The following is a 144,179-nucleotide window of genomic DNA, read 5'->3' on the forward strand; positions in this document are numbered from 1 at the left end:
TGCGCTACGAGGTTTATAAATTTTTCAACACTTCAGTCCTCCCGCCGCCACCACCGCCTCCGTGCCCTCCGCCTTTAGCGCCGCCGCTGCCATGAGAAACTATACCGGTAACCTAATTTAGATGGTTGGTCATGATGAGCAATATAGTGGTTTCTGAAGGATTTCATTGATATTTGGCTAACTACAAGCATAATGAGTTAGATTGGTTTTTGTAGGGATTTCATAAATTTGGCGAATTAACTTAGATTTTTTGTCCAAATTGCAGAAGGCCAAAACGTCGGATAACTCTGGGCGTAGTAGCCGGTACAGTTAGCAAATTTTCGGTCGTCGCATGAGGTACTCTGTGGCATTAGTTATTGTTGAAGGGTATCATATACTCTCTGGTTCTTACAAGCCATTGATTTATTAGCGCCCATATGCGGGGATGTCAATGAACTAAATAAAATGTGTGGCCTATTCTCACATTTTTCGGACTCTGTGCAAGTAATAACAGAACAATAGAGCACCTGTCCTTCCTTCTGAGCTTCAACTAGTGCTTCTGAATATCTCAATTAGGAAGCATATTTGCACAAACTCAAAAATTAATACAACTATTTCAGTATTGTCATTTGAGCTTAAAAATGAGAATCTTGATTACATAATCTGTCTAGGGTAGGGACTTATGAGCCACGACATTAAATAACTGTGTGACATAAACCATTTATTCATCCAAGAGTTGGTCATGTTGTAATTTTTATTATTTTTTTCCCTGGTCGAAATGAATTAGTTGAGAGTCACTTGTGTGGGACTTTTAGATTTTCCTCTTCTTAAGGATCAATGGTAAATGATTTAGGAAAGTCAACAACCTTGCAATGAAAAGACGTCTAGAATCTAGATATGCAGAGACTTGTGCTACCAGCATCCGGCCCCGTTACCAGTCACTGAAATTAACCGATCTCCCTACCATAGTAAATGATTTTCGTTTCGTTTGCGCCAAACTCCAGTAAATATTACCAGACTGAAATATATATTCACATGGAAGTAGATTTTTTTTATTTCTTTTTATGTTTTTCAATTTGGTGAAACAATGTTTTTGAATTAAATAATAAATAACATAATGTGTTTTTAACATATATATAACAGCAACTTACAAAATCTAAAAAATTCATACCTTAAATTTATGATTTCTAAAACTCTAACAAATTCAATTGAAAAATATACCCAAAGCCTGTACGGCATACTCTTTTGCGTTTGAAGTTCTTAGCTGGTGATCTGGTCAGGTTAAAGGATTTTTGCTTAGAGCTTACTTTTTCGTTGTCATTTTCTTTTTTTTAATGGAATGAGAATAAAATAATATTCATGATAAGGTAATAAGTGAATCATGAGTGTTGCTTAAAATTAGCCCTTAATATATAAATAGGCCTTTTTAGAATGAGAATAAAATAATATTTGATGATAAAACAGTAAGCTAATCATGAATGGTGTTTAGAATGAGCTCTTAACATATATACAGGCCTTGTTTTTTTTTTGAGTTTAAAGTCAGATTTTTTTGAATAGAAATTCGAAATCAATCTTGTGGGCACTAAGGAACCAATCTTTATAATGAATGCAATTAATAAATTAAGACTTTTTAATACATTTAGAAAAATCAAATATACATTATCTTTTACTTTTTTATTATAAATTAGTTTTTTATTTCATTGAAATTGTAATTTTTTTATGGTTAATATTATATCATGAATTTTAATATTTTATAAATTAGATTTTTCTTAATTGAAATTGTATTTTTTTTGGTATTTTATAGTTTATAGTCTTTTTAAACATTTAATTATAAAATACTTTTTTGTTATTGAATTTTATTTTTTAATTATAAAATAATTTTTGTTGTTGAATTTTAGTTTTTAATTAAAAAAAATTAACATCTTTAAAAACCTTTATTAATGATGGATTATATAAATTTAATAGAAACAAATAAAAAACACAGTGAAAATACCTTTTTAAATCACACGTACAAATATTGAAATGGTACCATGTAGGCTACTCTTATAATAAACCATTTATACATGTATAAGACCTAGGCTCAAGTTAACCCACGGTGTAAGTAACTCCGACATTTTCGTAACATTTATACATGTATAAGACCTAGGCTCAAGTTAACCCACGGTGTAAGTAACTCCGACATTTTCGTAACATTGATACAAGTCTTGCGCCATCGCCGTCAATAGCGACGGCGATTCGGAAAAATTGCATCAATAGCAGCGGCCATGCGGAAAATTTGCAGATTGCAAGGACTGGCAACAAATAATTGGCCAGCCCATTGGCGGTAAAAGCCTGCCGTATAATTCTAGTATTATATAACTGGTTTGTCAAAATCCAACAAGGATATAGACTGTCATATAATTCTAATATTATATAACTGGTTTGTCAAAATCCTTTATATAACTGTTTTGTCAACATCCAACAAGGATATAGACGGACTCTATCATTAAAGGTTTGGCAGGCCAATTATTTTCAGCCACTAAAAATAAAGAGGACGACGAGCAGTGCGGTGCAGGAGTCAATCCCCAGTAAGGGATAAGTTTATGATAGGATAAACAACTCGATCCTTATCCCTGTGCATTTGACTGTTAATTTAGATATCATTTTTTGGGATTCAACTGCGTTAAGTAAGTCATTCAAACATATGACCATTTCCATGAGAGGTAGTCGTCACTGACTAATTTCTCATGATTTTTGAATAGTTCACTTAGCACTCATTGCATCGGGTGATGCTCACAGGGGTGAAGAAGTGGGATTGAAACTAGTGAAATGTGGAGAACGAATCACATAGCATCAATCATCACTTCCGGGGCTTGCACCCGGTAACCAGGACTTCCCAGGGGGTCACCCATCCCAGAACTCCTCTGGCTCAAGCGCGCTTAACTGTGGAGTTTTTCCCCACAATCAAGCCCACTTAGCTTGCTACCCCATTTGCAAAACCTTAGCAAGTATTGTGCCTCATGAACCATTCAAGTAGAGATCCCTTGACTCTTTTTGAATTTAAGTATGGGGGATTTACGCAGTGCATTATATTAGATATCATTTTTTGGGATTCAACTGCGTTAAGTAAGTCATTCAAACTTATGACCATTTCCATGAGAGGTAGTCGTAACTGACTAATTTCTCATGATTTTTGAATAGTTCACTTAGCACTCATTGCATCGGGTGATGCTCACAGGGGTGAAGAAGTGGGATTGAAACTAGTGAAATGTGGAGAACGAATCACATAGCATCAATCATCACTTCCGGGGCTTGCACCCGGTAACCAGGACTTCCCAGGTGGTCACCCATCCCAAAACTCCTTTGGCTCAAGCGCGCTTAACTGTGGAGTTTTTCCCACAATCAAGCCCACTTAGCTTGACTGTTAATGTTCTCCGCAAGTTTTATTTGATTGTTACTGTTCTCTCGGCAAATTTTATTTACTCTGTTATCGAGTCATAAATGTGAGGTAATATAAATAATGTATTTATTTCAATTTAACAGTTAACATATACTACCAACATATTTATGTCTCGATAATATAATAAATAAAGCTTGCCCATATTTTCGCTTTCCTATAAATTAGTGTCGTTCCATTAAACACCAAACACAACTACATCATATAAACTAGAGCATTCGAACTAGAACATAGACCAAGAAGAAAAACACGTGCAACTTACGCAAACAGACGATATGTATTCGAAATTTAGGTCTGATACATACAGCAGCCCCTCAGGGCTTGACGGCCTCTCGGCCTAATTTCACATTAGATTGGCCGCGTGCACAAACATACTTTTGGGCAATTTAAAACAAAAGAAACAAACGCTAACAACACACGAGGCGTCCTTAGAAACATAAAAACCCAGAAAATATTGTCCTTCTAACGGTTTTCACTATGTTTTTTTCCAGAAGTATTTGGAATCAATTTTTGATGGATTGAGGGTTGATGTTTTTACACTAATTTTTATTGAGTGTGAATATTATTAATTTTTAAATAATTTTTTTTATAATATTATGGGCTAATATCATGACTTATCATATTACATATTTAAAAACCATAATTTATTTAAAATTCTAAAATATTTATAAATATATATATTTTTTTAATTTAATTTGATAACATTTTTAAAAATTAAAATTTAATACTTAATCATGGATATTCACTTCCATTTTACAGTAAATACTATTAACTTGTAAATAAGTTTTGTTACAGTATCATGTACCAATACTATCACTTATCAATACCACTTAGTGAAAACCATAACTCATTTCAAAATATAGATATTTTATTGTATAACAATTTTTAAATTTAATCTAAAACAAAAAGCAAAGAGGAGATATTGTAGTGGTGTGAATGTCTGTACACATTTACATGAGGGCTTAGTAAAAAAAATAATAAAATGTTAAAGTAATTACTTGGCACTCTCCAGCCCAAGATGTAGTGATGTTGTAATGTCTTGTAAACATTTTAGCTCAACCAAATTAAAATTAGAATAAAATAAAAAATTATATATTGATAATTATGAATAAAACATTTTGACTTAGTCAAATTACATAAAACTATTATATATATATATATAGTCTAAATTCATTCATTATATATATATATATATATATATATATATAGTCTATATCCATTTTAAGTCCGAATCTTTTAAAGTGGGAGATATCAAATCTTTTGAGATACAAATCTTTTTTAAAGCTAAAAAAATTTGGTCCCTATAAAAACTTTATAGATCTAAAATTAAAATAAATCTAAACTAAAAAAAACATTTAAAAGAAATAATTCCTAAATTTCATAAATTTATTAAAATAATAATAAAGAAAAAAATAACAAATTAACCATTCTCAAATAAATTACAAATTAAAACAACTTATTACATAAAATTATAAATTATAAATTTAAAAAAATTAGTTTGTATTTTATATATATATATATAATTAAATTTTTAGAAATAAAATATTTGCAAACATTTTTTTTAACTCAATATGGTTTTAAATAAAATAGTATTCATTTTGGGCCATTTGCTATTAGTTTGGAAAATGATTAGTATTATGTCTCTTCATTCAAATAATGGAATATGTTTAATTTTATTATTATATTAAAAATCATAAAATAAAATTAGGCTTTTTAAAGATTTAGTAGATTTTATAGTTTACCTTGGCTTATTACTTTTCAACTACTAAGTTAACACTAATTACATTATAATTTAAATGATATACATGTTAAATAAATTTATATAATTAATAATATGACAAGATTTTTTTAATATAATTAATAACAATATTAAGTAAACCATACGTGTTTATAAAATTTATGTCATAGAATTTGCAATTCTATCTTCACACATTTATGATTTTGGAAAAATATTTAAATATAAAATGTAAGTGATAAAAAAAATTAAGAAAATAGTTAATACAAAAATTTGTAATGAATTTGTACCTTTACCATAATCATAAACTTCATAGCGTACATTCTTAGAAAAGAAAAATAAAGCAATATTTTTACACTACTACAAATTGCAATAAAAACATGTGCAATTATTTTAATGTAATATCCCTAACCTAATAAGTCGGTGTAAAAGTAATTTTAAAGTAATTTTAAATTACGAATCAGTTATAAAAACTAATTATTGATATTCCTGAAATCAAGAAAAAAAACGTAAGAAATTAATTCATGAAGCCAATTAATTGAGTTAACTGTGTGGGAGATAAACTTCCACTGAAATTGCCTTTAGGTTCGGAAAGGGTACAGATGCTTGTTCCTATGTTATGAAAGGGGACAACATTCCTTTTTTGCGGGTAGTGGTGACAGTGCTTCATCTGAAACCGATCATTTGAAAGAAAAGGGATGCATGCAGCAGTGGGCAGGGGTTGGTAGGTTCATCATTTTTTGCATGTCTTGGGGCTGGGGCTCTATGAGGGTATTCGGGGCTCGGGGGTGGATACCAGGGATGTCAAGATTTATTCTTGTCTCTGTCACAGCTCTTCACTTCCTTTTAATTCTTGGTTTACCTGATGGAGTTACCATGAATTCGCTCATCCACTGGCACGCTACTATAGTGGTCAAGTTAGAGAGTACCTTCTAGGGAAATATCATTGGCATTTAGTTTTCTGCCGCACAACCTAAAGTGTAAAGGGCGGTGGGCGATAAATTCTGGCGAGGGTTCTCATAGCCGGGTGGAAGCCTTTCTGTGAAGAGGTCAGGTTAAGGCTGCCATCGCCACAACTCTTGTGTGCTCCATATTTACTGTGACTTCTCGCAAGATGTATTCTATAGAAATTCATCTCACGTAGATCATCTTTTGATGCTTCACGCTCAATTTCTTACTGGAATGTTTGGAACACATGATTTGGATTTCTTTGGTCAACTAAAGAGATAAGTATATGTTTTTTTTCTCATAGAAATAGAAGTAAATATTGCATTCTTGGCATATTAAAGAAATACAAGTATTGCATTCTTGGAAAAGAGAAGGCATATTAAAGAAATAGAAGTAAATATTGCATCTTTGGAAAAGAAAATGCATATTAAAGAAATAGAAGTAAATATTGCATTCTTGGAAAAGAGAATGCATATTAAAGAAACAGAAGTAAATATTGCATATTTGGAAAAGAGAATGCATATTAAAGAGATAGAAGTTAATATTGCATTATGGAAAGAAATAATGCATATAAAAGAAATAGAAGTTAAGTTGGATTTTATTGGAAAGGGATATATGCTTTATTGCATTGGGATAATAGTTAATTTAGAAGTTTCTTGTGGAAGATTAATGCATTGAATGCATGATAGAAATTGCGATATGATGTGCTTCTTGTCACATCGATAATCATTTTAACGTTCTTGAAGAAAAAAGTATGTTTTATATACACAAATATAGTGTGTTTTTAGAAAAAGAGAGCATTCTTCATGCACGGAAATAATAAATTTATAAGAGACTTTTTGAAAAACAAAGATAGAGATTCTTTCCTTAAAAGACACACATGAATAGTGTTCATGCAAGAGCAAGAATCCATACTTGTTTCATGAAAAGACTATGTGCATTGAAGTAAAAATAATTGTATTAGGAAAGAACACATGTTGCATGCTCATAAGGGTAGCTATTGTGATTTTGGAAATATGATTTTGTGTGTACATAGAGAAAGTGGTCATGTTAACTTTCTTGAAAAATATAATCTCTTGAAAGATTGTCTTGCTAGATGAGTTGTGTTGACTTCTTGATTTTGATGCATAAAGGGTAAGTTAACCTTGTTTTTGTATCTTGATTTTTATGCATATAGATGGATGTCTTTAGTAGTTTCTCAAAAGGGAAGCTTGAGACGCCTTCATATAGGAAGATAGAAAAATGAGGTTATAATAACTTCCTTTAAGAAAGAGGTATGTGGTTTGTTGTATGAAATGATGGTAGTATTCTAGTGAAGGGAATATGTGTTTCCTACATTAAATAAGGGCTAATATGATAAGCAATGGTATGAGCAAGGAATAGTCATTGTGATATGGAGTTATGTTCTTTGCTTCTTAGAGAGACTATGTTGAGTTCTCGAAAAATAACTATGTGAAAAGAACATGTGTGCTTAAGCATGGAAATCATAGTTTATTACATGTATGAAGATATAACAAATCTGTTATACATGTTAGTAGAACTAATGAGTTAGAACTCCCAAAGGGAATTATGCATTAGTGTAAATAAGCATTGTGGAGGTCAAACAATATTTACTTGGGTGTATGTACTAGTTAAATAGTATGTCATGCTTGCTCATGCATATGAGTAGATGTTAAAAGATATCTTTGAGCGGTTGATTATTGATTGATTAAAATGGTATCTAATCTTGTTGCCAAAGCTGCTTGATGATAACATTGATAGGAAGCAATGGCGGTTGGAGCCAAAGAAAAGTAATGTTTAATGTTGTTGCAAGAAGAGGATTAACGGTCCATGCAGATGAGTACAAGTTGTGGGATCGTACATTGCTAGAACAATCATGCAACAAGGAATGTTGCATGTGGCGGTATGTAAGTAAAAAATTACATGGAAACTGTATTAGCTTTCAGCTAGTTATGTGTCAACTCAATGATAATTCATTGTAATAATTTTATAACAACGCTTAAGGGATGGAATCCCTTATAAGCCATTGAGTGAGGGGTGAAATCCCTCACGATCATTTAATAAAAAGCTTAAACGTTTGCTAGTTTTCACCCTACGGGGTTTCCAGGGTATATTGGTGTTCAATGGTGTGATTGCCTTTTGTGTCAATTAGATGATGTTGAATCCTTGATGATGATGTTTCTTTATTTGATGTGATAATCATAATGTCCTAGTATGTGATTATTTAATATGGTTAAGGAAAAACCATGAAATGGATGTAAGGATTCATGAGACAGTTTATGTTATTACACTACCACAGTGGTGGTTAATGGTTATACAACTTATTGTCTTATATTGCCATTTACTTGATGTACTAATGAACATTATATCTAATGGTTAATGAGGAATTGTGGAGTTGTGTATTTGATAATTACTTGTGGGTAATTTGTATAAAAAAATCTAACTCCTTGCTTTTACATGCGAGGTTACCGGGGTATGTGACAAGTAGTATTAGAGCTAAAGGTTGCAACACTAGTGCCTTTTGGAATTGGTAAGCGGAAAGGAAATTGAGGTACGCCGTCAATGGGCATTAACTCATGTATGAGTTTAACCATTCACATATTGATTTACGTAGTACACTACTTTTGGCATGATAAGTGTGGTTTGTGTTTAAACTGCTTTGAGTAGTAAGTAATAAAGTTGATGCATAACTATGTTCATGACATGGATTCCTGATGAGGATAAAAGACAATAAAACTTTTGTCACACTTATGAACAATATTGAACACTCATTGAGGAAAGTGACAATCAACTACCAAATTTTGATTTGCACATATGGAAATAACAATAATGCATTTATTGAACAAGATTGAAATTACAATGAACGAAACTTAATGAGCCAATGCATGAATATAAATTATGGGGAATATCCTTGAATAGGATGACAAATTGTTCTAACATGACATTAGAAGAACCCCTTTAGATATTGAAAATATGCAATGAGTCAAGTAACGAGACTTGATTGTCATAACTAATTTTGATTAAGTTTTGCCATGGTTCCATTAAGATGATTGGTAGTTGTGATTGGTTAGTGTTGTGTGACTAACTAATAGTACTTATGTGCGTTAATTGAATTTGATTTAAGCTTACCACAATTTGCAAAGAAGTGATTGTGGTAGGTACTTCATGTATTGGTCTGTTGATGGCAATACATTGAGGGAAATTGGAAATGTTTAGAGTGTTAGCTTAACTATTGTTGACATCTATACAGTAATGAATATTGCATATACTTTTATGCATGATAGTATTGTGCCGCAAACTAAAAAGATTTGGGAAGTGAATACTTGTTAAATGACGCATATGTATAATTAACGATTGCTGATGGGATTAAGTAGTGGTAGCTTAATAGCAACAAGAAAACTCGTCACGTAAAATGCTGCAATGACAATTGCAATCATAAATGAGAAAGAATAATGTTATATGATATGCATGATTGTATTATTTGGAAATCAGAATGCATACAATATGTATGTTAGTCATGATTCCTATCAATTTGGATGTTGTGAACCCATGTTGAGCGTTAAGTGTAGATGCATGGTATGCATGCATGTTTGTTTGTTAATGATAATGATTATATGGTTCACTATGTCAATTATTTTGGGAAAGAGTGATAAAAGAGAAATTTTAACATGCCAGACAGTTGCAGATAGACGTGAAAGGCTTGAACGCCTTGGGTTGATGGCAGTTACCTACTCGGAGTGGTTGATGGTACTTGTCTGCTCGAATTGTGAAAGGTTAGAATGCCTTGGGTTGATGGCAGTTACTTGCTCGGAGGGGTTGATGGTACTTGTCTGCCCGGATTTGGGTTGATGGCAGTTACCTGCCCGGAGGGGTTGATGGTACTTCTCTGCCCGGATTTCCTCTCCCTGGAATTCTTGAGCTGGTTGGCCAGTGGAATTCCATGCTACACCTGGTAAGGTCTTTATCAAAGAAACTATCTCGATGTGAAAATGACTCGATCTCGTTGTGGAAACTAGTTCCTATGGGTTGGGAATTCTTTAGCCTATTGTGGTTCTCATAGCTAAACAAATTAATTAATCAGCTATATGTTATGTTAAAAATGAATTTCATATATAGATATGTAAAAATGTCATGCACATTTAACAGGAAATGAGCTTAGTGCTCAATAAGGATTTATTGTTATTGTATTATTAACCTTGTGAATGTCTTAGTAAGGGCTAAGGAAATTTTCACTTGATGCAGTGATTGACTGTTTGATGATTAGAGAGCCAGGTGCTCTTTTGGTACTTTTAGAAGTACTCTGTGGATGTATTTAGTGAGATTTAATTCAGTGTGCATGTGGAGCAGTGATGAGCTCTTTAATGTACCTGTAAAAGTAATGTGATTTAAAATCATCTAACATTGCACAATTGATTGATAGTTAAAAGTATTTCATTTGACTCAGAATATTATGACTAATGCGATTAAATTTGTTTGTCAAACATTACAGGATTACTTACCATGGAGGGTTGATGGGTTGTCCAACCACTATTAAAATACTTACGTGAAAATTCTCATGATTCTCAAGAGTATATGGTAAGTAATGGTAAGTTGATATAGAGTTTGGTTTTTGAATTTGAATAAGGGCCAAGTGGTGGCAATTAGAACTTGCATATTTTTGCAGTTAAGAATTCTTATGGATATCAATTTTTCTTATATTATAGCATTATTATCTTGTTTGTTGTCATTTCTTGGAATGAAATCTTTGATTTTAAAGAAGAAGGATCACATTTTGTGTGGCTTAGATGGTTATACCATGAGTACAATCTAAAGTTCTAATGAGAGATGAACACTGAGGATGGTGTTCTTGTTAAGGGGGGGAGTATGTAATATCCCTATCATAATAAGTCGGTGTAAAAGTAATTTTAAATTATGAATCAGTTATAAAAACTAATTCTTGATATTCCTGAAATCAAGAAAAGAAACGCAAGCAATTAATTCATGAAGCCAATTAATTGAGTTAATGGTGTGGGAGATAAACTTCCACCGAAATTGCCTTTCGGTTCGGAAAGGGTACAGATGCTTGTTTCCTATGTTATGAAAGGGGACAACATTCCTTTTTTGCGGGTAATGGTGACAGTGCTTCATCTGAAACCGATCCTTTGAAAGAAAAGGGATGCATGCAGCGGTTGGCAGGGGTTGGCAGGTTCATCATTTTTTGCACGTCTTGGGGCTAGGGCTCTATGAGGGTATTCGGGGGTGGATACCAGGCATGTCGAGATTTATTGTTGTCTCTGTCACAGCTCTTCACTTCCTTTTAATTCTTGGTTTACCTGATGGAGTTACCATGAATTCGCCCATCCACTGGCATGCTATTATAGTGGTCAAGTTAGAGAGTACCTTCTAGGGAAATATCATTGGCATTTAGTTTTCTGCCGCACAACCTGAAGTGTAAAGGGTAGTGGGCGATAAATTATGGCGAGGGTTCTCATAGCCGGGTGGAAGCCTTTCCGCGAAGAGGTCAGGTTAAGGCTGCCATCACCGTAGCTCTTGTGCGCTCCATATTTACTGTGACTTCTGGCAAGACGTATTCTATAAAAATCCCTCTCACGTAGATCATCTTTTGATGCTTCACGCTCAATTTCCTCCTGGAATGTTTGGAACGCATGATTTGGATTTCTCTGGTCAACTAAAGAGATAAGTATATGTTATTTTTCTCATAGAAATAGAAGTAAATATTGCATTCTTGGCATATTAAAGAAATACAAGTAAATATTGCATTCTTGGAAAAGAGAATGCATATTAAAGAAATAGAAGTAAATATTGCATCTTTGGAAAAGAGAATGCATATTAAAGAAATAGAAGTAAATATTGCATTCTTGGAAAAGAGAATGCATATTAAAGAAATAGAAGTAAATATTGCATCTTTGGAAAAGAGAATGCATATTAAAGAAATAGAAGTTAATATTGCATTTATAGAAAGAAAGAATGCATATAAAAGAAATAGAGGTTAAGTTGGATTTTATTGGAAAGGGATATATGCTTTGTTGCATTGGGATACTAGTTAATTTAGAAGTTTCTTGTGGAAAATTTATGCATTGCATGCATGATAGAAATTGCGATATGATGTGCTTCTTGGCACATCGATAATCATTCTAACCTTCTTGAAGAAAAATGTATGTTTTATATACACAAATATAGTGTCTTTTTAGAAAAAGAGAGCATTCTTCATGCACGGAAATAATAACTTTATAAGAGACTTTTTGAAAAACAAAGATATAGATTCTTTCCTTAAAAGACACACATGAATAGTGTTCATGCAGAAGCAAGAATCCATACTTGTTTCATGAGAAGACTATGTGCATTGAAGTAAAACTAATTGTATTAGGAAAGAACACATGTTGCATGCTCATAAGGGTAGCTATTGTGATTTTGGAAATATGAGTTTGTGTGTACATAGAGAAAGTGGTCATGTTAACTTTATTGAAAAATATAATCTCTTGAAAGATTGTCTTGCTAGATGAGTTATGTTGACTTCTTGATTTTGATGCATAAAGGGTAAATTAACCTTGTTTTTGTATCTTGATTTTTATGCATATAGATGGATATCTTTAATAGTTTCTCGAAAGGGAAGCTTGAGACTCCTTCATATAGGAAGATAGAGAAATGAGGTTATAATAACTTCCTTTAAGAAAGAGGTATGTGGTTTGTTGTATGAAATGATGGTAGTATTCTAGTGAAGGGAATATGTGTTGCCTACATTAAAGAAGGGCTAATATGATAAGCAATGGCATTTGCAAGGAGTAGTCATTGTGATATGGAGTTATGTTCTTTGTTTGTTAGAGAGACTATGTTGAGTTCTCGAAAAATAACTATGTGAAAAGAACATGTGTGCTTAAGCATGGAAATAACAATTTATTGCATGTATGAAGATATAACGAATCTGTTATACATGTTAGTAGAACTAATGAGTTAGAACTCCCAAAGGGAATTATGCATTATTGTAAACAAGCATTGTAGAGGTCAAACAATATTTACTTGGGTGTATGTACTAGTTAAATAGTATGTCATGCTTGCTCATGCATATGAGTAGATGTTAAAAGATCTCTTTTAGAGGTTGATTATTGATTGATTAAAATGGTATCTAATCTTCTTTCCGAAGCTGCTTGATGATAACATTGACAGGAAGCAATGGCGGTTGGAGCCAACGAAAAGTGATGTTTAATGTTGTGGTAGGAAGAGGATTAACAGTCCATGTAGATGAGTACAAGCTGTGGGATCGTACATTGATAGAATAATCATGCACAAGGAATGTTGCATGTGGCGGTATGTAAGTGAAAGATTACATGGAAACTGTATTAGCTTTCAGCTAGTTATGTGTCAACTTAATGATAATTCATTGTAATAATTTTATAACAATGGTTAAGGGATGGAATCCCTTATAAGCCATTGAGTGAGGGGTGAAATCCCTCACGAGCGTTTAATAACAAGATTAAACGTTTGTTGGTTTTCACCCTATGGGGTTTCTAGGATATATTGGTGTTCAATGTTGTGATTGCCTTTTGTGTCAATTGGATGATGTTGAATCCTTGATGATGATGTTTCTTTATTTAATGTGATAATCATAATGTCCTAGTACGTGATTATTTAATATGGTTAAGGAAAAACCATGAATTGGATGCAAGGATTCATGAGACAGTTTATGTTATTACACTACCACAGTGGTGGTTAATGGTTATGCAACTTACTGTCTTATATTGAAATTTACTTGATGTGTTAATGAACATTATATCTAATGGTTAATGAGGAATTGTGGAGTTGTGTATTTGATAATTACTTGTGGGTAATTTGTATAAAAAATTCTAACTACCTGCTTTTACATGCAAGGTTACCGGGGTATGTGACATTTACAATATGTTGAAGGAAGGGCGTATGCTCTTATCAGCAATGACATAGCTCTCTACAATCTTCACATAAAAAGCAGGCATGAAACATAGGTTCAAATTATTGATGAAAGTTATATATGTGCATGTTTTAGAGTCTTTATAAGGTGTGCATGTTTTAGAATCTCTATAAGCAATTATGGTAATAGAAGTATTATAATTATTCTTTGTAGATTTTAGGTTTTCTCATAAAACTAATGTTAGTATTTGTTGTTCATTATTTTCATAATAGTATATATTAATAAATTATTTATTTTCTTTCCAAATTAAATTATATGTTTTTGATATATTATATAGTAATTAAAAAAAAAAAAAATTAGTACCATCTTAACAAAAAAAAGTTAGACAGATTATATCACATCACATTCTATATTAAAAAAATAAATAAAAATCAATTTACAAATCCACTCCTGAAATGTCTTTACAAATCTAGTTAAACTATGACTATTTGTTTTAAACAAAATCTAGTTCAAAATGATAATGCTTCCTATGAAGTTCATCTCGCTGTAACTATGACTGAAGCTCCAAAAAGTCAAATTTTATTTGAGCATTTTGTAAACATGTTCAAATGTCGAAGAGAGTGTCCTTGCCGATTTGGACCGTTTCATGAACAATAGATGGTATTAGATTGTTCAGTAACTCTAATACATTATAAATGCTAGCCATTTTATAATAAATCAAAATCAGAAAATTAAGAGTGTCAGGTAACCCCCGAAAATGCACCCGTTTACAATTCAACTTCAAATAGAAAGGATTATTGCAAATTATTCATATTCTTGATACTATTGCAAATAAAAGTGGCCAAAGAAAACTTAAGTCATGTAAGAATAATCAACATAGTACAAATCGAGTCTGATGTTACATACAATGAAACTTGTAACCTATTTTCTTTTAATATCAGTTCCAACCAATGTACCTATCATGGAAATATGTTGGTGAAAAAGAAGTGTCGCTACCAAATACACAATTAATATTGTCAATTATCACCATATCAGTCGTATCAATTTGTGATAGTTGTGAACCTCACTATTATTTTTACTCTTCAGTTTGCATTAATGTAAACATAGGTACAACCACCAATGGAGACACACCAACAATGTTATTGGCACAATTGTTAGAATATGATTAAAAGAAAACCAGAGATCATGGAATATGTTATCACTTAGAACTATAGTTCATGTATGTAATGTTGTCCATAAGTTTCATATAAAGGTTTTCAGTTTTGTGAATAGGTTTATAGGTGTATGTCAATTTGAAATTTGAATTTCAAAAGGTATTGATGTGAGTTCGTGTAAGGAAAAAATCGTTAGATACCCTCCATCATTGTTAGTTAAAGCATGTCATGTCATTAGTACTTTGCGCAGTTTCGCAGCGCATGTTTGATTGGTCAATTTAGCTGCGAAATGATGTTTTCGTTTTTTCGCAGCATTCTGTTTGTCAGCCATTTAGTAGCGCATCTTGTTAAGTTTGAACTGTCCGCGCTACGAAATCGGGGTTTCAGGGTTTTTGTAGCGCTCTTCCTTTGAATGTCAAATCCGAGAGAGGTGAGTCATAGGTCCGTTCATGTTTGTCAGTTCACGTCCTCTCCAGGTCATGATAAACCATCATTCCGTCATAAGGTCCAGAGTCATGCATTTGAGTGTCAGCTTAAGGGATTTTACAAGGGATGGTTATATCATAATGGGTTTTTCATAATGTGTAAACATGTTTGTTGTATGAGAAGCCCAAGTTCTTATTTAAAGAGATCATTGCAAGCGAGCCTGCACTCCAAAGTCGAGTTTGTTTTCGCGCTACAGCTACCATTAGTTCCCTGTGTGAAAATATTCAAAGCAAGATGGAAAAGAGGGAACATCGATCCGGTAAGTGTGTGAGGACAGAGTCGGAGGGGTTAGATGTTACTCTCAGGGATGAAGGTGTAGCAAGAGCCTTTCGAAATGCTGGTTGCTGGAGGTTTTGTGAAAAATTGAAGGGAGGACATGCAGAGGTAACGAAGGCTTTCGCATTGAATTTTACTGGACTGAATTCAAAGGTGTCAATGTTAGAGTTTCCTGTGTCTCCTGAAGTTATTTCCACTATCACTGAAATTCCGAGGGGTGGTCAAGAATGGTTCAAAAACTTCAAGTTCGACATGAGTCCCTGTAAAGAGTTTTTGAAGGAACCTTATGTAAATGAGGACCTCACCAAAGCGGTGCCATGGAGTTATATAAAGGAACATTATGCTATGCTCCTCACATGCATCTAGAAATACCTGACATGCGAGGGTAGGTACAATAAAGTTTACTCCTACCACTTCAAACTTTTGTTACATTTCACAGGTAAGGTTTCAATAGACATACCTTTATATTTGTTCAGAAGCATTAGCAAAATGTGTGATAAAATCCAGTTAAAGAAAGATGGTTGTGAAACATCCCTGTTTCATCATGGTTTAGTAAAGTTGCTGGTGTTGGATAGTTTACAAAAGATTGGCAGAGATTGGGATTCATTTGTGTTTATGGCCGGCTTCCCAAGCAAAACAGGCCTCACTCCATTGCCTATGAGGGAAAGGGAAGAAAGGAGTGAAGAACCCACTTTGGCTGAACTCAGAAGAGAAGTGACAGACCAAAAGAAGCCTAAAACCAAGTCAAGGAAATTAGAGAAGTCTGTGGTAGCTAAAGAGACACCTAAATCATCAGCGAAGAAAACTCCTAAGCCATCATCTAAGGAGACATCTAAAGTATCAGAAAAGGAAACTCCTAAGTCATCATCTAAGGAGACACCTCAGTCATCAAAGCAGAAGATTCAGAAAAAGAAGGATGAAGCTAAATCAAGTGAAGTTGAAAAGATTTCAAGGGTGAAAACCAGAGGTCAACTAAACAAGGAGAAAGGTAAGTCAATTTCTGTGGAAGAAAGCCCTATTTCAAAATGCAATTTAAATGACTTACTTGAAGCCATTGAACTAGAGCAAGATCAGCCAATACAGATTGAACCAATAGAATTTGAGCAAGATCACCCGGTGCAGCCAATGCATATTGACCTCACTCAGTCTTCACCCGAAAGTTCCAAAAAATCAAGGGCTTCTAAAAGGTTTAAATTTGAAGAGCCTAGTAAAGAATATGCTTTTAAGCCACGTAGACCAGTCACAAGAAGGCAAATCAAAGAAGTGGAGAAAGCGTAGAAAGAGAAGGCACCTTTAGAAGTGCCTAGGACAGAGGTACTTGAGGTTTTGACCAGAACAGTTCAAGCAGCCAAAAGTAAGAACAAGGGTAATAGGGTTATCATCAGTCAAGGTGGAAATGTTATTGCTATTAAGAAACAAGCAGGAACAACAAAAGAAGAAATACCTCAGATTAAAAATGTTTCTAAGGAAAGGGCAGTAAGATATGCAAATTATAAAAAGGCTGTAATGAAAGGCAGAACAAGTTTGATGAGCCAAACTGACTCAGTGTCTGATGCATATGTGTGGACGGTGCCAGCTCTGAAGCAGGCAAAAATCATGAAACAGATGAATACAAGCTTAAGAGCAGAAAACAAGGTTTTAAAGGGAGAAGTTAGCAGTTTGAAGAGGAAGCTAGGCGAACTAGCTAATTAATCCAAGGGGAAATTTGCCTTCCAAGTTTTGGTAAATTTTGGCTGTCATCGTTTTGAAACTTTTTGAAGTTCTTACACCTATGTAAAATAGCTAAAGAAATCACAGAGTTAAGTCATTATTGCTTTAAGGTTCATATGCTTAGTTTTGATTACCTACAGCAGTTTCGTAGCGCGCTACGAAACTGCTGTAGATGACTGTTTATGTGAAAAATTTGATATTGATGCTGAGGTCAGCAAATCTTAAAGGGATGACTCGAGGCTAGCATGGAGATTATATAAAGCCATTCATATGTTTAAAAGGTGACAGGTGTGAGTATTTAAGGAAAAGGTGAAATTTTTGTCTTTTGTTAAAGTCTTCCTAAAATCACTTTATATCCGAATTATTAGGGTTCTGGTAGGGTTACCGAGATTTTGAGTGGTACACCTGTTCAATTTATAAGATGGCCAAATCATAAGGTTTCTTGCATCATGCGTGATTATTAGAGGATTAAATGGCTTGAAGCATAATCTTTTAATGCATGAAGACTAATGGGAGGCAGAGACCGTGAACATAGGGCACAGATTCTTATCAGTTGATGAGTCATCCACATATCAGGCATCCGAAGCTGCTCATTCAGTGAATGTTCTTCCAGCATGGCTTGGCTATTATTGAAGTGATACAGGTGTCAAATTTCAAGAAAGCATCAATGCACACGAGGAGATAGACTTGGAGTTTCAATGGGAATGGAACTCTCTGTTTTCACAGCGCAATACCTTTGTAATTAATTAGTTTGTTTAGATATGGATAAGATAATTAATGATAGGATTTCGAGCTCCCTTCATGCTTGTTGAGGAGTCTCAGGTAGTAGTATTTTGGTTTTCCTATATATAGAAATGACTCTGATGTAAAAAAGGTTGGACATTTTATACAAAAACAGAGTTATTTGGGCCAATGTAAGACTTGTTACAGTAATAGTAAAACAGTGGTGATTTCTTCTCAAGATTCTCAATGGATTATTTTGTTCAAATATGATGGTGGTGTTTTATCTTATATGTTCTTTTACAGCCTTGTTATAGCACAATCACTCAGAATTCATATCTTATGCTCTGACTTCCTGTGTGTTTGGCAAGCTGTGGTTTTTGTAGAGTATGTTTGAACATTTAATGCAAAGAGCCTTGACTTCCATGAAATGACTATGTTTTCGGTTTACTTAGTGTGTGAGACTCCATAGCCCAATGAAGACCAATTTGATATGTATCCAACCAGCTTTTGTTTTCATGAATGAATGAAGAGTTAGCCATCTGTAGTAGTGAAGGATTTTTATCAAGAGTCTGTGAGAGAGCCCTCTCTGACCAAAGAGGCTAATCTTTGGTCTAAAGTCTGGTTGAAAGAGTTACATGAAATCTTGCTTGGTTGCAGCCCTTAGTAGTGATTTTGTGATAACAGAATACATGTGAGAGAGTAAACATTTAACTCGTGTTACCATTTTTACATGCATTCGACATGAAGAAGAAAAGTTTCCGTGAAATGTTCCTCAACAACCTTTTGTTCCCAAATGAATGTGATTTGACTGGTTGATATGTATTTATTTGCTACGAAATAAACATAGATCTATTTTTTGTTCAATACCTGAGATTATGTTATTCCAAAAATCATCCTCTTCTCTCATTGAAAAGCAGCGTACAGACACCAATCACTCGATAACTTATTTGATTCTCCATCACGTAAATGAAAATGAATGAACAAATGATGTAGTTTTCACATCTAGGAACTCAATGCCTCCACATCTACAAGTCTCAATAGTTAAGTTTCCTCGTCAATGACAATCTTTCTTTCTTACACTATCATTGTTTTAAACAAGAATCGTCATGATATTTGATGTCCAAATAGGTGGAGTACAAACTTCTCCATGTAAATGAGAAAACACAATGTGCATGGTTTGATCGCTTTTGCATTCGTAGTAGAGTAGAATCATGAAACGCACAACACAGAGAAAGCACAGAGCTTTTGTTGTAGACTTGTCAAATTGCACCAAAATTTGAATGCCATGTTCTGGAGTCAGGGTGCCACTTGACACAGTTGTTCACTTTGCTATCACAACCAGTTTTCAGTGCTTTTCAGAGAGCATTTACATGAGGATCATGTATTCATAAATTCAAACAACAATTCATTCATAAAATTGCATTTACAATTTTGACGAGGATCCCCGCTTAGAATTTGAATTTGGAGGGCATCACCGCGAAGTCTGAGATATACATCCTTACAAAAATGTATTTAATGAAGAACGACTGTGTACTTATATAGCATATATAACATATAAGCTCTCAAATAGTTATAACAACATCCATCAATTCCAAATTATTTCGAAAATGATAAGCAAGCGCAAAATTTCCTTCTAAAAACGCTCTTAATAAACCTATTCTAGAACTATTAACAAACATATTTTTGTAAATCCAAAATTAGTTACAAAACAAGATTCTTCATTTCTTACTTCGTTTTTACCTGCAAAATTATTCAATCCGAACTTTGCAAACTTTGACCGAAGACATTAACACGGATTGAATTGAAGAGATGAGACATCCAAAGAGCCTTTTAAGGAGGTGATAGAAGATATCAACTCTACACATTCTCTAAGTGTCGACGCAACCTATAACAACTGTTGGAATTCAGAGGCACAACAAATCAATTAAACACAGAATTAACACAGCAGAACAATCAAGCACATAGAAGACAATTTTTAACGTGGTTCACCCAACCAATCTGGGCTATGTCCACCAAACATAGGCATCAGGAATTTATTATCAAATCAGGAGATTACATCATGAAAGCCTCACAAAACTCTCTCACTCTCAGCAAACCATCCGAATGGTTGCCTGTTATATAGCCTAGAGAATCTAACAGCCTCATTAATTCCCTCACATCAAATATAGGAGGCATTAACTCCCTCCCAACAACCTGGAGTTAATCTAGCACCTGAATTCCTATTGTTGTCACCAGCTGAGATTTTTCCTATTTCATCCCAAACAGAAAATATCAACAATCTCCACCTTGACAACAATTCGCCTGATGCCCTGTTATTATTATTTTATCTTTTCTGCAAGCCAAGAGAAGCCAAACACCAGCGTAGCTTCTCCAACAAAACTGGTTTCGTGAACATGTCTGCGCAGTTCTCCTTTGTATGCACCTTTTCAAGAGAAACTCCCTTTTCATTGATAACCTGTCTTACAAAATGATATTTGATTGGAATATGCTTTGATTTTCTATGGTAGGCCGGATTCTTAGCCAAATGTATTGCACTTTTACTGTCACAAAGTAACCTGATGTTTTCCTGTAACCTACCAAACTCACCAAGCAAATCTTTCAACCAAACCGCCTCTTTGAAAGCATGAGAAGCAGCAATGTATTCTGCTTCAGTAGTGGATAAAGAAACAATGTTCTGTAGCTTTGACATCCAGCTTATAGCTCCACCTGCAAGAGTAAAGATGTACCCTGAAGTTGATCTTCTCTTATCCAAATCACCTGCAAAATCGGAATCAACATATCCGCAAACAAATTCACTACTCTTATTGTAAGAAATACAATAACTACTTGTGCCTCTCAAGTATCGAAGCACCCATTTTACTGCTGACCAGTGCTCTTTACCCGGATTTGACATGTACCTGCTGACAACCCCAACTGCATGAGAAATATCTGGTCGCGTACACACCATCGCATACATAAAACATCCTACTACACTGGCATAAGGAATTCGAGACATATAATCCTTTTCTTCATCTGTATTAGGACATAAACTCGAAGAAAGCTTAAAATGGGAAGCTAAAGGGATCGACACAGGCTTCACATTATTCATACCAAACCTCAAAAGTATTTTCTCAACATACTTCTGTTGTGATAGCCACAGCTTACCATTACTCCTGTCTCTGAAAATCTCCATGCCCAAAATCTGTCTTACGGCTCCTGATCTTTCATATCAAACGTCCTTGCCATCTGAGTCTTCAACCTGTTGATTTCTTCAATGCTTTTGCTTGCTAAAAGCATATCATCAACATACAACACTAAGATAATGAACATGCCATTATTTAACTGCTTAAAATAAACACAATGATAATATTCACTTCTTACATATTTCTGACTCAACATGAAAGAATCAAACTTCTTATACCACTGCCGAGGCGACTGCTTCAGGCCATATAATGACTTCTTGAGCCTGCAGACAAATTTCGCATTGCGGTGCTGAACAAACCCTTCCCGTTGTTCCATATATATTTCCTCATCTAAATCACCATGTAGAAATGCAGTCTTAACATCTAACTGCTGCAACTCCAAACCAAACAAAGCCACTAATGCTAACACAATTCTAATTGAAACAATTTTAACCACTGGTGAAAATATCTCATGAAAGTCTATGCCAGCTTCCTGAGAAAACCCTTTTGCAACCAGCCGAGCTTTGTACCTGTCTTCCGTATCATTCACACCCCGTTTCAACTTGAATACCCATTTGCATCCCACAGTTTTCCTGCCTTTGGGAAGTTCAACAAGATCCCACGTACCATTCTTACCTAAGGCCACCATTTCTTCCTTCATGGCTACTTTCCATTTGTCACTATTTGAACCTTCTACAGCTTCGTGATAACACAAAGGTTCATCATCATTAGCGATCAAAGCAGCTGAAGTAACATGATCATCATACCTTCTCGGACGACATTTGATTCTTGTAGATCTCCTTAAGAATGTTTCTGGTGCTTCCACAATTGGTTGTCTATCATCTGTAGAAACTTCTTCATGATCGCCATCTGAGACCTGTTCATGTCCTCCATCTGAACCCTGTTCATAATCTGATTCTGAAACCTGTTCATGACTAGAATCTGAACTATGGTCGTTATGACTATCATTAGAAATGTTGTCAAACTGAATATGCTGGAAATCAGATACATCATCCTGTTTCAATCTTCTATCTACATCTAACTATACAAGAGAGGATTCATTAAACTTTACATCTCCGTTGATGATGATTTTGCGGGTAGTAGGATCCCACAATCTAAATCCCTTTGTTCCATCACCATACCCAACAAAGATATACCTTTTAGACTTTGGATCTAATTTAGTTCGTTGATGTTTAGGCACTAGAGCATATGCATCACAACCAAACACTCTGAGTTTAGAATAGTCACAAGGGTGTCCTGTCCATACCTCTTGGGGAACCTTGCAGCCTATTTCCGTTGATGGAGATCGGTTTATCACATAACAAGTTGTTGCCACTGCTTCCGTCCACAACTCCTTTTGCAACCCAGCGTTACTCAGCATACACCTTGCTCTCTCTAGAAGAGTCTTGTTCATGCGTTCAGCAACTCCATTCTGCTGAGGAGTATAAACCATGGTCTTATGTCTTTCGATCCCTGCATCCTTGCAATAGCTGTCAAACTCCTTGGAGGAAAACTCACCACCATTGTCAGTTCTTAAACATTTTATAGTTCTACCAGTGTTGTTTTCTACCAATGCTCTAAACTGCTTGAAAACTGTAAAAACATCAGACTTCCGTTTCAACATGTAGACCCACACTTTCCGAGAAAAGTCATCAATAAAAGACACAAAATACGACGAGCCACCATACGACGTTGTAGGGGCTAGACCCCAAACATCTGAATGAATATAATCAAGTATCCCTTTACTAGTATGTTTGCCTGTTTTAAACTTTTGTTTACTTTGTTTACCAAACAAACAATGTTTACAGAAATCCAATTTTCCAGATCTTAGATTAGGAAGTAACTTTCGGTAGGCCAAAATTTTCAATCCTCTTTCACTCATATGCCCCAATATTTGATGCCATAAGTGAATGGAACTACTGTCATGTTCAGACACAGACACATGATCTGACCCAGTTCTACCTTCTAACTGAAATAGATTTCCTACTTTCTTAGCCTTCATCACTAGTAAGATACCTTTATAGATTTTCATAACTCCACCTTGAATTACAGTTTTATATCCATTTCAATCAAGTGCTCCTAATGAAATCAATTTTTTTCTTAAATCTGGTACATGCCTCACATCAGTTAATATTTTGGTTGTGCCATCAAACATTTGTAGTTGTATGCTTCCAATCCCAACAATATTACATGTTACATCATTACCCATGTACACAACACCATCATCAATTGATTTATATGTTTTAAACCAATCTTTATGAATACACATGTGGTTAGATGCCCCGGAATCTAACAACCAATGTTGATCATGTTTTGAAATATTAACTGACAATACCTCATCACTCATACCTGAACCTGATACTGAACCTGTATCTGTGGTGTTGGCTTCCTTGTTTTCTGTCGAAGAGCCTTCTTTAGCAGCCTGCTTTCCGCTTCCAGCAATCCTTTTTTAGATGTCCAGCCTTGCCACAATGCCAGCACTTCATCTTTGGCTTCTTTCCTTTGGACTTTGAACGAGAGTCGCTATGCTTTCCCCCGGAGTGTCTCTTTCTTGAGCGACCTCTGGCCATCATTACTTCTGATGTAGAGGTGTCTGCATTCGACCTCTTCCTCGTCTCCTCAGCCAACAAGGCTCCAACAACATCGTCAAACTCAAGGATTTCTGATGTACTAAAGCTTATGGAAGTAACAAAATGATCCTAGGATTCAGGCAAAGAACATAATAGAGTTATTGCCTTATCCTCTGAATCAAATTTCACATCTAGACTGTTTAATTGCACCAACAAGGTATTAAAAACATTCAGGTGATCAGCAATTGAGGTACCTTCTTTCATCCGCAAACTGTAAAGCTGCCGTTTCAAGAGAATCCGATTTGTCAAAGATTTCGTCATATAGAGCTTCTCAAGCTTCGACCACAAGCCTGCGGCGGTTTTCTCTGACACAATGTTGAACAGAACATCGTCCGCCAGACATAACCGAATTGCGCTCAGAGCTCTATCGTCCATCTCATCCCATTCATCCTCTGTCATGGAAGGAGGTCTTTTGTTTTTCCCCAACAGTGCTTTCGCCACACCTTGTTGAACCAGCAGATCGTGCATCTTCACCTTCCAGATCTCAAAATTATTCTTGCCATTAAACTTCTCAATTTCAAAACGGGCACTTTGAGTTTTCGCCATTTGATATCAGCAAAAAACACACAGTAATCTCCAAAACTAACCAGCAATAAAAAACTGCCTATACCTTTCTCCCTTTGCCTTTAAAACAAAAACTGCCCTTTGCACTTATATTAAAAAGAAAAACAATTTTCTGCCATATGCACTTCTCAAAAATAAGTAAGAGACGTTCTTTAAAAAAAAACTGACTTATTTATGTGCCAAAAATTACAATATATAAAGACCACCGCCAAAAACAAAAAAAAAAAATTGTTTTATTAACTTCTGTCTCAAACAAAAAGAAAACTGTTATGAACCTGAACGTCGGCTATAAACCCATGCAGAACCAATTGCACGCACACAGCAGTGATATACACCCACGCAACAGTGAAAAACAAAAAAAACCACGCTGTTCGCCGTTTTGAAAATAATCTATCCATGCTGTGTTTTTTTTTTTCACATATATCCGTGCTGTTGGTATAATATATATTAATGCAGGTTTGCTTAGTTTGCATCCGCACCGTTTGATAACAATTTCACGCCAGTTTCATATTATATATACATGCTGCTATAACATATATATCCAGGCTGTTATCAAAAGTAAATCCATGCAGTTTTTAAATCCATGCACCAAATAAATCCACGCTGTTTCAAATATATACCCCCACTATTTTTGGTTTTCAATACACACTGTTCTCCACCGTTTTCAATACATATACGTATCAACATTTTCAAAAAAACATACCCACGCAATTTTTAAATGGAAATACGCACCGATTTAACTATGAATCAACGCCGTTTTGAATACGCAGATCTCGTCGTTTTGAAATATACGCCCAGCAAAAAACAAATCAATACGTACCAACAGGGTTATAAGAAATCCAGTGCTACCAGTGCTGTTGAAACGCACCAGCACCTCCAGCGCCATTGTGTTCCACCTCCAGCACCACGCTCCCTCAGCGTTCCAGCTCTTCACGCAAAAAAAAAAAAAAAAAAAAAAAATGCCAGCAATCCACTCACGCAGAGAATCCTCCTCTCAGCACCAGCACCTCCAACATGCTCTGATACCAATTGTTGGAATTCAGAGGCACACCAAATCAATTAAACACAGAATTAACACAGCATAACAATCAAGCACATAGAAGACAATTTTTCACATGGTTCACCCAACCAATCTAGGCTACGTTCACCAAACATATGCATCAGGAATATATTATCAAATCAGGAGATTACATTATGAAAGCCTCACAAAACTCTCTCACTCTCAGCAAACCATCCGAATGGTTGCCTGTTATATAGCCTAGAGAATCTAACAGCCTCATTAATTCCCTCACATCAAATATAGGAGGCATTAACTCCCTCCCAACAACCTGGAGTTAATCTAGGACCTGAATTCCTATTGTTGTCACCAGCTGAGATTTTTCCTATTTCATCCCAAACAGAAAATCTCAACAACAACCAAAAGTTGTCACAATAGGTCTTGATTAGAGATGGCAATGACAACTTCTAATTTGCTCAATGTATCTTTAGATTCATCGCTGATGGTGGTGTTCTCTTGTCTGCAGTCTCGATACATGCTCTTTCAAGGAGACAGTAACATCAAAACCATCTCTTTTGATGTCTCTATCTACACGAAGATGCCTGCACAACTTTGAATATCCTTTCAAATATGACTACAAATTCAATAGGGATTTACCAAAATTTCAAGACCAAAATTCTGAGAAAGGAGAAGCACTCGAGAAGGTCACAAAAGTCGTGGCTCAATTTAATCAACAGGGTAGATGAACCTTCATTTTGATACTATTGTTGGCATCACAAATTGGAAAATGAATGCAATTGTATATTAATGATTAATCAAAATGAAGTACATAGTGTTCATATAAATAAAATAGGTAAATTGTTGATTTAGTTTCCTAAGCTTTTTGGACACTAATAACAAATTATCATAACACTCCATAACCCAAATCATAACCAGAGAATTAGATGTCTAACACTTTGTCATGTAGATATGAAACATTTAACTATTAGTTTCTCTAATTTATAATAAATAAATTTATATTAATCTAAGAAAAAATTCAATAAAATGAAATGAAAAAGGACAATGACAAATTCTAAGCTTCTACTATATGATTTTTCACGAGGAAAAAAGAAATATGATATCGAGAACATTTATATTGTCATCAAAAGAAACTTAAGGATATCTATATATGTATAAATAGTAATTGAAATATTGAAAGAATGATTTATTCAAGGTTAAAGATGCTTAATTTTTTTAATGTGTAATTTTTCCTTTGAGTATTTAATTTTATATAATGTTTTTCAGAATATGTATTTATACACATATGTATATATGTATAAATAGTAAGTGAAATATTGAAAGAGTGATTTATTAAAGGTGCTTAAATTTTTTAATGTGTAATTTTTATTATTATTTAATTTTACATAATGTAATAAAAAATTATATAATAAAAATATTGATTGTTCTTGATTTTTAATAAATTAAATTTTAAATTAAAATAAAATAAATTTTATATAATGTATGAAGAAAATTATATATATATATATATATATATAAATATAAATAATAAGTTATAAAGCACTTCAATATGGATGTAATTAGAAATTAAGACAAATTAAGATTCTTGATATATTTTGAGAAATCAAATATACATTATCATGAATTTTAATATTTTATAAATTAGATTTTTCATCATTGAAAATGTAAATTTTTTTATGATTAATATTTTATGATTTATAATGTTTTAGAAATTTAATTATAAAATAATTTTCAATTATTGAATTTTATTTTTTAATTATAATAAAGAAGAAAAATTAAAAATCCTTATTATTGATAGATTATATAAATTTAAAAATTTAACACTAGCTAATAATAATACCTTTTAAATTAGTATTACAACATTGAACAGGAAATATAATTATAATAAAATATTGATAAAGTGTATAGTCTAAAGATATTTTAAATTTATTCAGAAATAATGGAAATTCTCACTAGATTTTCATAAAATCTGATATAAATTTTGGGAAATCTAGATTGAGTTTCAAGGTTGTGGAAGTTTCATGGGTTTTTCATGGCGTTGAGTTTATTTCCATCAGATTGGAATGTTTGAATCTTTTTTTTTGATAGTTGAAATAGATTTTAGTGGAATGTTTGAAACACTTTTTTTTTTATGGTAAAAATAGATTTAGCACCATCAAGAACAAAAAAACACACAAAATATTAAAACCCTACCACTATAATCAAATTTTAAAAAATTCCAACTAGATTTTCAAAAATCAGATCTCAAAATTTCAATTATTTTCCTCTAAACCTCGTTAGAATACTCCTTTAAACCTTGTTAAAATACTCGTTTATAAAGTCTATTCTCAAGTCAATGTCTATGCAAGTCAACCGTCCGGTGGAAGTAACTTCGACTTTTTCTTAACATTGATACGCGTCTTGAGCCGTCAATAGCGACTGCCATGCGGAAAAAAATGCAGAGTGCAATGATTCAAGAAAAAGGGAACGGGCAGGGCAGGACTCAATCCGGGTTGGAGATAAGTCTATGACAGCATAGTGGAGCATGTGCTCTTCCTACTTTCCACAGCAGAGAATATGTCTTGGATTCTCAATCTTTTCTCCTGTGTGGGGACAGTTGTCTACTCTATCATTTTCTTCATGCCCATTTTTCCATGGCGATTTCTATGCGCACTTAGGAAATCCGTATCCACAAGTCATCATGGCTTATCCAGAATCTCTCACAGGCTTACGATGCAATCATTTGACAAAATCTGCAGTGTGTGAATCCAAGTGGTGGTGGTATAAGATAGTTTGATAGGTTTTTCAAGAGTAGAATTTTTATGTAGTTGAAGATCGAAAGGAAAATATATAGTGGGATGTTCTTTTAAAGAAAGGATGGAAAGGCACTAGTTTGTGTTTTCTTTGTGCAAATAATAGTGTACCTATTGATTATTTGTTTATTTTTGTTTTATTTTTTTCTCAAATTGTTTTTTATAATATAGTTTTTACTTTGGACACATATAAAGGTTTTTTTATTGAGAATTTTTTTTTTGGGTAAATCATATTAGGTTTAATATCACGACAATTCGTGAGGATGAATCATACTATTGTGATTCGAAAATCATCAATATGTGATTTATTTTCAAAATCTTCTCAATACTTAATATAGATCACAAAAATTTAAATTCAATAATAAAACTTGACTATAACACTTTTCCAAAACTTTGTAATTCATTCGACGACTATTGCACACAAAATGGTAGTGACATTTTTGGTACGGGCGAAACCTATTAAGACTAAAAAGAAAAGAGTTGAGGATGGTTTGGAGATTAATGATGCTTGGCTGTGGCTATTCTTTGACGCGGTTGGTCAAAGTGGTAGATGTGGAACTGGGACAATTATATATTTATATAATTAGAGAATACTTAATAATTAAATGTAATCTACGCGTGGATAAAGGAACAAACATTAACGCATATCTAATGATAATGTGGATAGTTACCTTATAATTAATATGCGATAGTATTTAAATTTGCAAAACTTTTTCATTTAAAAGTATGTTAATGAAAAGTTCGGACAATTGCAAGAATAATATGATTATTTTTGGATTTCACATATATACAAGAAGAATTATCTCATAAACAAGCTCTAAGCTCTTCTCTTCCATAATGTATTTCACAAAAAAATTTTATTCTTTTAGTTATCTTTCAATCTATTTGAATCTACCATGATTTCAAAAAAAAATACCATTTTTTTATTTTGAAATGTAAATTTCGATAACAACTTTGATGACTGAATAATATATCAATATATACCGCAGTAAAGGGATTATATTTTTTTATTTTCATATGAACTAACAAAAAGTAAGGAGGTTTTTTTGAAGTCTAAAAAAATATTGTTACCCAAATTTCCATTCCTTCCCTCTTAATTAACCGTACAGGCAATTCCTCCCCTCATTAGACGACTCCGACGGAAACTCTATTAGACGACTCCGATGGAAAATAAATGCCGTGACATACGCAAGGCCATCAAAATTCTTACGGCTGACCAGTAAGTTTGTGGTGCTTCTAATTTTCCATTTTCATCGTAAACGACTGGGTCCACAAATCAGCTGCCGTTTTGAAAATGAATCTGAAAGTGAATACTATGACCAGTAAGTTTGTGGTGCTTCTAATTTTCCATTTTCATCGTCAACGACTGGGTCCAGAAATCAGCTGCCGTTTTGAAAATGAATCTGAAAGTGAATACTATAACTTTGTAACGCCACTGGATAATAAGAGCAGCTACACCTATCAGATCAAAACAAAGAAGAGGGCTGTGGAGGTTATTTAGGACACCTGTAATAAATAATTAGTTAAATAATGTAGATGTTAAATAGGGCGTTGCCTATTTGAGCGTCAATTTTGTTTGGAGAGCCAAAAAAAATTAAATTTTTTTTTTTTTTTTAATATCACAATGGAGCTTGAATCATGTTTTTAAGGATGGAAATGGATTAATTTTTTTCTTTTATAACTTAATATTTTCTCTAAACTATATTTTATTATTGTTTGTCTTTATGTATTTATTTATCTTTTTTATTTTTATCAATAATTGACTTTCTATTTTGTAAAATTTTAATTTTTAATATTCATATAAATTTATATTATTCATTTGATTATTTCATACTAATTTATCCTTCCATCTGCAAATTTTTAAAAACTCTCCATCACACCCAAATCATTATTCAACTAAATCTACATGTCCAAGAATCATCTACCATTCAATAATATTAAAAAAAATACAAATCCAAAAATCATCTACCATTATTCAACTAAATCTACATGTCCAAGAATCATCTACCATTCAATAATATTAAAAAAAATACAAATCCAAAAATCATTTACCATTCAATAATATTTGGAAGTCTTTGCAAAGTCCCCGGTTATGACTTCGAAATGAGAATGGTTTAGATTGACGTGATATTTGTGCAATAACGTCTCGAAAGTCTTGAATTATAATGTGACTTCCAAAAGAAAATGCTGAGATTCATATGCTATTTGGTAATAGTCACAACCATGTAACCACGAAAATTAAATTAGGTGAGACTAAAGTGGTTCGCACTTATGACACCATTGAATCCAACTAAATTATATGAGGACGCCAAATCCCTGAAAGTCTGTTCCCAAGTCAAGCAACTTGCGAGGACGTGGTGCTGACTGTCAGCAGAATATGAAACGCTACTCATGCATTATATCTTTCTGGTCCCCGGTTATGACTTCGAAATGAGAATGGTTTACATGGACGTGATATTTGTGCAATAACGTCTCAAATGTATTGAATTATAACGTGACTTCCAAAGGAGAATATTTGCAAGGTTAAAATCTGCTTTTTCTATACACATAAAGACATGTCGGTGGATGGGACTAAGTTGTTATTAGTCTATAGGTTTATTCTACATTTATTATTAGGGGATGTGTACATTTGTAGGTCAAGTTGACACATGTTTTTTTAAAATAAAAATAAATAAATTATGCTCTAAATAGAAAAATAATATTCACTATAATGAAAAAATGAATATGTTGTAAAATAATTAGAAGTACAAAAAAGCTTAAAACTAAAATGTTTAAACCTTATACTTTTCAACAACAGATTTAAATAAAGCTATATGAAAATCTAAGTTAAGATATAACTTCATATATATCTATATACAGAAAATAATTTGTTAAAATAAAATATTTTTAATGTTGTGTATAAAAAAATAATTCAATGTGGGTTATCAATATTATATTTTAATATAAATTAATATTGGCATATACTTAAAAACGTATTAATAAAAAAAAAATCATTTTAATTTGTGCTGTAAGATGTCTCAATATACATGTTATGAAAAATATTTTAATGTTAATATGTATATATTATATATTATTTAAATAAAAATAATTATATATTACTAAAAAATTGTTTTTATGACTAAAAAATTTATTTGATCTGATATATACTCTACTTACAATTTAAAAAATGAAAAATTATACATTCTATTTTGTAATTGAAAAAATTTGATCCTTAAAATACATTAAATAATATATTTTCAATTTATAAGCTTTATTCAAATTTTCTTCCTTAAAAAAGTGCCAAATATAAAACAACGCCCTCCTGGTTTGCCACATGAGAAACGGTAACTGTTAACAAGCCTTTTCCACACCATACCGACGCCAGGTTTCCAGTTCTCTTTATGCATTTTACCACAAAGAGGAATAGAGCCGTTCCGTGATCGAAGTGGAGATTAAAACATTTATACATGTATTAAATATTAAAAAGCCGAAGCATTTAAATTTTAAAGTATTTAATTAAAAATCAAAGCATTTATAAACCACATAATCTAAACATTTATGTTTTTATTTTAAAAAAATCAATACATTTATAAAACACCCAGACATATTCAAGCATTTATCAAATTGAATCAGATTTATGAAACTGTACAAGAAATGCGTTTAGAGTCATTCTTTGATTCAGATAGTGTGTTCTCTCAAGGACAGTTAAGTTGCAATGAAGACTATAACACAGGAATCGTTTTTGTAACTTCGAGTATATTTTAAATATATGTTGGCTTCCACAATAATAGTTGTGGCAAAATACATACAAACAATGCACTGGCCCTGATTTGCGAATGATACGCTTCAAATATTCATGTTCAAGGGGGTGAGCTGATTAGAAAAGGTAATAACTACATTAAACATCTGCCCATTACAATCATTATTACGAACCTTCGTGCTGACTTCGTGCAATGTCAGCATTTAATGTTCCAAATATTGGAGAAATAAGTTGATAGGCAAAGTGAACTTACAAATCAAAACAAATTTTAGTACAAAGGTACTCGATGTAGTTATGCTATGAATATGAATATATAAAAAGATTTCTAATTTAGGTGAATTTGATATATGAATATGAAAACTTGGTTAAGAAGTTAATATCAAATGAAATAAAATGGTTATGCAATGAATTTGAAACTCTAGTAAACTGAAATGCATGTAAATTGAATTATTCACTATTTATTTTCATTTCCACATAAACTGAACTGTTTACCATTCATTTTAACAGGTTATTTGGTTAGAATTAGTAAACTGAAATGCACTTCAATTGAATTATTCACTAGTCATTTTCATTCCCACACAAACCAAACTGTTCACCATTAATTTTAACATGCCATTTGGTTAGAATAATTAAACACCAGATAATAATTTTATAATTTCATTTTTAGCCATTTGTTGTCACTCTCATAGATTGTCTAACTAAGAAAAACATTTGTGGATGTTTTCTAGAAATGGGATATACAAAATCACATGCTTTTCTTTCTCATATTTTGATTCCTCCACAACAACATGAGAACCCTATCTATTTGGTACTATTTCCATCTTTGTAATCAATATTTATCTTCATATATGTTCTTGATGTACACATTGTATATTCTTCATATTAATTTAGATACAACTTTCCAACTATTTTAATTTTAACCTTTACCATTCCTTTCTCTTTTCTTCACAATCTATGGTCATTCAACTCGATTCTCCACAGTTTTCAAAAAAATTGATACCTCTTCACAAGACACTTCCTCCTAGTCATCTACATTTTCATAACCTATCTTATATAATTTTTCTCTTTCACAAACTAATTCCTTCTCTAAACTACATTTTATTTTTTCTTATCTTTGTTTATTTACTTATCTTCTTTCTGTTTATCAATAATTATCTTTCCATTTTGTAAAATTTTAATATTCATATAAATTTTTCCGTTGATTATTCCATATTAATTTATCCTTCCATCTCCAAACTCTTAAAAATTCTCCATCACACCCAAACCATCATTCAACGAAATCTACAAGTCCAAAAGTCATCTACCATTCAATAATATTTGGAAAGATACAAGTCCAGAAGTAATCTACCATTCAATAATATTTGCAAGTCTTTGTTGCACACCCTTTCCGATTTCAAACTCATTCTAAAACTTCTCAACAACTTTCCTAAACACAGTTCTCTGAATATGCTCAATTATTAGCCTAGATGATCCAGATTTAAACAAGAATGCAACAAATTACAGAGATAACCATAAACACAAAGTTGTAGCGGAAATAATACTTCATTTCATTAATATAAAATACTGAAATATGCTTACAAATAGAAATGGAAATACACCAGCTAGGGCGATGGTAGCTTATCTCTGAGAAGAGATGTGGCTGCTACATGCCTCTGAACTAAACTACAATGAGGCTCAAAGGCCTTTTTATTATTGAACAATAAGAGAAAACCCTAAACAACCAAAACCCTAACCTGAGGAGATGTAACACCAAGATTTTATGGGCCCCGTTGGGGTGAGTTGGACAGCCAACTTCCCGAGGTCATGACTTGGTCATGTTATCTCCATTTGATGCGCATGATAGCCCGTTGGAAAGATATCTCTGAGGACTACGACGGAAAAGACGATTTTAAATACAAAATCACTCCCTGTATATTTATAAAAAAACGTCTTTTAGGGCCTCAAAATGGCTCCAGAAGTTTAGGACCCGAAAAACTGCTAAAAATAGTAAATTGTGCTACAACTAAGGAAACTGAAAAATTAAAAGAAGCAATGGTGGAGGTCCAAGTGGAATTTGTGGGTGGCCACCAATATCCACCTGGATCACTAGAATTCTTGAAAAACAACAACCACATGGATTTCATAAATCACCCTTTCCATACACCCCTTAACAAGTATAATAATGTTGTAAATAATATGGACTATGATTGATTAATAATTAAGAAAAACTTGCAAAGAAAAATGTTGTTTTGATGCTATCAATACAGATCTAAAAATATTCAATCAAGAAATGCGCAAGTTATGCACCAACAATGAGGATGTTCTCATCCAAATTTGTTTATAAGAGAGCAGAAGAAATATGTCGATGATGTAATGTTATAGTTGAACTTTCCCTGTTTTCCTAAGCAGAGTAGTGACCTCTTGGTATATCCTCCTGGTATATATAGAGTGTCCTAGTGGTGGTTAGCCAAAGAATATGGATGAAGGGACCATAGGAAATCTTAAAACCTTTATATCATTCATCTCTGCTACCAATGCACCCCAATATCTTCTTGAATACAAATTCCTTTTGCATCTCCATAATGTCGTGAATTTGCATCTAGAATTTTCATATCATCTTACTCACAAAAACACTAAGATGTTTATTTCACCTGTTGCCTTGACTTCTTGAAGCTTCTTAGTCTTAATTGTCAACATTAGTGTTGTAGATGATGGTATTCCTATGGTCTTATGGGCTGCAATGTTCATTTATGATGTTTAGAAGTGTCTTCTTTAACTACCACCAACATGATCCTGAGAAATACATCTTTTACAAAGTTGCTACTACATATTTTGTACCTTACCATTTGTTTTATCATAACTATGAGTACCCCACATTAACTATGAAAGTGTCAGATGAATTTCATTTCTTTCAAAAGTGTGAAAATATAAATGTAGATGTGGGATTATGAATATAAGGGAGAGATAAACATATAAGGTCACACCTTACCACTAAATGCCTAGAAAAAATTACGGGCACAATGAAGATTGGTATGAGTTAACATTAACACCAAGCATAATTACGAAGACCTAATATATCAAGGAACTGAGAGTCAAAACAACTAAAGACAAACTTAGGTGCTTGTATTTAGGTAGAAGCAGAAGAAGGAAAATGACCAAAACATTTTACCCATAGTATGTCTAGATTCTAGAATATTAAACTCGCAACTGAGAATTCCGATTTATTTTGCATATACAAATCTGTTAAAGAAAAATAAGAAGGCTTGAATGGAAATAAACAGCTTGCAGAAATAAAATTATTATATAATAAAATATGTTTGCAACACAAGAAGTTGGACTACTACATTATTTACAAAGAAAAATGATGAATTTTGATTAAAAAATATTAAATAGAGTGACAATAATTTCAAAAAACAACTCCCAAAGAAAACCAATTTCAAAAGTGAAATCAATTTTTTCATTTTCAATGCAATATTTAAAATAAATCAAATAAACTCAAAGTACAGAGAAACAATGTTCCAAACACCGACGTCATTGTGTTACCTTAAAAATTCAAGAATGGAATTAAATAGGATCAAGAGGAAATATAAAATAATACAATCCACCAACAATATTATATCCACCAAAAATATACAATCCACCAACGACTGGTGGCTCTGCAATTTGAACTAGGGTTTGAGTTAGGGTTTGGCCGCTGGTAACCATGGCGGATCGTGGAGGAGGGAGTTCTGCTCCCTCCTACAATCAAATAGCCATGAACAGAAGCAAGGGAACTGGTCTGCATTGCTTCAAGAAACCACCGGAGGTGATAACTGAAGATATTAACACGAGAAATATCAAACCTCACAGACAGAAAGAAAATCATGAGGAAGATTACAGGGTGAAGAGGAAAGAGGGTAGAAATTAGAAAGCTGCACCTATGAGTGTGACAGGGGTCTGTAAACCAAAGTTGACCATTATTCCTTGGGTCATTTTAAGTGACCCAGCGCTACAGGTGCACAAAGAACACATGGCAGAACACACTGTTATATGAAAATTTATGGGGATTTGGCCGACGGAAAAGGCCTTACACGCATGGATAAGGAACCACTGGAAACCAAAGGGGGGAATAAACCTTCACCTTGGATCTAAGGGCTTCTTTACGGTGGTGTTCACAAGCTTAGAAGATGAAGACAGAGTGTTCGAGGGAGGACCCTATTTTTATGTTGCTGTAGGCCTTTACATGTGAACATGGGTGATGAATTTTGTCCTAGAATTATAAATGTTCACTTCAGTACTGGTATGGATAAGACCAAAATAAAATCAATGATGATGGGAAACTGAGGCACAATAGCTTCAAAATCTTAGAAGATGAAGTTGGAAACAACAGAGCAAACCAGGAATCAAAGACTAATACCAATGAGAAGGATAGGGATGCTAGCATGGAGGATATACTAGAGAATAGCCAGCAAAAGGATGATCTACCGAGCATTGTGGAGCTCAGTAGGAACCATGAGATGACCCCAAGTGAGGGGGGAATAGAGGACCATGAACTGCAGGAGATTCTTAAGAGAGAGAACTTAGATCTAGAAATGTTTTTGGAGCAGGGTATTGCCATAGCGGTTGACTCCCTACCAAAGGAGGAGTTTGATAGGGTTCAATAGCTCTTCCTCTGAAGATCCCAATCAAAGGGCTCTGGAGTCAAGAGAAACCATGACATTCAGGAGAATAGAGGGATGAAAACAATGGAGGAAACACCGGGGCACTCTTCCAAGAATCCGGGTAGGAAAATAGGAAGAAAAAGACAAAATGAGCTGCTAACCAAATGTGGTAAACTCATGATTGACTTAGGTAAGATGACAAATCTCACCAGCTACTTTTTTACAAACCTTTCTTAATGAAGCTTACAACCTGGAACATTACGGGCCTAGGAAGTAAAAAGAAACAAAGAAATATTAGCAGTAGAATAAAAGAAGAAAAAGAAAATATGGCTTTTATTTATTAAACTAAGTGTTCAATGGAAAGATCAAAGAAATACATAGCAAATGGTTAAGAAAGTATGAGTATCTAGAGGTCAAGGCAAATAACTCGATAGGAGGGATTCTTATGCTTTGGGATCCCCAGAAACTTGGAATCCTGGATGCGGAAGCGTCCAGGAACTATCTATCACTGGTGATTCAACCTTTGCATGATAGGGGGACTTATATGATTACAAATGTCTATGGTCCTAAAAAACTAGAAGACAAACTCAAGCTTCTCACCTCCCTTGACTAGCTGAGAGAGGGATTTCAACGTGATCAAATCTCTAACAGAGAAAAAAGGTGGCACCAGAACACTAGGCAGAGACTCCATTGCCTTCCAGAACTTCATAAATAAAACGAGAGTAGTGTATGATGAAACAATAAATGGAACTTTCACCCAAAACAATAAGAGAGGAGGGGCTTCTCAAGTTGCCTCTAAACTAGATAGATTCATAATCTCAGAGGACCTCCTTCTCACAGGTTTTGACATGTCATCTCTAATCCTTCCCTTTGGAGGCTCGGACCACTGGCATGTCCAGCTTGAAGCCACTTTTATGGGTACACTGAGGAACAGACCTTTTATGTTTGAAAATGTCTGGGTCTCTCACCCTGACGTCACCAACAATATTGACAAATGGTGGATGGAATATTTGCCCATTCAAGGCACTAAAATGTTCACGCTGCAACAAATACTTAAACACATCAAATCAAGACTCAAATATTGGAATAAAAAAGAGTTTGGTAATATTTTTAAAGCCAAAAGAGAAGTTGAACAAAAGCTCCAGGGGATTAGTCATATCATAACCACAGATGGTTTTACTGAGGAAAGGAAAACTCAAGCTGATTCTCTTTAGAAGGAATGGGAAGATAGGTGCATCCAAGAGCAGATATTCTGCAGGGAGAAATTGAGAGTGTAGTGGAATAGAGAAGGGGAAAGAAACACAAAGTTTTTTCATAAATCAACTTTGGTTCACAGGTCAAATAAAATAATTTCAAAACTCAGAGATTTTCAAGGGAAAGAGCTTGTCTCCCACAAAGAAATGGAATTTTTCCTAGTACAACACTTCCTTAGCATTGCAAAGGAGCCTCTCCTAGACAGGTCATGGTTCATTAACAATTTCACAAAGTACATTCCCAAGCTTGTAACAAGGGAAGACAATCACAATATTAACAGGCCAATGTCTGAAGATGAGGTCAGTGAAGTTATCAATGAGATGCAAAATGGGAAAGGTCCTGGTCCAAATGGATTCAATGTGGACTTCTTCAAAGAATGTTGAAAAAAAGTCAAACAAGACATCCTTGATATAGTGGAAGACTCCAAAGGATCCAGAATAGTTTTGAAGGCTCACAATGCCTCTTTCATAGCTTTGATTCCAAAGAAGGAAAAATCTATGACATTGGACAGATTCAGACCCATAGCTTTATGTAATGTGGTGTACAAGATTATTTCCAAAGTGATCGCTAACAGACTCAAGCCCCTTCTTCCAACTCTTGTCTCAGAGGAGCAAACTGGTTATGTGGAAGGAAGACAGATGCTCAATAACATCATACAAGCTCATGAGGTGGTACACTCTCTTAAGAGAAATAAGCAAGTTGGTATGATCATACAGCTTGACCTGGTGAAAGCTTATGACAAGCTGAGTTGGTCTTATATCAAGTCAGAGCTGAGAGCTTATGGTTTCGAACACAACTAGATTAGATGGGTTATGGCCTTGGTATCCATGGCTAGTTTTTCAATCCTTCTTAATCGCTCACCCTCAAGAACCTTTATGCCTTCTAGGGGTCTCAGATAAGGAGATCCGCTTTCGCCCTTCCTCTTTGTGCTCACGATGGAAGGGCTAGGTAGAGCGATAAAAAGTGCAAGTGATGAAGGAAGAGTCCAGGGACTGAAACTTACCATATATGGAGCTGCTTCAACTCACCAACAATCTGTGGATGATACTATGCTGCAGGACATTCCCATGGTCAAGGAAGCCAAAGCTTTTAAACAAATCTTGAACGACTTTTCTATGGATGTTGGTATAGAGGTAAGCCTTGACAAATCAAAAGTTTTCTTTTTTAACACTGACATTGCTATTCAGAGAAATCTCACCAGAATTCTAGGGTTTCAAAGGGATCAATTACCTTCTAAGTACTTGGAATCCCTCTTATGGACAAACATCTAAGTAGGGGAGTGTGGGAGCCGGTAGTTAACAAACTTCAGGATAGGACCAGGAAATGGACATGTAGATATTTGAATTTGGCAAGGTGCCTTGTGCTTACAAAGGCTGTCCTGAAGGACATACCCATTTTTATGATGTCAGCTCTTCTTGCTCCTATAAGAGTTATGCAACAGACCAGGAACATTCAAAGATATTTTGTTTGGGGCAAAGGGGAAGAGAAAAAGAAATGGGCTTTGGTAGCTTGGGACAAGATCTACAAACCTAAGGCCCATGGTTGTTTGGGGCTTCATGACCCTGAAACCCTCAGCAGAGTTTCGGGTGCAAAACTTTGGTGGAGTGGCTTATGGAATCGGCAACTCCTTGGGCCAAGCATTCGAAACAGAAATATGAAAATAATTGGCAGGAGAGGGATCATATCCAAATGTCTGGGCTTATCAATGGCTCCCACATTTGGAATCTTGCTTGGGAAAACAGAACCATTGTCCAACATCACAGCATCTGGGAGATTCGTGCTGGGAACCTGGTAAGATTTTGGGAGGACAACTGGCAGCAAGAACGAAACTTGTTTAGGGAAGAACTAACCACTCTCAAGAATGAAACTGACAACAAAGGTTTATGCATGGTAAGTGACTTCTGGGATCAGGCAAGGAACAATGGTAAATGGAGAATATGGAAGGATCTGGGCTACAGTGAAGAGAGCCCTTTGAAAGCTCAGGCAGGCTCTCTTGCTTGGGACTTGGAACAGAGGAAGATTTTGGTATCATCCTCGTCTGACCAACTGAGATGGGGAAGAAACACAGAAGGTAACTTTAACCTCAAAGAAGCTAAACGAATAGCCCTAGGGTTTGATTATCAAAACCCTGATAAGGTATGGAAGGACCTTTGGCAACAACAACATTGGATGAAAATAAAGTTGTTTATGTGGTTGGTTCAACAAAAGAAAATTCTAACTTGGGAAAATCTTCTAAAAAGGGGTTTTGTTGGCCCATCCAAATGCCATCTATGTGGTTCACAAGAGGAGATGATGGAACACTTACTCAACCTCTGCCCTTTCACCTCTACCTTGTGGGATTGGGTGGCCTCAATCTTCAAGCAGACTGACAGGGACAGACTTAGTATTACCAACACTTTGAAGAATTGGAGAAAAGACTTCTCAGGAAATGAAATCATCAACAAAGCTTGGACTCTGGTTCCAGGCTTCTTAATCTGGGATGTCTGGAAAGAACGCAATGGTAGGATTTTCAAGAATAAAATTGGCTCAACCCAGAACATTATTGCATACATATTAAGACAACTCAAAGACATTGTTAGAGCCCTTTTAGGAAGACCTCCCGAGGACCCTACTCTGCCCCAAGATGCTCGTATACTGCTACAATTGGGTCTCCATTCCCTACTTCCCTAGAGCATAAACAAGGGTGTGAGCCAAATAAATGTTGGTAAAGACTTCTAGAAACATCCTCCTCATGGTTTCTTGAAATTCAATATAGATGGAGCCTCTAAAGGTAACCCAGGGATGGCTGGTTTTGGAGGGGTCATCAGAGATGAGCAGGGGTGCATTAAGGATATCTTTCACAGTCATTTGGGGACTGCCACTAATAACATGGCAGAGCTCATGGCCTTAGAGCAATGCCTGGAAATACTGATCGAGTCAAATTTACATAATGCCATCATTGAAGCAGACTCTGAATTGATTATTAATGTGGCCAAGAAGATATGTAATGGAAAAGCACCAAGAAAAGTTTCAAAACATTGGCAACTTTTGTAGGTCTTTCAGCACATTCATACCCACCTACAAACCCTGAGAATGGTTAGCTTCGTTCATGTGCAAAGAAAAGCCAATATGCTAGCTGATCGTCTCACGAATGAAGGAGTGTTATGCAAAGAAAGTTACAATAGGTTTCCTTGGGATCCAACACCCTCGGGGAAATTGCTTGAGGATTGTCAAACACGGGTGGCCAAAGACATGGAGAACTTCCAGACTATTAGGAATGAACAAGAATGAAGACCAGTGGAAGCAAGAGTGAGGGGAAGCGAAAGTCTTTCTTAACTGTTGATCCCTCAAAAATGCGTAAAACAAAGCTTTCTATAGGGGAGGGGCACTTGGTAAATAGCAGGCTTCTTAGCAAGTCGCCAACCACTTATCTTGATAGCCTTCGCCATCGAATGGCTATCGGGTGGGAAAGCGATTGAAGGTTAACTATTGAAGCGGACCCGAAGACTTTTAGATCATTGGTTGATAATCTTCATTGGGTCCATAAAGAGGGTAAAGACCATGCAAGTTTCCGACCCGATATCCCGGAGGACCGTCAGATCAACAGGGACCTAATCGTATGGATATCGGGTTCTAAAAGTAATCGAAGGTTAAGTCTCAGACCAGACCCAAACATTTATAAACTAATGGCTCATAATCCTTATCGGGTCTATGAACCGGGTAAAAGGGGCGCATGTTGCCGAGGCGATAGTGTTCGTGACCATCAGATCTTACAGGATTTGGATCGAAGGGACATCAGGTTTCAACATGGGAGGAGGTTAAGTCCAAGAACGGACCCGAAGTTTTATACATTGACAATTTATTTACCCTGTCAGCTCCATAAAGTTGGCAATGGTCGCGCATATCGCTGAAGCGATTTCTTTAACGACCATTGGATCACTGGGGGTCTTATCGAATGGCCATCGGGTTGGATAATGGGCGGAGGTTTATATTTAAGATTAAGGTATAAGGTTTCAGGTTTGTTTCAAGTTGTTTCGGGTTAATCTTCATCGGGTTAGCCCTTGTACTTGTAAAGACATGTAATATATGTAACAGTTCTTGCGGTTAATAAAAGGCTCCACTCTTACTTGACCGAAAAAAAGAGAAGGGATGGTTATTGCCAATAAGTAATGTAATGAAAGTTAAACCACACAAAACATGTTGGAGCATTGGTAATCTTCCGTCGGATCCCACCTTGAATCAAGTCCTTCTTATGGAGGTTATTTAGGCTGAGCATCAATTTTGCTTGGAGAGTCAAAATGTTTCGAATTTTAACTATTTATTTTTCAAAAAATATGACAATGGAGTTTGAATCATGTTTTTAATGATGGAAATGGATTAATTTTTCTCTTTCACAAACTAACCATTTCTTTAAACTACATTTTATTATTGTTTATTTACTTATTTTCTTTGTCTTTATCAATAATTGTCTTTCCATTTTGCAAATTTTGAATATTCATATAAATTTATATTTTGTCTTTAATTATTCCATATTAATTTAAACTTCCATCTTCAAACTCTTAAAAACCCCCCATTACACCTAAACCATCATTCAACAAAATCTACCAATGTAAAAATCATTTACCATTCCATAATATTTGTGAAGATACAAATCCAAAAATCAACGACTTGCAACACACACTTCAACAAAAAAATAGAAAAGTCCCCGGTTATCACATGACTTCGAAATGAGAATGGTTTACATGGACGTGATATTTGTGCATTAACGTCTCAAAAGTCTTGAATTATAACGTGACTTCCAAAAGAGAATATTTGCAAGTCTTTGCAGCAAACCCTTGAACAAAAATTTGCAAAGTCCTCGAGTTATCACATGACTTCGAAATGAGAATGGTTTAGATTGACATGATATTTGTGCAATAACGTCTCAAAAGTCTCCAATTATAATGTGAATTCAAAAGATAATGGTGGGACTAACATCCTCTTTAATGACTATTGCTCTAATTAACAAGGGAGGCTACATGGCAGCTAGTCCCTTCCTTGGGGATTTTGTTAGAAAATTTACAACGCGTCTCAAGTTCATAGTGCATTAACTGTGTCAATGGAGATAACTGGAAATGCCATTGAACTTTTGGGAAGCAGCGAGGCAGCAAGTCCCTGCCTTGAGTCAACCAAACTACACTTCAAGGCAACCAAACTACACTGTAACTCATAAGTAAAGAAATGCTCCAAAACTGCATTTGCACCAGCCAGTTTTGCTGCTTTCAGGCCTTAACAGGTCCACCTAGTAGCACAAAACTCAATGAATTGGCCACTCTAGAAAAATGCTTCATGTCCTTGTTATCTGCCTCCACAGTTGTAGTGACCATGTAGTCACCGTGCAAGTTAAAAGAGCCTACAACTCTAGAACGTATCCTTTGAAAAGCCCTGAAAAGCCCAAAGAACTCTATTCTCTTTGTTTGGCTACACAACTACTTTTACAAACAGATTTTTCTCTTCTAACAACAAAAATGAACACAATTGCCTCAGAACCACACATTTCATCTTACTGAGTTCCACACATTAAGGCATACTCAAAAGTTATGAATACAATATACATTTTGATCTTTGCAGAAGCATTCTTTCCAGCACACAATGACTTCATATACAGGGTGATATTGGAAAATGAAGTAGCAGTATTCCCGAGTAGAAGATGGACACAATAAGATAAATCCAATGTTTATGTTTGAGATGTTTTGTTCAGCATAGGAAGGCACCTTGAAGATTCTGGGAGATATTTCAGATTTGGAAAAGTTCAAATCAGATTTTGAACAGGGTGCAGAATTATACCAGCTTACAGAGGAGCACTTCCATGAGACTTTTGATTTTGGTTTGCTTTTTTTGAATAAAAATCAGAGTCTAAACCAACACATATATTTCAATATGTATGGTGCAAGCTCCACAAACAAATCAATAGTTATGGAGGATTATAATACATGTAGAAAACACAAATATGAGCGTTTTCTTTTATTGGAGCTGTTCTTGTATGATTGGGCAGATTTGAAGTTGAAGAGACATTGTTTTGAGAGAAGAGGATGTTGTTTTCGCATCAGTCCCAGATCAAAAAATGGAAGGCATTTTTTGTTGGTCTATGTAGCCCCTGATTTCACATGTCTAGGTGCAGTTCTTTAGCCAATTTATATGGTATTTGAGTGCTGTTTGAAGAGGTATAACAGCATATGAGGCGCTTTTTGGAAGACCAAGCACAATATCTACACCATAAGGGGTTATCTTGGATAGTTGGGTGGAATGGTTGTTATCTTCCATACCCAGGTTCAAGCCCCTGTAAGTGACAGGTTCAAGCCCCTACAAGTGACAAGTTCAAGCCCCTACAAGTAACATGATGAGCTATAATGCATTGATAATTATTGTTGTAACAGTTAAGTTTTGTGCCTATGAATATTGTTGTATTGGTTTTGATACTTGTGAACAGAAACAGTAGTTCTTGATAACTTATACTTATAATAACTTATACTTATAAGAGACTTTAACTTATACTTATAAGATACTTTATTGCAATCACGGGTTCCTGAAGAAAGAACACACTTGAGCTGTCGAGATTGGGGCTGCTCCGGGATGATCAGCAAAAAACTGTTTGTCTTCTCGTAAATCTGTAGCCATAGAAAATGAATTTTTAGAGAAAAGGGAACAAATTAGAACTCGATTTAAGAAAACAGTAATTCAGAGAAAACCAGGGAACAAATTAGAACTCGATTTAGGAAAACAATCCAACTAAATATAGTTAATTGGGGATGAGCCTATCCCCACCTAATTTTGTCCCCACCAAAATGATAGGCACAGATGGTGCGTAGTGTCTCAATTCTGGAATCCACTGACAGATAAGAAACAAGAACCACAAAGCAAACAGGAAAAAATCTTGAGGATCATTTTCAAAAGTTCAAAAACAGAAACAGTAGTTCTTGATAACTTATACTTATAATAACTTATACCTATAAGAGACTTTATTGCAATCACAGGTTCCTAAAGAAAGAACACACTTGAGCTGTCGAGATTGGGGCTGCTCCGGGATGATCAGCAAAAAACTGTTTGTCTTCTCGTAAACCTGTAGCCATAGAAAATGAATTTTCAGAGAAAACCAAGGAACAAATTAGAACTCAATTTAAGAAAACAGTCGAACTAAAGATAGTTAATTGGGGATGAGCCTATCCCCACCTAATTTTGTCCCCACCAAAATGATAGGCATAGATGGTGTGTAGTGTCTCAATTTTGGAATGCACTGACATATAAGAAACAAAAACCACAAAGCAAACAAGAAAAAATCTTGAGGATCATTTTCAAAAGTTCAAAAAAAATGCAAACCGAAAGCTCCAAATTACTGTCAATTACCTGGTATGATTGTCTCTCGATAAAATGATGAGGTTGAATCAAATCCATAAACAAAATAGTGCTCAAAAATTCAACAGAAATAGAGGGACAACTTATAAACCCATTCCCTGAGTTCAGCCTATCAATGTAATCATCAAATTGATGCCATGTGCATAGATGATGTTCCCCATATTGACCTAAATTAGCAAAACCCATTCGAATATGATATTTTACTCTAGATAAAGACAACAACCAGGACCACACATGGTAACAAGTAAATTAAGCAAGAGTAATTGCAACTTGAAAGTAATCGTTTGCAACTAGAGAATATAGATAATTGTCATAATGAAGTTTTAACAGTTAGCTTCAAGTCTGACGGCAAAGAAAATATTGCGGTATGACCAAACAAATCAGAGCTACAGCAATTGATGAGTGTCGTAAATAGATGATTCAAAAGACCTCAAAAACTGCGCATCAGTAAACTGTCTACTTCCCTGGTGCACCATACCATGTTGATAATGAGAATTACAGGAAGATTAATTGATGATTTAATGGATTATCTTATAAGACATTTTTTAAATCCCGGATATCTTTAGCTAAATTAAATTATATCCTCACTGAATGGCAATTGCAAGATATGTTTTCTTTTTGAATTGCGAACAAAATGTGTGGTGCCAGAAAAAGAAGTTAGTTCAGGAAGTGTTTTTTAAACTTCCACGTTACATCATTACTAGGCAAAAGGTTCTAGATCATTCTGCATCCCTATGAATATTCATAAGTAAAGTGTGTTCTTCAAATAAATCAAGTTTTATCCTTGTTTTCAATAATGTACTATAGGGTTAATTACAAGACAGTAACCGGTAGTAGCCAGAGTGGTCAGCAGCAGCACAAGTAAAGTGTAAACAAAATAGAACTTACAGAGACAAACAATAGTAAAAGAAGCAAAACAGGCAGGGCAGCCTCAACGTATGAACAAACAACAAAAAAATAGACAGAAATTGGGAACTATGCAAAAAAAACTAAACATAAAATCAAGCAATTCAAAATTAAACTAAACAGCCCCCAAAGAGTTATTGCAGAAATAAATGAATGTGAACAAGGTGAAAGCGAACAAATTAAATGTTACCTTCTTTCTCCAGTTAACATGGCTGAAGCAACTTTTCAGCTCAGCAAGTTGCCAAGGCTGTTCAAGTCCTCCAAGTAAAGAGTCTGCAACAAACACATAATATTAAGAACTCAAGCCCATCAATTGCAGCTTCATATAAGCAGTGAAATAAATATCATAGAACTAACAAATATTTCTCTATGAACCCTCTGATATCATATATTGATAAAGACATAACAGATACCAGAACAAAAATAAGTGCAAAAGTGTGCATTCCAACTATTTCAATTGACAACTATTAAGCTGATCTTATAACTGAATCAAATGATCTAATAACATTCAAGAAAGGTCAAAAAAGTATTTAGTCCTCAAACCACTAAACTCTACATCATTAGATTGTATTGTCATTGATAGTATATTTAATGTCACAGTTCAATCATACAAACTAACGATTTGGAATATAATTGTGGCATGGGCTTCAACTGGAGAGCTGGAGATGAACAAAACTAGCAGCATAACAAAGCAACTGAAAGAAAGAGAGAGAGGGAGACAGCTGAGCTCAATCATACACACCTTTAAGTTGGGATATAATTGTGACAAAGGCTTGCAACTGGAGAGCTAGGGATTAACACACTAACAGCGTAACTAAACAATATAGAGAGAGAAATATGCTCAATCATGCATACTTTCAAGTGGAGATGTAATTGCAGCATGGGCTTCAACTAGCAAGAAGCTGGGGATTAACAAAACAAACACAAGAACACGTTTATGAGAAAGTTGCATTTGATCATAGATCCACTTTCAAGTTGGGATATAATTATAGCATGGGTTTCAAATGGAGAGCTAGAGACAACAGAACTGAAAGAGAAAAAATGTGTTCTACCATAGAAACTTTCAAGTGGGGATATCATAGTGGTGCAAGCAAGTGAAGAACTAAGAAGTAGCAAAACTGACAGCAATATAAAACAATTTGAAACATTTGGAAGTTAGGGACCGCGCTCCAGTGCCACAGCACGAGCATACATAGTAATTGAAACACTTTCAAAAAGGTAACGTGGCTATCTAAGCTATGAAAAGGGTTACTGGTTCATATACCCTTGCTTCTCCTGCCTTTTTCTCGAATCAATTAATTAACTACTAAGTCATTCAACCAAATGATGATTATATGCCTGTGATTTCTTGTTTACCTATCCCTTATGGTTTCAGATACAGAAATCAAAACGAAAACTAGGGAACTTGGAGAGAGTTAAAACCATACCTCTTGGCTTGTTTTGGATCAAGAAGTGATAGGTCTTGGAGTTTTTTTTGCTACCATTGCCTTCTTGGAGTAATTGTTTTATTTGTAAAAAATTTTGGGTATCAGGCATAAAAGTGTCCAAATGAGAAATCAGCCCACAACCATGCATCTGGTGGATCAATTGGTCTAGTAGTGAAAAAATAGGCCTGAGAGTCTGGTCTTTGAAGGTATCGTCTTCCCACAGAAAAACAGAGTGTAGTCAAAGATGGGGAAATACAGAAGATGTTCAATATGCCCATCAGCTTCATATTTACAAATCACAAAAGTCCCCAAAGACAGAAGTAATCACCAAAATTCCCAAGGATAAAACTGTCGCTCGAGTAAAGCACCAAAAGCAGTAATCATATATATATTGTCATGGCATATGGATGACCCTAAAGTTACTTGTTGGTATATATATATATAGCTTTTGGAGTATTTGTGGACTTAAACTTGCGTGTGTAGTGGTATAAATTTGGTGAAACAAGGTACAGTCAAAATGTACAATGAAGCAAAAAAAGGCTATACGGTGAGGTTTTTCCACATAAAACTAGCTTCCTTTTTTTATGCCATATAGTTGAAGCTCTGTACATGTAGGTATGGTTCATAGGGACTCAACAATCCAAGTACAGCCAGCTGCCTAAGCAGAGACTGCACAATAAAAAAAATCTGTGGTCTATAGAATTTACCCACCATGTGGACTACCTCCATGTTCATCATTTTCAAGTCCAGAACTAGAGATGCGACTTCCTACAAAACCCTAACCAAAAGGGATGCCAGTGGCCAGGAGTAAAGGAAAATCATTCTCTGCTAGTTATATGCAATGAACAAGTTCAATTTACTCAAAAGGCTTCCCATGGCAAGGATTAGGGATAGCTAATAGGATGAAGGGGGTTTGGTATCCAAGCTTTCTAATAAAGGAATCTGAAATCTATCCCTTAAGACCTAATCCAAAAGAAAAAGCCTTTGATCTCTGAAGTATTACTAAGCAGAGAGCAGTTATTGAGACTTTAGATTGAGCTATAAGCACCACCAACAGTTGACCCACCATTAGTTGTTCCCGAGCCATTATAAGTACCATGGACTGTTTCAAAACTCAAGTTGACCTGGAACCAATTGATTCAGGAGCTTTCCCCTTTGCTTGGTCATTTATCGTGGAAGATAGAAAGTGGATCTGGACTAGATAGGGAGGCCAGGATATATACCCTTTTTTGTGAAGACTGGCGCAAGGAATGGCATTAGCTATGATGGGTGGATTGGAGCATATGGACGAGTAAGCATTGAGATTCGAGTGTTTTGTTACATCAGTAGTTTGCAGCATCGAGATCGAGTGGGATTGAGTGAATATGCCAAATATATAAGAAAATCAAAACAGAAAACGAATTTATTTCATCCCCTGCAGCAACTTTGTCCTCCAAATGATCTTTTTGGCTCTCTTGAGAGCCTTAAGAAAACTTTAGATTTACCTGTTCTAATTCATTTGCATTATCAAAAGTCAGGAATTGTAAGCTCAACAACAGTGCTCTCCGGAGCGTGTTTATAACACATCGTCCCCACACTTCTTAGACACAGCCAAAGCCTCTGCACCGTCTGCTCCCTGATGTTTCTTCTGCCTTTCCTCGCATTGTGCGCAAAGACATAAGATTAGATGAGAAAGGATCAAAAGAAATCCTAGAGACTGGCTTTCCTAGAGAGATAGAGAGGTTGGCCCGTTCAACAGAACTGAGTCACCAGAATACCAAGTTCTTCGGACACGGGATTGTAACTACTGCTGGGTAAGGAATTACTATTAGTAGTTCATAAAGAACTAAGTTTTGATAACTGACCTTCTTTCTCAAGAAAATCGCCCTGGGTCACAAGGCCAAAGCCTCTGCACCATCTCCTCCCTCATCTTTTTTCTGCCTTTCCTCGCATTGCTGCGCAAAGACACAAGATTAGATGACAAAGGATCAAAAGCAATCCTAGAGATTGGCTTTCCTAGAGAGATAGAGAGGCTGGCCCACAGCTGAAATGACACTATCTATTATGCATAACATAGAACCACTGAAATTTATTAATGCAACCCATTTAAGATATATTCCAGTACTGTGTACAACTCAGAAATAATGCCCAACATATATATATTTTCTCTCTAACTTCTGCAATTATAAAATGATAGATTTATAACACAGACAATAGAAATGTAACCGACAACATTTCAAGCTCTGTTCAGAAATGATCAGCTCTTAGTGACAGCCTCTTTGCAATCATACAGTGCAGTCATTTGCATTATCAAAAGTCAAGAATTGCAAGCTCAACATTAGTGCTCTCCGGAGCGTGTTTATAACACATCGTCCCCACACTTCTCAGACACAGCCAAAGCTGTCCCCACACTTCTCAAACACAGCTAAAGCCTCTGCACCGTCTGTTCCCTAATGTTTCTTCTGCCTTTCCTCGCACTGCTGCGCAAAGACATAAGATTAGATGAGAAAGGATCAAAAGCAATCCTAGAGACTGGCTTTGCTAGAGAGATAAAGAGGTTGGCCCGTTCAACAGAACTGAGTCACCAGAATACCAAGTTCTTTGGACACGGGATTGTAACTACTGCTGGGTAAGGAACTGCTATTAGTAGTTCGTAAAGAACTAAGTTTTGATAACTGACCTTCTTTCTCAAGAAAATCGCCCTGGGTCACAATGCCAAAGCCTCTGCACTATCTCCTCCCTCATCTTTCTTCTGCCTTTCCTCGCATTGCTGCGCAAAGACATAAGATTAGATGACAAAGGATCAAAAGCAATCCTAGATGCTTTCCTAGAGAGATAGAGAGGCTTGCCCGCAGCTGAAATGACACTATCTATTATGCATAACATAGAACCACTGAAATTTATTAATGCAGCCCATTTAGGATATATTCGAGTACTGTGTACAACTCAGAAATAATGCCCAACATATATATACATATTTTCTCTCTAACTTCTGCAATTAGAAAATGATAGATTTATAACACAGACAATAGAAATGCAACCTGGAACATTTCAAGCTCTGTTCAGAAATGATCAGCTCTTAGTGACAGCCTCTTTGCAATCATACAGTGCAGAGAAATCATGGGTATTCCTAGAAAATATAAATGCACAACCACATATTATATTAATCCTTTTTCGTGAAAGTAACTAAGTTTTGATAACTGACCTTCCTTCTCAAGAAAATCGCCCTTCAGAAGAAAACTAGACTCTTCCAGACTTGCACTTCTACTTTCTGTTAGATGGTCAAGCACATCCACAAAGGACTCGTCCATGCTCATATTCCTGTTCTTGTCCCCTTAACTGCAATTTTTAAAAAATGCAAGAGCAGGCTATTTGTAAAAGCCTGCAGCAACACAAATAGTGAAGTTATATCTGCAACTTCTAAAAAGCTGGAAGGCTAAAGGAAAAAATTTTAGTTATACAGACTGTTAGATTAGACCTATGAAAACATATGATTAATACCAAAGTGGACATAAATGAACATTGAAACCACATGATTCTCACCTCTGGGTTTTGCCTTAATGTTATGACCTGTTCTTCAGTTTTAGTACAAAATTTTAGTTATAGAGACTGTTAGATTACAGAAATGTTGTTGCAGCCTTTTAGCTTAACTTCTGCTTAGGCCAGAACTCAGCATTTTTTACTTTCCAAACACTTTCCAAAACTCCAATGGGTGATATGTTACCCATCACTGTGACCTCCTTTTTCTCCAGATCTATAGCAAATGTTGTCACACCTGACACAGTTGGACACCAGGATTTGTGTATTCCGTCACAAAAATTGCTTACATATATGATGTTGGGGTATCTATTGATAGATGAACATACAATATTAAGCAAGCAGGCTGAAAAAGTGTCACCTTCCATTTTTGATATGTGTTTACTGACATTTCTGGCACAGCTAGCGCAGTGCAATGAGACTCTCAACACCACCACCTGCACAACACAAAAGAAGATAATATATGCAAAAATCATAAAGAGCATATATACAATGATTGCATACTCTGACTTAACAAAAGTGTGTGTATGATATATTCTATGATTTCACAGAATTGATAAGCAGACCTATGAAAACATATGATTAATACCAAAGTGGACATAAATGAACATTGAAACCACATGATTCTCACCTCTGGGTTTTGCCTTAATGTTATGACCTGTTCTTCAGTTTTAGTGGGTTGGACATTCTTAGCTCTCAGCAGGTCAGAAGTTCGAACCTCTACAACTACACTTGTAGACTGCCCCTGTAGAAGCTGTGTGTGCTCCGAGATCTGAGAGTCTGGTCTTTGAAGGTATCGTCTTCCCACAGAAAAACAGAGTGTAGTCGAAGATGGGGAAATACAAAAGATGTTCAATATGCCCATCAGCTTCATATTTACAAATCACAAAAGTCCCCAGAGACAGATGTAATCACCAAAATTCCCAAGGATAAAACTATCGCTCGAGTAAAGCACCAAAAGCAGTAATCATATATATATTGTCATGGCATATTTAGTTTACCATTCCGCTTGTCGCGAGCCCCATTTTACTTATCGCCATGATCATTAGTTTACCATTCCACTTGTCGTGGGCCCCATTTTACTTGTCGCCATGATCACCATGCACCAGTGCCATATGTGTGACCCACCTGCATGTATGACACGTCTCTTTACGACCTATTATCCTATCCTTCAACGAACCAACCTGATATGTTGTGATAATATTCTCTGTAACCTTTAAAACCCTTTCTCGTTCAATACCCAATCTCATCTGAAGCAAAGCAATGGCCTGGAAGGAACATGTAAAGGCTTATAAAGGTCGTGTCTCCGATTTGCACGTTTGTTGGTACTGCAAAGGGTAATTGCAAATGAAGGTTTCAATTTGGCGTTGCACATCGGACCAGGAAAAATGACGCTATGAGTTTTGTAAGGTTTTTCAAGTGCCAAAATGACCACAATAAGTAGAGGACTAGATGGGGCTTAAAACCATTTATAGCCAGATGAAAGAGCCCAGATAGCAGGAGATCCTCTCAGTTTCACAGTTTTAATTTCCAGTAATAGGGCATTATCCTTGGATTCGTGACCTCGTTTGGAACGACGACGCGATGGCTATAGAGTTCTAACTGGGGGTTTTTCATGAATTCTAGATCACCAGGCTCGATCCACCTCTGGCAGTAAACTTTTTCGAAGAGGTGAGGCTAGCTTCCACTGCCTTGCTTTTGTATCCATAGCTAGTAACCATTCCAGTTTTATCTCACCTTGTTCATTGTAGGTTCATTGTATCTCACCGCAGAAACACAGCCACTGTATCTCATCTTCGAGAGGGTTTCTTTACCACTCCTATTTCTTTACCACTCTTACTGCTGAGCAACGACAGCCCATATCAGAAGCACATCAGCCCATATCAGAAGCACGTCAAAAGCACATAATAAGAATGAAGACGAGGCATATCAGAAGCACATCAACCCATATCAGAAGCACATAATAAGAATGAAGAAGAGGAAAGGGAAGCAGTAAGGACAGCCCATATCAGAAGCACATAATAAGAATGAAGAAGAGGTGACTGTAGTATGCTACAGAAGCCATAAAGGAAGGTAATTATCTTTATCCTTACATTTGAATTCGGTATCCATCGCTGTTGCACAAAAATTCAATATCCATAGCTGTTGCAGCGCTGAATCTTCATCTCGATAAGTATCTGCATTTGGATGTGTTGCTGCTTAAACAAGGTAAACTACTGATTCAACCCAGGCTGCTAGCTTTCGAACGGGTGAGGATGCTCGATCAAGTTTCAGCCAGTTGCCAGATCCAGATGCAGATCGAATTGGACCCGTTCCAGATCCCGTTGGCTCCAGGTTCTATTTCCGACACATCTTCGATTTACTGGTATGAAATTCTGGTGTGAGTGTAGAGATTGAATCTTAAGGATTGATCTATCCCCTGGTCAACCTACTCGAGACTCAGAAGGACAGCTAATCTCGAATCCAGTCGCGGTAGTGAGATTGTGGCCACGCACATCTTCATGCAGGCCTCCTCTCCTCCTGCCATCTCGCCACGCTCATCTTCATGCAATCTTCATGCAAGCCACACAGACCACCTGTCTGTGTAAAATAAGACAATTTTACATCCGAAGCATCAGGCAAGCAATAGGCAAGCATGAACATCCCAAATCTAGAGCATTAAATGCGGAGCATTAATGCTAGCATTAAGCTGATCTATAGCTGATGTACCAATGATAAGAAAAACATAAATATGTATTACCTAAGTTTTTGCCTCCCCGCCTCGGGAAGAGGCCAAATAAGATAGTGAATGATTATGTATCTGAAAACTTTCATTATAATCCACGAATGGATGGTAACAAGCAGCTCACAAACAGCTGAATTAATACTAACATCGTGCGTTTCGATTACTATAGTCCCTGGCCATTGCCAGATGGCAGGGACTAATAATGATGGTCAATGGTCATTTATGTAATTATATTTTATTAGGATTAATAATACTTTTTTTCATTTTGAGTTGAATATATCTTATTTTTATTATATTTAAATATAACATAGATGTATTTAAGAATATTGTGTTTTAATGATTGTGGTCGTTTTTGTTATTATCAATATTTATCTTAATGTAATTATTTTCAATAAATAATATGGTTTGGTTATTGTGTTGAAATGAGAATTTTACAGTGCAATGATATATATTTTTTTGCTCAGTTTAGAATTGTCACACACTCTATAACCAAAAATGAATATGCATGTCTAATTATATGGGGATGTGCAATTTATGTGTATGTTTAATTACATGGATATGCCTCTTTATTTTTCCAGAATTTTAATTTAATTATCAATAATTATTAGATGGATTGTAGGGACTTAACCTCCATAAACTAGAATATTCATTGTAGTAAACAAAATGTGTTTAATTACATGGATATGCTTGTTTATTTTTCCATAATTGTAATTTAATTAGCAATAATTATTAGATGGATTGTAGGGATTTAACCTCTATAAAATAAAATATTCATTGTAGTATACATAAATGAAAAGTTGAGATGTGTCTCCAAAGTGGTTATGTATTTTTTTTTCCTTTTAATTAAATTGATTAATTAAAAATAATTCTCATATGCAAAAGAATCATAGGAAGTGATTTATGGTATTTTGTTTATGTGGTATTGATAAGTACTCATGGTATCGGTTCATGGTATTGTAACAAAGGCTATTTATAGATTAAAGATCTCCATGGTAAAGCGAAGTGTAAGTGTGTGTGTGTGTATATATATATATATATTCTCTCTATAATTAATAATAACAATTATTTATTATAAAGTAGAAATTAGTTAGTTTTAATGGTTTTAGTACTTGGTTTATTATTAATAATATAATAAAGTATAAAATAGATGCGATGAAGTTAATCAATTTCACTCGGACCACTAATAAAATATCACATTTAGACAAATAAAGTAAATAAATAACTTTATATATATATATATTTTTTTAATGAGGAAGATGTATAGTTTTATACCCCTTAAAAATATTTCAATGCAAAACATATATATATTTAACGTTAATGTCAATGCAATATTTGAGTGGTTAAAGAGAAGTAATTGTAAGTAAAACAAAGTCAATTACTTTGTAATAAAAATAAAAATAAATAGATATGTAATTCATTCAATTTTTGATATAAAATTAATATATGACATTTAAAAACTATTATTCATAATAATTCAAAAAAAAATATTCAAATACAAAAATAAGTAATATTGAGGTATACTTAAAAATATATTAATAAGAAAATAAATTAATGTGAAGAAAATCATATAAAATATTTTAATGCCTATTTTAAGGTAAATATTTCAATATCAACCATGTATATATTATATCTGGTGTTAAAAATTGATAAAAATAAATTCTTATGGTTAAAATATTAAGTACTTCTACTATTCTACAATTTGGTTTTTTTTGTATTTTCAAGTTGTTCAATCCATTTATGCATTCAAAAATGCAATAATAACAATGATCAAATGTTTGCAAGTGGAATCATTTTTTCATGTTTTTCACTCAAAAGGGCTTGCATCTCAAGTTATTTGATCCCTCTCAAGCTATCAAGTGGAGAAAGAGATCAAATGTCTAGAAATACTAACATTTTTCAAGTTTTTTACTCAAATAATTTTTGTACAGAGATTTAAGCCAAATAAATCTATAGCAAATTATTTAAAATAATTATCAACTAATTATATCATATCAGCATGATTATCATAAAAAAATATAAAAAGTAAAAGCATTATTCTAATGTATCAACCAATTTAAATTAGTAGTCCTTTAATAGAATTTAAGTTATTAATCTTTAAAAAGTAAAAACATGATTCTAATGTATCAATCAATTTAGGTTATTAGTCCTTATCAAAATAAAATTTAAGTTATTAGTCCTTATCCACTGCAGTAACTTTGAAAAAAATATATATTTTTCTATATTATTTAAAAATAATGATTTTCAAATATTCTATTGGATTATAACATAAGGATCTTACACTAATTTATGGTATATTGGCAATAATTATGATAAGATTCCTAGGTTTTTTACAAACTCAAATATATGAGTGTGTTAGATATATGTTATATTCAACAGAGGTAGTAGCATGTTCCCGAATTTTTTGCATGGCAAGGCATTGTTGGCTTTTGATTGTGACATGGGGTTTAAATTTAACCAGACCTAGTTTCCCATCGAAAAATCATGGATTACTCTGTTGGTTTGAGCGACGGTGAATTCTGTCCATTCTGTTTACAACATCAATGTTTAGGCAGCAACTACCTTGCACAAGGCTTCAACCATTAACAATAACTAGTTGTGGGCCATACATTAACAATTGCATCAAATTTTTGTTGCTCTTCTAGAATTTGAGCCACGGCAAGGCATTATTGGCTTTTGACTGTGACATGGTGTTTAAATTCAACTAGACCAAGTTTCCCATAAAAAAAATCATGGATCACTCTGTTGGTTTCAATGACAGCCCATTCTGTCCATTCTGTTTACAGCATCAATGTTTACCCAGCAACTACCTTGCACAAGGTTTCAACCATTAACAAATAACCAGTTTTGGTCCATACATTAACAATTGCAATAGGTTTTTGTTGACCAAGTTATATGGCTAGTAGATATGGCCTAGATATTTTTTCTATCATAAAGTTAATAATTTTGAAAAAATAAAGAATATCTAAGGTTAAAATCTTCTTTTTTTATATACATAAAGACATAGTGGGTGGGGACTAAGTTGTTATTAAGTCCAGAGGTTTTTTTACATTTATTGTATTATTAGTGGATGTGTAAATTTTAAAATAAAAATAAATAAATTATGTTCTAAATAGAAAAATAATATCCACTATAAGAAAAAAACAAATATGTTTTAAAATAATTAGAAGTACAAAAAAATTGTAAGTAAGATGTTTAAACCTTACAATTTTCAAAAAATATTTCAACAATAGATTTAAATAAGCTATATGAAAATGTAAGTTAAGATATTAACTTCAAATATATCTATATACAAAAAATAATTTGTTAAAATAAAATATTTTTAATGTTGTATATCAAAAAATTTCAATATGGGTTATCAATATTATATTTTAATATAAATTAATATTGGCATATATTTAAAAATGTATTAATAAAAAAAACTCATCTTAATTTGTGCCATAAAATGTTTCAATGTACATGTTATGTAAAATATTTTAATGCCAATTATGTATATAGTATATATCATTTAAACAAAAATAACTATGTATCATGGAAAAAGATATGTTTTTATGCTTAAAAAATTTATTTAATCCTATATATACTCTATATACTATTTAAAAATATGATTTAAAGAATGAAAAATTATATATTGTATTTTTTATTTTATATTTGAAAAAATTTGATACTTAAAATAAATTAAATAATATATTTTTAAAAATATTTCTTCCTTAAAAAAACCCAAAATATAAGACAACGCCCTCCCGGTTTGCCACATCAGAAACGCTACCTGTTAACAAGCCTTTTGCACACCGTACCGAGGCCAGGTTTCCAGTTTTCTTTATGCATTTTACTGGAAAGAGGGATAGAGACATTTGGTGATCGAAGTGGAGATTAAAACATTTATACATGTATTAAATATTAAAAAGCCAAAGCATTCCAATCTTAAAGTATTTAATTAAAAATCAAAGCATTTATAAACCAAATAATCTAAACATTTGTGTATTTATTTAAAAAAAATCAATACATTTATAAAACTTCGAGACATATTCAAGCATTTATCAAATTGAATCACATTTATGAAACTTTGCAAGAAATGCATTTATTAAACTTTGGGTCAGATTTAGAGTCATTCTTTGATTCAGATAATGTGTTCTCTCAAAGAGAGTTAAGTTGCAATGAAAACTATAACACAACAATCGTTGTTGCAACTTCGAATATATTTTAAATATATGGTGGTTGCCACAATAATATTGCTGCAAAATACATACAAACCATGCACTGGCCTTGATTTTGGAATGATACATTTCAAAGATTCATGTGCAATGGGGTGAGTTGATTAGAAAAAGTAATAACTACCTTAAACCTATGCACATTATAATCAAATTTTTAATATTAATAATCTTTTTGTTTTATCATTTAATATCTTGGTTTTATTAATCTCGCGACCTTAAAAACTTTATTTTTTGGGTTTATTATGTTTGGGTTTTTAATATTATCTCGTTGGATTTATTGATTCTTTAGGTATATTGATCCCTTGCATTTATTAATCATTTGTTTTTATAATATTAATGTCTTGGGTTTGTAATATTAATAATCTCTTGGTTTTATAAAACCCCAATATTAAGAGTTAAATATTTATTCAACTATTTATGGCTATTTCAATATCACAATGGATTAATCTAATATAGAAATCAACCATGGTCAACCATGTTTAGTTTAGGGTTTATAATAGTCATTTTAGGGTTTATGAATGTTGGGTTATAATATTAGTCCCTTGGGTTTAATATATTAATCCCTTGGGTTTATTATTCATTTGTGGTTATAATATCAATCCTTTGGGTTTATTATTCCCTTAGGTTTATAATATCAATCATGGTCAACCATGGTTGAGTGTCATATTGTGACAAGGATTTTCTCACCATGAAAATAAATCATGTTTATTTTAGTCTTTGTAATATTTATATTTGGGTTTACGAATGGTGGGTTTACAATATTAGTCCCTTGGGTTTAATATTATTCGCTTGGGTTCATAATCCCTTGGGGTTTTAGTATTAATCCCTTGGGTTTATTATTCATTTGGGTTTATAATGTCAATCCCTTGGATTTATTATTCCCTTAGATTTATAATATCAACCATGGTCAACCATTGTCAATCATAGCCAACCATGCTCAACCATGTTTGAATGTCGCATTGTGACAAGGATTGTCTCACCATCAAAATAAACCATGTTTATTTTAGTGTTTGTAGCATTTATATTTGGGTTTACTAATGTTGGGTTTATAATATTAGTCCCATGGGTTTAACATTATCCCCTTCGGTTCATAATCTCTTTGGGTTTTAGTATTAATCCCTTAGTTTTATTATTCCTTTGGGTTTATAATGTCAAACCCTTTGGTTTAACATTATTCCCTTCGGTTCATAATCTCTTTGGGTTTTAGTATTAATCCCTTAGTTTTATTATTCCTTTGGGTTTATAATGTCAAACCCTTTGGTTTATTATTCCCTTAGGTTTATAATATCAATCATGGTCAACCATTGTCAATCATAGCTAACCATGGTCAACCATGGTTGAATGTCACATTGTGACAAGATTTGTCCCGCCATGAAAATAAATCATGTTTATTTTAGTCTTTATAGTATTTATATTTGGGTTTACGAATGTTGGGGTTATAATATTAGTCCCATGGGTTTAATATTATTCCGTTGGGTTCATAATCCTTCGGGGTTTTAGTATTAATTCCTTGGGTTTATTATTCATTTGTGTTTATAATGCCAATCCCTCGGGTTTATTATTCCCTTAGGTTAATAATATCAATCACGGTCAACCATTGTCAATCATAGCCAACCATGGTCAATCATGGTTGAATGTCACATTGTGACAAGGATTGTCTCACCGTCAAAATAAATCATGTTGATTTTAGTGTTTGTAGTATTTATATTTGGGTTTACCAATGTTGGGTTTATAATATTAATCCTGTGGTTGAATGTCACATTTTGAAAAAGATTGTCTCACCATGAAAATAAACCATGTTTATTTTAGTGTTTGTAATATTTATATTTGGGTTTACCATATTAGTCTCATGTTTGAACGTCCCATTTTCACAAATATTTTCTCACCATGAAAATAAATCATGTTTATTTTGGTCTTTGTAATATTTACATTTGGGTTTACGAACGTTGGGTCTATAATATTAGTCCCTTGGGATTAATATTATTCCTTTGGATTCATAATCCCTCGGGGTTTTAGTATTAATCCGTTGATTTTATTATTCATTTGAGTTTATAATATCAATCCATCTGGTTTATTATTCCCTTAGGTTTATAATATCAATCATGATCAACCATGGTTGAATGTCACATTGTGACAAGGATTGTCTCACCATGAAAATAAATCAAGTTTATTTTTGTCTTTGTAATATTTATATTTGGGGTTTACGAATGTTGGGTTTATAATATTAGTCCCTTTGATTTGTTATTCATTTAGATTTATAATATCAATCCCTTGAGTTTATTATTACCTTAGGTTTATAATACCAATCATGGTCAACCATTGTCAATCATAGCCAACCATGGTTGAATGTCACATTGTGACAAGGATTGTTCACCATGAAAATAAATCATTTTTATTTTAGTCTTTGTAATATTTATATTTGGGTTTACGAATGTTGGGTTTATAATACTAGTACCTTGTGTTTAACATTATTCCCTTGGGTTCATAATCCCTTGGGGATTTAGTATCAATTTAGGTTTATAATATCAATCCCTTGGGTTTATTATTCCCTTAGGTTTATAATATCAATCATGGTCAACATGGTTGAATGTCACATTGTGACAAAGATTGTCTCACCATGAAAATAAATCATGTTTATTTTAGTCTTTGTAATATTTATATTTGGGTTTACTAATGTTGTGTTTATAATATTAGTCCCGTGGTTGAATGTCGCATTTTGAAAAAGATTGTCTCACCATGAAAATAAACCATGTTTATTTTAGTGTTTGCAATATTTATATTTGGGTTTACCATATTAATCCCATGGTTGAATGTTCCATTTTGACAAATATTATCTCACCATGAAAATAAATCATGTTTATTTTGCTCTTTATAATATTTACATTTGGGTTTACGAAAGTTGGGTCTATAATATTAGTCCCTTGGGTTTAATATTATTCCCACACATTCATAGTCCCTTGGGGTTTAGTATTAATCCCTTGGGTGTATTATTCATTTGGGTTTATAATATCAATCCCTTGGGTTTATTATTCCTTTAGGTTTATAATATCAATCATGGTCAATTGTGGCTAAATGTCATATTGCGACAAAGATTTTTTCACCGTGAAAATAAATCATGTTTATTTTAGTTTTTGTAATATTTATATTGGGGTTTACTTATGTTGTGTTTATAATATTAGTTCGGTGGTTGAATATTGCAATTTGACAAAGATTGTCTCACCATAAAAATAAACCATGTTTATTTTAGTGTTTGTAATATTTATATTTGGGTTTACCATATTAGTCCCATGGTTGAATGTCCCATTTTGACAAATATTGTCTCACCATGAAAATAAATCATGTTTATTTTGGTCTTTGTAATATTTACCTTTGGGTTTACGAATGTTTGGTCTATAATATTAGTCCCTTGGGTTTAATATTATTCCCTTGGGTTCGTAATGCAAGGGAATAATTATCTTTCAATTTTGTAAAATTTTAATATTCATATAAATTTATATTTTTTGATTGATTATTCCATATTAATTTATCCTTCCATCTCCAAACTCTTAAAAACTCTCCATCACACCCCAACCATCTTTCAACGAAATGTACAAGTCCAAAAATCATCTACCATTCAATCAATAATATTTTCACCCCAACCATCTTTGAACGAAATGTACAAGTCCAAAAGTCATCTACAATTCAATCAATAATATTTGCAAAGATACAAGTCTGAAAGTAATATACCATTCAATAATATTTGCAAGTCTTTGCAGCACATCCTTCAACAAAAAAAAATGCAAATTCCCCAGTTATCACATGACTTCGAAATGAGAATGGTTTACATTGACGTGATATTTGTGCAATAACGTCAGAAAAGTGTTGAATTATAACGTGACTTCCAAAAGAGAATATTTGCAAGTCTTGGCAGCACACTCTTCAACAAAAAAATTGCAAAGTCCCCAGTTATCACATGACTTCGAAATGAGAATGTTTTAGATTGACCTGATATTTGTGCAATAATGCCTCAGAAGTCTTCAATTATAATGACACTTCCAAAAGATAATGGTGGGATTAATATCCTATTTGTGGTAATAGTGTCACAACCGTGTAACTTCGGAAATGAAATTAGGAGTGACTAAAGTGCTTCGCACTTGTGCCCTAACTTGAATAGTCTTGCAAGTCTGGGATCTCCGTTTACATGGACACCATTGAAGCCAACTCAATTATATCAGGACGCCAATTCCCGGAAAGCAACTTGCGACGACTTGGTGCTGACTGTCAAGGGTCAGCAGAATATGAAACTCTGCCTGGATCCTATAACGCCACTCATGCATTATAGCAGCACCTCAGCCCATCGAATTAGAAAGACGAACTACCACCGTATCAAATTTGAAAAGGCGGAATGGCTATGAAGATTAAACAATTAATCAAGAGTTTGTTACTGATCGTTAGTATAATGACGCTTCTGCACTTTTCAGTAGCTGATCCACATGAGGATTATAATGGTGAGATTTGGCGTGGTTGTGGGGATAGCGGCAAAAATGAATTTAGCAATGGTAGCGCCTTCCAGCGTAATCTGAACCATGTTTTGAATTCGTTGGTTGGGAATGTTTCTTCCAGCGGATTCAACACCTCGAGTGTTGATGAGAAGCAAAACAACAATCGTACGGTTTATGGGCTCGTCCAGTGCATGGGAGATTCAGGTTCTTCCGACTGCAAATGGTGTGCAGCAACGGCGAAAGCAAAGCTTCTCCAAGATTGCTACAACACTTCTGGATTCATTTATCTAAACGGCTGCTTCTTACGCTACAACAGTTCTAATTTTTACAACGATTTTAGTTACAATAGCCTGAGTACTTATATCTGCCGCCAAGGCCAATGATTTCGATATGTTCTCAAATCATACCCAAACCTGGCTCAGAAAGACTGCCCATAAAGCTGCGGAGAGTCCCAAACTCTTTGCTGCAGATTTAGTCGACGATGAAATATCGCCTTCGTATAAGATCTACAGCATGGCACAATGTATTCGAGAGATGTCCCGAGAGAGCTGCAACGCGTGTTTAGCTGTTGGCGAAACGAGAATATTCGCAAGTATTAATTGTGAGGAGAGAGCTCTTGGAGCAAAATTCTTGTCTTCAAATTGCCAATTGCGTTTCGAGAATTATCCTTTTTTCAACGTTTCCATCCTCTCAACGGCGCCGGCACTGCAGCCACGCCATCTACCACTATCCTCCGGTATTTTTCTCACGCATTCTACAACAATTTACTGGTTATGTAATGACACACTTGTATGTTTTGGATTTTGCACTGAAATCTGTCAATTAAATTTATGGTTTTTTGTCACATGGTTTATCACGATTTACCGGATATGCAATGGTACGTTATAATTGTTTTATGTTTTGATTTTATCACTCAAATTTGTCAATAATATTTTAGTAAAATTATGTTCTTTTTAAGATATTTTATTATATAAAGACATTCATTACACGTAACATTAAAATTATATAAAATTTACAACGTAATTTCAATAAATCCAAAACAAATTTAAGAAAAATGAATTCATAATGGAAAAATGGAAGCATTCTTTATGATCGTCAGGTATCAAATTTTCACATAATTTACAATGATAAGGAATACAATGATCTTGGAAAGATTTTAAATATGACTTACCCAACTAACTGATAATTCATTGGCAAATTTGCAGGAGGTAAAATATCGAACGTGCTTCGGATAGCCCTAGGCATAGTAGCCACCGTTGTTGGATCGATTGCAGTCATCGGCTTTTGCAAATGGAAACATGTTTCTAGATGGAAACGTTGGAAACAGATTTATCGAACCCCAGGCCCTGAAATTAGTAATTCAATTAGTGTGTGCTTTATTAGATTAAGGCTTGGGAACTGTTCGCCCATTTATTCAATGAAGACAAACAGACACCTTGTAATTGTTCCCCCTCATGAGATAAATTCACGCCTTGTCACTGTTTTCCCAGGTTTGGAAGGAGAAATAAGCCCTATGGCGAATTTGGAATTAATTTTCAAGTACGATATTTTAAGAGAGGCTACGTCCAATTTTAAGGAAGAGAATAAACTTGGTCAGGGAGGTTTTGGATCTGTTTTTAGAGTAAATGTTTAGTGTTTGACGTTATTTGAAGTAAATTGTTGAAATATTACTTTCAACTGCGGCGCCAGTCCTTTGCCATACCCCTTGCATTGATGAATCCACCATTGCCATACGCCTGTCAAGTCGTTAATCAAAGTTCACGTATTGAGTTTCTTGTTTTAGGTGACAGATGGATGTGTGGTTATAATGGATTCTGCAGTGGGTTACCAACACTCTACCCACTTTAGCATGCGTGTATGGGAGTAGAACCTCCAATTAATATGCAGAAGGACGGATATATAACTGCACGCACAACTCTCCCTGACAGGCAAAGCATTAGCATTCATCTCCCTTCAATAAATTTCTTGTCAGCACCACCATCGTTTTCTCTTTCAGTAAAACCAGAAGTAATTACAGTACAGAGAACAGAGGAAACAAGAGATGTAAATAAGTAGACCAATGCTGGCGTTGGTGTTCACGCAGGCTAAATTAGCAACGCAGATAATGTAATGCACAACAGTGCAAAGTAAGAAGGAACAGAGCAATGTATTTTCCAGGAGAGACAGAGTAAAGTTATAAACTGCCTCTGAAACAGTCTTTGTGTAATCCCTCTATTAGAGGAAGACGTTTTATAACAGTTGGTCTTGTTAATAAATACAAGTTTTCTTTTATGTGTAAAAACTTTGTCTTCACCAAAAATATTTTTAGTTTCTCTGTGTTAAGAAACAGAGCATTATTCTCTGTTCGTTTTTGTTCTGGAATTATCAGAAATTCCCATCATGGTATCAGAGCTTGTCCAGGCTCTTTGAAGGTGTCAAAGAAGTTGAAAGAAGGATTTCTTGTTGCAGCAGCTTCTCTAGCAGAGTGAAGACTCAGTCAAGAAAGAATCCAAGGTATTTCTCAGATTAGTTTTTTTTGTGTTACTATTGAGGACAGTCAGCTATTTTAAATACACAGTCAAGTATTTTGAAGCATAGTTAAGAGTGCAAGTATGGCTGGAGCCAGCACTAGCATAGGTATCTGTAATACTCAACTCCCACAATTTAATGGTAAAAACTATGACTATTGGGCAATAACTATGAGAGCTTTGCTTGCTTCCCAAGACTTATGGGAATTTGTTGAGGATGCTTTTGAAGAACTAGCAGATGAAGATGAGTTTAATAATTTGACTCAGGCAGAGAAAGAATTTTTGAAGAGCAATAAGAAGAAGGATTCTAAAGCCCTCTACTTTTTGTATCAAGCAGTGCATGAGAGTGTGTTTCCAACGATAGTAGCAGCCAAGAGATCCAAAGAAGCATGGCAAACTTTCAAGATAGCCTATCAAGGCATGGAAAAAGTGAAGACAACAAAACTACAGTTGCTAAGGAGAGATTTTGAGACTCTCTGCATGAAGGAGTCAGATAATATTGACTCATTCTTCACACATGTGATTGGTCTGGTCACACAGATAAGGTCTCATGGAGAGATTCTTGAAGAAAGAAGGATTGTGGAGAAACTATTGAGGGTTCTACCCTCAAGGTTCGATGTGATTGTCACCACCATAGAAGAAACAAAGGATCTCACAAACTTCTCAGTTGATGAACTACATGCATCACTGATGACACATGAGCAGAGATTGAGTAGAAATGAAAACTCATCTCTAGAGCATGTCTTTAAGACCCAGATGTTCTTTGGAAGAGGAAGAGGTCAAGGCATAGGAAACAAGAGAGGAAGAGGCAGAATCCAACACAGAGGTGGAAGAAACAATCCAACAAATGCTCAAGGAAGATGCAGCAATCCAAATCAGAACCAAGGCCAAGACAGCAGCCAACAAAGTGGACATTATCATGCTCAAGGACAAAGGTATGATAAATCCAATGTCCAATGTCACTATTGTAAAAAATATGGGCATTATGCAAACGAATGTAGGAAGAAGCAGCATGATATGAGTAATAGAACTAGTGCAAATTTCACTAGAGAAAATATCAGTCAAGATAATTTGTTTTTAGCCTATAATATGGCTGAAGAAAAGAGTGAAGATGTATGGTTTCTAGACTCCGGTTGCAGTAACCATATGACAGGAAACATAGCCCTGTTTTCTATGTTAGATTAGAGTGTGAAGTCACAAACCACACTAGGGACTGATAGTAAAGTTTCTGTTATGAGAAAAGGAGAAGTAAATGTCTTAACAAGGAAAGGTGAAAATAAAACCATAGCAGATTTTTATTATGTTCTTGGAATGAAATGTAACCTCATAAGTATTGGACAGCTTATTCAAAAGGGGTACAATGTTTTCTTTGTGGATGATGTATGCACCATCATGGATAAAACACCCAGCAAACAATGTATTTCTGAAGTAAAGATGACAAGGAACAGGATGTTCCCTCTCAGAATGAAAGCAGATTTAAAAAATGGAGAAGAAATAGTAGCAGTGACACAAGAGGCTTTCCAAAGCGAACCAAAAGATGAAAATTGTTTGTGGCACTTGAGATTTGGACATCTCAACTTTGGAGGTCTTAACTTGTTGAATAGAAAAGGAATGATAAGAGGATTACCATTGATAGAGAAACCAGACAGCCTTTGTGAAGGTTGTATCTTGGAGAAACAACACAGAGAAAGTTTTCCATCTGGGAAAAGCATAAGAGCAAAAGCACCCTTAGAGATTGTCCACTCAGATTTATATGGACCGATGCAAACTCCATCACTTGCAAGCAGCCACTATATGCTAACATTTATTGATGATTTTACTAGAAAAATTTGGGTTTATTTCCTGAAGAACATAAGTGAAGTGTTTGAAAGATTTTGCAATTTCAAAGCACTTGTAGAAAATCAAAGTGGGCTGCATATCAAAGTTCTAAGAACTGAAAGAGGAGGTGAGTATATCTCCAAAGAATTTCTACGTTTTTGTAGAGAAAATGGAATTCATAAGCAGTTTACCACTAGGTACACTCCACAACAAAATGGAGTTGCCGAAAAGAAGAATAGGACAATCATGGATATGGCGAGGAGTATGTTAACGGCAAAGAATTTACCAAATGATTATTCGGTTGAAGCTATACACTCTACAACATATATTTTAAATAGATGCCCTACAAAAGCAGTCATGAACAGAGTGCCGGAAGAAGCATGGAGTGGGAAAAAGCAAGGAGTCACCCACATGAAAGTTTTTGGATGTGTGGCTTATGCACACATTCCAGATCAACTAAAGAAGAAGTTGAACAACAAAGGGAAGAAATGTATTTTCATTGAATACAGTGAGGAATCCAAAGCTTAGAGGTTGTATAACCCATCCACCAAGAAACTTATTGTGAGTATAGATGTTCAGTTCATTGAGGAGGAAGCTTGGGATGGAAACATAGAGAAAATAGTGAATGTTAAAAACTATGTCTCATGATGAATATGATGAGGAGATGGCTGAAATACATCCCCAAATAGCAACACCAACACAAGGACAACAAGAGACACCCTTGAGGAGAAATGAAAGTGCTTCTCCAAGCACACCACAAGGAGGAAATTCAAGTGCTTCTTCAAGCACTTGTACACCAAATGAAAGAGGTAAAAAGTTTAGAAATTTAAGTGACATTTGTGAACAAGAGGCAACAAATGAAGGTATGAATTCTTTGTTTGCTTTATATTGTCATGTTGATGACCCTATTCATTTCGAAGAAGCAATTAAGGATAGGAAATGGATAGAAGATATGGATGAGGAGATCAATGCCATAGAAAGAAACAAGACATGGAATTTAGTTGAACTACCAAAAGGAAAGGAAGTCATTGGAGTTAAATGGGTCTACAAGACCAAGAGTAATGTTAAAGGCAAAATAGAAAGATACAAGGCAAGACTTGTTGTCAAAGGATATAAGCAGCAGCATGGGAGAGACTATGAGGAAACTTTCGCACCGGTTGCTAGAATGGAAACCGTGAGAGCAGTGTTGTTCATAGCAGCACAAAACAAGTGGAACGTTTACCAAATGGACGTGAAGTCAGCATTCCTAAATGGAGTGTTAATGGAAGACGTTTACATTGAACAACTTCTAGGCTATGAAAAGAAAGGCCAAGAGCACAAAGTGTAAGCTCTTTATGGGCTGAAGAAAGCACCAAGAGCGTGGTATAGTAGGATAGATTCCTATCTACTGGAAAATGGATTTGAAAAGTGTGAGGGAGAACCCACCATCTACATCAAAGAAAAAGATGGTAAAATACTAATTGTTGTGTTATATGTTGATGATGTTATTTTCACAGGTAATGATGATTACCTTATTGAAAATTTCAAAACAATCCTGAAAGAAGAATTTGAAATGACTGACATGGGTTTGCTGAAATACTTCTTAGGAATAGAAGTAGAACAAAATGGAAATGAGATTTTTATCTCACAAGCGAAATATGTTAATGAAGTGTTGGAAAAATTTTATATGCAGGAGAGCAAAGCAGCAATCACTCCCACAGTGATGAGATTAAAACTCAGCAAAGAGGACAACAGCAAGGATTTTGATCCTAGTTTGTACAAGAGCATAGTTGGCAGCCTCATGTATTTGACTGCAACTAGGCCGGATATAATGCATGCTGTTAGTTTGATTTTCAGATTCATGGAGGGGCCAAAAGAAGCACATTGAAAGGCAGCAAAAAGGATTCTAAGATATGTTAAAGGTACTAAAAGGTTTGGCATTTTATATACTGCTTCAGAATGTTCAGATTTAATTGGATACACTGATAGTGATTGCGCTGGTAGTGTAGATGATCAGAAAAGAACATCTGGTTATGATTTTCACATGGGTTCATGAGCCATTTCATGGGCTTCTAAAAAACAACGTATTGTAGTGTTGTCTACAACAGAGGTAGAATATGTGGCAGCTACAGCAGTAGCGTGTCAAGCAATTTGGATGAGAAGGATGTTAAGGAGTTTATGCCAAGAGAAAGCAAAAGGAACTGTGATTTTTTGTGACAATAGTTCAGCTATTGCATTATCCAAGAATTATGTGTTTCATAAGAGAACGAAACACATTGACACAAATTTTCATTACATCAGGGAATTGGTAAACAATGGAGAAATTGTTTTAGAACACTGCAAAACTCAGGAGCAGGTTGCAGATATTCTGACCAAACCGTTGGGGCAGAAAAGTTTTGAGTTTTTGAGGAAATGTCTAGGTATGACTGATAACCCAGCAGTTGAAATTAAAGGGGAGTGTTGAAATATTACTTTCAACTGCAGCGCCAGTCCTTTGCCATACCCCTTGCCTTGATGAATCCACCATTGCCATACCCCTATCAAGTCGTTAGTCAAAGCTTGCGTATTGAGTTTCCTGTTTTAGGTGACAGAGGGATCTGTGGTTATAATGGATTCTGCAGTGGGTTACCAACACTCTACCCACTTTAGCATGCGTGTATGGGAGTATAACCTCCAATTAATATGTAGAAGGACGGATATATAACTGCATGCACAACTCTCCCTGACAGGCAGAGCATTAGCATTCATCTCCCTTCAATAAATTTCTTGTCAGCACCACCATCGTTTTCTCCTTCAGTAAAACCAGAAGTAATTAAAGTACAAAGAACAAAGGAAATAAGAGATGGAAATAAGAGATGTAATTAAAGTACTTCTAAACTACTTCATGGATCATGGATTTGTTTGAATTTGTATTTATAGCTTGCTGATGGTTTATTACTTATTTTGGTATGTGATGAAATAATTGCAGATACAACAAAACATCATCTCCTCAACTGGCACCAAAGGTATGAAATCATAGTTGGAACTGCCCGTGGGTTGGCATATCTTCACGAGGAGTCTGAGATTCGCATAATCCATAGAGATATTAAAGCAAGTAATATTTTACTCGATAGTAAACTTAGACCCAAAATAGCTGACTTTGGATTAGCGAAATTCTTCACAGAAGATCTAACTCACGTTACCACTGGAATTGCAGGAACAATGTAATAAATCCCTTTACTATATTCCCATCAGTCGCTAACACAATTAATAAATTACAACTCATATTATATATATATATATATATATATATGGAAATGGATTTTAGAATTTTAAGAGGGTCATTATCTGGAGATTTCATTGTACATGATGATATTGTGCAGAGGTTACATGGCCCCTGAGTACGCCTTACACGGGCAGCGAACAGAGAAAGAAGATGTATTCGGCTTTGGAGTGCTTGTACTTGAGATTATCAGCGGAAGAAAGAATCGTATTCTTGCTCAAGAAGAGTTTCTCATCGAAGGAGTATGCCTACATAAAATCTCATCTTTCAAGTGGATATTTCCTCAAATATCTATTTGCATTCATGAACCCTTGCTAACTAATCTTTCATGATTGTTGGTGTTGGACAACCAGGCATGGAGATTGTATAAAGCAGAGAAAGCGTTAGAAATTATGGACCCCATATTAGATGGTAGTTATTCTTGGGAAGAAGGGATTAGAGTGATCAAAATTGGTCTTCTGTGCACGCAAGCAGTTGCAACGTTGAGACCTTCAATGTCCCAGGTGGTGTGGATGCTCACAAGCGAGAAAGAACATGTTGCCTCGCCCACAAGACCGACTTTCACGGATCTGGATGTTGTTAACTTACTTGAACAGGTTGAACCTGGTAGAGTTATCGATCCTCAAAAAACTTCAAAAGTAGCAACTTCTTCTAAGACGCCCATCGATATGCATTCTGCAGCTGTTGATCCTTCATCAGGAAGTCTGGAGCCTAGGTGAAAAATCAAGCAAGACATCTTGCCGTTATCATCTTTGTTTTGTATAATACGGCAGTACCTTCCTGGTTCATTACACTACTTAGCCTTATGATCCGTTATTAGATGTTACATGGTTAAGCTCTTGCCGTTAAGTTGGGGTAAAATGGCTCAGCTAGACAATTATGATTTAACTAGGGTTCACCGCAGGCCTGTAATTTGACATTCCACAGAAAAGGTTTTTTTTTAATGTATTTTTATAGCCAAATACAATTTTAAAAAGTTTACAAGCACAAGTAAAAAGAAAAGTTAAACCTGGGTAAATACATTTAGATTATTATGACAAGGATATTATGACCATTATATTGACTTTTATTTTCAAGTTTTAGCCATCAATTGCCACCTAAATATCCTTTGCAAATATTTTAAATATTATGATTTAAATTTCTTTTTAGTTTATATTGAATTATATTTAATTAATTTCTTATGTTTCATTTTTAACAGAGATTTATAACATTGTTGTAAAGATTAAATTTTAAAAATTTTGAAGATAAATATCGGGATAAACTTCTAAACATATTAAAAATGTTTCACTTAATCACAATTATGTTATTTGAAAGATAAGATGCTGTTATCTAAACCGGTTTATAGCAAAACAGAACAAAATGAACATTCATACATATGCATGCAACTTAGAATCACGGACGTGGAAAGCAAATAACGATCATCAAATTTTGATGGACAAGTATTGAAATTCCAGGAATATTAAAGTAGTGCTGCAAAATTTCTTCGTGTAGAATTATTATAACTGCCGCATGTATTAATTGTAATTGAAAGGAAGTTAATTTAAATTGATTTTTTTGTTAAATAAAAAGAATGGAGTTGTTTTTGTTTGATTTTTTTGTGCTGAAATTTGGTGGAAAAATTTAAGGTGAAATCATGATTTGTGTTATTTAAACTGGTTTTTTGACTCTATATGTGGATTCACCACTGGAAAAACCCCTAAGGCACATTGATGGTGCAAGGATTAGCCATCAAACTTATTATTTCAATAAATTGCTGTCAAATTTTAGAGAAATTTGACTAGAAAAAACTCATCAGAAAACTTCCAAAAACTAACCGTAGAAACAACTCCAAAAATATTAATTAAAAATTTTATATAATGGTTTTTACCTATTTATATTAAATCAAATTTATGACAAATAAGAAATGATTTTGAAATATATATATATATATATAATTGAATTCACCATTTTTATCCCATTTAAAATATAATTGATAGAGAAAGAAAATAATTTAAAAATCCATGTGTATCTCAAATACATTATTGATTTGACAAACATTATTGCCCCATTTAAAATTTTAATCATAAACATTATATAAATCTCAAATTTTAATGCCAAAACTGAATATTGCAAATTCTTGAACTGAATAATGCAAATACTTCGCGTCTGTACATGTAGAAATAGTAATGGTGGTAGAAACTTGTACTAATTAACAAAGTCAGGCCAATAGGGCACTTTTCAGGAAATAGCCCTCTCATCTTGCCTACTTTAAAAAACAACCGAAAAGCATTTGAACCGTGAATTCTCGACGATCAGCTAGAGAAATGTGGATGCGCCAAAAAGAAGTGAAAGTTTCTATATATTTTCGCTGCTAAAAGCCTCAAGGGATATATCAGTCGATGAGTTTTTGTTGTTAAGTGTCTTGGGAGATCAGAGAGTCAAATATCCTCAACATTTTTGGAGTCAGGTCTGCCTTAAGATTTAGGTATTGTTTAAAAATAAATTTCATCTCTTCATATTTATTCGGGATACAATTTGCCGGTAAGGAATTGCTATCATGATAGTTATGAACAATTTACTTATACAATTGAAAAAATCTGAATATGCAGATCACCACTTTTGATCGTATGTGCTCGTATAGACTAATATCAATCTGTAAATGACTTGGAGGCCAAAACTATTTTGTTTTTTAAGCATAGACTGAAACTAAACTATTTGCAAGTGCCATGAGCATAGGTTACTTCAACAATTGTCATTTTACATACAGGTCTCTTTCAAACCATTGTTACCAAATTCAAATTCAAATTTGTGTTGTTGTTAAGTGCCTTGGGAGGTCACTAGGTCAAATCTCTTCAACACTCTTGGGGTTATGTCTTGCTTAAATATTAAGTCTTACTTAAAAAACAAATCATCTTCTCATGTTTATTCTGAATACAATTTTCCCATAGAATAAAGAATTGTTGGCATGGCAATTATGAACAATTTACTTATACAATTGAAAAAATATGAATATGAAGATCACCACTTTTGATGGTATGTATTCTTATGGCCTAATATCAACCCATCAAAGACTTGGACATTAAACTAATTTTTTTAAGGAATAAACTGGAACTAAAGAATTTGTAGGTGCTATAAGAATACTTTATCAAAAAGACTGTCATTTCACATACATGTCTCTTTTAAACCATAGTTACCAAATTCGAATTCAAATTCCGCAAAAAAATCAAGCCTATAAAATTTAATACTGAAAATTTTTGATATTTTACATGTTACAAATATTTAAACATATTAATTTTTTTCATAAGAGTTATACATTTGAAACTTAAATATGCTATTTTTATAAAATTTTCCAATATAAAAGTTACAGTTTTTTATTTTTATTTTTATATTGAAATTACTAATTTACAACCCATTTACCATTTTACAAATTTTTCTAAAAATAATTACTTAAAATCACTGCTATTTAATTTTTTTTCATATAAGAATTACAATTTATTTATATTTTCCTTATCAAAATTTCTAATTTGCAACGGCAATTTTTCTAATATAATTTTTTTTAATTATTTATTCATATAAACTGAAAATTTATGAAAACTAATTTATTTATCGACTTTGTCTTTCTTTCCATTATTTCCACAGAAGTTGTTAAGTCCAAACTTGTTAGAAATCTGGAAAGAAAAACATGAATTGAAGCTGCATCTAGAGACTGCTCAAACTTGTTAGAAATCTGGAAAGGAAAACACGAATTGAAGCTGCATTTAGATACTGCTCAGGTGGAGACTGCACAAATTAGAGTGTATACTCTCATATTACATTAATCAAATATGAGACAATAAATACATCTCAAAAGAATAGGGAGGTGAGAACAAACTCCTACAACCTAGGAACTAATCCTAACTTAAGGAGTTACATTACAACCATGTAACCATTTCTCCATTAATACAATATAATATTAATTATTTTCAACTCTACCTCTTAATGGAGAAAGGATTATCTTGAAGTCTCAACATCTTCCTAAACAATTCAAATTTCACTTTCGCAAGAGGCTTTGTAAAAATATAAGCCATATTGTCACATGTTTTACAGTATTCAATAAATATTTCTTTTGACTGCAATTTTTCCCTTAGAAAATGAAACTGAGTATCTATGTGTTTCGTGTTCTTATGAAACAAAGGATTGTTTGCTAGCTTAATGGAACTCTGGTTGTCACAATTGATGATGGTCACTTCTTTCTTCCCTTCTCCTGCATCATGTAGAAGCCTCCTCAACTAGATAGCTTCACATGTTGATGTGCGTACTGCTTGGTACTCGGCTTTAGCTGAAGATAGAGACATAGTTCTCTACTTTTTATTGCTCCATGCTATGATGCCAGATCCAATATTGAATTCATAACCCATGATAGATTGTCGATCATCCAGGTTTCCTAGCAATCAGAGTGTGAAAAACCTGCTAAAGTAACATCATATGTATCAATGTATAAAATACCATAATCACAAGTACCATGAAGATAACTCAGTACACTTTTTGGCACAACCAAATGACTTTCAAGAGGATTAGACATAAACTGGCTCAGCACACAATCAAAGTATGTTAATTCTGGTCTAGTTGTAGTAAAATATATCAGACTACCAACTAGCTGCCTGTACAAAGTGGCATCCACCTCCTTAAAGTGATCGTCTCTGCACAACTTCAGGTTCTCTTGCAAAGGTACTGATGTTGTCTTACACTGTTCCATTCTGAACTTTTTGAGTAGCCCTCTGACATACATCCCTTGAGTAAGGAAAGTCTATCCAGAGTCTCTCCACACTTCCAGACCTAGACACTAATGTAAAATTTTGAGGTCTTTCATCTCAAAAACTTGTGACATATGCAATGTGATCCACATATAAGGAAATGAAAATCATCTTCCCCTGTTCATCATATATTTTATATAGATTTGGGTCATTCTTACTCCTATGAAAACCATGTTGTAAGAAAAATGAATCTATCTTTTTGTACCAAGACCTAGGTGCATGTTTTAAACCATAAAGGGCCTTTTTTAATCCACAAACCAAATGTTCTTGCCCTTGTATAACAAACCCTTCAGGTTGCATTAAATAAACCTCTTCCTTTAAATTACCATTTAAAAATGTAGACTTAACATCTAACCGGTGTAGCTTCCACTCATATTTTGCAGCTACAACAATTAACATTCTAATAGTATTCAGTTTGGCTATAAGAGCAAAGATTTCTTCATAGTCAATTCCATCTTTTTGTGAATAACCCTTTGCTACCAGTCTTGCTTTAAACTTTTCTATACTCCCATCTGCATTAAATTTAGGTTTGTAAAGCCATTTGTAACCTATGGGTATTTTTCCTTCAGGCAATTCAACTAGTTTCCAAGTATTATTTCTGATTATAGATTCAATTTCAACTTTCATTGTCGTCCTCCACTAATGAGATTGACTAGATTCTTTATAATTTGTGGGTTCTATAACATCCAAAATGTTTGACATTAAAGCATAGTCTCTCAATATGTCTGGTAGTTGAGTCTGCCTACCTGGTCTTCTCGGTAATGGACTCACCTCAAATCTATTTGCTTTAGACCTTAGTAGGCTCGACATACTGATTGCATCACCTACCTCTTCCTCTTTCTGTTTTTGTTGTTGATGATGTTGTTGTTACTAATGCATGTCCTCACTGCTTTCTTCCATCAACGATGGAATGTGCCATTCTTCAAGGTTGTTCTTCTTATTTCCTTGCTCAGTCTGCTCATGAAATAACAGATCTTGACACACAAAACAATTATGAGTCAAAGGATTAAACAATTTATAATTTTTAAACTTAGTGCAGTATCCTACAAAGATGCATTTCATGGCCTTAGGATCTATCGTTTTCCTATCATATTTGGGAATATGGGCAAAGGATTTTGACCCAAAAACCCTTAAATGATTCACTGCAAGATTATATCCATAATGTGCTTCAAAAGGAGTTTTAAAATTGACACTTTTGGTTGGACTCCTATTTTTCAAGTAAACTGCAGTATTAATGGCTTCAACCCAAAAAACATTAGATAGGTCCTTACCTTGAAGCATACTTTGTGCGCTCTCCACAAGGGTTATGTTCTTTCGTTCAACAACTCCATTCTGCTGTGAAGTGTAAGGAATTGTGTACTATTGAATAATCCCATGATTCCTACAAAATTTCATGAACTCTCCCAACCTGTATTCTCCCCCTTGATTAGAGCGGAGAATCTTAATGAATTTCCCCGTCTACTTTTCCACCATATTCTTGATTTCTTTAAAGCATTGAAATGTCTAACTCTTTTTTCTAATAAAAATATACCCAACAAAATCTAGTGCAATCATCATTGAAGTGTATAAAATAATATGCAAAACCTAGCGACCTAGTCTGCATAGGTCCACATATATATGTATGCACAAGCTCCAAAATATCTCCTTTCTTCCTATCAGCATTGAAAGAAAATTATTCTCTATTCATTTTCCCTAATGGCCATCCATCACAATCTAAATGAATATTTTGAAAAGCGGGTAGTCCATCAACCATACATTTTCTTTGTAGCAGCATGAGATCTTGTAGGTTAAGATGACCGAATATTTGGTGCCTTAGATTCTCGGTTGTTTGTCCTATTGAAGCCAGAGCTTGGTGTGGCATGCTCTTGAATTTCAACCCATAGAGGCCTCCCACATGCACTCCTCATGCAACTAGTTCCTTTTTGTTGTCCTTTATGACACAATATGATGTTAAGGACTCGACTTGTAGGTCCTAATCTATCATCATTGAAACAGAGATCAAGCTTTTCTTTTTCTCGGGTACATACATGACATTTTTAAGATATCTTATATTACCATCAAGTAACATCATTGGAATATCGCCGTACCCCTTTATTTGATAACCTTTGTCATCACCTAGATATATGTTAGCTCCACAGGTATTTTCTTCAAATTTTTGAACCAATGCCTATTACCTGTTATATGTGAAGACACGCCTGAATCTACGAACCATATTTAAAACTCATCCTCCTCAATAGCCAAAAGAAAATAATTAGCTACAAATAATCGAAGATCATGATTGTGACTGTCATCAGCAAAATGCCCTGTGTGTTTTCTATGTTTATTTCTAGCCTCACCTTCCTGTTTCTTAAAGCAAAACTTAGCTAGATGACCGGTTTTCCCATAGTAAAAATATTTAATGTCATATTTATTTGTAGACATGCCTCTAAATGGTCTCTTTTGAAAGATTCCACTGCCTTTCTGTCCCTATGGTGGTTTCCCTTTGAATGCCTTCTTCTTCGCCATCAGAGCAAGATCGACACCCTGTGGTCTCAAATTCTGTCGTTGCTCTTCTTCCTGTATCAGAATTATTGTTAGCTCTTCAAATGTAGGGGTTTCCTTCCTTGCAGACAAGCCTATGATGAAAACCTGGTATTCATTCATCATCTTGTTCAACTTAATTGTGACAAGATCAGAATCAGACACCTTCTCCCCAATGTCTCCCAATCTGTCCTTCTGGTCCTTGACCTGTGCAATGAATCCAGTATTGGATTCATTCTCCTCCATCCTCATGGAAAACAACTTTCCTTTGAGCGGCAAGATGTGATTGGTGTTCTGTGTCTCATAGAGGTTCTTGAGTGTAGTCCATATGTCACTAGACGATTTATAGTCTCTGATATGCGAGATAATATTGTCGACATATTTAAAAATACTTTCGCCTTATTCTCCATTTTATCCCAATCTTGTATTAGTGTTGTCATGCCACTTGCTACCATGGTTAGCTTTTGCTCATCGCCACTAACGATCAACCAAGTGCCTGATCCCTCAAGCAACATTTGTAGCTTGAATTTCCAATTGGCATAATTGGTCCCATCAAGTTTATTGGACTCGTTGAGATAATCCTCTATAAAACTTTTCATTTTCGGCTAATCAGAATCCCAATCCCTCGATCTACAGTCGATTCTCAACAAGTGAACAATAACAAGCTACAAAAAATAAAATCTCAAAAGATACTAGAACCTTTGAATAAATCACAGATCTGCCACCAAACTGCTCGATCTACCTTCGTTCTGGTCGATCTGCCATGAATCCACCACGATCTCTGTGTCTGCAACTCAGATCTACCACCAAAACTCCCAATCTCAAGCTCAGAGCCATAAAAAACAGGCCATCACAATTTTAGACTGAAAAACAATGATGATTTAAAATCCCTCTAAGGATAGGTTGATCATCGTGGGTTTGACCCTAAGATCTGTGATGATCATCGCTATTGTCAAGCTAAAACCCGTGATGACCGCTTTATGCTCAGATGGAGAAAAGTCGAGACCTGTGAGAAAACTAATTTCTCCTGTGAGTAAGGTATGTCACTCCGACCATGTAGACTCCGAAATTGTCAGCACTGAGGCTCCTCTATTTCGACTGGGGCACTGTAGCCACGAACGCTCTATATCCACTACAACTCTAATGTAGCCAATAAGGTTGTGTAGGTAAATGAGGATCACTATATATGAGCTCTGATACCATGTTTGAAACTTGGAAAGAAAAACATGAATTGAATTAACTACCAGCTCACAGGTGAGCAAGTTGCACATGGAAACTGCAAAAACTGGAGCACACACTCTCATATTACATTAATCAAATATGAGACAACAAATACATCTCAAAATAATAGGGAGGTGAGAACAAACTCCTACAAACTAGGAACTAATCCTAACTTAAGGAGTTACGTTACAACCATGTAACCATTCCTCAATTAATACAATTTAATATTAATTATTTTCAACTTTGTATTCCTCGTGCACTACATGGCATGTGTTGAGGCAAAAAGCGAGTGGAAAATGAATATGGGAAGCAAAACACATATTGCTAGCACAATCTCAGCTTTAGTTTTGAGAATAAATAAAGCATATGGGTTCAAGAACATTAACCATGCAAAGAATGGGGTAACAAAAAATGTACTCGCAACGATGAAAATAAACCATGTTTATTATAGTGTTTGTAATATTTATATTTGGGTTTACCATATTAGTCTCATGGTTGAATGTCCCATTTTCACAAATATTTTCTCACCATGAAAATAAATCATGTTTATTTTGGTCTTTGTAATATTTACATTCGGGTTTACGAACGTTGGGTCTATAATATTAGTCCCTTGGGTTTAATATTATTCCCTTGAGTTCATAATTCCTCGAGGTTTTAGTATCAATCCGTTCAATTTATTATTCATTTGGGTTTATAATATCAATCCCTCTGGTTTATTATTCCCTTGGGTTTATAATATCAATCATGGTCAACCATGGTTGAATGTCACATTGTGACAAGGATTGTCTCACCATGAAAATAAATCAAGTTTATTTTTGTCTTTGTAATATTTATATTTGGGTTTACGAATGTTGGGTTTATAAATTTAATCCCTTAGGTTTAATATTATTCCCTTTTGTTCATAATCCCTTGGGTTTTAGTATTAATTCATTGGGTTTACTATTCATTTGGATTTATAATATCAATCCCTTGAGTTTATTATTCCCTTAAGTTTATAATATCAATCATGGTCAACGATTGTCAATCATAGCCAACATGGTTGAATGTCACATCGTGACAAGGATTGTCTCACCATGAAAATAAATCATGTTTATTTTAGTCTTTGTAATATTTATATTTGGGTTTACGAATGTTGGGTTTATAATACTAGTACCTTGAGTTTAACATTATTCCCTTGGGTTCATAATCCCTCAGGGATTTAGTATTAATCCCTTGGGTTTATTATTCATTTAGGTTTATAATATCAATCCCTTGGGTTTATTATTCCCTTAGGTTTATAATATCAATCATGGTCAACTACGGTTGAATGTCACATTGTGACAAAGATTGTGTCATCATGAAAATAAATCATGTTTATTTTCATCTTTGTAATATTTATATTTGGGTTTACCATGTTAGACCCATGGTTGAATGTCCCATTTTGACAAATATTGTCTCACCATGAAAATAAATCATGTTTATTTTGGTCTTTATAATATTTACATTTGGGTTTACAAAAGTTGGGTCTATAATATTAGTCCCTTGGGTTTATTATTCTTTTGGGTTTATAATATCAATCCCTTGGGTTTATTATTCCCTTAGGTTTATAATATCAGCCATGGTCAATTGTGGCTGAATGTCATAATGTGACAAAGATTTTTTCACCGTGAAAATAAATCACGTTTATTTTAGTCTTTGTAATATTTATGTTTGGGTTTACTAATGTTGTGTTTATAATATTAGTTCCGTGGTTGAATATGGCATTTTAACAAAGATTCTCTCACCATAAAAATAAACCATATTTATTTTAGTGGTTGTAATATTTATATTTGGGTCATGGTCGAATGTCCCATTTTAACAAATATTGTCTCACCATGAAAAAAAATCATGTTTATTTTGGTCTTTGTAATATTTACATTTGGGTTTACAAATGTTGGGTCTATAATATTAGTCCCTTGGGTTTAATATTGTTCCCTTGGGTTCGTAATCCGAGGAGATAATTATCAATAATTATCTTTCAATTTTGTAAAATTTTAATATTCATATAAAATTATATTTTTCTATTGATTATTCCATTTTAATTTATCTTTCCATCTCCAAATTCTTAAAAACTCTCCATCACACCCCAAACCATCTTTCAACGAAATATACAAGTCCAAAAATCATCTACTATTCAATCAATCAATAATATTTGCACCCCAACCATCTTTCAACGAAATGTACAAATCCAAAAGTCATCAACCATTCAATCAATAATATTTTCAAATATAAAAGTTCGAAAGTAATCTACCATTCAATAATATTTGCAAGTCTTTGCAGCACATCCTCCGACCAAAAAAAAGCAAATTCCTCACATGACTTCGAAATGAGAATGGTTTACATTGACGTGATATTTGTGCAATAACGTCTCAAAAGTGTTGAATTATAACGTGACTTCCAAAAGAGAAAATTGCAAAGTCGTCGGTTATCACATGACTTCGAAATGAGAATGGTTTAGATTCACCTGATATTTGTGCAATAACGCCTGAGAAGTTTCCAAAAGGTAATGGTGGGATTAATATCCTATTTGTGGTAATAGTGTCACAACCATGTAACTTCGGAAATGAAATTAGGAGTGACTAAAGTGCTTCGCACTTATGCCCTAACTTGAATAGTCTTGCAAGTCTGGGATCTCCGTTTACATGGACACCATTGAAGCCAACTCAATTATATCAGGACGCGAATTCCCGGAAAGCAACATGCCACGACTTGGCGCTGACTGTCAAGGGTCAGCAGAATATGAAACTCTGCCTGGATCCTATAACGCCACTCATGCATTATAGCAGCACCTCAGCCCATCGAATTAGAAAGACGAACTACCACCGTATCAAATTTGAAAAGGCGGAATGGCTATGAAGATTAAACAATTAATCAACAGCTTGTTACTGATCGTCAGTATAATGACGCTTCTGCACTTCTCAGTAGCTGATCCACATGAGGATTATACTGGTGAGATTTGGCGTGGTTGTGGGGATAGCGGCAAAAATGAATTTAGCAACGGTAGCGCCTTCCAGCGTAATCTGAACCACGTTTTGAATTCGTTGGTTGGGAATGTTTCTTCCAGCGGATTCAACACCTCGAGTGTTGATGAGAAGCAAAACAGCAATCGTACGGTTTATGGGCTCGTCCAGTGCAGGGGAGATTTAGGTTCTTCCGACTGCAAACGGTGTGCAGCAACGGCGAAAGCAAAGCTTCTCCAGGATTGCTACAACACTTCTGGATTCATTTATCTAAACGGCTGCTTCTTAGGCTACAACAGTTCTAATTTTTACAACGATTTTAGTTACAATAGCCTGAGTACTTATATCTGCAGCCAAGGAATGGCCAATGATTTCGATATGTTCTCAAATCATACCCAGACCCGGCTCAGAAAGACTGTCCATAAAGCTGCGGAGAGTCCCAAACTCTTTGCTGCAGATTTAGTGGACGATGTTATATCGCCTTCGTATAAGATCTACAGCATGGCGCAATGTATTGGAGAGATGTCCCGAGAGAGCTGCAACGCGTGTTTAGCTGTTGGCGAAACGCGAATATTCGCAAGTATTAATTGTCAGGAGGGAGCTCTTGGAGCAAGATACTTGTCCCTAAATTGCCAATTGCGTTTCGAGACTTATCCTTTTTTCAACGTTTCCATCCTCTCACCGGCGCCGGCACTGCGGCCAGGCCATCTACCACCATCCTCCAGTATTTTTCTCACACATTCTACAACAATTTACTGGTTATGTAATGGCACACTTGTATGTTTTGGATTTTCCACTGAAATCTGTCAATTGAATTTATGGTTTTTTGTCACATAGTTTATCACAATTTACCGGATATGCAATGGTACGTTATAATTGTTTTATGTTTTGATTTTATCACTCAAATTTGTCAATAATTTTTAGTAAAATTATTTTTTTTAATATATTTTATTATATAAAGACATTCAGTACACGGAACATTAAAATTATATAAAATTTACAACTTAATTTCAATAAATCCAAGACAGATTTAAGAAAAATGAATTCGTAATGGAAAAATGGAAGAATTCTTTATGATCGTCGGGTATTAAATTTTCACATAATTTACAATGATCTCGGAAAGATTTTAAATCTGACTTACCCAAGTAACTGATAATTCATTGGCAAATTTGCAGGAGGTAAAAGATCGAACGTGCTTCGGATAACCCTGGGCATAGTAGCCCCCGTGCTTGGATCGCTTGCAGTCATCAGCTTTTGCAAATGGAAACATGTTTCTAGACGGAAACGTTGGGAACAGATTTATCGAACCCCGGGCCCTGAAATTAGTAATTCATTTAGTGTGTGCTTTATTAAGTTAAAGCTTGGGAACTGTTCGCCCATTTATTAAATTAGGACAAACGGACACCTTGTAATTCACCCCGCCCCCCCGCATGAGATAAATTGACGCCTTGCCACTGTTTTCCCAGGTTTGGGAGGAGAAATAAAGCCTATTGCGAATTTGGAATTAATTTTCAAGTACGATATTTTAAGAGAGGCTACGTCCAATTTTAAGGAAGAGAATAAACTTGGTCAGGGAGGTTTTGGATCTGTTTTCAAGGTAAGTGTTTAGTGTTTGACGTTATTTGAAGTAAATATGAAATTATTGGTGAAGAAACCATATAAATTATAAACAATTTTAATGTATCATCATATATACTATAAACGGTTTGAGCGTATCATCAAGTTTATTGGTTTGCAGGGGAATTTACCAGATGGCAGAGTTGTCGCAGTTAAACGGTTGAATATAGGTTCAAATCAAGGACACGCTGAATTTCTGAATGAAGCAAATCTCATCAGTTGTATTCAGCACAGAAATCTAGTGAAATTGCTTGGTTGCTCCTTTGAAAGCTCGGAAAGGCTCCTAGTTTATGAATATCTTCCGAACAGCAGCCTCGACAAGATTCTATTTGGTTCGTCTCATTCTCTAACTTCTGAACAGTTGTCTTGACATCATGATTCGATTTGGTTTCTTCTGGTTCTCTAAACTTCTAAACTACTTCATGGATCCTGGATTTGTTTGAGTTTGTATTTATAGCTTGCTGATGGTTTATTATTTATTTTGGTATGTGATGAAATAATTGCAGATACAACAAAACATCATCTCCTCAACTGGCATCAAAGGTATGAAATCATAGTTGGAACTGCCCGTGGGTTGGCATATCTTCACGAGGAGTCTGAGATTCGCATAATCCATAGAGATATTAAAGCAAGTAATATTTTACTCGATAGTAAACTTAGACCCAAAATAGCTGACTTTGGATTAGCGAAATTCTTCACAGAAGATCTAACTCACGTTACCACTGGAATTGCAGGAACAATGTAAGAAATCTCTTTACTATATTCCCATCAGTCGCTAACACAATTAAATATATATATATATGAAAATGGATTTTAGAATTTTAAGAGGGTCAAGATCTGGAGATTTCATTGTACATGATGATATTGTGCAGAGGTTACATGGCCCCTGAGTACGCCTTACGCGGGCAGCTAACAGAGAAAGCAGATGTATTCGGCTTTGGAGTGCTTGTACTTGAGATTATCAGCGGAAGAAAGAATCGTATTCTTGCTCAAGAAGAGTTTCTCATCGAAGGAGTATGCCTACTTAAAATCTCATCTTTCAAGTGGATATTTCCTCAAATATCTATTTGCATTCGTGAACCCTCGCTAACTAATCTTTCATGATCATTGGTGTTGGACAACCAGGCATGGAGATTGTATAAAGCAGAGAAAGCGTTAGAAATTATGGACCCCACATTAGATGGTAGTTATTCATGGGAAGAAGGGATTAGAGTGATCAAAATTGGTCTTCTGTGCACGCAAGCAGTTGCAACGTTGAGGCCTTCAATGTCCCGGGTGGTGTCGATGCTCACAAGCGAGAAAGAACATCTTGCCTCGCCCACAAGACCGACTTTCACGAATCTGGATGTTGTTAACTTACTTGAACAGGTTGAACCTGGTAGAGTTATCGATCCTCAAAATACTTCAAAAGCAGCAACTTCTTCTAGGACGCCCATCGATATGCATTCTGCAGCTGTTGATCCTTCATCAGGAAGTCTGCAGCCTAGGTGAAAAATCAAGCAAAGACATCTTGGCGTTATCATCTCTGTTTTGTATAATACGGCAGTACCTTCCTGGTTCATTACACTACTTAGCCTTATGATCCGTTATTAGATGTTACATAGTTAAGCTCTTGCCTTTAAATTAGGGTAAAATGGCTCAGCTAGACAGTTATGATTTAACTAGGGCTCACCGCAGGCCTGTAATTTGACATTCCACAGAAAAGTTTTTTATTTAATGTATATTTTATAGCCAAATACAATTTTAAAACGTTTACAAGCACAAGTAAAAAGAAAAGTTAAACCTGGGTACCATTATATTGACTTTTATTTTCGAAGATTTAGCCATCAATTGCCACCAAAATATACTTTGCAAATCTTTTAGATATTATCGATTTAAATTTCTCTTTAGTTTATATTGAATTATATTTAATTAGTTTCTTATGTTTCATTTTTAACAGAGATTTATAACATTGTTGTAAAGTTAGAAATTTAAAAAATTTGAAGATCAATATCGGATAAACGTCTAAACATATTAAAAATGTTTAAGTTAAACCTGGGTAAATACATTTAGATTATTATGACCAGGGATGATCCCTGAAGAAGACCATTATATTGACTTTTATTTTCAAGATTTAGCCATCAATTGCCACCAAAATATCCTTTGCAAATCTTTTAGATATTATCGATTTAAATTTCTCTTTAGTTTATATTGAATTATATTTAATTAATTTCTTATGTTTCATTTTTAACATAGATTTATAACATTGTTGTAAAGTTTGAATTTTAAAATTTTTGAAGATCAATATCAGGATAAACGTCTAAACATATTAAAAATGTTTCCCTTAATCACAATTATGTTATTTGAAAGATAACATGCTGTTATCTAAACCGGTTTATAACAAAACAGAACAAAATGAACATTCATGCATATGCATACAACTTAGAATCACGGACGTGGAAAACAAATAACGATCATCAAATTTTGACGGACAAGTATTGAAATTCCAGGAATTTTAAAGTAGTGCTGCAAAATTTCTCGTGTAGAATTATTATAACTACCACTGTAATTGTAATGGGCAGGAAGTTAATTTAAATTGATTTTTAGTTAAATAAAAAAAATGGAGTTGTTTTTGTTTTATTTTTTTTATTTTTTTTGTGTTGAAATTTGGTGGAAAAATTTAAGGTGAAATCATGATTTGTGTTATTTAAACTTGTTTTTTGACTTTATATATGGATTCAGCACTGAAAAAACTCTAAGGCACATTGATTGAAAAACCCCCTAGGGCACATTGATTGTGCAGGGATTAGCCATCAAACTTATGATTTCAATAAATTGCTGTCAGATTTTAAAGAAATTTGACTAGAAAAAACCCATCAGAAAAACATCCACAAACTAACACTAAAAACAACTCCAAAAAAAATAATTAAAAATTTTATATAATGGTTTTTACCTATTTATATTAAATCAAATTTATGACAAATAAGAAATGATTTTGAAATTTATATATATATATATACAAAATAATTGAATTCACCATTTTTATTCCATTTAAAATATAATTGATAGAGAGAGAAAAAAATTAAAATAATTTAAAAATCCATGTGTACCTGAAATACATTATTGATTTGACAAACATTATTGCCCAATTTAAAATTTTAATCATACACATTATATAAATCTCAAATTTTAATGCCAAAACTGAATATTGCAAATTCTTGAACTGAATAATGCAAATACTTCAGGTCTGTACATGTAGAAATAGTAATGGTGGTAGAAACTTGTACTAATTAACAAAGTCAGGCCAATAGGGCACTTTTCAGGAAAAAGCCACTCTCATCTGGCCTACTTTAAAAAACAACCGAAAAGCATTTGAACCCTGAATTCTCGACGATCAGCTAGAGAAATGTGGATGCGCCAAAAAGAAGTGAAAGTTTCTATATATTTTCGCTGCTAAAAGCCTCAAGGGATATGTCAGTCAATGAGTTTTTTTCGTTAAGTGTCTTGGGAGAAAGTTTCTATATATTTTCGCTGCTAAAAGCCTCAAGGGATATATCAGTCGATGAGTTTTTGTTGTTAAGTGTTTTGGGAGATCAGAGAGTCAAATCTCCTCAACATTTTTGGAGTCAGGTCTTGCTTAAGAGTTAGGTATTGTTTAAAAATAAATTTCATCTCTTCATATTTATTTCGGATACAATTTGCCCATAAGGAATTGCTATCATGACAGTTATGAACAATTTACTTATACAATTGAAAAAATCTGAATATGCGGATCACCACTTTTGATCTTATGTACTCGTATAGACTAATATCAATCTGTCAAAGACTTGGAGACCAAAACTATTTTGTTTTTTCAAGAATAGACTGAAACTAAACTATTTGCAAGTGCGATGAATATAGGTTACTTTTACAATTGTCATTTTACATACAGGTCTCTTTCAAACCATAGTTACCAAATTAGAATTCAAATTTTTGTTGTTGTTAAGTGCCTTGGGAGGTCACTAGGTCAAATCTCCTCAACACTCTTGGGGTTATGTCTTGCTTAAATATTAAGTCTTACTTAAAAAACAAATATTCTTCTCATGTTTATTCTGAATACAATTTTCCCATAGAATAAAGAATTGTTGGCATGGCAGCTATGAACAATTTACTTATACAATTGAAAAAATATGGATATGCAGATCACCACTTTTGATGGTATGTATTCTTATTGCCTAATATCAACCCATCAAAGACTTGGACATTAAACTATTCTTTTTTAAGAATAAACTGAAACTAAAGAATTTGTAGGTGCTATGAGAATAGTTTATCAAAACGAATGTCATTTTACATACATGTCTCTTTTAAACCATAGTTACCAAATTCGAATTCGAATTCCACAAAAAAATCAAGCCTATAAAATTTAATACTGAAATTTTTTGATAATATACATGTTACAAATATTTAAACATATTAATTTTTTCATAAGAGTTATACATTTGAAACTTAAATATGCTATTTTTATAAAATTTTCCAATATAAAAGTTACAGTTTTTTATTTTTATTTTTATATTGAAATTACTAATTTACAACTCATTTACCATTTAACAAATTTTTCTAAAAAGAATTACTTAAAATTACTGTATTTTAATTTTTTCATATAAGAATTACAATTTTTTTATATTTTCCTTATCAGAATTTCCAATTTGCAACTGCAATTTTTCTAATATAACTTTTTTTAATTATTTATTCATATAAACTGAAAAATTATAAAAATTAATTTATTTATTGACTTTGTCTTTTTTTCCATTATTTCCACAAAAGTTGTTAAGTCCAAACTTGTTAGAAATCTGGAAAGAAAAACATAAATTGAAGCTGCATCTGGAGACTGCTCAGGTGGAGACTGCACAAACTGGAGTGTATACTCTCATATTACATTAATAAAATATGAGACAATAAATACATCTGAAAAGAATAGGGAGGTGAGAAAAAACTCCTACAACCTAGGAACTAATCTTAACTTAAGGAGTTACATTACAACCATGTAACCATTTCTCCATTAATACAATATAAAATTAATTATTTTCAAATCTACCTCTTAATGGAGAAAAGATTATCTTGAAGTCCTAACATCTTCCTAAACAATTCAAATTTCTCTTTCCCAATCTTATATTAGTGTTGTCATGCCACTTGCTACCATGGTTAGCTTCTGCTCATCGCCACTAACGATCGACCAAGTGCCCGATCCCTTAAGGAACATTTGTAGCTTGAATTTCGAATTGGCATAATTTGTCCCATTGACTTTATTGGACACATTGAGATAAGCCTCTGTAAAACATTTCATTTTCAGTTGATCAGAATCCCAATCCCTCAATCTACAGAGAATTCTCAACAAGTGAAAAATAACAAGCTACAAAAAAAATAATCTCAAAACATACTAGAACCTTTGAATAAATCACAGATCTGCCACCAAACTACCCGATCTACCTCCGTTCTAGTTGATCTGCCACGAATCCACCACGATCTCTGTGTCTGCAACTCAGATCTGCCACCAAACTTCCAAATCTGAAGCTCAGAGCCATAAAAAACAAGCCATCACAATTTTAGACTGAAAAACAATGATGATTTAAAATCCCTCTAAGGATAGGTCAATCATTGTGGGTTTGACCCTGAGATCTATGATGATCATTGCTATTGTCAAGAAAAAACCCATGATGACTGCTTTATGCTCAGATGGAGAAAAGTCGAGACCTGTGAGAAAACTAATTTCTCCTGTGAGTAAGGTATGTCACTCCGACCACGTAGACACCGAAATTGTCAGCACTGAGGCTCCTCTATTTCGATTGGGGCACTATAGCCACAAACGCTCTGTATCCACTACAACTCTAATGTAGCTAATAAGGTTGTGCAGGTAAATCAGGATCACCATATATGAGCTCTGATACCATGTTTGAAACCTGGAAAGAAAAACATGAATTGAATTAACTACCAGCTCAGAGGTGAGCAAGTTGCACATGGAGACTGCACAAACTGGAGCATACACTCTCATATTACATTAATCAAATATGAGACAACAAATACATCTCAAAATAATAGGGAGGTGAGAACAAACTCCTACAACCTAGGAACTAATCCTAACTTAAGGAGTTATGTTACAACCATGTAACCATTTCTCAATTAATACAATATACTATTAATTATTTTCAACTTTGTATTCCTCATGCACTATATGGCATGTATAGAGGCAAAAAGCGAGTGGACATTGAATATGGGAAGCAAAACACATATTGGTAGTACAATCTCAGCTTTAGTTTTGAGAATAAATTAAAGCATATGGGTTCAAGAACACTAACCATGCAAAGAATGGGGTAACAAAAAATTATTTTTTCCATATGAAATGTACTCGCAAAGATGAAGTATTACATGGCGCTCTGAGAAAGCAAATGAATATATTGCTCTTGAGTGGGTGGAGACAGTACCAAATTCGAAATGGCCGACCTGACTTTAATTGTAACATTTAAGATATCAATCATAAAATAGAGTCAACTGACTTTAGATGCTAGTGAAGATTCTCACTACTATAATATTAATACTGACAAATAATTACAACTAAAAATGTCTTATAAATGAAGTTGACCTGTGCATTAATTTTATCTAGCTTCAATACTATATGTCTAACGAATTCATAACAAGAAACATATTTTGCCCGAAAGTTAACCGAACTGTCGAAGAACACTCCAATGAGAAAATAAACATGAGATAATAAACATACATATAGACTTATCCTCTTAGAACAGACCGGTTATAATACAATTCTATTGTCTCGAAAAAGGAAAATCAACAAATATATGTCCAAGGCTATATAACACTAATTATTATTAATGTGTTTGAACACTATGAAACTCGTAGCTAAAGTATTACACGGCGATGCGAGAAAGGGAGCGAATAGATAGCTCTTGAGTGGGTGGAGACCATACTGAATTCGAAATGGGCGAATTATTAACTGTACCGAACCGAATCCTCGAATTATTTTTTTCCAGTACAACCGAACTTGGTAACTATGCTTCAAACTCTTCATCTCCAGTTTTCTAGTATGACCAAACTTTGTAACTATGCTTCAAACTTTTCATATCCATTTTACAAACATAAAGTGGATGTTATTTTATTTTAAGAAAATCTTTGAGAAGCCACAAATTTAATCTTGTGCTATGTAAATTTAACTTTAAATAACACAAGAAGCTATTTTTTAAATAAAAGAACATCATGAAGCAATCGACCAAAATAAACATGCCTTTTAACTTTTTTGTCATATCAGCAGAACACACATTTAGTTGTTCCAATGTGTTTGGTTATGTAACATATAAAATGAGCTGAAGTATAAATATTAAAATCTGCACAAGTTATACGATAAATATTCAAAACCGTACAAGCTATACAAATATAAGTACATCCATAATAGTTTGGAACTATGCCATTTAAATATTCTAGAGCCATTGTTATTTTCATAAAAATCCATGCGGGGATGCTAATCCCATGATGATCTCACCTCATCGAAATTCCTAAGACTCGGCCACTTCATGATAACTTTAATCTTTTCTGGGTCCATTGGGTAAACAACATGTGCCAAGTAATGAACTTCAGTTTGAAAGAAACTGTAATGGTTGAGTTTTGCATGCAATTGATGCTCTCTCAACAATCTCAACACTGTTGCCAGGTGTTCTACATGTTCTTCCTTATTCTTAGAATATAGAAGTATATCATCAACAAACTCTACCACAAACTCGTCTAGATAAAGACACATCACATTGCTCATCAAACACATGAAATTAGATGGATCATTAGTAAGACAAAACTGAACCACAACAAACTCATAATTACCATACCTGGTATGGAATGCAGTCTTGTAGATGTCCTCTTCTTCGATGCTTCATAAGAGGGTTCATTGACCATAACTACAACTCCTTTCCAATAGCCATCATTCCACCATGCATCTACATAGTTCCAACTTCAAATCCATTAGGAATACTCTAAGGTTGGAAAGGACGAATATTAGGATAGCCAATAATTCCATACCTAATTTATCTAGAGTGTCTATTCTTGAAGACAGAATCCACTCCTGCAATTATAATTACAAGACAAAACAAAAAACAAAAGGCTTAGTTTGCAAATCATTATCAATTTTTAGATAATTGTTCTCCAGATTGAACAAATAACAGCCAGTTGGATCAAATAACAAACCTTTAAATTTCCATTCTCGTCTTCATTCAGAATATCTATGTACCAAACCTTTAACTGATGAGTTAGATTTCTTGTCATTATGGATCTAAACCAACAACTTATGTTGCCACTATCTTGACACATGGCTTTAATATTGTTGCCAATATCAAAAGGTAGACGTTCGTGTTCATATGCACATATTTTACTTTTCTTCTTTCTTTTTAATCCAATAGAATTTGTCCCCTTTCAGGTCTGCAGCTATTTAAAACTCTTATCTTTTCCAACATCTTCCACATGTCTGAAGGAATTTCCAGAAACGACTTGACTTTTTTCCACTACATTTCCCCCACAAACGCAATCAAAGGTACCGCCACATCTTCGAGAACAATTATTTCTTCTTGGACATCTATTTAGTGTAGTCCTAATGTCTTCATCTTCTTCTTCATCCTCATCCAAAATGTGACTTAGATCATGTTTTGAAGAAACCTGTAGATCAACCAAATCAATACTTTTAAGTATCTTTTGCTGCCAGTAGCCTTACATATAATTTAAATTAAAAGGTTTGATACCTTCATTTTCAAACATCCTAGAACAAACATGAATTTGAGACACCACATCTCATGGGAGTTTGGCCAAGCATTCCTCATATTACTCTGGATTCAACATTGTAGCCAGACCATCAACACATTCAACACTAAGGACTTGATGAAATGGAGCAATAAAAACTTTTTCCACATGAGTTAGGGAAGGAGGGATACTACCAACCACTTCAGTTGTCCTATGAAACCATCGAACTCAAACCTTCATCTGAGCTTTCATGTATTTAGACATGTCTTTTAAACATGTTATATGGTGAATTTTGTCTTCATCCATGACATAGACATACTCATTAAGCTAACAACCAAATGAAAAAGAATGTTACCACCAATAAAACTTATTTTTATAACAAACACTATACCAAAGTCCAATATCAATACTCTACTAAAAATTAGACAATACATACTATAACTCTACCAAAAAATTGGTTAATTAAAAAATTGATCTGGATAATTTATTCCGTTTAGCCAGAAATGGATGCATAGAATATAACATAGTAAATTAGGTCAAGGTTACCTTGAATAATTCAAAATTTAGTATTTTTTTCTTTTGCCATTAATATACCCAATTCAAATTTGCTATGGTTTAGCAATAGTTGATCATTTTTGTCAAGAAAAAATAAAAAATTTCACAAAATTGTGTACCTTTGTGTGCTATGTTTCTATTGCATATCGATTTCATCATTATGAAACCTGCTATGTGAGTTGTTGAATCTTCTTACTATCAATCTGCAAATATTCCACTCGAAAATATGCTACTTGCTTTGTTGTTGGTCTTGAATAGAATGTGGTTGTTTCAATTGCTGAATGGTAAATTGTTTTTGGTCCCTAGAGACAAGCCTCTACATAATTTTTGCCCCCCTCCTAGACAACAATGGTTCAAAATTGGGCTTTTTTTCTAACTAAAAAAGATATTTTTAGTATTTGTAAAATGTGTATTCCCAAATGTTTCCACAACTAATTTTTTTCCATATTGCATTTAATTCAAATTCGAACTCAAACTTGACCTTGACCTTGAATCCACAATTATGAAATAAAACATGGTGTCTTGTTTGAACCCAAACTCCAACATATTTTAACAAAAATTACAAAAGATTTCTCTCATTCAATCTGCAGTGAATTGTTTCACTTATTAAAAGGTAAAGGGGATGGAAAAGCCACCATAACTCTCAAAATGAAAATATCATAAACCAACCTCGATAAAGACCCCAAAAAAAAAATTACTTTTCAACTTTGAGACGACTTATATCAAAGATTGTACTCAGATTAAGCTTACCTTGACAAAAATTATAAACCTTGCAAAAAAAAAGTTGAAATTTAGTTTTTAAGAAACAAAAAGTTTGCTTCAAACTAAGAAACTTCAGTGTGAACCAACCCTAAATTCCCTATTTACGACTTATAATAATAGATGAAAGCCTTTCAAACTATGTCAACAATGTTTATGTTCAAAATATGAGCGAATTTGGCGATGTTAGTGGAAAAAAATTCATACCTGAAATCTACGTATTCCATTAAATGAGCTTAGTGTGAACCAACCCTAATTTTTTCTCAGCGTGAACTAACCTTAATTCCCTATTTAGGACTTAGAATAACATATGCAATCCCTTCAATCTATTTCAAGAGTGTTGATGTTCAAAGCATGAGTGAATTTGGTGATGTTAGTGGAAAAATATTTATAGCAGAAATTTACCATATTTCATTAAATGACATCCATGCATAATTAAGGGTTTCTGCCATAGAGTGAAGGGTTTCCTTGTATTTCTTACTGATAATATAGGACACAAAACAAACTCAAACACAATGAAAAAGAATTAGGACACATAACATAAACGATGACTAAAATTCCCTTGAGATGTCTAGAGAAGCCCTTCATTGAATTGTGATAGATATAGATACAAATTGTTGCTTGTTGCTAACAAGATGAACAAAACTGAAAGCGTGACATTATTTTAGAGCATAACGGTACCTGATCAGGTGCCGAAAATAATGAGGAGGAAATAAATGAAACACAATATAGCAAAAAAGCTAAGTGGGGTTAGTATGTAGGCTCTCGCTTTATTCCCTCCCTCTTACTTTTCGTAGCTATTGCTACAATCAAATGGCTTTCTTGTCATGAAAAGATTTATGTTGATTAGCATTGAGGTAGTTTACAAGGCATTGACCACATGAAATTGACACAATCGATATGTGGGCAGTAATCTCTCAATTTCTGCCAACCTCCAACACATGACATGACTACCCATAACTGAAAACAAATGTCACACAATCTAATTACCACCAAAAATGCATTTCAGATCACCATTTAAAATTAGTTCAATCGATATAACAATACATAGAAAAAGGCTAAATGAAATTGTGAGGTACACCGATTAAAAAAGAACGCATATCAGCATAAACATTGCCCGCTTCAATATCTCTGTGGATGATCTGAATATCAGATTCCTCGTGAAGATAGGCCAACCCACATGCAGTTCCAGCTAAGATTTCTTACCATTCATTCCAGTCAAGTAAATGACGCTTTCCTGTGTCTGGAATTAATGCATCATACAATTAAATACATTAGTTTGTTTCATATAAAAACTCCAATAAATCCAGAAACCAGCGAGCGATTAAGGAGTAAAATATCACATACCGTAAAAAGCACAGTAGCATACTACATATCAAACTAAAAAAAACTAGTAACCAGCAAGCCATTAAACAGTTAAAATATAGAAGTAACCAAATATGGCCTTGTCAAGGCTGTTGTTCTCGAGATATTCATAAACTAATAGCTTCTTTGAGTTTTCAACGTACCAACCAAACAACTTCACTAGATCCCTGTATTGAACATCACTAATGATATTTTCTTCATTCAGAAATCCAGCGTCTCCCTCCCTTGAACCCATATACAACCTTTTGACTGAAACTTCTCCGCCATCTAGAAGAACCCCTCCACATCAATAATTCTCATTATTACTCACAAATTTTTCTATAACTGGTAAAATATTGTATTATTCACAAAATTGTCTAGAAATATATAAAAGAAATCCACTATATAGCAATGAAGAAAGTGCAGTATAGAAATAACTATGACAAATTGGAAGTTATAAATTCCTATATAAGCTTACGATTCACTATAACTAAGTCCTTTGAAAATGAAGAGTTGGAAAAGATGAACATTGACAAAACTTGAAACTGCTACCACTAAATATTTACTTAAATTGAGAATAACATTAATGGCTTAGTTTAAACACGGATCCAAAACCTCCCTTTGCCCAGATTTTTCTCTGCTTTAAATTGGATTGGCTATAGTTGGAATCGATATAGATTCTCCATTATCACCTGCCAAAACAATTACAAAATAAAATTAAGTTCCATATTGGCTATAGTTGTGTTGATAGATATTCTCCATCGTCACCTACCAAAACAATTAGAAGGAAACCATTTATCTTGTTGTACTGAAATAGGTGAATAGTTCGCATGACAAGTTCTAATCGAGAGGAGCATTACAGATTCTTAACACTAAATGGTGCAGGTGCAATTTCAGGTCCTTTGTTACGAGGATTCAGTTTCCCTGCACATTTCATTCAGTAGAAAAATATCCACTTCCAAAGGATTATGACCATAAATCATCCAAATGCAGAGGCTACTATGCCTAGATTTATCCCAAGCATTTCATATATGTTGCCTTTTGGCCCTGCAAAATTGAAAAACAACTCGTAGTATATTATTTATGTGACTTATCCAAAATGAAAACCATGTAGAGTAGAGTAGCCATATAAATATCTAGTTAATAGAAATTGTTAGGAATACATTTATGTATTAAAATATTTACTTTATAATATACTTTATATTATTAAAAAATTTAAAATTTATGCTCTGTTATCCCTAGAAGTGGGAAACTCGTTCCAGTGGTTCTCCCGGAAGCTTTGGAACTATATAACGTGTGGGAGCTGCAATGGGAGCTTGGGAAAGTTCCAGCTTTGAAGACTGTTAGTTCCCGCGTTGGGGTTGGAGAATACAGAGCATGTAGAAAAATATGTTGAACTTCCCACAAAACATGAGGCTTTCTTGAAACCTTCGCAAAGGCATCCTTAACACCGATATCCTTAATTGAGAAACTGGAGCAATCCCTTGATGGGTTAAGGAAGCGTGTGACACCTCAATGGGGGATATCTGTGTCATGCTGATGAGTATTTTTTTTTGTTTATGTATATGTATCGCAGAATATTGTGTTCATATTGTATGTGGCAATCAATGCTTAACCATTAGAGTCGCTTTACTTTTTCTCATAAGAATAACTAGAGAAACATAGGTAAAAATTTTTAAGGCAGATTGTTTCAAACACTGGTCATGTTTCAGAGAACTAATAATGAACTTGACATTTTAATATTTTATATATATAACTCGGGACATCCACAGAATATATTTATATAGAGAGATTATATATTTAAATTGATTTTAATACTTGAATATTTTGATTTAATATTAATTTTGATTATTATATATATATATTTTATAAATTATATATATTATTCCCGATTAGCCGTTTCCTGTAAATTTTGGGGAAATCTAGCCGTTCCCGACACCCGTACCCAAGTTCCCAACGTTACGTTCCAGAAACTCATGCAACATAGAATTTATGTGTTTGTTGAAAAAGATTATAATAAATCCCAATACTACTATTAAAAATATTCAAAAGATACTGTATAATATTTGGTAAAACTTAAATCACTTTTATGTACTTTATAGTTAAATTAAAATTAATATTTTGGAATAATAAACTTACATATGGATCTTATGGGAAAGAGAATTACCCGATACTGGAAAGTTCTCTAGAGACACCTCTGACGATAAAATAGAAGGAATGAAAAATCCATAAACTTCTTAACGCAAATAGCAATTCTTAGATCCAAATTATGCTCCGAGAGCTCCATTTTGGCATGCCAATATTTGTCCAAGGCAGAGGTTAGGCACAATCCACAACTTTTAGGTGACAGATCTCTCCAACCCTGAGCTATTCTATAGATATAGCCCATCAAAGAAGAAGGCACAACAATTGAATATGTAGCAAAAAGTTGGGAATCCTGCACAACTTTCGTGGTAATGTTTGAGAGCAGGGCCCTAATAGCATTTGTGAACTGCTCTGGCTTAATGTTGTTCCTATTGCTGAAACGAACAATTATTGATGTCTTTTTCAAACTATCAATATAATCGTTGTAAAAATAATGATTAGCATAACGTAAGAAGCAATCTTCTAATTGAATGAATCGAGAAGTATTGCCGCATCCCGGCAAAAGATTTTCTTTGGCCATCGATGCACACTATGCGCAGTAGGAGGAATCTAAGTCTCCCATCCACTGGACCATAAACCGTACTATTGTTTTTCCCCCTCATGAACAATAAAACATGTATTGGATCTACGAAAATAAATGTTCCCCACCAGTGAGTCCATAACCAAATTTAGGTTACGTTGGAAAGCACTACCATTTCTATATTCGCCAATCTTCCCACATTCATCCCACGATAGAAGTCACATGCTCAACTGTTGAGACCCTCAATACAGTGATGATTAGTAGCACTCTTCTGATTAATTATTTCAGCATTATCACCATACCTTCTTTCTTCTTCTTCCCTCTCTGTCTCCCGCACACTCCGACACAATGACATGGAATTGTACAAAAAGAACGTTGCTCTTTTGTGTAATGTAAGTGGATATTTTCTTATTATCCAATGGACATGTATTTGATATAAATACATAGCAGGAAAAACACAATTAAACGATTTTTATTAAAACTTTTTATTCACAACCACAATTACAAAGCTGTGTCTTTTGGGTTTTCTAGTCTCATACATCTCACAATGACCCAACCATGGTTATATATATTCTTAACTTACCAAATATAACAAATATAGTATCTTTCAAAATCCAATTAGACTTGATTTAACTCCAGCGAACTTGTTCATGGAAACTCACACTAGATTAGACTTTTTCAACTTTTCCAAATATTGATCGATTTCATAAGTTGATGCATTGCATGCATAATGGAGTAATTTACTATTTACAACACATGTAGAGTTCTCAGTAAATATGACTATATTTCATCCTATCTAATCTAATTCCCATGTAAAGCTAAAGTTACATAATTAAATTTCAGACAGAATCATTTTTCAAAGCTTAGTCGATTTCAAGACATGGGCATTCCTAAGTGACATTCTACTTGGAAGGAAAGGATGTTCTAAGAGACTTGATGGAGAGATAGAGGAGGAAACACTAAAAAATAACACAAAATTCACACACAATAACATGTGATTTGCTTCTCTTCTTCTATTGGTCACACAAAAACCTGATTTGTCTTGATTACACTGAACCCATCATGGGGTATTTGTGTTTCTTCATCTAGTAACTCTCCCAGGATAACTTCACATGCACACACACACACACTAAATTTGACTTTTCCCAAAATATGACTTGACTAAAACCCACTCGACTTTACTCATTTAACTAACTCTCAAAATTTATCCAACTCATGTATGCGGGAGTAATTACAATTTCCAACACTTTCCCTTAAGCATGACCGTATGACTCAACATAACGCAACATGAATCAACTATTCATGATAGGATTACAATAGAAATTGACTCGATCATCACTCAAACATGCATGTTGGTCTATGTCTCAACTAGGCTTGCAATGGCTCAAAACTTTTACAATTTTTCATTTTCTTTTCTCTTCTTCCAAATTCTATATCCTCAAAATTGATTCATTCTCTGTTGCGCATTCTTTCCATAGGCTCCATATTTCTTTACTTGTTGCTCCTGCAATGTTTCTTTGGCGTGTCTTGAATTTGATCTAAGTTATTCTTCTATAACTTCCTCTTCAAGGATTATTTCACTAATGGGCTGTTGCGATAACTCCTCATCTTCAAACTGCCTTTTATTCTCTGCTTCTTGTGCATCATATTCCTAACTTCCTTTATGCCATATTTATTGATAGTAGAATATTATCTCTTCTTGACTCCATTGCTGAAAAATGGTTTCAATGCATTCATATTTGTCTTCAAAAACATCCAAGTCCTCTTTAGTTTCATCATCAAGTACTTCTTTTTTCCTATAATAATTCAGACATCAAAATTTTACTCAAAAATGAAAGTGTTAAGAATATTTTGAAACTGGTGTCAACTCGTATTGTTCATAGTTATAATTCTAATGACACTTGAATCGCCTCAATCTAATGTCATATGCCAAATTTATGATGTTCTAATCATTTGGCTCAACATCTAAAAATTTTTGCAGGTGTGCTCACTAAGTAGTTTGTATTTCTGATGTCAGCATGCCTATTGGGCATATGGTCGACCAATCACGGCTTACCAAGTGGCAGTATCATACAGGTGTAGGTTGTCACAATTTGATGGGTTGTAGCTTGTTTGGTGTCCCAATGGGAGGCTACCATGTGGCCCAACTGCAGGTCGCCACGTGATGCCTACACACTGGTCAAAAATTTTGCTAAGGGCCTGATAACCTTAGCAAGATTCAAACCACTGAAGGGCCTGATAACCTCAGCAAGATTCAAACCACTGAGCTTCCAATACACGGTCCAGTGCCTTACCAACTCACCTACAGGTTATTCTTAACCGTATAGGTTTCCACTTCTATTTAAATTTTATGCCATTGTGCATTGGGAGGAGGGGTCGAGCGGTAAGCCCTGGCCCCTGATCATTTACCCTCCACACAGCCCTAGCACAAATCGGTGGATGAGCAATGAAACAGGGACCAAAACTGGAACCATGTCATGGAACAACCCAGAGGATCGGTGTGAAGGGTAGAGGCGCTTGGAAGAGGGGGGTGGGTTGTAGGCCCTACCCTCGAGTCATATTATCATCCATGCGACTAGAGGCAAAGAAGAGGTAAGGGCTAATCTGATGGAGGTGGAGTTCATGCTTTGGCCCTGGTCACTATTTCGACATGTAACCATCGGTTAAATATTTGGGAGCTAGCACGGTGGGGGCAAGTAGTTAGCCCCAACCCCGGGCCACATCAACCACCACATGACCTTTCCCTCAAGAAAACAATGCAAAAGTCGGTTGGGGAAAATCATTGGCCCAGCCCTTGCCCTTATAGTATGCCATGTGGCCATATTTTTGTGCTCACGAAGTTATTGGGAAATTAAACTAGGTGACAGAATGCACTAGATGCAGGAGAAATTATTGCCTCTCGAGAGGTTTAAAGGGAAATGTCGCTCAGTTTGCAAGTTGATCCAATTTGGAGGACGAATAAGAAAAGAAACTTAGGTCAACCATAACTTGATGAGTTTTTGGTCTTTTTGAGCCTAAGAAGGGCCTAGATAGTGGTTTTTGGGAATTCTGAATTGAATGGAAGCATATGTTTACTGATTGGAGCACTTCTTGAAGGAATTTGTGCAGGATTGAGTTTATGGGTGCTAGGGATAATCAGTGGTTTGAAGCTATTTTTGAAGGCTTTTAAGCAAGCAAAGGACCTTGTAGGGGTTTTCCTACCTTCATAAGTTATATACAACAACTATGACTTCTATGGTGCAGATCATGTTTGTCTTTTCTCATTATTTATTTTTTAGGAAAGTTCTCTTTTAGTACTTCAATGTGGAATTATTGTACATGTATGCTCATTTTCAGATGGAGTATAGGGTCTTGATGTGAGAGCCCTTTTATTGTTGATGGTTTCATGACTAACTCGAGTAGGTCATTCCTTTTAGAGTGAGAGTTATTTGCAAGAGAATGTTTCCTTGAAGGGTAAACTAGCCACTCGTTTTTTAACTCATATCATGTACTCTTTTATCATTGAAATCTATGGAATTGTCTAGTTGTGTTAGCAAGCCCAGAGATGTAGCCCAGAAGGGGTGAATTCCATCACCAAATTATGTTTTGTCTCTCTTGATGTTTTCCTTTATGATTTACATGTGGATATGTTGATTGTTTAAGTTCATTTGGAAACTAACTCATCATCCTTGAAGAGAACATAAATCTTGTTTTCTTACATAAGACCCAATTTTGTTTACTTACAAAGCATTAGAGGACAATCAGTTTTTTTTTATGAAGGAGAAGTTCTCCTCAAATTTCATATAAATTGGTATCATAGTTGGTTCTGACCAAGTTGCAGTTATGGGAAAGAAGTTGGAAAGCCACCAAGAGCTAGAGGTGATGAACTTATATCTTCGAATGGAGAATGTTGAATTAAGGAGATTGCTTGAAGTTGCTGAGGAGGAGAAGAGGTTTATGCACCTTAAGTTGCAACATGTGCTTGAGGAACCACTTGGTGAGAGTTCCACTCCAGAAGCAACAAATAATTCCTTCAAGATGAAGCCAATTTGTGGGCATGGTCTAAACACAGGTTATGGATCCTACGTGGAGAATGATGCTTTTGAGTTTTATCAGCATATCAAAGATTATCATTATGTGTCTGTTGGTAAAAGTGGGTGTCTTGAGTCATATTCAAATTTATCATTAGCATCAGAATCAGAAAATATGGGTGGAAAATCAAAGGAGGTAATCAACATCTCTAGTTCAAATCCTTTAGTTTTTGTTAATAACACATATTTTGCAACATTTGAACAACATACTAAAGGCATTAGTATGAAGCTACTAGCAAGGATGGGTTATGAAGGAGGACGCATTGGAATCAATGGACAAGGTAGCACCAATCCTATCAAGGTAAAGGAGAGACCAAGATATCAAGGATTGGGTTATGGTCATAGAGTGTTTGGAGAGTGTTCTAAGCTTTCTGAGGTAAAGAAATCATCAGATGATGATATGTTAACCAATATGGTAGTGATAATGGTAATTTATCTCCCAAGAGAGATGAATGTTTTAAAGGACTTTGCATGTCGTCATCCAGTTCTCATCATCAAAGTTACATCCCCAGGAACATGTATAAATGTCATGGGAATTTTCCAAATGTTGGTAATTTTGATTATTTGTGGGACATGTATCCTTGCATTTTTTGTGATGCAGTTGATCATTGTGTGGCTAATTTTGAGCGATGCAAAGTGATGGTCAAAAGAATGGACCAAATTCTCGGCATCAAGCATGAACCTCCCTCAAATTTGAAGATGTCCTTATCAATGGGCAAGTGAAAGTATTTATGTACCCATTGTAACATGAATGGGAATGGGAATGATAGGTGTTGGAAACTTCATCCAGAACTTCATCCCAGGAAGGATAAAGAGATCACACAATCCAATTCAAGGAAAGAATCAAGTGGAAAAGATGATAATGGCATAATTCCTAAGGCAACGTTCAAAGCAGAATAGATGTGGAAAGAGAACCCATAAGCGTAGTAGAGGAAAAGATTAGGTATACTGTGTGTATAGTTTGTTGCTTTCTAAATTTGTAAATACTTGTTGTTCATTACCTATTTTGGGTATTTTGTAGAGTGAAACAAGAATAATCACGATTTGCAACAAGTATGTTTTTCATTGACATGTCATATTACATTGGCTTGTTTATGGCTACAATTGTTTGAGGAATTTTTGGGATGACCAATGTTTTCCATCCATTTTGTCTACAATTATGTTTTGTACTCATCGATACAAGTGTTTTAAGATGAAGCTTTTTGTGAATAAAATATTTAATAAATATTGAACACGAAATGAATTTTTTTTGTGGACAACGCCAAATGTGTCATTGAAATATTGCATCCATAATACTTTTGTGTACACGCATAGTTTAAGGATAGTAAAGCAAAGTTTAATCAATGCATGGCAAGCATTGAGTTGATTTTTATTTCCAAGATGCAAAGTCAAGTTTTTCTTCAACAAAACGAATTTAAGATGAAGTTGTTTGAGCCATGAGAGATGGTTTGTAGAGAATGTTCAGATGCCATCCATCAATGTTTTTGTTTATGCATCATTATAAGAATTGTGCCTCAATTCTTAATAGGATGGTAAGGAATTCACACAAAGGATAGGTGGAGGACCTTGATTGGAGCTTGAAGGCACTAATCAAAAATAAAACATTAAGGATTGTGATTGCGAAATTCTTGGGCTTTTTCCTCATTCTGTTTACTAGGAGAAGATAAAATTTTGGAGACCAAAAGTTCCTAGTGGGGAGGTATGATCCAGACATAAAAAAATTTCTCAAATATGAAAGTGCCCAGGATATTTTAAAACTAGCATCAATTCATATTATGCATCATTCTAATTCCGACGAAACTTGAATCACCTCAATTTGATGTCATATGAAAAAGTTATGATGTTCGGATCATTTAGCTCAACAACTAAAAAAAAATTCAGGTGTGCTGACTGGGTTGCTGACTAGGTAGTTCATATTGTTGACATCAGCATGCCTACTGGGCATATGATCGATAAATCACGGCTTGCAAAGTGGAAAGATCGTACAAGTGCATGTTGTCACAATTTGATTAGTTGTAGTTTGCTTGGTGGCCTAATGGGAGGCTGCCACGTGGCCCATCCAAAGGTCACCACGTGGCACATCCCTCAGCAACATCAGTTCTTGTTGCCATTTATCTTAGCAAAAAAGAGCTTGTTCTCCTTCTCTAATTTCCCAGAAGCTGTTGTTCTGAACTAGGCTTCTATTGTCCCATGCTTTATTCCAGATGTGCGAGCCTTTTATGCTTCTAGTCATTTTGATGACATCACTCGTTTGCCAGAAGCTTGCATACTTTTCCTTCTAGGTTTTAGCCCATTGCGCCCCTGATTCTTTGACCCATCTCCACCAGAGTTTTGCTCCTAAAACATTACTTAGACTCTCATGATCGTCTAAGCCTACGCCTCCATGATTTTTGGGTTTACAGACATTATTCCAAGACACAAGGGCCCATTTCTTTCTTGTTTCATCCTTGCCCCAGAGAAAGTCTCTTTGAATGTTCCTGAGTTGCTGCAAGACCCATTTGGGAGCTGGCACGGCTGATAAAAAGAAAATAGGGATGGATTGCAGAACAGCCTTCGTCAAAATCAATCTTCCAACCAGGTTCAACGCTCTAAAAGTCCATCTTTTGATCTTGTCTTGCATCTTGTTGAGTACCGGCTCCCAGATACTCTTGCGCATTGGCTTATCCATTAGGGTGATACCCAAATACTTCGAAGGGAGGGCCTCCCTTGGAAGCCCAGAATTTTGGAGATGTTTCTTTGAATAGCAATGTTAGTATTAAAGAAAAAAAAATTGATTTGGAGAGATTGACTTCCATACCTGAAGCCGAGGCAATGTCACTTAAGATTTTTTTGTACGCTATAGCTTCCTTGACCGTGGGGATCCCCTGCAACATGGTGTCATCCACAAATTGTTGATGAGTTAAGGCTTGGTTGTTCTCCGATATTTGAAGAACCTTGATCTCTCCTAAAATCTTAGCATTTTTTATAGTTCGGCCCAATCCTTCCATCATGAGGATGAAAAGAAAGGGAGAGAGTGGGTCTCCCTGCCTGAGGACTCTGGAAGAAGTGAAGATCATAGAAAATTTTAGGGGCGAATGTTCGCCCTTTGGCGAAATTAAGGGGTTTTAAATTTTTAGTGGGCGAATATTTTGTATCAGAGTACATTTTTACAAATCACCTCAAATAGCCCACCTTATTTTAAGGGAGAGGGTAAAAAAGGTAAATTTAGCCCTTGAAATTAGGAGTTACAACCTTCCATTCGCCCATTTTCAAGAATAGGTTTTATTTAAGTGAATCCATTCGCCCATTTTCAAGAATAGGTTTTATTTAAGTGAATCCTATGGGCCAAATACCATATTTATAAAAGAGGTATGGTAAATTAATAAAAATATAAATAAATGAGAGGTATGGTAAATAAATAAAACATTTTTTATATTTACTCCATAAGTCACCTTATATACATGCAAGGGTGTAAACAAATAAAAATATAAGTAAAGTGGAGGTATGGTAAATAAATAAAACGTCTTTTTATACTTACTCAAAAGGTATGGTGAATAAATAAAAATATAAATAAACTAGACGTATGGTAAATAAATAAAACCTCTTTTTATATTTAGTCCATAACCCTCATTCTATTTATGAAGGCTCAAGAAAGAGGTTTTATTTAAGTGAATCCTATGGGCCAAATACCATATTTGTAAAAGAGGTATGGTAAATTAATAAAAATATAAATAAACGAGAAGTATGGTAAACAAATAAAACATTTTTTTATATTTACTCCATAAGTCACCTTATATTTACGAACACTCAAAAAATGCTTTATATTTAGGTGAAACCTATGGGAAAAATACTATGGGACAAATACCATGGACTAGATTGTTATTAATACCATGCAAAAAAACATTATTAACCCTAATATTAGTATTAATAAAAATAAAAATGGCACATGGTATTGACCCATGGTATTCACCTGGAAACCAGAGTAAAGATGGATGTTGTAATTTAATGTATGTTAAACATTTTAGCTTGGTTAAAGTAAAAAACAAAATAAAAATCAACTATTAATTTTATTAATTTTTATAAATTACTAATAGTAATTTTTAAGCTGTAGGTTTATTATAACCCATGGTAATACCAAGATCTTATAAGATTTTATAATTGAGTAAAATATTCGCCATGCCTGATGAGAGATTCGCCAAAAAGTTATATATACATATTATATTATTGATAAAATCGCCTTCCATTTTTCCTATATACCATGGAGATTCGCCCATTTATTATACATATAAATTTAGGGGGGGTTCTTAAAATTTTCCCTGGTGAAGATCTCTGAGGGCGAGCCATTCACCAAAATTGAAAATCTGGGTGAAGTAACCAAAGCTATAACCCATCTGATCCAATCATGGTCAAACCCAAAAGTGGCAAGGACCTTTTTGATGTAAATCCAACTCACCTTATCATATGCTTTTGCTATGTCTAGTTGCATGATCATACCTACCTGCTTTTTGTTGGTGAGAGAGTGAACCACCTCATGGGCTTGAATGATATTATCCAGGATTTGCCTTCCTTCCACATAACCCGATTGTTCCCCAGAAATTAAAGAAGGCAGTAGAGGTTTGAGTCTGTTGGCCAAGATCTTAGAAATGATTTTGTAAACAACATTGCATAAAGCAATGGGTCTGAACTTATCTGGGGTTAGGGCAGAGTTCTGTTTGGGGATCAAGGATATGAAGAAGGTGTTGAGGGCTTTCAGAATGGATATGCTTCTTCTGGAGTCCTCAACCACATTCAAGGTATCTTGTTTCACACATATGCTTTACTTAATAATGTTATTAATTATATTAAAAAAAACTTGTCATATTATTAATTATATCAATCTATTTAACATGTATATCATTTAAATTACAATGTAATCAGTGTTAACTTACTAGTTGAAAAGTAATAAGCCAAGTTAAACCATAAAATCTACTAAATCTCTAAAAAGGCTAATGTTATTTTATGATTTTTAATATAATAATAAAATTTAACATATTCCATTATTTGAATGAAGAGACATAATACTAATCATTTTCAAACTAATTGCAAATGGCCCAAAATGAATACTATTTTATTTAAAACAATATTGAATTAAAAAAAGATGTTTGAAAATATTATGTTTGTAAAAATTTAATTTTTATATATATAATTATTTTGCAAAGTAATTTTTTTAAAGTTTATATTTATATTTTTATGCAATAAGTTGTTTTAATTTGTAATTTATTTAAGAATTCTTAATTTGTTATTTTTTTTCTTATTATTATTATTTTAATAAATTTATGAGATTTAGGAATTATTTCTTTTAAATAATGTTTTGTTAGTTTAGATTTATTTTAATTTTAGATCTATAAAGTCTTTAGAGGGACCAAATTTTTTTAGGTTAAAAGAAGGTTTGTATCTCAAGACATTTGATATCTCCCACCTTAATAGATTCGGACTTAAGATGGATTTAGACTAGTTTTATATATATAAATCTAATAGTTTTATGTAATTTGACCAAGTCAAAATGTTTTATTGATAATTATCAATATATAATTTTTTATTTTATTCTAATTTTAATTTGCTTGAGTTAAAATGTTTACAGGACATTACAACATCTCTACATCTTGGGCTAGAGAGTGCCAAGTAATTACTTCAACGCTTAATTATTTTTTAACTAAGCCCCCATGTAAATGTTTACAAACATTTACACCACTATAATATCTCCTCTTTGCTTTTTGTTTTTAGATTAAATTTAAATTTTTTTATAAAATAAAATATTTATATTTTGAAATGAGTTATGGTTTTCTAGTAAGTGGTATGAATAAGTCATAGTATTGGTACATGATATTGTAACAAAACTTATTTACAAGTTAATAATATTTACTGAAAATGGAAGTGAATATCCATCACTAAGTATTAAGTTTTAATTTTTAAAAATGTTATCCAATTAAATTAAAATAAAATATTTGTAAATATTTTAGATTTTTTTTAATGATAAGTCATGATATTGACCGATAATATTATAAAAAAAATTATTTAAAAATTAATAATATTCATACTCAATAAAAATGGGTGTAAAAACATCGACCCTTAACCCATCAAAAATTGATTCCAAATACTTCTAAAACATAGTGAAAACCGTTAGAAGGACAATATTTTCTGGGATTTTATGTAATATTCGTTAATTTGTGATGCCTCGTGTGTTGTTAGCGTTTGTTTCTTTTGTTTTAAATTGCCCACAAGTATGTTTGTGCTCGCGGCCAATCCAATGTGAAATTAGGTCGAGAGGCCGTCAAGCCCTGAGGGGCTGCTGTATGTATCAGACCTAAACTTCGAATACATCTCGTCTGTTTGTGTAAGTTGCACATGTTTTTTTCTTCTTGGTCTATATTCTAGTTCGAATTCTCTAGTTTATATGATGTAGTTGTGTTTGATGTTTAATGGAACAACCCTAATTTATAAGAAAGCAAACATATGGGCAAGCTTTATTTATTATATTATCGAGACATAAATATGTTTTTAGTATATGTTAACTATTAAATGGAAATAAATACATTATTTATATTACCTCACATTTATGACTCGATAACAGAGTAAATATTCAATGATGGACATACATATAACAGATTAAATAAAACTTGCGGAGAACATTAACAGTCAAATGCACAGGGATAAGGATCGAGTTGTTTATCCTATCATAAACTTATCCCTTACTGGGGATTGACTTCTGCACTGCACTGCTCGTCCTCCTCTTTATTTTGAGTGGCTGAAAATAACTGACCTGCCAAACCTTTAATGATAGAGTCTGTCTATATCCTTGTTGGCTGTTGACAAAACAGTTATATAAAGGATTTTGACAAACCAGTTCTATAATATTAGAATTATACGGCAGGCTTTTACCGCCAATGGGCTGGCCAATTATTTGTTGCCAGTCATTGCAATCTGCAAATTTTCCGCATGGCCGCTGCTATTGATGCAATTTTTTCCGCATCGCCGTCACTATTGACGGCGATGGCGCAAGACTCGTATCAATGTTACAAAAAAGTCGGAGTTACTTACACCGTGGGTTAACTCGAGCCTAGGCTTTATACATGTATAAATGGTTTATTATAAGCGTAGCCTACATGGTACCATTTCAATATTTGTACGTGTGATTTAAAAAGGTATTCTCACTGTGTTTTTTATTTTTTTCTATTAAATTTATATAATCCATTAATAATAAAGGTTTTTAAAGATGTTAATTCTTTTTTAATTAAAAACTAAAATTCAACCACAAAAATTATTTTATAATTAAAAAATATAATTCAATAACAAAAACTATTTTATAATTAAATGTTTAAAAGACTATAAATTATAAAATACCAATAAAAAAATACAATTTCAATTAAGAAAAATCTAATTTATAAAATATTAAAATTCATGATATAATATTAACCATAAAAAAATTTACAATTTCAATGAAGAAAAAACTAATTTATAAAAAAAAAGATAATGTATATTTGATTTTTCTAAATGTATTAAAAGTCTTAATTTTTAAAAGTATTAATTGCATTCATTATAAAGATTGGTTCGTTAGTGCCCACAAGATTGATTTCGAATTTCTATTAAAAAAAATCTGACTTTCAACTCTAAAAAGGAAAAAAAAAAAAACAAGGCCTGTATATATGTTAAGAGCTCATTCTAAACACCATTTATGATTAGCTTACTGCTTTATCATCAAATATTACTTTATTCTCATTCTAAAAAAGCCTATTTACATATTAAGGGCTAATTTTAAGCAACACTCATGATTCACTTATTACCTTATCATGAATATTATTTTATTCTCATTCCATAAAAAAAAATTGACAACGAAAATGTAAGCTCTGAGCAAAAATCCTTTAATCTGACGAGATGACCAGCTAAGAACTTCAAACGCAAAAGAGTATGCCGTACAGGTTTTGGGTATATTTTTCAATTGAATTTGTTAGAGTTTTAGAAATCATAAATTTAAGGTATGAATTTTTTAGATTTTGTAAGTTGCTGTTATATATATGTATGTATATATATATTTTTGTTAAAAAAATATTTTGTTATTTATTATTTAATTCAAAAAAATTGTTTCACCAAATTGAAAAACATAAAAAAAAATAAAAATAAAAAAAATCTACTTCCATGCGAATATATATTTCAGTCTGGTAATATTTACTCGAGTTTGGCGCAAACGAAACGAAAATCATTTACTATGGTAAGGAGATCGAATAATTTCAATGACTGGTAACGGGGCCGGATGCTGGTAGCACAAGTCCCTGTATATCTAGATTCTAGACGTCTTTTCATTGCGAGGTTGTTGACTTTCCTAAATCATTTACCATTGATCCTTAAGAAGAGGAAAATCTAAAAGTCCCACACAAGTGACTCTCAACTAATTCATTTCGACAAGGGAAAAAAATAATAAAAATTACAACATGACCAACTCTTGGATGAATAAATGGTTTATGTCATACAGTTATTTAATGTCGTGGCTCATAAGTCCCTACCCTAGACAGATTATGTAATCACGATTCTCATTTTTAAGCTCAAATGACAATACTGAAATAGTTGTATTAATTTTTGAGTTTGTGCAAATATGCTGCCTAATTGAGATATTTAGAATCACTAGTTGAAGCTGTTGAAATCTAATTTCAACTGGGCAGACGTACAACGCCCAAAACCGCCAGAACGAAACCATAAACCATTTTATGCATATTGGACCGCCTTCCTGCAGAAAGTGGTTTCCGTACACAAGAGCCCGATACAATATAGTGCAGACGCGTGGCTCTCCCCATACGTAAGCAAGTCTGACTTTTCGGGTGCTATCGTTCAGCCGGAAGAGGCCTCCCGATATTCTCCTCCGCCTCCGATCTGCTCCATCAGTCTCCGTCGTCCATCGTCTCAACATGCATTCGAGCTAGCATTTATGAACTTGCGTGGAGTAAGATTTAAGTTTGGTTGACCATACCTGTTATTAATGCAGTGTCATATGCGTTGGTAAAATATTGAAGTTCTTTATATACGGCATATATTAACATATATATATTATATATGTTATGTTTTTTTTAATGTGCGTTGACCATTTTTGTTATACAAAAAAAAACTCGCGTATATAATGAAGTGAGTATGAAATGCACAGCGTGGGCAACAACAAAAATACACCAGTGTTTTGTTATTGATAGGCACAGCAGTGCATAAGATGTATGTTGCTCATTGTAATGTAACTCTGTAGTGTGAGAGAGGATAATGCACAGCAGTGCTATCTGCGAAGAACAGAGGAGCGCATTTTTTTTGGTAAGCATGCGTAAAAAAAAAAAATTACAGCAGTAAAAGGAAAAAGAGAATTTTATCTAGCAGTGTAAATTCTCAGGTGGAGACAGAGTTTTGTTGAATGTATTTTTGGTGAATCCCTCTCAGCAAAGAGGAAGAATATGTATCAGACATTTTGTTTTAATGAATAGAAATCTTTTTCTGGTGGTGTGATACTCTGTTCTTCAGTCAATTTTTTTTTAAGCTTCCCTGTGCACAAAAAAAAGATCCTGTAGAGAGAAACAGAGCATTGCCTCTGTGTGTTTAGTTTTTGTTTGTTTTTGGGATTTTACCAGAAAAATCCCCAACAGTGGTATCAGAGCAGGCTTAGGCTCTTTGAAGTTGTTGAAGAAGCTGAAGGGAGGAGTCTTCTTGTTGCAGCAGTAGATCTTCTCCAGTAGAGTGAAGGCTCAGTCAAGAAAATACTCAGGTATTTCACAAAGTTTTTTTTATGTGTTGCTGAAGAAGCAGTCAGTTGTTTTAAAATACACAGTCAAGAAATTGAAGCATAACTAAGGATGCAAGGAATGGCCAGCACAAGCACTGGTATGGGTATGTTTAACACTCAGCTCCCACAGTTTAATGGAAAAAACTATGACTATTGGGCAATAACCATGACAGCCCTGTTTGCCTCTCAAGATTTATGGGAAATAGTTAAAGATGGTTTTGAAGAACCAGCAGATGAAAATGAGTTCAATAGATTAACTCCAGCAGAGAAGGATCTGCTAAAGAGCAATAGGAAGAAGGATTCAAAAGCCCGTGTGTTGTTGTATCTAGCAGTAGACCAGAGTGTGTTTCCAAGGTTAGCAGCAGCTAAGACAGCAAATGAAGCATGGAAAACCCTCAAGACAGCCTATCAAGGCATGGAGAGAGTGAAGACAGCAAAACTACAATTGCTGAGGAAGGATTTTGAAAATCTGAACATGAAGGAGTCAGACAACATTGACTCATTCTTCACACATGTGATTGGTCTGATCACACAAATGAGGACTCATGGAGAAACCATTGAAGAAAGGAGGATTGTGGAGAAAATATTGAGGGTCTTACCCTCAAAGTTTGATGCGATTGTCACCACCATTGAAGAGACAAAGGATCTCTCAAACTTTTCAGTTGATGAGCTACATGCATCACTGATAACACATGAGCAGAGGTTGAGTAGGAATGAAAACTCATCTCTAGAGCAAGCCTTCAAGACCCAGATGTCTTTTGGAAGAGGAAGAGGTCAAGGCAGAGGAAACAAGAGAGGAAGAGGCAGAAGTCAGAACAGAGGTGGAAGGAACAGTCTAGCAAATGCTCAAGGAAGGGGCAGCAATCCAAATCAGAACCAAGGCCAAGGCAGCAGCCAACAAAGAGGACAACATCATGCTCAAGGACAAAGGTATGAGAACTGATAGAGGAGGTGAGTATATCTCCAAGGAGTTTCTACGATTTTGTAGAGAAAATGGAATTAATAAGCAATTTACAGCAAGGTACACTCCGCAGCAAAATGGAGTTGCCGAGAGGAAAAACAGGACAATCATGGATATGGCGAGGAGCATGCTGAAGGCAAAGCATTTGCCAAATGATTATTGGGCTGAAGCTATAAATTGTGCAGTGTATATTTTGAACAGGTGTCCTACAAAAGCAGTGTTGAACAAAGTGCTGGAAGAAGCATGGAGTGGGAGAAAGCAAGGTGTCACCCACTTGAAAGTTTTTGGATGTGTGGCCTATGCACACATACCAGATCAGCTAAGGAGGAAGTTGGACAACAAAGGGGAGAAATGCATCTTCATTGGATACAGTGAGGAATCCAAAGCCTACAGGTTGTATATCCCATCGACCAAGAAATTTTTTGTCAGCAGAGATGTTCAATTCATTGAAGAGGAAGCTTGGGATGGAAGCATAGAGAAGATAGTTAATGTTAAAAACTATTTGTCTCATGATGAAGATGATGAGGAGGTGGCTGAAATGCATCCCCAAACAGCAGCGCCAACGCAATGACAGCAAGGGACACCATTGAGGATAAATGAGAGTGCTTCTCCAAGCACACCACAAAGAGGAAATTCAAGTGTGTCTTCAAGCACTTGCACACCAAATGAAAGAGATAAGAAATTTAGAAATCTAAGTGATATTTATGATGAAGGAATGAATTCCTTATTTTCCTTGTATTGTCATGTTGATGATCCTATTCATTTCGAAGATGCAATTAAAGATAGGAAATGGATAGAAGCTATGGATGAGGAGATGAATGCCATAGAGAGAAACAAAACATGGGATTTGGTTGAGCTACCAAAAGGTAAAGAAGTCATTGGAGTAAAATGGGTCTATAAGACCAAGAGCAATGCTGAAGGCAAGATAGAAAGGCACAAGGCAAGGCTGGTTGTCAAGGGGTACAAGCAGCAGTATGGAAGAGATTATGAGGAGTCTTTCGCCCTGGTTGCAAGAATGGAAACTGTGAGAGCAGTGCTGTCCATAGCAGCTCAAAACAAATGGAAAGTCTACCAAATGATCGTGAAGTCAGCATTCCTAAATGGAGTGTTAAAGGAAGATGTTTACATTGAACAGCCTCTAGGCTATGAGAAGACAGGTGAAGAGCACAAAGTGTACAGATTGAAGAAAGCTCTTTATGGGCTGAAGCAAGCGCCAAGAGCATGGTACAACAGGATAGATTCCTATCTATTGGATAATGAATTCGACAAGTGTGAAGGAGAACCCACCGTCTACATCAACGAAAAAGATGGTAAAATTTTGATTGTTGTCTTGTATGTTGATGATGTCATTTTCACAGGTAATGATGATCAGCTCATTGAGAATTTTAAATCAGTCATGAAAGAAGAATTTGAAATGACTGACATGGGTTTCTTGAGATACTTCTTAGGCATAGAAGTAGATCAAAATGAAAAATGAATTTTTATCTCACAAGCAAGATATGTAAATCAAGTATTGAGCAGATTTAACATGCAAGAATGCAAAGCAACGATCACTCCCACAGTAATGGGATTAAAACTCAGCAGAGAGGACAGCAGCAAGGATTTTGATCCAAGTTTGTACCAGAGTATTGTTGGCAGCCTTATGTATTTAACAACAACTAGGCCTGACATTATGTATGTTGTTAGTTTAATTTCCAGATTCATGGAGAGGCCAAAGGAGGCACATTGGCAAGCAGCAAAGAGAATTTTGAGGTATGTCAAAGGTACCAAAATGTTTGGAATTTTATATACTGTCTCAGAACATTCAGATTTAATTGGATACACTGATAGTGATTGGACTGGAAGTGTAGATGATCGGAAAAGCACTTCCAGTTATGTTTTTCATATGGGTTCAGGAGCCATTTCATGGGCTTCTAAGAAGCAGTCCATTGTAGCATTGTCTACAGCAGAGGTTGAATATGTGGCAGCTACAGCAGCAGCATGTCAAGCAGTTTGGATGAGAAGAATGTTGAGGAGCTTAGGCCAAGAGCAGGCAAAAGCGACAGTGATTTTTTGTGACAATAGCTCAGCTATTGCATTGTCAAAGAATTCAGTGTTTCATAAGAGAACGAAACACATTGATACAAGGTTTCACTACATCAGAGAATTGGTGAACAATGGAGAAATTGTCTTAGAAGATTGCAGGACTCAAGAACAGGTTGCAGACATCTTGACAAAGCCATTGGATCAAAAAAGCTTTGAATTTTTGAGAAAGTGTCTGGGTATGACTGAATGCCCAGCAGTTGAAATTAAAGGGGAGTGTTGAAATCTAATTTCAACTGGGCAGACGTACAACGCCCAAAACCGCCAGAACGAAACCATAAACCATTTTATGAATATCGGACCGCCTTCCTGCAGAAAGTGGTTTCCGTACACAAGAGCCCGATACAATATAGTGCAGACGCGTGGCTCTCCCCATACGTAAGCAAGTCTGACTTTTCGGGTGCTATCGTTCAGCCGGAAGAGGCCTCCCGATATTCTCCTCCGCCGTCCGATCTGCTCCATCAGTCTCCGCCGTCCACCGTCTCAACATGCATTCGAGCTAGCATTTATGAACTTGCGTGGAGTAAGATTTAAGTTTGGTTGACCATACCTGTTATTAATGCAGTGTCATATGCGTTGGTAAAATATTGAAGTTCTTTATATACGGCATATATTAACATACATAAAAAATGTTTTTCTTTATATGGCATATATATATTATATATGTTATGTTTCTTTTTAATGTGCGTTGACCATTTTTGTTATACAAAAAAAAAACTCACGCGTATGTAATGAAGTGAGTATGAAATGCACAGCGTGGCCAACAACAAAAATACACCAGTCTTTTGTTATTGATAGGCACAGCAGTGCATAAGATGTATGTTGCTCATTGTAATGTAACTCTGTAGTGTGAGAGAGGATAATGCACAGCAGTGCTATCCGCGAAGAACAGAAGAGCGCATTTTTTTTGGTAAGCATGTGTAAATTTTTTTTTACAGCAGTATGAGTAAAATGGTTTTACAGCAGTAAAAGGAAAAAGAGAATTTTACCCAGCAGTGTAAATTCTCAGGTGGAGACAGAGTTTTGTTGAATGTATTTTTGGTGAATCCCTCTCGAATATGTATCAGACATTTTGTTTTAATGAATAGAAATCTTTTTCTGGTGGTGTGATACTCTGTTCTTCAGTCAAAATTTTTTTAAGCTTCCCTGTGCACAAAAAAAAGATCATGTGGAGAGAAACAGAGCATTGCCTCTGTGTGTTTAGTTTTTGTTTGTTTTTGAGATTTTACCAGAAAAATCCCCAACAGAAGCTCACAAGGAAGGACAGGTGCTCTATTGTTCTGATATTACTTGCACAGAGTCTGAAAAATGTGAGAATAGGCCACACATTTTATTTAGTTCATTGACATCCCCGCATATAGGCGGTAAGAAATCAATGGCTTGTAAGAACCAGAGAGTATATGATACCCTTCAACAATAACTAATGCTACAGAGTACCTCATGCGACGACCGAAAATTTGCTAACTGTACCGGCTACTACGCCCAGAGTTATCCAACGTTTTGGCCTTCTGCAATTTGGACAAAAAATCTAAGTTAATTCGCCAAATTTATGAAATCCTTACAAAAACCAATCTAAGTTAACTCATTATTCTTGTAGTTCGCCAAATATCAATGAAATGCTTCAGAAACCACTATATTGCTCATCATGACCAACCACCTAAATTAGGTTACCGGTATAGTTTCTCAGGGCAGCGGCGGCGCAAAAGGCGGAGGGCACGGAGGCGGCGGTGGCGGCGGGAGGACTGAAGTGTTGAAAAATTTATAAACCTCGTAGCGCAAATAGCAGTTCTTAGATTCAAATTGCGCTCCAATAGCTCCAGTTTCGCATAATCCTATTGCTGAGTAGGCAGAGGTTAGGCACGATCCGCAGCTTGTTTGGGATAGATCTCTCCAACATTTCTATGATGTAGATATGTTCCATCAAAGAAGGCACGGCGAGTGAATAATCTGCAGCAAAAAGTTCGGGACTCTGTGCAGCTTTATTTGTAATGTTTAAGAGATGGGCATTAGCTGCATCTGTGAAATTCTGTGGCTGGCTTCTTGTACCCCCATTGCAGATCAAATTTGTTGGCGTGGTTTCAATATTGCTGTAAAAGTTATGATTGTCATAACGTAAAAAGCAGCCGTCTAGTTGAATGAGCCCAGAAATGTTCTGGCATCGCTGAACGAGCTCTGCTTTGGCCGTGGATACGCACTGTTTACAATCGGAAGAATCTAAGTCTCCCCTGCACTGGACAAGCCCATAAACCGAACTATTGCTGTTTTTCCCCTGAACAACAGAACTAGAAGTGTTAAATCTGGTGGGGTAAACGTTTTTCACCAGTGAATCCAAAACCTTGTTCAGATTATTTTTGAAGGCGCTACCATTTCTATATTGGCTATTCTCACAATCAACCCAGACCGTAGTAGTTTCTGGATCAGCTTCTGAAAGGGGCATAAACCTACACAAACTGATCACAATAAGTAACACGCGGATGATTAATGGTTTCAACTTTATTGGCATCAAAGAACCTCAACCCTCTTCTTTGTTTTGATCTGATAGGTGTAGCTGCTCCTACGATCCAGTGGCGTTACAAAGCTATAGTATTCACTTTCAGATTCATTTTCAAAAGGGCGGCTGATTTGTGGACCCAGTCATTGACGACGAAAATGGAAAATTAGAAGCACGACAAACTTACTGGTCAGCCGAAAGAATTTCGATGCCCTTGCGTAAGTTACGGCATTTATTTTCCATCGGAATCGTCTAATGAGGAGAGTGATGGGAGAATTGGCCGGACGTTAATTAAAAGTGATTGGAATTTGGGTAATTTTATTTTTTTAAAATAGTGTTTGAATCATGTTTTTAATAGTGGAAATAAATTAAAACATTATTAAAATTGTTTATAGGGTTTCAAATTTTGAAGTTTAACATTTATAATTTATATTTACAAAAATCTTTAATTAAATTTTCTTAAAATATGACTAAAATTTCTATGACTTTCAAAATTTCAAAAACTTTCTAAACAAAAAAATTCATTTGACTAAAAGTTTCCGAAAACCCATGGTGAGTTAAAAAAAACCTCATTACTTTTTGTTAGTTCATATGAAATCAAAAAATACAATCCCTTTACTGGTTATATAATGCATATATTGTTAGTCATAAAAGTTGTTTCCGAAAACCCATGGTGAGTTAAAAAAAACCTCATTACTTTTTGTTAGTTCATATGAAATCAAAAAATACAATCCCTTTACTGGTTATATAATGCATATATTGTTAGTCATAAAAGTTATTATCGAAATTTACATTTCAAAACAAAAAAATTGTATATTTTTTTGAAATGATGGTAAATTCAAATAGATTGAAGGATAGTTAAAAGAATAAAACATTTTTGTGAAACTTTAAAATAAAGATAAATCCATTATGAAGAGAAGAGCGTAGAGCTTGTTTATGAGATTATTCTGCTGGTATATATGTGAAATTTATAAATAATCATATTATTCTTCCAATTGTCGAACTTTTCATTAACATAAGTTTGAGTTAATTTTTTCCATTAAACCATTGCACTAATATCTTTGAATCCCTTGCTAATCTAAATACTATCACATATTAACCATAAGGTAACTATCCGCATTATCATTAGCTATGCGATAATGTTTGTTCTTTTATCCACGCCTAGATTACATTTAATTATTAACTATCCTCTAATTATATAAATATATAATTGTCCCAGCTTCACATCCAGCACTTTGACCTACCGGGTCAAAGAACAGCGACACCCAACCATCATTAATCTCCAAACCATCCTCGACTCTTTTCTCTTTAGTGTTAACAGGTCTGGTGTGTTCCAAAAATGTCACTCCCATTTTGTGTGTAATAGCTCTCGAATCAATTCCAGAGTTTTGGAAAATAATTATATTATTTCTTAATTATACACACCAGGAAACAAAAATTCTAAAAAAATTTAAACAAAAAAGTTTTGTTATTGAATTTAAGTTTCTGTGATCTATATTAAATATTGAAAAAGTCTGTTGACAAATAAATTATAATGTGATTTACTCCGAAAAAATTTCTGAAAATGCATAGACAAATAAATTATAATATGATTTACTCCGAAAAATTTTAAAAAAACTTTATATATCGAAAATAAAAACCATATTAAAAAAAAATTAGAAAAAAAAAAAACAAAAATCAACCAATAATCCATGAGTTCACTATTATTTACACACAAATAAACTGGGGCCTTTCCATCCTTTCTTTAAAAGAACATCCCACTATAATATTTTCCTTTCCATCATCAACTACATAAAAAAATCTACTCTTGAACAACCTAGGCCTTACCAAACTATCTTATTCCACCACACCACTTGGATTCACACACAGCAGATTTTGTCAAATGATTGCATCGTACGCCTGTGAGAGATTCTGGATAAGCCATGATGATTTGTGGACACGGATCTCCTACGTGCGCGTGGAAATCGCCATGGAAAAGTGGGCATGAAGAAAATTATAGAGTAGACAACTGTCGCTACACAGGAGTAGAAAAGATTAAGAATCCAAGACATATTCTCTGCTGTGGAAAGTAGGAAGAGCACATGCTCCATTATGCTGCCATAGACTTATCTCCAACCCGGATTGACCCTAGCCCTGCCCTGCCCGGCCCGGCCCGGCCCGTTCTCCTTTTATTGAATCATTGCAATCTGCATTTTTTTCCGCATGGTAGTCGCTATTGACGGCTCAAGACGCGTATCAATGTTAAGAAAAAGTCGAAGTTACTTGCACCGGACGGTTGACTTGAGCATAGACTTTATAAACGAGTATTTTAACGAGGTTTAAAGGAGCATTCTAATGAGGTTTAGAGGAAAATAATTGAAATTTTGAGAAGATCTGATTTTTGAAAATCTAGCTGAAATTTTTGAAAATTTGATTTTTAAAAATTTGATTACAGTTGTAGGGTTTCAATATTTTGTGTGTTTTTCGGTTCTGGATGGTATTGAATTTATTTTTACCATAAAAAAAAGCTTTTCAAACACTTCACTAAAATCTATTTTCACTATCAAGAAAAAAGATTCAAACACTCCAATCTGATGGAAATATACTCAACACCATGAAAAACCCATGAAGCTCCCACAATCTTGAAACTCAACCATTGTAACCTAGATTTCCCAAAATTTATATCAAATTTTATAAAAATCTAGTGAATATTTAAAATATCGTTACACTATAGACTTTATCAATAATTTATAATAGTTATATTTCCCTCTCAATGTTGTAATACTAATTTAAAAAGGCATTATAATTAGGTAGTGTTAAATTTTAATTATTAAATTTATATAATTTATTAATAATAAAAGTTTTTAATTTTTCTTTTTTATTATAATTAAAAAATAAAATTCAATAATTGTAAATTATTTTATAATTAAATATCTAAAACATTATAAATAATAAAAAATTTACACTTTCAAGGAGAAAAATCTAATTTATAAAATATTAAAATTCATGATAATGTATATTTGATTTCTCAAAATGTACCAAAAGTCTTAATTTTTAATTGCAATCATATTGAGGTGCTTTATAACTTATCGATATATTTAAAACAAATTGATTGATTATATATATAAATATAATAATTAATTTTTTTAATACATTCTATTCATTTTGATTTTAAAAACACTCGATTTTTTTTATTACATAATATAAAATGAAATACTAAAAAAAATTGCAGATTAAGAGATTTAAACACCCTTAATAAATCACATTTTCAATATTTCAATTACTATTTATACATATATACATATTCTAAAGAACATTATATGAAATTAAATAGTCAAGGAAAAAATTACACATTAAAAAAATTAAGTATCTTTAACCTTTAATAAATTATTCTTTCAATATTTCAATTACTATTTAAACATATATACATATTCTCAATTACTATTTATACATATATACATATTCTTAAGCTTCTTTCAATGACAATATATAATTGTTCTCACTATCATATTTTTTCTTAAATGAAAAAATTTCATTCTATTTAATTGATTTTCTCTTAGATTAATATAAATTTATTTATTATGAATTAGAGAAATTAACAATTAAATGAGTTTTTGAGACAGGTTTTCAGTGATAAAAACATCAAAATTCATTTGCCGGTGCGTTTCGAACCAAAAAGTGTGGTTCATCATCAGGACAAGATGAAGAACCAGATCGAGGCATAGCTTAGATAGAGATAGATCATTTAAACGGTTAGACACAGGTGTGAGACATATGATCCTCTGGTTATGATATGGGTTATGGCATGTTATGATAATTTTTTATTAGAGTCCAAGAAACCTAGGAAACTAAATCAACAATTTACTTATTGTATTTATATGGACACTATGTACTTCATTCTGATTAATCATTAATATACAATTCAATTCATTTTCCAATTTGTGATTCCAACAATGGTATCAGAATGAAGGTTCATCTACCCTATTGATTAAATTGAGCCACGAGTTTTGTGGCCTTCTTGGGTGCTTCTCCTTTCTCAGAATTTTGGTCTTGAAATCTTGGTGAATCCCTATTGAATTTGTAGTCATATTTGAGAGGATATTCAAAGTTGTGCACGCACCTTCGTGTAGATAGAGACATCAAAAGAGATGGTTTTGATTTTACTGTCTCCTTGAAAGAGCATGTATCAAGATTGCGGACAAGAGAATGCCACCATCAGCTATGAATCTAAAGATACATTGAGCAAATTAGAAGTTGTCGTTGCCATCTCTAATCAAGACCTGTTGTGAGAATTTTTGGTTGTTATAGGTTGCGTCGACACTCAGAGAATGTGTAGATTTGATATCTTCTATCACCTCCTGAAAAGGCTCTTGGGATGTCTCATATCTTCAATTCAATCCATGCTAAGGTCTTCAGTGAAAGTTTGCAAAGTTCGGGTTGAATAATTTTGCAGGTAAAAACCAAGCAAGAAATGAAGAATCTTGTTTTGTAACTAATTTTGGCTTTACAAGAATATTTTTGTTGATAGTTTTAGAATAAGTTTATTAAGAATGTTTTTAGAAGGAAATAATTTGGAATTGATGGATGTTGTTGTAACTCTTTGAGAGCTTATATTTTATATATGCTATATAAGTACACAGTCGTTGTTCATTAAATACATTTTTGTAAGGATGTATATATCAAGCTTGGCGTTGATGCCCTCCAAATTCAAATTCTGAGCGGGGATCCTCGTCAAAATTGTAAATGCAATTTTATGAATGAATTGTTGTTTGAATTTATGAATACATGATCCTCATGGAAGTGCTCACTGAAAGGCGGTGACAACTGGTTGTGATAGCAAAGTGAACAACTGTGTCAACTGGCATCCTGACTCCAGAACATGGCATTCAAATTTTAATAACTTCTCAAAAGTCTTCAATTATAGTTGTGCAATAACTTCTCAAAAGTCTTCAATTATAATGTGCCTTCCAAAAGATAATGGTGGGATTAATATCCTCTTTAATGATTTTTTTCCTAATGACTATTGCTCCTATTAATAATATGGTCCATGGTCATTTTTTAATTATTTTTTATTATGATTAATAATATTGGTTTTCATTTTCAGTTTAATAGATCTGATTTTTATAATATTTAAATATAATATAGATTTATTTAAGAATATTTTACTTTAATAGTCATTGTTGTTTTTGTTATTAGAATTGTTTCTCATATATATATGGGGATGTGCAATTTATGTGTATGTTTAATTATATGGATATGCCTCTTTATTTATCCAAAATTTTAACTTAATTATCAATTATTAGATGGATTGTAGGGATTTAACCTCCATAAACTAAAATATTTGTTGTAATAAACAAAATATGTTTAATTACATGGATATGCTTGTTTATTTTTCCAGAATTTTAATTATCAATAATTATTAGATTGATTGTAAGTATTTAACCTCCATAAACTAAAATATTCATTGTAATATACATAAATGTAACGTTGAGATGCGTCTCCAAAATAGTTATGTATTTTTTTTCCTTTTAATTAAATTGATTAATTAAAAATAATTCTCATATGCAAAAGTATCATAGGAAGTGATTTATGGTTTTTTGGTTACATGGTATTGATAAGTACTCATGGTATTGTAACAAAGGCTATCTATAGATTAAGGATCTCCATGATAAAGTGAATTGTATATATATATATATATATATATATATATATATATATATATAGATAGATATATGTATTTATTCTTTCTATAATCAATAATAACAATTATTTAAAATAAAGTAGAAATTAGTTAGTTTTAATGGTTTTAGTACTTGGTTTATTATTAACATTATAATAAAGAATAAAAGAGATGTGATAAAGTTAATCAATTTTACTAGGACCAATAATAAAATATCAAATTTAGAGAGAAATAAAGTAAATATATAATTTTATAATTTTACTTTTTTTAAATGAGGAAGATGTATAGTTTTTATACCCTAAAAATGTTTCAATGCAAAACATATATATATTTAGCATTAATGTCAATACAATATTTGAGTGGTTAAGAAGAAGTAATTGAAAGTAAAACAAATTCAATTACTTTGTAATAAGAATAATAATAAATAGATATGTAATTCATTCAATTTTTAATATAAAATTAATATGTGGCATTTAAAAACTATTATTCATAATAACTCAAAAAAATTATATTCAAATACAAAATTAAATAATATTGAGGCGTACTTAAAAATATATTAATAAGAAAATAAATTAATGTGAACAAAATCATAAATAGAATAGCCTAATGCCTATTTTAAGGTAAAGATTTCAATCTTAACCATGTATATATTATATCTGGTTTTAAAAATTAATAAAAATAAATTTTTAGGGTTAAAATATTAAGTAGTTCTACTATTCTACTATTTTTTTTTTTTTTGGCTATTTTCAAGTTGTTCAATCCATTTATGCATTCAAAAATGCAATAATAACAATGATCAAATGTTTGCAAGTGCAATAATTTTTTCATGTTTTTCACTCAAAAGGGCTTTGCATCTCAAGTTATTTTCATCCCTCTCAACCTATCAAGTGAAGATAGAAATCAAATCTCTGGAAATACCAACATTTTTCGAGTTTTTACTCAAATATTTTTTGTACAGAGATTTAATCCAAATAAATCTATAGCTATTTATTTAAAATAATTATCAACTAATTAAATCATATCAATGTGATTATCATAAAAATATATAAAAAATAAAAACATAATCAATCAATTTAAATTAAATTTAAATTATTAATCTTTGTTAAAGTAGAATTTAAGTTATTAATCTTTAAAAAAATAAAAGCATTATTCTAATGTATCAATTTATTTAGGTTATTAGTCCTTATCAAAATAGATGTTAAGTTATTAGTCCTTATCCACACAAAACTCTATTAATTGTGAAATACATATATATATATATATATATTTTTCTATACTATTTAAAAATAATAATTTTCAAATATTCTATTGGATTATAACAGAAGGATCTTACACTAATTTATTTAGGTTATTAGTCCTTATTAAAATAGTTGCTAAGCTATTAGTGGTTATCCATACAGGACTCTATTAATTTTAAATATATATATATATATATATATATATATATATATATATATATTTCTATATTATTTAAAAATAATATTTTCAAATATTCTGTTGGATTATAATATAACGATCTTACACTAATTTATGGTATATTTGCAATAATTATGATATGATTCTTAGGTTTTTAACAAAATCAAATATATCAGTGTGTTAGATGTTAGATATATGTTATATTCAACCTAGGCGGTAGTGTGCTCCAGAATTTTTTGCATGGCAAGGCATTGTTTGCTTCCTTTTTTTGTGTAACATAGGGTTTAAATTTAACCAGACCAAGTTTTCTATCAAAAATCACGGATTGTTTTGTTGGTTTCAGCCACGGTCAATTCTGTCTATTCTGTTTACAAGATCAATGTTTAGCTAGCAACTACTTTGCACACGGTTTCAACCATTAATAATAACCAGTTGTGGCCATATATCAACATTTTCATCACAATTTTGTTGGTGTTCCACAATTTGATGCATGGCAAAGCATTGTTGTCTTTTGACTGTGACATGGTGTTTAAATTCAACTAAACCAAGTTTCCCATAAAAAAATAAAAAAAATTTAAAAAAATCACTGATTACTCTGTTGGTTTCAGCAATGACCCATTCTGTCATTCTTTTTACAACATCAATGTTTGGCCACCAACTACCTTGCACAAGGTTTCAACCATTAATAAATAACCAATTTTGGACCATACAATAACAATTGCAACAGGTTTTTTTATGACAAGTTATATGGCTAGTACATATGGCTTAGATATTTTTTTTTATCATAAAGTTAATGATTTTGTAAAAATAAGGAATATCTAAATAAATAAGGTTAAAATATGCTTTTTATATATACATAAAAATATGTGGATAGTGGGGATTAAGTTGTTATTAAGTCAAGAGGTTCATTCTACATCCATTATTAGGGGGGATGTGTAAGTTTGTAAGTGAGTGGAGTTGACACATATTCTTTTAAAATAAAAATAAATAAACTATATTCTAAATAGAAAAATAATATACTCTATAATAAAAAAATGAATATGACGTAAAATAATTAAAAGTGCAAAAAAGTTTGGAAGTAAGATGTTTAAACCTTATACTTTTGAGCAACATATTTAAATAAAGTTATATGAAAATCCAAATAATGATATCAACTTCATATATAACTATATACAGAAAATAATTTGTTAAAATAAAATACATTTAATGTTGTATATAAAAAAACATTCAATGTAGGCTATCAATATTATATTTTAATATAAATTAATATTAGCATATACTTAAAAACATATTAATAAAAAAAGAATCATTTTAATTTGTGTTATAAATTGTCTTAATGTATATGTTATGTAAAATATTTTAATGTCAATATTATATACATATAATTTAAAAAAATACTATATATCATGAAAAAAGAAATGCTTTTATGATTAAAAAATTTATTTAATCTTATATATACTCTATATACAATTTAAAAAATGAAAAATTATACATTGTATTTTGTTTTTGAAAAAATTTAATCCTTAAAATAAATTAAATAATATCTTTTGAATTTATGAACTTTATTCAAATTTTCTTCCATAATTTTTTCTGCCAAAATATAAGACAATTACCTCCCGGTTTGCCACAGGAGAAACTTTACCTGTTAGCAAGCCTTTTCCACACCCTAACGAGGCCAGGTTTCCAGTTCTCTTTATGCATTTTACCAGAAAGAGGGATAGAGCCATTTCGTGATCGAAGTGGAGATTAAAACATTTATACATGTATTAAATATGAAAAATGCGAAGCGTTTAAATCTTAAAGTACTTAATTAAATATCAAAGCACTTGTAAACCAAATAATCTAAACATTTATGTATTTATTTAAAAAAAATCAATACATTTATAAAACTTCCAGACATATTCAAGCATTTATCAAATTGAATCACATTTATGCAACTGTGCCAGAAATGGATTTATTAAACTTTGGGTCAGATTTAGAGTCATTCCATGATTCAGATAGTGTGTTAGCTCAAAGACAAGACAGTTAAGCTTCAATGAAAACTGTAACATATAGGAATCGTTGCTGCAAATTCGAGTATATTTTAAATATATGGTGGCTGCCACAATAATAGTTGCTGCAAAATACATACAAACCATGAAATGGCTCTCATTTGGGAATGATTTACTTCAAAGGTTCACGTGCAAGGGTGTGAGCTGATTAGAAAAGGTAATAACTACATTAAACATCTGCGCATTACAATCATTATTACGGACCTTCGTGCTATGTCGGCAATTGATGTTCTAAATATTCGAGAAATAAGTTGATGGGCAAAGTGAACTTAAAAAGCAAAACAAATTTTAGTACAAAGGTACTCAGTGTAGTTATGCTATGAATATATAAAAAGATTTTTAATTTAGGTGAATTTGAGATACGAATATGAAAACGTGGTTAAGCAGTTAATATAAAATAAAATAAAATGATTATGCAATGAATTTGAAACTTTGGTAAATTGAAATGCATATAATCTGAATTATTCATTATTCATTTTCATTCCCACATAAATTGAGCTGTTCATTTTAACAGGGTATTTGGTTAGAATAATTAAACATTAGGTAATAATTTTATAATTTTATTTTTTTTCCATCTGTTGTCATTTTTATAGATAGTTTAATTAAGAAAAATATGTGTGGATATTTTCTAGTAATGGGATAATTCTATTTCTCAACAAAATGTGATTTTTGGTATTCTATTTCTCACTAAATATCATATTAAGATAGGTCAATCAATTTTTAATCATATTTTGTAAAAGTGAAATACAAACATGTAGTTTGATACATGTGACAAAGTTAATAATATGTTACCATATTTAATTATAAACCATCTAATTGTACTTAATAGAGATATTAATGTGTTAATTTTCAATAAGGGATTCTTATATGCATAAATACATTTATTATATAGAATTTGAAAAAATAATTTTAGGAAAAAATAGAAATTGCTAAAAAACATTTGGAAAAGACATAGCCCATGGGTGAGACCTAACACTTAAAATTATCCTCGATACACAAAATCACATGTTTCTCTTTCTCATACTTTGATTCCTCTACAAAAACATGAGAACCCTATCTATTTGGTATTATTTTCATCTTTATACTCAATATTTACCTTCATATATGTTCTTGATGTACACACTGTATATTCTTCATATTAATTTAGATATAACTTTCCAACTATTTTAATTTTAACCTTTACCATTTCTTTCTCTTTCCTTCACAATCTATGGTCATTCAACTTGCTTCTCCACAATTTTTAAGAAAATTGATAGCTTTTCACAAGGCACTCCCTCCTATGTCATCTACATTTTCATAACCTATCTTATATAATTTTTCTCTTTCACAAACTAATCCCTTCCCTAAAATACATTTTATTATTGATTATCTTTGTTTATTTACTTATCTTATTTGTCTTTATCAATAATTATCTTTCCATTTTGTGAAATTTTAATATTCATATAAATTTATATTTTTCGTTGATTATTCCATATTAATTTATCCTTCCATCTCCAAACTCTAAAAAATTCTCTATCACAACCAAACCATCATTCAACTAAATCTACAAGTCCAAAATTCATCTATCATTTAGTAATATTTGCAAAGATACAAGTTCAAAAGTAATCTACCATTCAATAATATTTGAAAGTCTTTGTAGCACACCCTTTCCCAATTCAAACTCATTCAAAAACTTCTATGCAACTTCCTTAAACACAGTTCCCTGAATATGCTAAATTATTAGCCTAGAATTCTTGAAAAACAAGAGCCACATGGATCGCATAAATCACCCTTTCCATACACCCCTCAAGTATATAATGTTGTAAATAATATGGGGTATATTTGATTAATAATTCAGCAAAAATTGCAAAGAAAAATGTTGTTTTGATGATATCAATACAGATCTAAAAATATTCAATCAAGAAATTCACAATGTACACACCAATAATGAGGATGTTCTCGTCCAAATTTGTTTATAATAGAGCAGAAGAAATATGTCGATGATGTAATCCTATAGTTGAACTTTCCCTGTTTCCTGAGTAAAACAGTGACCTCCTGGTATATCTAGAGTGTCCCAGTGGTGGTTAGGCTAAAGAATATGGATGGAGAGAGTATAGGAAATCTTACAACCTTTATATCATTCGTCTCTACTACCAATACACTCCAATATATTATTGAATACAAATTCTTTTTGCATCTCCATAATCTCATGAATTTGCATCTAGAAGTTTCATATCATCCTACTCACAAAAACACTAAGATGTTTCTTTCACGTGTTGTGTTGACTTCTTGAACTTCTTAGTCTTAATTGTCAACATTAGTGTTGTAGATGATGGTATTCCTATGGGTTTATGGGCTACAATGTTCATTTATGATGTTTAGAGGTGTCTTCTTTAACTACCTGTATAAATGCCGCCTTAAAATACTCTTGAGAAATGCATCTTTTACAGAGTTGCTACTACATATTTTTTACCTTATCATTTGTTTTATCATAACTATGAGTACCCCACATTAAATATGAGAGTGCCACATGAATTTCATTGCTTTTAGAACTCTGAAAATATAAATGTAGATGTGCGATTATGAATATAGGGAAGAGACAACCATATAAGGTCACACCTTACCACTAAATGCCTAGAAAAAATTACGAGCCTAAATTACAGAATTAAGATTGGCATGAGTTAACATTAACACCAACCATCATTATGAAAACCTAGTATATCAAGGAACTTGCAATCAAAACATATATAAACAAACTTAGGTGCTTGTATTTAGGTGGAAGCAGAAGAAAGAAAATGACCAAAATTTTTTACCCAGAGTATGTTTAGATTCCAGAATATTAAACTGAGAATCTAAACAACTAAAGACAAACTTAGATACTTCTATTTAGATGGAAGAAGAAAAGGAAAATGACCAAAAAGTTTTCCGAAAGTATGATTAGATTCTAAAATATTAAACTCGTAGTTGAGAATTACAATTTATTTCTATTTAGTATGATTAAAGTATGATTAGATTCTAAAATATTAAACTCGTAGTTGAGAATTACAATTTATTTTGTATTTACAAATCTGCTAAAGAAAAATGAAAAGGCTTGAATGGAAATGAACAACTTGCATAAATAAAAATATTATATAATAAAATATGTTTACAAGACTAGGAAATGAACTACTAAAATATTTACAAAGAAAAATGTTGAATTTTGATTGAGAAATATTAAATAGAACAACAATAATTTAAAAAGCTACTCAAAAAACCACTTTCAAAAGTGAAATCAATGGTTAATTTTCAATACAATATTTAAAATAAATCAAATAAATTCCCAGTACGCACAAACAATGTTCCAAACACCGACCTCATTGTGCTGCCTTAAAAAGTAAAGAATGGAATTAAATAGGATCAAGGGACAATAGACAAATATACAAACCACCAACAATATTATATCAGCTTAAATGGATGAGAAGGAATGGTTATTACCAATAAGTAATTTATTAAAAGTTAAACCACACATAAACAAATATACAATCCACCAACAATATTATATCGGCTTAAATGGATGAGAAGGGATGGTTATTTCCAATAAAAAATTTATTGAAAGTTAAACCACACAAAACATCTTGGGGCGTTGGTAATCTTGCGTTGGAGCCTACCTTGAATCAAGGCTTTCTTATGGAGGTTATTTAGGCCACCTGTAATAAATAATTAGTTAAATAATGTAGATGTTAAATAGGGCGTTGCCTATTTGAGCGTCAATTTTGTTTGGAGAGTCAAAAAAAAATTGAATTTTTTTTTTTTTTTAATATCACAATGGAGCTTGAATAATGTTTTTAAGGATGGAAATGGATTAATTTTTTTCTTTTATAACTTAATATTTTCTCTAAACTATATTTTGTTATTGTTTGTCTTTATGTATTTATTTATCTTTTTTATTTTTATCAATAATTGACTTTCTATTTTGTAAAATTTTAATTTTTAATATTCATATAAATTTATATTATTCGTTTGATTATTTCATACTAATTTATCCTTCCATCTGCAAATTTTTAAAAACTCTCCCTCACACCCAAATCATTATTCAACTAAATCTACATGTCCAAGAATCATCTACCATTCAATAATATTAAAAAAAATACAAATCCAAAAATCATCTACCATTCAATAATATTTGGAAGTCTTTGCAAAGTCCCCGGTTATGACTTCGAAATCAGAATGGTTTAGATTGACGTGATATTTGTGCAATAACGTCTCGAAAGTCTTCAATTATAATGTGACTTCCAAAAGAAAATGCTGAGATTCATATGCTATTTGGTAATGGTCACAACCATGTAACCACGAAAATTAAATTAGGTGAGACTAAAGTGGTTCGCACTTATGACACCATTGAATCCAACTAAATTATATGAGGACGCCAAATCCCTGAAAGTCTGTTCCCAAGTCAAGCAACTTGCGAGGACGTGGTGCTGACTGTCAGCAGAATATGAAACGCTACTTCGAAATGAGATTGGTTTACATGGACGTGATATTTGTGCAATAACGTCTCAAATGTATTGAATTATAACGTGACTTCCAAAGGAGAATATTTGCAAGGTTAAAATCTGCTTTTTCTATACACATAAAGACATGTCGGTGGATGGATTAAGTTGTTATTAGTCTATAGGTTTATTCTGGGGATGTGTACATGGTCAAGTTGACACATGTTTTTTTAAAATAAAAATAAATAAATTATGCTCTAAATAGAAAAATAATATTCACTATAATGAAAAAATGAATATGTTGTAAAATAATTAGAAGTACAAAAAAGCTTAAAACTAAAATTTTTAAACCTTATACTTTTCAACAACAGATTTAAATAAAGCTATATGAAAATCTAAGTTAAGATATAACTTCATATATATCTATATACAGAAAATAATTTGTTAAAATAAAATATTTTTAATGTTGTGTATAAAAAAATAATTCAATGTGGGTTATCAATATTATATTTTAATATAAATTAATATTGGCATATACTTAAAAACGTATTAATAAAAAAAAAAATCATTTTAATTTGTGCTGTAAGATGTCTCAATATACATGTTATGAAAAATATTTTAATGTCAAATATGTATATATTATATATTATTTAAATAAAAATAATTATATATTACTAAAAAATTGTTTTTATGACTAAAAAATTTATTTGATCTGATATATACTCTACTTACAATTTAAAAAATGAAAAATTATACATTCTATTTTGTATTTGAAAAAATTTGATCCTTAAAATACATTAAATAATATATTTTCAATTTATAAGCTGTATTCAAATTTTCTTCCTTAAAAAAGTGCCAAATATAAGACAACGCCCTTCTGGTTTGCCACATGAGAAACGGTAACTGTTAACAAGCCTTTTCCACACCCTGGCCCTGATTTGCGAATGATACGCTTCAAATATTCATGTTCAAGGGGGTGAGCTGATTAGAAAAGGTAATAACTACATTAAACATCTGCCCATTACAATCATTATTACGAACCTTCGTGCTGACTTCGTGCAATGTCAGCATTTAATGTTCCAAATATTGGAGAAATAAGTTGATAGACAAAGTGAACTGACAAATCAAAACAAATTGGGGTGAGCTGATTAGAAAAGGTAATAACTACATTAGACATCTGCCCATTACAATCATTATTACGAACCTTCGTGCTGACTTCGTGCAATGTCAGCATTTAATGTTCCAAATATTGGAGAAATAAGTTGATAGACAAAGTGAACTTACAAATCAAAACAAATTTTAGTACAAAGGTACTGGATGTAGTTATGCTATGAATATGAATATATACAAAGATTTCTAATTTAGGTGAATTTGATATATGAATATGAAAACGTGGTTAAGAAGTTAATATCAAATGAAATAAAATGGTTATGCAATGAATTTGAAACTCTAGTAAACTGAAATGCATGTAAATTGAATTATTCACTATTTATTTTCATTTCCACATAAACTGAATTGTTTACCATTCATTTTAACAGGTTATTTGGTTAGAATTAGTAAACTGAAATGCACTTCAATTGAATTATTCACTAGTCATTTTCATTCCCACACAAACCAAACTGTTCACCATTAATTTTAACATGCCATTTGGTTAGAATAATTAAACACCAGATAATAATTTTATAATTTCATTTTTAGCCATTTGTTGTCACTCTCATAGATTGTCTAACTAAGAAAAACATTTGTGGATGTTTTCTAGAAATGGGATATACAAAATCACATGCTTTTCTTTCTCATATTTTGATTCCTCCACAACAACATGAGAACCCTATCTATTTGGTACTATTTCCATCTTTGTAATCAATATTTATCTTCATATATGTTCTTGATGTACACATTGTATATTCTTCATATTAATTTAGATACAACTTTCCAACTATTTTAATTTTAACCTTTACCATTCCTTTCTCTTTTCTTCACAATCTATGGTCATTCAACTCGATTCTCCACAGTTTTCAAAAAAATTGATACCTCTTCACAAGACACTTCCTCCTAGTCATCTACATTTTCATAACCTATCTTATATAATTTTTCTCTTTCACAAACTAATTCCTTCTCTAAACTACATTTTATTTTTTCTTATCTTTGTTTATTTACTTATCTTCTTTCTGTTTATCAATAATTATCTTTCCATTTTGTAAAATTTTAATATTCATATAAATTTTTCCGTTGATTATTCCATATTAATTTATCCTTCCATCTCCAAACTCTTAAAAATTCTCCATCACACCCAAACCATCATTCAACGAAATCTACAAGTCCAAAAGTCATCTACCATTCAATAATATTTGGAAAGATACAAGTCCAGAAGTAATCTACCATTCAATAATATTTGCAAGTCTTTGTTGCACACCCTTTCCGATTTCAAACTCATTCTAAAACTTCTCAACAACTTTCCTAAACACAGTTCTCTGAATATGCTCAATTATTAGCCTAGATGATCCGGATTTAAACAAGAATGCAACAAATTACAGAGATAACCATAAACACAGAGTTGTAGTGGAAATAATACTTCATTTCATTAATATAAAATACTGAAATATGCTTACAAATAGAAATGGAAATACACCAGCTAGGGCGATGGTAGCTTATCTCTGAGAAGAGATGTGGCTGCTACATGCCTCTGAACTAAACTACAATGAGGCTCAAAGGCCTTTTTATTATTGAACAATAAGAGCAAACCCTAAACAACCAAAACCCTAACCTGAGGAGATGTAACACCAAGATTTTATGAGCCCCGTTGGGGTGAGTTGGACAGCCAACTTCCCGAGGTCATGACTTGGTCATGTTATCTCCATTTGATGCGCATGATAGCCCGTTGGAAAGATATCTCCGAGGACTACGACGGAAAAGACGATTTTAAATACAAAATCACTCCCTGTATATTTCTAAAAAAACGTCTTTTAGGGCCTCAAAATGGCTCCAGAAGTTTAGGACCCGAAAAAATGCTAAAAATAGTAAACTGTGCTACAACTAAGGAAACTGAAAAATTAAAAGAAGCAATGGTGGGGGTCCAAGTGGAATTTGTGGGTGGCCACCAATATCCACCTGGATCACTAGAATTCTTGAAAAACAACAACCACATGGATTTCATAAATCACCCTTTCCATACACCCCTTAACAAGTATAATAATGTTGTAAATAATATGGACTATGATTGATTAATAATTAAGAAAAACTTGCAAAGAAAAACGTTGTTTTGATGCTATCAATACAGATCTAAAAATATTCAATCAAGAAATGCGCAAGGTATGCACCAATAATGAGGATGTTCTCATCCAAATTTGTTTATAAGAGAGCAGAAGAAATATGTCGATGATGTAATGTTGTAGTTGAACTTTCCCTGTTTTCCTAAGCAGAGTAGTGACCTCTTGGTATATCCTCCTGGTATATATAGAGTGTCCTAGTGCTGGTTAGCCAAAGAATATGGATGAAGGGACCATAGGAAATCTTAAAACCTTTATATCATTCGTCTCTGCTACCAATACACCCCAATATCTTCTTGAATACAAATTCCTTTTGCATCTCCATAATGTCATGAATTTGCATCTAGAATTTTCATATCATCTTACTCACAAAAACACTAAGATGTTTATTTCACCTGTTGCCTTGACTTCTTAAAGCTTCTTAGTCTTAATTGTCAACATTAGTGTTGTAGATGATGGTATTCCTATGGTCTTATGGGCTGCAATGTTCATTTATGATGTTTAGAAGTGTCTTCTTTAACTACCACCAACATGATCCTGAGAAATACATCTTTTACAAAGTTGCTACTACATATTTTGTACCTTACCATTTGTTTTATCATAACTATGAGTACCCCACATTAACTATGAAAGTGTCAGATGAATTTCATTTCTTTCAAAAGTGTGAAAATATAAATGTAGATGTGGGATTATGAATATAGGGGAGAGACAAACATATAAGGTCACACCTTACCACTAAATGCCTGGAAAAAATTACGAGCAGAATGAAGATTGGTATGAGTTAACATTAACACCAAGCATAATTACGAAGACCTAATATATCAAGGAACTGAGAGTCAAAACAACTAAAGACAAACTTAGGTGCTTGTATTTAGGTAGAAGCAGAAGAAGGAAAATGACCAAAACATTTTACCCATAGTATGTCTAGATTCTAGAATATTAAACTCGCAACTGAGAATTCCGATTTATTTTGCATATACAAATCTGTGAAAGAAAAATAAGAAGGCTTGAATGGAAATAAACAGCTTGCAGAAATAAAAATATTATATAATAAAATATGTTTGCAACACAAGAAGTTGGACTACTACATTATTCACAAAGAAAAATGCTGAATTTTGATTAAAAAATATTAAATAGAGTGACAATAATTTCAAAAAACAACTCCCAAAGAAAACCAATTTCAAAAGTGAAATCATTTTTTTCATTTTCAATGCAATATTTAAAATAAATCAAATAAATTCAAAGTACAGAGAAACAATGTTCCAAACACCGACGTCATTGTGTTACCTTAAAAATTCAAGAATGGAATTAAATAGGATCAAGAGGAAATATAAAATAATACAATCCACCAACAATATTATATCCACCAAAAATATACAATCCACCAACGACTGGTGGCTCTGCAATTTGAACTAGGGTTTGAGTTAGGGTTTGGCCGCTGGTAACCATGCCGGATCGTGGAGGAGGGAGTTCTGCTCCCTCCTACAATCAAATAGCCATGAACAGAAGCAAGGGAACTGGTTTGCATTGCCTCAAGAAACCACCGGAGGTGATAACTGAAGATATTAACACGAGAAATATCAAACCTCACAGACAGAAAGAAAATCATGGGGAAGATTACAGGGAGAAGAGGAAAGAGGGTAGAAATTAGAAAGCTGCACCTATGAGTGTGATAAGGGTCTGTAAACCAAAGTTGACCATTATTCCTTGGGTCATTTTAAGTGACCCAGCGCTACAGGTGCACAAAGAACACATGGTAGAACACACTGTTATATGAAAATTTATGGGGATTTGGCCGACGGAAAAGGCCTTACACGCATGGATAAGGAACCACTAGAAACCAAAGGGGGAAATAAACCTTCACCTTGGATCTAAGGGCTTCTTTACGGTGGTGTTCACAAGCTTAGAAGATAAAGACAGAGTGTTCGAGGGAGGACCCTATTTTTACGTTGCTGTAGGCCTTTACATGTGACCATGGGTGATGAATTGTGTCCTAGAATGAGAAATGTTCACTTCAGTAATGGTATGGATAAGACCAAAATAAAATCAACGAGGATGGGCAACTGAGGCACAATAGCTTCAAAATCTTAGAAGAAGAAGTTGGAAACAACAGAGCAAACCAGGAATCAAAGACTAATACCAATGAGAAGGATAGGGATGCTAGCATGGAGGATATACCAGAGAATAGCCAGCAAAAGGATGATCTACCGAGCATTGTGGAGCTCAGTAGGAACCATGAGATGACCCCAAGTGAGGGGGGAATAGAGGACCATGAACTGCAGGAGATTCTTAAGAGAGAGAACTTAGATCTAGAAATGTTTTTGGAGCAGGGTATTGCCATAGCGGTTGACTCCCTACCAAAGGAGGAGTTTGATAGGGTTCAATAGCTCTTCCTCTGAAGATCCCAATCAAAGGGCTCTGGAGTCAAGAGAAACCATGACATTCAGGAGAATAGAGGGATGAAAACAATGGATGAAACACCGGGGCACTCTTCCAAGAATCCGGGTAGGAAAATAGGAAGAAAAAGACAAAATGAGCTGCTAACCAAATGTGGTAAACTCATGATTGACTTAGGTAAGATGACAAATCTCACCAGCTACTTTTTTACAAACCTTTCTTAATGAAGCTTACAACCTGGAACATTACGGGCCTAGGAAGTAAAAAGAAACAAAGAAATATTAGCAGTAGAATAAAAGAAGAAAAAGAAAATATGGCTTTTATTTAGTAAACTAAGTGTTCAATGGAAAGATCAAAGAAATACATAGAAAATGGTTAAGAAAGTATGAGTATCTAGAGGTCAAGGCAAATAACTCGATAGGAGGGATTCTTACGCTTTGGGATCCCCAGAAACTTGGAATCCTGGATGCGGAAGCGTCCAGGAACTATCTATCACTGGTGATTCAACCTTTGCGTGATAGGGGGACTTATATGATTACAAATGTCTATGGTCCTAAAAAACTAGAAGACAAACTCAAGCTTCTCACCTCCCTTGACTAGCTGAGAGAGGGATTTCAACGTGATCAAATCTCTAACAGAGAAAAAAGGTGGCACCAGAACACTAGGAAGAGACTCCATTGCCTTCCAGAACTTCATAAATAAAACGAGAGTAGTGGATGATGAAACAATAAATGGAACTTTCACCCAAAACAATAAGAGAGGAGGGGCTTCTCAAGTTGCCTCTAAACTAGATAGATTCATAATCTCAGAGGACCTCCTTCTCACAGGCTTTGAAATGTCAGCTCTAATCCTTCCCTTTGGAGGCTCGGACCACTGGCATGTCCAGCTTGAAGCCACTTTTATGGGTACACTGAGGAACAGACCTTTTAGGTTTTAAAATGTCTGGGTCTCTCACCCTGACGTCACCAACAATATTGACAAATGGTGGATGGAAGATTTGCCCATTCAAGGCACTAAAATGTTCACGCTACAACAAATACTTAAACACATCAAATCCAGACTCAAATATTGGAATAAAAAAGAGTTTGGTAATTTTTTTAAAGCCAAAAGAGAAGTTGAACAAAAGCTCCAGGGGATTAGTCATATCATAACCACAGATGGTTTTACTGAGGAAAGGAAAACTCAAGCTGATTCTCTTTAGAAGGAATGGGAAGATAGGTGCATCCAAGAGCAGATATTCTGCAGGGAGAAATTGAGAGTGTAGTGGAATAGAGAAGGGGAAAGAAACACAAAGTTTTTTCATAAATCAACTTTGGTTCACAGGTCAAATAAAAGAATTTCAAAACTCAGAGATTTTCAAGGGAAAGAGCTTGTCTCCCACAAAGAAATGTAATTTGTCCTAGTACAACACTTCCTTAGCATTGCAAAGGAGCCTCTCTTAGACAGGTCATGGTTCATTAACAATTTCACAAAGTACATTCCCAAGCTTGTAACAAGGGAAGACAATCACAATATTAACAGGCCAGTGTCTGAAGATGAGGTCAGTGAAGTTATCAATGAGATGCAAAATGGGAAAGGTCCTGGTCCAAATGGATTCAATGTGGACTTCTTCAAAGAATGCTGAAAAAAAGTCAAACAAGACATCCTTGATATAGTGGAAGACTCCAAAGGATCCAGAATAGTTTTGAAGGCTCACAATGCCTCTTTCATAGCTTTGATTCCAAAGAAGGAAAAATCTATGACACTGGACAGATTCAGACCCATAGCTTTATGTAATGTGGTGTACAAGATTATTTCCAAAGTGATCGCTAACAGACTCAAGCCCCTTCTTCCAACTCTTGTCTCAGAGGAGCAAACTGGTTATGTGGAAGGAAGACAGATGCTTAATAACATCATACAAGCTCATGAGGTGGTACACTCTCTTAAGAGAAATAAGCAAGTTGGTATGATCATACAGCTTGACCTGGTGAAAGCTTATGACAAGCTGAGTTGGTCTTATATCAAGGCAGAGCTGAGAGCTTATGGTTTCGACCACAACTAGATTAGATGGGTTATGGCCTTGGTATCCATGGCTAGTTTTTCAATCCTTCTTAATGGCTCACCCTCAAGAACCTTTATGCCTTCTAGGGGTCTCAGATAAGGAGATCCGCTTTCGCCCTTCCTCTTTGTGCTCACGATGGAAGGGCTAGGTAGAGCAATAAAAAGTGCAAGTGATGAAGGAAGAATCCAGGGACTGAAACTTACCATATATGGAGCTGCTTCAACTCACCAACAATTTGTGGATGATACTATGCTGCAGGACATTCCCATGGTCAAGGAAGCCAAAGCTTTTAAACAAATCTTGAACGACTTTTCTATGGATGTTGGTATAGAGGTAAGCCTTAACAAATCAAAAGTTTTCTTTTTTAACACTGACATTGCTATTCAGAGAAATCTCACCAGAATTCTAGGGTTTCAAAGGGATCAATTACCTTCTAAGTACTTGGAATCCCTCTTACGGACAAACATCTAAGTAGGGGAGTGTGGGAGCTGGTAGTTAAAAAACTTCAGGATAGGACCAGGAAATGGACATGTAGATATTTGAATTTGGAAAGGTGCCTTGTGCTTACAAAGGCTGTCCTGCAGGACATACCCATTTTTATGATGTCAGCTCTTCTTGCTCCTATAAGAGTTATGCAACAGACCAGGAACATTCAAAGAGATTTTGTTTGGGGCAAAGGGGAAGAGAAAAAGAAATGGGCTTTGGTAGCTTGGGACAAGATCTACAAACCTAAGGCCCATGGTGGTTTGGGGCTTCATGACCCTGAAACCCTCAGCAGAGTTTCGGGTGCAAAACTTTGGTGGAGGTGGCTTATGGAATCGGCAACTCCTTGGGCCAAGCATTCGAAACAGAAATATGAAAATAATTGGCAGGAGAGGGATCATATCCAAATGTCTGGGCTTATCAAGGGCTCCCACATTTGGAATCTTGCTTGGGAAAACAGAACCATTGTCCAACATCACAACATCTGGGAGATTCGTGCTGGGAACCTGGTAAGATTTTGGGAGGACAACTGGCAGCAAGAACGAAACTTGTTTAGGGAAGAACTAACCACTCTCAAGAATGAAACTGACAACAAAGGTTTATCCATGGTAAGTGACTTCTGGGATCAGGCAAGGAACAATGGTAAATGGAGGAAATGGAAGGATCTGAGCTACAGTGAAGAGAGCCCTTTGAAAGCTCAGGCAGGCTCTCTTGCTTGGGACTTGGAACAGAGGAAGATTTTGGTATCATCCTCGTCTGACCAACTGAGATGGGGAAGAAACACAGAAGGTAACTTTAACCTCAAAGAAGCTAAGCGAATGCCCTAGGGTTTGATTATCAAAACCCTGATAAGGTATGGAAGGACCTTTGGCAACAACAGCATTAGATGAAAATAAAGTTGTTTATGTGGTTGGTTCAACAAAAGAAAATTCTAACTTGGGAAAATCTTCTGAAAAGGGGTTTTGTTGGCCCATCCAAATGCCGTCTATGTGATTCACAAGAGGAGATGATGGAACACTTACTCAACCTCTGCCCTTTCACCTCTACCTTGTGGGATTGGGTGGCCTCATTCTTCAAGCAGGCTGAGAGGGACAGACTTAGTATTACCAACACTTTGAAGAATTGGAGAAAAGACGTCTCAGGAAATGAAATCATCAACCAAGCTTGGACTTTGGTTCCAGGCTTCTTAATCTGGGATGTCTGGAAAGAACGCAATGGTAGGATTTTCAAGAATAAAACTGGCTCAACCCAGAACATTATTGCATACATATTAATACAACTCAAAGACATTGTTAGAGCCCTTTTAGGAAGACCTCCCGAGGACCCTACTCTGCCCCAAGATGCTCGTATACTGCTACAGTTGGGTCTCCATTCCCTACTTCCCTAGAGCATAAACAAGGGTGTGAGCCAAATAAATGCTGGTAAAGACTTCTAGAAACATCCTCCTCATGGTTTCTTGAAATTCAATATATATGGAGCCTCTAAAGGTAACCCAGGGATGGATGGTTTTGGAGGGGTCATCAGAGATGAGCAGGGGTGCATTAAGGATATCTTTCACAGTCATTTGGGGACTGCCACTAATAACATGGCAGAGCTCATGGCCTTAGAGCAATGCTTGGAAATACTGATCGAGTCAAATTTACATAATGCCATCATTAAAGCAGACTCTGAATTGATTATTAATGTGGCCAAGAAGATATGTAATGGAAAAGCACCAAGAAAAGTTTCAAAACATTGGCATCTTTTGTAGGTCTTTCAGCACATTCAAACCCACCTACAAACCCTGAGAATGGTTAGCTTCGTTCATGTGCAAAGAAAAGCCAATATGCTAGTTGATCGTCTCACAAATGAAGGAGTGTTATGCAAAGAAAGTTACAATAGGTTTCCTTGGGATCCAACACCCTTGGGAAAATTGCTTGAGGATTGTCAAACACAGGTGGCCAAAGACATGGAGAACTTCCAGACTATTAGGAATGAACAAGAATGAAGACCAGTGGAAGCAAGAGTGAGGGGAAGCGAAAGTCTTTCTTAACTGTTGATCCCTCAAAAATGCGTAAAACAAAGCTTTCTATAGGGGAGGGGCACTTGGTAAATAGAAGGCTTCTTAGCAAGTCGCCAACCACTTATCTTGATAGCCTTCGCCATTGAATGGCTATCGGGTGGGAAAGCGATTGAAGGTTAACTATTGAAGTGGACCCGAAGACTTTTAGATCATTGGTTGATAATCTTCATTGGGTCCATAAAGAGGGTAAAGACCATGCAAGTTTCCGACCCGATATCTCGGAGGATCGTCAGATCAACAAGGACCTAATCGTATGGATATCGGGTTCTAAAAGTAATCGAAGGTTAAGTCTCAGACCAGACCCAAACATTTATAAACCAATGGCTCATAATCCTTATCGGGTTCGTGAACCGGGTAAAAGTGGCGCATGTTGCCAAGGCGATAATGTTCGTGACCATCGGATCTTATAGGATTTGGATCGAAGGGACATCGGGTTTCAACATGGGAGGAGGTTAAGTCCAAGAACGGACCCGAAGTTTTATACATTGACAGTTTATTTACCCTGTCAGCTCCATAAAGTTGGTAATGGTCGCGCATATCGCTGAAGCGATTTCTTTAACGACCGTTGGATCACTGGGGGTCTTATCGAATGGCCATCGGGTTGGATAATGGGCGGAGGTTTAGATGTAAGATTAAGGTATAAGGTTTCAGGTTTGTTTCAAGTTGTTTCGGGTTAATCTTCATCGGGTTAGCCCTTGTACTTGTAAAGACATGTAATATATGTAACAGTTCTTGCGGTTAATAAAAGGCTCCACTTTTACTTGACCGAAAAAAAGAGAAGGGATGGTTATTGCCAATAAGTAATGTAATGAAAGTTAAACCACACAAAACATGTTGGAGCATTGGTAATCTTCTGTCGGAGCCCACCTTGAATCAAGTCCTTCTTATGGAGGTTATTTAGGCTGAGCATCAATTTTGCTTGGAGAGTCAAAATGTTTCGAATTTTAACTATTTATTTTTCAAAAATATGACAATGGAGTTTGAATCATGTTTTTAATGATGGAAATGGATTAATTTTGCTCTTTCACAAACTAACCATTTCTTTAAACTACATTTTATTATTGTTTATTTACTTATTTTCTTTGTCTTTATCAATAATTGTCTTTCCATTTTGCAAATTTTCAATATTCATATAAATTTATATTTTGTCTTTAATTATTCCATATTAATTTAAACTTCCATCTTCAAACTCTTAAAAACTCCCCATTACACCTAAACCATCATTCAACAAAATCTACCAATGTAAAAATCATTTACCATTCCATAATATTTGTGAAGATACAAATCCAAAAATCAACGACTTGCAACACACACTTCAACAAAAAAATAGCAAAGTCCCCGGTTATCACATGACTTTGAAATGAGAATGGTTTACATGGACGTGATATTTGTGCATTAACGTCTCAAAAGTCTTGAATTATAACGTGACTTCCAAAAGAGGATATTTGCAAGTCTTTGCAGCAAACCCTTGAACAAAAATTTGCAAAGTCCCCGAGTTATCACATGACTTCGAAATGAGAATGGTTTAGATTGACATGATATTTGTGCAATAACGTCTCAAAAGTCTCCAATTATAATGTGACTTCAAAAGATAATGGTGGGACTAACATCCTCTTTAATGACTGTTGCTCTAATTAACAAGGGAGTCTACATGGCAGCTAGTCCCTGCCTTGGGGATTTTGTTAGAAAATTTACAACGCGTCTCAAGTTCATAGTGCATTAACTGTGTCAATGGAGATAACTGGAAATGCCATTGAACTTTTGGGAAGCTGCGAGGCAGCAAGTCCCTGCCTTGAGTCAGCCACACTACACTGTAACTCATAAGTAAAGAAATGCTCCAAAACTGCATTTGCACCAGCCAGTTTTGCTGCTTTCAGGTCTTAACAGGTCCACCTAGTAGCACAAAACTCACTGAATTGGCCACTCTAGAAAAATGCTTCATGCCCTTGTTATCTGCCTCCACAGTTGTAGTGACCATGTAGTCATCGTGCAAGTTAAAAGAGCCTACAACTCCAGAAAGTATCCTTTGAAAAGCCCTGAAAAGCCCAAAGAACTCTATTCTCTTTGTTTGGCTACACAACTACTTTTACAAACAGATTTTTCTCTTCTAACAACAAAAATGAACACAATTGCCTCAGAACCACACATTTCATCTTACTGAGTTCCACACATTAAGGCATACTCAAAAGTTATGAATACAATATACATTTTGATCTTTGCAGAGGCATTCTTTCCAGCACACAATGACTTCATATACAGGGTGATATTGGAAAATGAAGTAGCAGTATTCCCGAGTAGCAGATGGACACAATAAGATAAATCCAATGTTTATGTTTGAGATGTTTTGTTCAGCATAGGAAGGCACCTTGAAGATTCTGGGAGATATTTCAGATTTGGAAAAGTTCAAATCAGATTTTGAACAGGGTGCAGAATTATACCAGCTTACAGAGGAGCACTTCCATGAGACTTTTGATTTTTGTTTGCTTTTTTTGAATAAAAATCAGAGTCTAAACCAACACATATATTTCAATATGTATGGTGCAAGCTCCACAAACAAATCAACAGTTATGGAGGATTATAATACATGTAGAAAACACAAATATGAGCGTTTTCTTTTATTGGAGCTGTTCTTGTATGATTGGGCAGATTTGAAGTTGAAGAGACACTGTTTTGAGAGAAGAGGATGCTGTTTTCGCATCAGTCCCAGATCAAAAAATGGAAGGCATTTTTTGTTGGTCTATGTAGCCCCTGATTTCACATGTCTAGGTGCAGTTCTTTAGCCAATTTATATGGTATTTGAGTGCTGTTTGAAGAGGTATAACAACATATGAGGCGCTTTTTGGAAGACCAAGCACAATATCTACAACCAGGAGATGTATATGGTATTTGAGTGCTGTTTGAAGAGGTATAACAGCATATGAGGCGCTTTTTGGAAGACCAAGCACAATATCTACACTAGGAGATGGGGCCCGTCTGTGATGTGCCTTAGTTACAGCATAAAAGGGAGCATTCTTAACCATTGTTTCTGATGCCTGCTGACTGGGTAGAGGGAGCGCACTACTTCAGATCTACTTCACCCATTTGCTGTGATGATGTTGCAAGTTTATATGTGTTTGTCGTTTAAAATTAATGCATTTTTCCCTTGATATACCTGCAAAATCTCTCTCCATGGGCAGACCTGTTGTGTTTTAGAACTGCATTCAATGTATGTTGCAGCCCCGATTTGCTTCTTCAAATCTTCACCCTGCCAAGACAGAGATTTATATTGGTGTAAGTTATTCCTCGGAAATAATAAGGTACAGAGATGTATATTGGTGTAAGTTATTCCTTGGAAATAATAAGGTACAGAAAATGTAAATCCTATAGTCAAATGCCAATGTGCTTGTTCTCACTAGGTTCCCAGAATATCAAAACTTATAGGGAAGTAATTGGATAAAGTATGACAATAGTATAATGAATGATAGATGCACAAAACAATCAACATGGCGATATTCTACATAGGAAAAA

At 34.0% G+C, this 144,179-nt stretch overlaps 5 protein-coding genes, 1 long non-coding RNA gene and 1 pseudogene across 7 annotated transcripts in view; 4 read left to right on the forward strand and 3 right to left on the reverse strand.

Annotated features, from left to right (window-relative positions):
- Window positions 1-641, forward strand: part of LOC149237107 (cysteine-rich repeat secretory protein 38-like) — a 1,456-nt gene extending 815 nt beyond the window's left edge. The window contains exons 1-2 of the mRNA XM_089366752.1: window positions 1-107; window positions 266-641. The exon at window positions 1-107 is cut by the window's left edge and continues 815 nt beyond it. Coding sequence (XP_089222878.1) covers window positions 1-95 — 95 coding nt within the window. The 3' untranslated portion in view covers window positions 96-107; window positions 266-641. The remainder of the gene's footprint in view (window positions 108-265) is intronic.
- A 44,818-nt stretch (window positions 642-45,459) lies between these two features.
- LOC149237108 (uncharacterized) lies at window positions 45,460-51,553 on the reverse strand. Its single transcript, XR_016245234.1, has 3 exons — window positions 51,330-51,553; window positions 46,571-46,653; window positions 45,460-45,641 (listed from the first exon to the last, which is right to left on the reverse strand). It is a non-coding gene; the product is annotated as an uncharacterized LOC149237108 (long non-coding RNA).
- Window positions 51,554-51,555: 2 nt separating this feature from the next.
- On the reverse strand, window positions 51,556-52,202 carry LOC149237109 (uncharacterized). The gene is made up of 3 exons (XM_089369149.1): window positions 51,955-52,202; window positions 51,653-51,760; window positions 51,556-51,561 (listed from the first exon to the last, which is right to left on the reverse strand). Exons 1-3 carry the CDS (start codon window positions 52,195-52,197, stop codon window positions 51,556-51,558), a joined length of 357 nt encoding a protein of 118 aa, XP_089225275.1. The 5' UTR covers window positions 52,198-52,202.
- Window positions 52,203-62,445: 10,243 nt separating this feature from the next.
- LOC149237110 (cysteine-rich receptor-like protein kinase 42) lies at window positions 62,446-85,172 on the forward strand (annotated as a pseudogene). Its single transcript, XR_016245235.1, has 6 exons — window positions 62,446-63,476; window positions 63,946-64,361; window positions 83,536-83,746; window positions 83,921-84,155; window positions 84,287-84,428; window positions 84,540-85,172. The product of XR_016245235.1 is annotated as a cysteine-rich receptor-like protein kinase 42 (transcript).
- Window positions 70,404-71,152, forward strand: LOC149237111 (cold-responsive protein kinase 1-like). Its single transcript, XM_089366753.1, has 2 exons — window positions 70,404-70,548; window positions 70,660-71,152. Exons 1-2 carry the CDS (start codon window positions 70,414-70,416, stop codon window positions 71,023-71,025), a joined length of 501 nt encoding a protein of 166 aa, XP_089222879.1. The 5' UTR covers window positions 70,404-70,413; the 3' UTR covers window positions 71,026-71,152.
- On the forward strand, window positions 81,412-83,383 carry LOC149237112 (cysteine-rich repeat secretory protein 38-like). The gene is made up of 2 exons (XM_089366754.1): window positions 81,412-82,521; window positions 82,973-83,383. Exons 1-2 carry the CDS (start codon window positions 81,684-81,686, stop codon window positions 83,182-83,184), a joined length of 1,050 nt encoding a protein of 349 aa, XP_089222880.1. The 5' UTR covers window positions 81,412-81,683; the 3' UTR covers window positions 83,185-83,383.
- Window positions 85,173-115,610: 30,438 nt separating the features above from the next.
- Window positions 115,611-116,879, reverse strand: LOC149237113 (cysteine-rich repeat secretory protein 38-like). The gene is made up of 2 exons (XM_089366755.1): window positions 116,030-116,879; window positions 115,611-115,866 (listed from the first exon to the last, which is right to left on the reverse strand). Exon 1 carries the CDS (start codon window positions 116,859-116,861, stop codon window positions 116,154-116,156), a length of 708 nt encoding a protein of 235 aa, XP_089222881.1. The 5' UTR covers window positions 116,862-116,879; the 3' UTR covers window positions 115,611-115,866; window positions 116,030-116,153.
- Window positions 116,880-144,179: the final 27,300 nt, after the last annotated feature.

Source organism: Pinus tabuliformis, chromosome 8 (assembly GCF_031772625.1).
Source record: "Pinus tabuliformis cultivar Carrire ecotype Pingquan chromosome 8, CPIR1, whole genome shotgun sequence".
Taxonomy (NCBI): domain Eukaryota; kingdom Viridiplantae; phylum Streptophyta; class Pinopsida; order Pinales; family Pinaceae; genus Pinus; species Pinus tabuliformis.

What these genes read in the sequence shown, in the direction of transcription:
- LOC149237111 (XM_089366753.1), top strand. Translation starts at nt 70,414, where the DNA reads ATGGCCCCTGAGTACGCCTTACACGGGCAGCGAACAGAGAAAGAAGAT. An exon ending in AAGAGTTTCTCATCGAAGGA is followed by an intron (nt 70,549 to 70,659) that starts GTATGCCTACAT and finishes TTGGACAACCAG; the next exon opens with GCATGGAGATTGTATAAAGC.
- LOC149237109 (XM_089369149.1), bottom strand. Translation starts at nt 52,197, where the DNA reads ATGAAGCTGATGGGCATATTGAACATCTTTTGTATTTCCCCATCTTCG. An exon ending in CATTAAGGCAAAACCCAGAG is followed by an intron (nt 51,761 to 51,954) that starts GTGAGAATCATG and finishes TGTGTTGTGCAG; the next exon opens with GTGGTGGTGTTGAGAGTCTC.
- LOC149237113 (XM_089366755.1), bottom strand. Translation starts at nt 116,861, where the DNA reads ATGCCAATAAAGTTGAAACCATTAATCATCCGCGTGTTACTTATTGTG.
- LOC149237112 (XM_089366754.1), top strand. Translation starts at nt 81,684, where the DNA reads ATGGCTATGAAGATTAAACAATTAATCAACAGCTTGTTACTGATCGTC. An exon ending in CCATCTACCACCATCCTCCA is followed by an intron (nt 82,522 to 82,972) that starts GTATTTTTCTCA and finishes GCAAATTTGCAG; the next exon opens with GAGGTAAAAGATCGAACGTG.